We start from the raw sequence: 144,179 nt of genomic DNA, 5'->3' as shown, positions 1-144,179 counted from the left end.
TCAAATGGTTTGTTACCCTAACTTGTTGGATTTTACAGCGATGAACTGTTGCCTACTAACAATAGAGTTAATGTTACTCAATTTTTATAAGTAATTAGTTATGTAATTTAATGAAAAATATTAGGTAGACATTACTTAATTTCTTTTAGTTTGTCATAGCTGTAAAATTTAGGTACTCTTTACTCAATATATAGGATAGAATCTACTCAAAAAAATTAAGTGCAAATTGTTACCTCAATTTTATTGAGTAAATACAGTGGATTACTCAATTTTATTGAGTAAATATAGTGAATCATTTCTTACAGTGATATTGCCCAGACCCACAGAAGGTTTTTAAACAAATAGGCATCCACAGCAACAAAAAAATTCAGAATAGGCCTACATTGTGCTCAGGAATATAGTAATGTAAGGGTTTAGATCTTACCTAGTGCAGAACCGCATGCTGTTGTCATTCCTGAAGTGGCGACTGCAGACTATAGTATCATAAGTGATGTTAAAATCCTTACATCTAATACAGGTGCATCTCAATAAAATCTCAAAAATTAGAATATTTCATAAGACCAATAAAAAAAAGTTTTTAGTGAATTTAGTGATTTTTTAGTGAATTGTTGGCCTTCTGTAAAGTATGTTCATTTACTGTATATGTACTCAATACTGGGTAGGGGCTCCTTTTGCTTTAATTACTGCCTCAATTCGGCGTGGCATGGAGGTGATCAGTTTGTGGCACTGCTGAGGTGGTATGGAAGCCCAGGTTTCTTTGACAGTGGCCTTCAGCTCATCTGCATTGTTGGGTCTGGTGTCTCTCATCTTCCTCTTGACAATACCCCATAGATTGTCTATGGGGTTCAGGTCAGGCGAGTTTGCTGGCCAATCAAGCACACCAACACTATGGTCATTGAACCAGCTTTTGGTACCTTTGGCAGTGTGGGCAGGTGCCAAGTTTTGCTGGAAAATGAAATCAGCATCTCCATAAAGCTTGTCAGCAGAAGGAAGCATGAAGTGCTCTAAAATCTGCTGGTAGATGGATGCGTTGACTGTGGACTTCAGAAAACACAGTGGACCAACACCAGCAGATGACATGGCAGCCCAAATCATCACTGACTGTGGAAACTTCACACTGGACTTCAAGCAACATGGATTCTGTGCCTCTCCACTCTTCCTTCAGACTCTGGGACCTTGATTTCCAAATGAAATGTATAATTTACTTTCATCTGAAAAGGGGACTTTGGACCACTGAGCAACAGTCCAGTTCTTTTTCTCCACAGCCCAGGTAAGAAGCTTCTGACGTTGTCTCTGGTTCACAAGTGGCTTGGTAGCCCTTTTCCTGAAGACGTCTGAGCGTGGTGACTCTTGATGCACCGACTCCAGCTTCAGTTCACTCCTTGTGAAGCTCTCACAAGTGTTTGAATCAGCTCTGCTTGACTGTATTCTCAAGCTTGCAGTCATTCCTGTTGCTTGTGCACCTTTTCCTACCCAAATTCTTCCTTCCAGTCAACTTTGCATTTAATATGCTTTGATACAGCACTCTGTAAACAGCCACACCTTTCAGTAATGACCTTCTGTGACTTATCCTCTTTGTGGAGGGTGTCAATGTTCATCTTCTGGATCATTGCCAAGTCAGCAGTCTTCTCCATTATTGTGGTTTCAAAGAAGAAGAGACACCCGGAATTTATACGGTAGGGATGGTCATTTATTGAAACTCAAATGTAAATATTCTAATATTTTGAGATACTGATTTTTGACTTTCATGAGCTGTAATGTCTAATCATCAAAATTAAAACCAAAAAAACTTTTGAAATGTTTTACTTTACATGTAATGAATCTAAAATATATGAAAGTTTCACTTTTTGAAATAAGTTACAAGAAAAAATGAATTTTTTTCACGACATTCTAATTTATTGAGATGCACCTGTACTCTGAATCCACTTATTGCGACTTTCTTCATCGAGGAGAGAAGTGTGAAAAAATCTTTTGAGAAGCATCACAAAACAGGACAGCAATAGAGGGACAAACCACCCTCACGGATGTTTAACCTGTTAACCCGCAACAGGACGCCGGCACGTTGAAAGACTTGGGTAAAGTTGGTTTTATATTCGCACATTCGGACTTCAGCATTGGACATTCAGCGGACATTCACAAGTCAGTATGACATTAAAACAATACTTGCCCATTTTGATCGATTGTGAAAAAAATGTAGTAGGTTGACAATGATGTCGCTGATTAGAATTTGCAAAAAATAACTTTATTGCACATATAATTAGAAAGGTATTGAACGCAGAAATGTGTGAATGTTGTGAATGTGCGAATATAAAACCAACTGTATTAAAATTCTTCAGTCAAGAGTAGTGAGTGATTTTTCTCTGTGTTTTGTTGTTTTATTAACGTTAAAGGCATAGTTCACCCCCAAAATAAAAATTCTGTCATCTGTCTGTCAATTCTGTCATAGTGTTTTATTTTTATACCATCATTTACTCACTCAAAATTAGTTTTAAACCTGAATGAGGTGCTTTTTTCTGCTGAACATACACAGTAAAATCCCCAGTGTTAAATCAACACTGCTCAGAGTGTATTTGGTCCCAGTCCAGATAGTGTTAAAGTAACACTGAAGCAGAGTTAAAGCTAATGAGATAATTAAGTGATTAATTAAATGATGATTGAGCATTAGTGAGGAACAGCTGCTGTTAGCAAGCAGAATCACTGAAGAAAAGAGAAACACAAGAACTACAACTGACTTCAGCCACAGCCTTTGATAAAATCAACTGCGAATTAAAGACATTAAATCTCTGAAGATCTCAGCAGAGGATGATTAAACAACTCCACAAACAGCATCACCAGCTTCACTCATTACTAACCAGACTGACTTTATTTCTGTCAGACATCAGCAGTAGATCTTATTGAGAATTAACAGAGGTTCAGATGTTGATGTTTTATTGGTCAAAAATGATGCCACCATCATGGAGGTCGGTGTTTGCTGTAGTTGGACTCTTGACTCGTAGAACTTCTGAATAGTTTGTTTCTAAGCAGCTTTAACAGTGTTTCACTGCAAACACTTGAACATTACTGAATCAGAAGCTTGATGTAGCAGATTATACTTTCTGCTTATAAAACACATGACTAATCAATGCAAAGTGGTTTATCTCTCTCTCGCTTTGGGTGAATAAAATTCATCAGCTAACTAACAACCAAAAAAAAAAGTTAAAGACATGACATCGTACTGTACTTCAACAATGAAGAGATTCAGGTTGAGCTTTTAGACATAAACACTTATCATCAGATCCTCAACAGTGGTGACAATAATTATTCATACTGCAGTGCATGATGGGAGTTTTTACTATGGTGCTACCCAGCATGCATTGCAGTGTGAAGCGTTTTGTTGATTGTCACCATTGTTGAGATTCATATGCTTATTCTTGATGTCTGTGTGTGTCTCTATGACACAGTAGTTCAAAACAAAAATTTGCACATGGATTTAAAATTCTTAAAGAAAACTGCAACATTTTATTCTCATACTGTGACATCAGAGGATTAGTTATGCAAACTGTAAGTACATAAATGGTAGAACAAAAACACCCATCTGGCCAGTTCACAATGATTATCTCATCACAGAGAAACATCTACTATGTGCTCAGGGTGACGCACTGACCTTTCTGCTTTACAATAACATATGCATTGTTGCAAAGAAAAATCTAACTCAAGGGTCAAGAGCCCAACTAAAGTAAATACTGATCTCCATGATGGTGGCATTGTTTATAACCAATAAAACATCAACATTTAAACCTCTGATAATTCTCAATAAGAGCTTCTGTAGTCATCTGACAGAAATAAAGTCAGTCTGGTTAGTAATGAGTGAAGCTGGTGATGTTGTTTGTGGAGTTGTTTAATCATCCTCTGCTGAGATCTTCAGAGATTTAATGTCTTTTATTTCAGTTGATTTTATCAAAGGCTGTGGCTGCAGTCAGCTGTAGTTCTTGTGTTTCTCTTTTCTTCAGTGATTCTGCTTGTTAACAGCAGCTGTTCATCACTAATGCTCAATCAGCACTTAAGTAATCACTTAATTATCTCATTAACTTTAACTCTGCTTCAGTGTTACTTTAACACTATTTGGAGTGGGAACAAATATACTCTGAAGCAGTGTTGATTTAACACTGGGGATTTTACTGTGTACATGATATTTTGAAGAACGTGGATAACCAAACAGTTGCTGGTCCACAGTGACTTGTATAGTATTTTTTTTTTTCTTTCCTACTATCAAAGTCAATGTGGACTAGCAACTGTTTGGTTACCCACATTCTTCAAAATATATTCCTTTGTGTTCAGCACATGAAATAAATTAATACAGGTTTGAGACAACATTTAAGTGAGTAAATAATGACAGAAATTAAATTTTAGGGTGAACTAACCCTTTAATGACAGTCGGCTGCATGTTTAGTTCTGTCCCTTTAAGACCTGCATGCATCTAATATACAGGCATGCATCCGTTTCTCTCTCAGCTGTTTACTTTCACATAACCAACTGAGTCTATATGTAAACCATGTGTGTTTTGACAGTATTAGCACAAAAGATAATTTAGTTGAGTATTCAGACGCTGTTAGACTGGGTTTTAGCGCGTGCTTTGGGTGTATTTTCACTCAGAAAAAGTGCATGTCAGACCAGCACACGAATGAAAAAGCATTTTAAAGCAGATGCAAATAATGTACTTTTGTGATTGCAAATAAGTGCAGTGTCCTTTGAGAGTAACTCTACTGCTCATGTATGTATGTGGCGTTGTACAGTATATGACGGAGGTAACAGAACAGCAGCTGATAGAATATAGCCTATGCTGTAGCACGATACTAACTACGATATTCAGAGGCGGACAAAGTACACAACTTCCTTACTTGAGTGAAAGTACAGATACTACTGGTCAAATACTACTCCACTACAAGTGAAAGTTGTAAAGACAGATTTTTACTTAAGTAAAAGTACGGAAGTACATGTTTTTAAAAGTACTTAAGTATCAAAAGTAAAAAGTAAATGCATTGTTTTATTGTCGCATTGTTGTATACTTACAAAATCTTATGCCACTAATGCAACCTACTGAATACACTGATTAGCTTGTATTATCTTTGGAATTAAGAGCTTTTTTATGTTACCAAACCTATACAAATGGAACAACTGAATGAAGATAATCATCTTTATTTTTTTTTATTTAACACTCCTACAACTACATTGAACTAATTTTAATACTTGTTTAAAAGTTACAAAGTTCTTTTTCAAAGAGATATTGAAGTCTATGATATGGTTCATTTTAGGCAAACAAAGCAAACATTGAAAAGAAAACAAACCTTTAGTCTCTTGAGAAAACTGGAACATACTCTCTCAGTATGGCCATGGGTGTGCATGTGTACAACTGATCAGTGTTCATAAAATGCTCAGAAATAAGTGAACTTCACAACATGTGGCTAGGGTTGGGTATTGTTTGAATTTTATCCATTCCGATTCTGATTCTGCTTATTGATTTCAATTCTTATTGATTCCCAGTTTAGATTCCAAAGTTTTCATTTAGCCTACTTTTTGATCATTTGTTTGCAAAAAAATAAATAAATTCTAATATATATATATATATATACACACACACATATATATGTATTCATGTGCAGTGTTTTGACAATAAAATAATGTTCAGATTTATACACTTCCCTGACCAGTTTTTAGCAGCAATTTACCAGTAGGCCTAAGTTTATATATAGCCTATAGTAAAGTGAGGGCAGCGATTTTTGACAGATATATTAGCCTACCATTTGTATTGCCATAGTTTAAATCAAACTATAGTTAATATAATGAAACTATGGTAAATTTGTGGTTACTGAAGTTTTACTACAAATAGCATATGGTTACTATAGTGAGATAATAGTACATTTGTGGATACTGTGATTTTACTGCAAATACCATAGTTATGGTTACTATAGTAAAAACATGGTTAATTTTCCAAAGGGTTTTAATGAGTTAACACATGCCTTTTTAGAGCGCTTTTAGCTGTGCAGTAATGTTTACATTAGTGTAGCGGGGAAGATCCCGAGGTTGCCAGATTTGCGTAAAAAAAATCAGCCAAATGTCCATTCAAAGCTAAGCGGAACACTGCAGGCTTAGAAATGCTGTAAGACTTGGCAACACAGGAAGGTCCTGGCAGATCGCAGGCCGGATTTTCGCAGAAAAAAAAAGGTTCAGTGAATCTACAAATGCACACACTGTAAAAACTGCTACATATAACGACTTTCTACTTGGGGACCTTTATATAAATGTAGTTGAGTAAAAAGTACGATATTTGTCTTTCAAATGTAGTGGAGATAAAGTCACAAGTTTCCAGAAAAAATAATACTCAAGTAAAGTACAGATACTCAAAAAGTGTAAACAAAAACAATACTCAAGTAAATTTACTTCATTACTGTCCACCTCTGACGATATTTCTTCAAAAGCAGATTGCAGAGACATTTTTATCGTCCACGATCAAAAATCGTCATATGGCACTTGGCACCGAGGAAAAAAAACGCCCATATTCACAAAATATTTGATCTGGCTACTAAGAGTTCTCCTAAATAGCAGTAAAAGTTTGTAGCTAAGAGTTTTCCCTTAAAACCTATTCACAGAGCTGCTGAAACAAACTTTTACCAAGGAGTAGAGAGAAGTCTTAGGCCGTGTGTCCACTGAAGCATTCTTTCCCGAGGCTGGTGTATTTTTTTAAATTGTTCTCAATGAAAAATATCCATATTTAAAAGTTTATAAAGCAAAACTTACAGCTTTCGGTGGACCGTGACTTATTACAGTTTTTGCATATTGCTTACACACTTTTTGCAGAATTTGGCTCATTATGTCAAATGTCTACACACAAGCCAATCAGACATAGCACTTGGAGATTAACAACTCACATCTATGCCAAAATGAAACACTGCAATCAAAACTTAACACTCCTTTCTAAAAATAAAATTCTTGCAACAAAACCATACACACAAGCACCATTTGAATTACTCTTTCATACCACCAGCAACACACTGATGGGCTTTATATAAAACACTGCAGTCTTTGTGTTTCTATTTTTATTGTCATTTTCTCAGACTCATTCTTCTGTAAAACACAAAAGTAGAATTTCTGCAGTAATCAAACAAGAGTTTTTACAAAAAAAAAGAAACATTCTTACAGAAATAAAGAAAAATAGAATCACAAATCATCAAATTTAGCAACAAAACAAAAGTAAAAAAACAAAACAATTACTGGATAAATTGGTATTGGGGGGAAAAAAAACATATACTTGTTTTGTGTGTGTGCGCGCGCACGTTTTTGTGACAAATGAGGACATAGATTTTTTATAATGACAAGGGTATGACAGGTATTACAAGGAGAAGGTGACTTTTCAGGACATTACCCCATGTGCCCACTTTTCAAAACGCTTATAAATCACACAGAATGGCGTGTATTGAAAATCTGAAATAGCAGAAAGTCTCCTGTAAGGGGTAGGTTTAGGTGTAGGGTTGGTGTAGGACAATAGCACATACAGTAAGTACAGTATAAAAACCATTACGTCTATAGAGAGTCCCCACTTTTCACAAAAACAAACGTGTGTGTGTGTGTGTGGTGGGGCTGGGGGCTGGGGGCTTATGGATCCCGCCTTCTGTTCGGATCTGGCCAGAAGACCTCGTCAACATCACAGGCGATGTCCTCGCGGGCAAGGCATCGGGGAAAATATCGCCTTGTGTGCCGAATCCTCCCTTGGATTGATCCCACCTCAATGTCTCCGCGTGCCTCTTCCATTGCTTGCAGAAGAGTCTTGTGGGCGTGTGGTTGCCGATCATATACTTTCCACCACCATGCAGAAAAGAATTCCTCGATTGCATTTAGAAAGGGGCTGTAAGGGGGCAGATATAAAAGTGTGAAATGGTTATGGTTGTTGAACCAATCTCGGACCAGAGCAGCCCGGTGGAAACTAACATTATCCCAGATGACAACAAACTGCTGTGGTCTGTCCTGCACAACTGCATGTAGTGCATCTAGAAATGCAATGATCTGTCCTGTATTGTAGGGACCTAGAGTGGGATGGTGATGCAGGACTCCTTGGACACTAATTGTAGCACACAAGGTGATATTTCCCCTACGCTGCACAGGGACATTTACAACAGCCCTTTGTCCAACTACGTTACGGCCCCAGTGCCTGGTTTTGGTCAGATTGAAGCCTGCCTCATCCACTTAGATGAACTCATGTGGCAGTTCGCTGGCATCAAAATCCAGAACTGTCTGCAACAGAAAATATTAAATAGTGTTACTGAAAACACATACAGTAACTACAATGTCTATATTTTCACACAAGTAGGGGCTGGGTTGGGTCAGTATAGACAAAAACTACAAACTACAGGCAAGGCAGGTGGCAGCATAAACCCTCATCCCCACATCACAATATATAGTATGTAAAGTAAAGTGACACATACCTGCACATGATCATGGTTCTGACATAATCTGACACTGTTCCTCTCAAATGGCACCCTTGTACAGCTGCTTCATTCTGAAGTTATGTTTCTGTAGGATGCGACTTACACTGTAAAAAATGATTCACTATATTTACTCAATAAAATTGTGTTAACAGGTTACAAGCAATATTATTAATTAAATTCAGCACATAAAAATTAATTAGAGCACAAAAGCACAAAAAAAATTAAGCAAAATTTAAACAAAAATATAGATTTCACTGGCCAAAAAAAAAAAAACACTATGCATGTCAGGCCAGTAGTTGGCGATGAAGAAACACTGCACAAAAATGTAATACGCATGCACATGACATCACCTTTTTCACAAATTCATGTTTTTGTTGTTCACATGGAGATGATACAGGCATCGTGTTCAAAAGCTTGTGTTTCCAGGCCCCCAAATCTGAGTTATTGAAGACACCTGATGTTAACAAACAGAATCACTGAAGGAGGAAATCTGAATTTTTAGTTTACCATTACGGTGATCAATGTTTGCTTTAGTTGGGCTCTTGACCCTTGATTCTTTAACATTAGATTTTGTTTGGTTGCTGTTACAGAGTTAAGCAACAGTTAGACAAGCCAAATGAAGAGGTGGTCTGGTGGTGTTGCTTATGTTTTGTCATCAGGGGCGCAGATAGGATTTTTTTAACTGGGGGGGACCAAGCTGTCAGCAAATTATTTAAACTCAATTCGTTATTTTGCGTAATTTGGGCTTTAACTAGTGCTCAAGTAGTTACTTTGCGTAATTTGGGCTAATGATTTGCACTAAAAAGCCATTGGGGGATTCTTATTTGAAATCATGGATAAACAACAATGAACAAAAGTAAACAAAGGCCTACCTGATCACCACTAGCAATTCATGATCAGACTGTTATTTGACTAGTATGCCAATCACCCACCAAAACTTCATGTCTTCAAGTCAAGTCAAGTCACCTTTATTTATATAGCGCTTTTACAATACAGATTGTGTCAAAGCACTTAACAGTATCAAATTGGAGGATAGAGTGTCAGTAATGTATAATGATAAGATTAAACACTCAATTTTCAGTTAAAGGCATTTCATTATTGAATTCAGAGATGTCATTGTCTAGCTCAGTTTAGTTTAAATAGTATCTGTGCAATCAAATCGGCGATAATCGCTAGAAATTAAGTGTCCCCAACTGAGCAAGCCAGAGGCGACAGCAAGGAACCAAAACTCCCTCTGTGACAGAATGGAGAAAAAAAAAACCTTGGGAGAAACCAGGCTCAGTCGGGGGGCCAGTTCTCCTCTGACCAGACGAAAAAATGTATATTTCTATTTTAATTTTGTTGCAATTTCTAACAATATTAGTATTATGTAGTTAGGTATTTTATTATATTTTAGTTATTTTGTTATTTTTGGTTGATATATCTAGGGATATATCTCTGGGGGTCATCTGGGTGTCCTGGTCTCCGCTGACGATCAGGGCTGTAGACATCATCTCTTGGTGCTGATCCACCATCTGATCGGATACGGACTGAGAAACAGACTAGGAAAGAAACAAACAAATATTAGCGTAGATGCCATTCAACTGACGATGTAACGAGTACATCGTGTGTTATGGGGAGTGTTCGGTTCGGTTGAACTAATTAATGCAGCCTAACAATCCTTTAACGGATTTGAATAATAGAAGTTGTTATGTGTAAGCCAGGCTAAAAAGATGGGTCTTTAATCTAGATTTAAACTGACAGAGTGTGTCTGCCTCCCGAACAGTGTTAGGTAGACTGTTCCAGAGTTTGGGTGCTAAATAGGAATAGGATCTGCCGCCCGCAGTCGATTTTGATATTCTAGGTATTATCAAACGGCCAGAGTTTTGAGAACGCAGCGGACGTGGAGGACTATAATGCGATAAGAGCTCGCTCAAGTACTGAGGAGCTAAACCATTCAGGGCTTTATAAGTAATTAACAAGATTTTAAAATCTATCCGATGCTTGATAGGGAGCCAGTGCAGTGTTGACAGAACCGGGCTAATATGGTCATATTTCCTGGTTCTAGTAAGGACTCTAGCTGCTGCATTTTGGACTAACTGTAGTTTGTTGATCAAGCGTGCAGAACAACCACCTAATAAAGCATTACAATAGTCTAACCTTGAGGTCATAAACGCATGAATTAACATTTCTGCATTTGACGTTGAGAGCATTGGTAATTTAGATATGCTTTTGAGATGAAAAATGCAGTTTTACAGATGCTAGAAACATGGCTTTCAAATGACAGATTGCTATCGAACAGCACACCTAGGTTCCTGACTGATGAAGAAGAATTGACAGAGCAGCCGTCAAGTGTTAGATAATGTTCTAGGTTATTACATGTGGGGTTTTAGGTCCGATAATTAACACCTCTGTTTTTCAGAATTTAGCAGTAAAAATTATTTGTCATCCAGTTTTTATATCGACTATGCATTCCGTTAGTTTCTCAATTTGGTGTGTTTCACCGGGCGCGAAGAAATATAGAGCTGAGTATCATCAGCATAACAGTGAAAGCTAACACCATGTCTCCTGATAATATCTCCCAAGGGTAACATATAAAGCGTGAAAAGTAACGGCCCTAGTACTGAGCCTTGAGGTACTCCATACTGCACTTGTGATCGATATGATACCTCTTCATTCACTGCTACGAACTGATGGCGGTCAGATAAGTACGATTTGAACCATGCTAAGGCACTTCCACTAATGCCAACAAAGTTTTCTAGTCTATTCAAAAGAATGTTGTGGTCAATAGTGTCGAGCATGGCGCTAAGATCCAGTAGAACTAATAAAGAGATACAACCACGATCAGATGATAGAAGCAGGTCATTTGTAACTCTAATGAGAGCAGTCTCAGTACTATGATACGATCTAAATCCTGACTGGAATTCCTCACAGATATCATTTTCTCTAGGAAGGAATATAATTGTGAGGATACTACCTTTCTAGTATCTTTGACAGAAAAGGGAGATTTGAGATCGGTCTGTAATTAACTAGATCTTTGGGGTCAAGTTGTGGTTTTTAATGAGAGGCTTAATAACAGCCAATTTGAAGGTTTTGGGGACATATCCTAATGACAATGATGAATTAATAATAGCCAAAAGAGGATCTATGACTTCTGGAAGCAGCTCTTTTAGTAGTTTAGATGGAATCGGGTCTAACATACATGTTGTTGGTTTAGATGATTTAACAAGTTTATACAATTCTTCCTCTCCCACAGTAGAGAATGAATGAAATTGTTCCTCAGGGGATCTATAGTGCGCTATCTGATGCGATACTGTAGCTGACGGCTGCAAGGATACAATTTTATCTCTGATAGTATCGATCTTGGAAGTGAAGTAGTTCATAAAGTCATTACTGCTATGCTCTTGGGAAATGCCAACACCTGTTGATGCTTGATTTTTCGTTAATTTAGTTACTGTATTGAATAAATACCGAGGGTTATGTTTGTTTTCTTCTAGAAGAGACGAAAAGTAATCAGATCTAGCAGTTTTAATGCTTTTCTGTAGGATAGGGTACTTTCCGCCAAGCTAAACGAAATACCTCTAATTTAGTTTTCCTCCAGCTGCGCTCCATTTTCCGGGCTGCTCTCTTTAGGGCGGGTGTGCTCATTATACCACGGTGTTGGACTCTTATCCTTAATCTTCCTTAAGCGTAAAGGAGCAACCGCATCTAGAGTGCTAGAAAAGAGAGAGTCCATAGTTCCTGTTACATCATCAAGTTGTTCTGAGCTATTGGATATGCTGAGGAACTGAGATAAGTCAGGAAGATTATTTATAAAGCAGTCTTTTGTGGTAGAAGTGATGGTTCTACCATATTTGTAACAAGAAGTTGGCTTTACAGCTTTAGCTATATGGAATATACAGGAGACTAGATGATGATCTGAGATATCATCGCTCTGCTGTAAAATTTCAACGCCACTGACATCAATTCCATGTGACAGTATTAAATCTAGAGTATGATTTCGACAATGAGTAGGGCCTGACACGTGTTGTTTAACACCAATAGAGTTTAGAATGTCTATAAATGCTGATCCCAACAAATCTCTTTCATTATCAACATGGATATTAAAATCACCAACGATTAGGACTTTATCTGCAATCAGTACTAACTCCGATAGAAGATCAGAAAATTCTTTAATAAAGTCTGTATGGTGCCCTGGTGGCCTGTATACAGTAGCCAGTACAAACATCACAGGGGATTTATCATTAACACTTGTTTCTTTGGATAACGTTATATGAAGCACCATTACTTGACGAATTATACTTGAAACCTGACCTCTGAGAGATACTGAAAATATTTCTATAAATTGTAGCAACACCTCCCCTTTACCTTTTGGACGCGGTTCATGTTTGTAACAGTAATCTTGGGGTGTAGACTCGTTTAAAGTAATGTAATCATCTTGTTTTAGCCAGGTTTCTGTCAAACAAAGCACATCTAGTTTATGGTCAGTGAACATATCATTTACAAAAGTGCTTTTGAAGAAAGGGATCTAATATTCAATAAGCCAAGCTTTATCATGTGTTTATCTGTATTATATCGTTTTTTATTTGTTGAACATCAATTAAATTGTTACTATTACTTTGGTTTGGATGTTTTCTGTATTTTCTAGTTCGGGAACAGACACAGTCTCTATAGCGTGATATCTAGATGAAAAAGATTCTATGTGCTGAGAGTTAACTGCCTTTGGTGACATGAGGCGGCTAGCAAAGTATGTTTTATTTAAACATTTGCTTATCTCAGCATACAAAGTCTATCATTATGAACAAAAAAGCAAAGAACCTATGTGCAAAAACAATAATAAAATAAAATAACAACAACATATTTGCATAAATAAAAATAAGTATACGAGTATGAGAAATTCCGTCTAGTGCAGCCAAACAAATTTACTCAATGAAGGACCCAAAAACATCTCTCCTCCTTTCATTACCCTGAACATACTGCTGGGCAATTTCTTGTCTGTCCAGTCTGTCAAGCCTCTCTTGGTGAATATGGCACACAGCAATGCCATTGAGTCTTTTTTGTGTCATGGTTGATCGCAACCAAGTTTTCAACCTGCGTAATCCACTAAAACTGCGCTCTGCCTCAGCAGATGATATGGGCACCACCATCAACAATCTTACTAATGTCTCTACCTGATCAAATAGGCCCCTGACTTCAGGGGGCATTTCTCTCAAAACATGCACAGCATCTGCAGTTGTGCTGACCTTGTACTTGTTTTTAAACATGGCTAATTGGACTTTCAAGTCTTCCTCGTTCAGTTCAGGATATTTACGAACTGCTGCATTATTTGTAATGGGAGTCAGGAGGGAGTTTTCCAGTTCTTTTAAAGTTTGAATGCCTGGTTGCATAAACTTCTCAGTAGTTTGTGCATCTACTGTGTCAAGGACATGGTAGAACTCTACTCTGTAAAAATCCACAGCTGATCCAGGTGTGTATGCAGGAGCCTGCCCAGAATATATCTTAGGGGGCCTATGTGTGCGTGGTGGAACAATGGTCTCTAGAGACAGATTCTCACACATGTCTCCTGCCTCCTTAAAGACTGCCTCAAAGTGTTCAGTGTTTCTTTTGGATTTCAAGCTTTCTTGGACAAGAGAGACTGCAGAGAGCATGCCCTCCACTGTCTGAGTTTTTTCTGGAGAGATGCATTTAGAACCTCTAGTTCACTGATCACATCTAAAGCAAGCAGAAGTCCCAGTACAACATTGCCCTGTTGCAGTCGAACACGTAAGCCCTCTGCCCGGCTTGCAGATCCAGAATTACTTGCAGCCATCTCATCCAGTGCATTTAGTACCATCCCATATTGGCGGAGAACAGCATGGATAGCAGGTGAGCGTACAGTCCACCTAGTGGGACACAAAGGCCTGATGGACAGGGCTGGCCCTTCCCCTTCAGCTACAACAATGCCTTTAAACTTGTCTTTCAGCTTACCAGACTGCCCAAAAAATGTGCCAAGTTCATGTATCCAGTCAAGTGCATTTCGCACGACACTGGAGGCTGAGCAAGCCTGTTGTGTAATTAAATTAACACATTGTGCTCCACAATGTATATATGGCGCTAGTGGCTGTGCTCGCTGAATAAAAGCCTGGGCACCTGAGTACTTTCAGACATATTTGAAGCCCCATCATATGCTTGACCTCTGAGGCCAGATATTGGCAAATTCAGTCTCAACAGAACGTCCAAAATGATTCTGGCAAGGTTTTCACCTGTTGTAGAAGTTGTTTCATACAACCCTATAAAGTCTTCGTGCACCAGCAAATCAGTGTCAACATAATGTAGGCACAGTGCCTCCTGCTCAACACCAGAGATATCGCTTGTCCCATCCATAATTATCGAATACTGCAACACTGGAAGGACCGGATCTCATCTGCAATTGTCCTGATAATCGATGAACTCATCAAATTTATACACTCATTTTGACAATCCCAAGATGTGTGCACCCCTCTTTCCAGATAACCACCTAGTGAATGATTGATCATCTTCAGCTTTGTATTTTAAAAGCTGGTCAAGGTTACCTTGATAAAGGCCAATCCCTGCCTCGCCAGAAACATCTCACCCCTATTATTTTTAACAGGCTAGCTCTGTTTTCTGCCTGCTGTGTACTGACTCCACTGCTCAACTGTGTACACAGTAAAATCCCCAGTGTTAAATCAACACTGCTCAGAGTGTATTTGGTCCCACTCCAGATAGTGTTAAAGTAACACTGAAGCAGAGTTAAAGCTAATGAGATAATTAAGTGATTAATTAAATGATGATTGAGCATTAGTGAGGAACAGCTGCTGTTAGCAAGCAGAATCACTGAAGAAAAGAGAAACACAAGAACTACAACTGACTTCAGCCACAGCCTTTGATAAAATCAACTGCGAATTAAAGACATTAAATCTCTGAAGATCTCAGCAGAGGATGATTAAACAACTCCACAAACAGCATCACCAGCTTCACTCATTACTAACCAGACTGACTTTATTTCTGTCAGACATCAGCAGTAGATCTTATTGAGAATTAACAGAGGTTCAGATGTTGATGTTTTATTGGTCAAAAAATGATGCCACCATCATGGAGGTCGGTGTTTGCTGTAGTTGGACTCTTGACCCTCGTAGAACTTCTGAATAGTTTGTTTCTAAGCAGCTTTAACAGTGTTTCACTGCAAACACTTGAACATTACTGAATCAGAAGCTTGATGTAGCAGATTATACTTTCTGCTTATAAAACACATGACTAATCAATGCAAAGTGGTTTATCTCTCTCTCGCTTTGGGTGATTAAAATTCATCAGCTAATTAACAACCAAAAAAAAAAAGTTAAAGACGTGCAGTGCATGATGGGAGTTTTTACTATGGTGCTACCCAGCATGCTTTGCAGTGTGAAGCATTTTGTTGATTGTCACCATTGTTGAGATTCATATGCTTATTCTTGATGTCTGTGTGTGTCTATATTACACAGTAGTTCAAAACAAAAATTTGCACATGGATTTAAAATTCTTAAAGATAACTGCAACATTTTATTCTCCTACTGTAACATCAGAGGATTAGTTATGCAAACCCTAAGTACATAAATGGTAGAACAAAAACACCCATCTGGCCAGTTCACAATGATTATCTCATCACAGAGAAACATCTACTATGTGCTCAGGGTGACGCACTGACCTTTCTGCTTTACAATAACATATGCATTGTTGCAAAGAAAAATCTAACCCAGCAACTCAAGGGTCAAGAGCCCAACTAAAGTAAATACTGATCTCCATGATGGTGGCATTGTTTATAACCAATAAAACATCAACATTTAAACCTCTGATAATTCTCAATAAGAGCTTCTGTAGTCATCTGACAGAAATAAAGTCAGTCTGGTTAGTAATGAGTGAAGCTGGTGATGTTGTTTGTGGAGTTGTTTAATCATCCTCTGCTGAGATCTTCAGAGATTTAATGTCTTTTATTTCAGTTGATTTTATCAAAGGTTGTGGCTGCAGTCAGCTGTAGTTCTTGTGTTTCTCTTTTCTGCAGTGATTCTGTTTGTTAACAGCAGCTGTTCATCACTAATGCTCAATCAGCACTTAAGTAATCACTTAATTATCTCATTAACTTTAACTCTGCTTCAGTGTTACTTTAACACTATTTGGAGTGGGACCAAATACACTCTGAAGCAGTGTTGATTTAACACTGGGGATTTTACTGTGCAGCAACAACAGCACTAGGGCTGCAACTAACGATTCTTTTAATAATCGATTAATCTGTCGATTATTTTTTCGATTAATCGATGAATCGGATTTAAAAAAAAAGAAAAAAGAAAAGCATTCATTTCCAACCCTTTATTCAAAAACAGAACTAAAATCTTTAGAAAGTGCACCAACATGTTGCTCCTTGAACATCCCTGAGCTGTTATAATAATAATAAAATAAAATAAAAATGGACTAACACAAAAAACATACACATGTATGCTTTACATCTGCCAAATATATAGACTTTTTGGGGGTGCAAAAATTAAATAATTTAACAACACTGCGTCGTTAGCGTTGGTATTGTATCAGACACTTGCACTTAACATTATATGAAAATCAAGCTCAAATGGAGTTAATAATGTTTTGACCAGAGAATGACGGAGATGGAGTGTTTTGTCTGTCATTAGAACGGCTGTAACTGTTATCTGAAGCAGCAAGTGCATTATGCTTTCATCAACTTTTACAGGTTATATAACTTTGATTGTAGCTATATGGGCGCTTAGTTTTTTCTTGTTGTTTAATACACTTGGCCAAAATCTCAAATTAAGCGCTTATGCACATAATGCACAGGATATTTAAAACGTATATAGACAGCAAATAACTAATTCTTCTCCACTCTTCAAACACACAAAACATTATCCTTTACTGACATAGTGTTTGAGTAAAGAAAACGCTGTACTATTCAAACACCAATTATTTATTCACCCTTGCATTGCGAAAAAGCAGAGATCTCATCTTCTCCAGGCTGTGCGCGGCGCGTCAATCTGAGCGGAGGCGGGGTGAAGTTCGAGGTCTCGCTGAGAGCTCGATGATCCAATGGCGTTACAGTTTTACTGACAAGTTATTTTAATGCTTATCATTGGTTTACTATTTTTAAAACTCTCTGATTTAAAATAATAAAACGAATTATAAGCGACTCAAGTTGGATAATTTTCACAGCACCTGACTGGGCTAGGGTATGGCAACTGCCATACTCTGCCATCATAACGCCGCCCCTGCTCCCACACCTTGGATGACTTGGGTCGCACGGATTTCTCTGCCTCCGCCATGTATCTTTCCTCTACCTCCGCTCGTTTTTTTTTTTTATACTTTTTATACTTTTTTTATGAGGCGCCAAACTCTGCTAGCATCCGTGCGAGAGAGACCGAGTGTGTTCACTCCGCTCCACGCTCAACTAAAGTTTTTTTTTTAATAATCAAACGTCTCGCGTCGCGCGACATGAATCGATTATGAAATTCGTTGCCAACGCTTTTAGTAATCGATTTTTATCGATTTAATCGATTCGTTGTTGCAGCCCTAAACAGCACACATGCAAAACTAATAGCTATCACTGCAACAACAACACAGTTACTGCCTTTAAATAAAGCGACATGCAGCATAACATCAATGCTTCTTGGTCTTCTCCTGAACTGAAGCACACACAAAACACAGACACAGATGGAGGTACACAAGCATGCAAAATAAAAATGATTTCTGAATGATTTTAAACATTATATTTCATGTTAAAATGTAGCGTTAGACATTTTTAAATTATATTTTTAAATTTGCAGTTAGATTAATGTGCAGGACTCTTTGGTTAATAAAATATATTTTATAGTTAATTGTTATGCATGTTTGTATCTATAATGTCCTGGGGACAGAAATGGCACCCATTCAGTGGAATGACAAGAAGATAATGTGAGTGATATTTGTGTGTCCATCTGTAGTTGGCGAAAACGTAGTTGTCTGTTATTTGCACACAATGAAAAACAATTAGAACTTTTAGACGGTCCCTTTTACATTAGACATACAGAGGACATTCACAAGTAAATATGCCATCAAAACAATATTTGGCCATTTTGATCGATTATGAAATTCGTTGCCAACGCTTAGTAATCGATTTTTATCGATTTAATCGATTCGTTGTTGCAGCCCTAAACAGCACACATGCAAAACTAATAGCTATCACTGCAACAACAACACAGTTACTGCCTTTAAATAAAGCGACATGCAGCATAACATCAATGCTTCTTGGTCTTCTCCTGAACTGAAGCACACACAAAACACAGACACAGATGGAGGTACACAAGCATGCAAAATAAAAATGATTTCTGAATGATTTTAAACATTATATTTCATGTTAAAATGTAGCGTTAGACATTTTTAAATTATATTTTTAAATTTGCAGTTAGATTAATGTGCAGGACTCTTTGGTTAATAAAATATATTTTATAGTTAATTGTTATGCATGTTTGTATCTATAATGTCCTGGGGACAGAAATGGCACCCATTCAGTGGAATGACAAGAAGATAATGTGAGTGATATTTGTGTGTCCATCTGTAGTTGGCGAAAACGTAGTTGTCTGTTATTTGCACACAATGAAAAACAATTAGAACTTTTAGACGGTCCCTTTTACATTAGACATACAGAGGACATTCACAAGTAAATATGCCATCAAAACAATATTTGGCCATTTTGATCGATTGCGAAAAAAAAAAAAAAATGAAGTAGGTGTCGCTGATTAGAATTTGTAAAAAACAATAATAATAATAAATATAGCTGCAAGCAGCAATCACGGGGCCAAGCAGTACAGAAGCAAACAACAAACCAACTTCAGAAATTAGTAATTGAAGCCATTTTAGGATGTTTTTAGTCAAAACGGCTGAAAAATCATATATAAAGCTATAGCAATATGATTTATTGGCTTATCACGTTTGACCAAAAGGTGGCACTGTCCCCAAACTTTTTGAGTACCATCAGGGCATGGGGCCGAAGAACCACTCTGAGTTTCGTAACGATATGTTAATGCGTTCGTAAAATATAGCATTTTACGACGAAATTCAACATGGCCGACGGCCAAAATGGCTGACATGGGAAAATTGTATATGGTTGTGCTCGGCATGATGCACCGAATCTAAAGAGACCAGTTTTGTGATTTTTAGCCTAACCGTTCACAAGTTATAAGCAAAAATATGCATTTTCATATCTCCTGACCACTAGGGGCACAGCGCCGAAACACTGCAGGTCTTCTCAGGTCATGCTTGTTATAACACCCACCAAGTTTCGTCTCAATATGCCAAACTGTTGCGGAGATATAGCCTCAGATCCATTTTTGCGTGGTTTTCGCAAATTCGTTAGCATGTTTTTCGAAAACGCTTGGACGAATCGACTTGAATTCCATAACTTTTGCCTCCATGGTCTGTAGATGATCTGAGCCAAATTTGGTGAGAATCGGACTAATCGTCTAGGACGAGTTCGACAAAGTAGGTTTTCTGAACAATTGAATATAGCGAAAAAACTAAACCTTACGATTTTTGAATTTTGGACTTCATTCGACTCGGCTTGAGCCAAAGAATACGAGTAAAAAGGAATTTTCATTTTGTGGGCTCCGGTTCAAAAGTTATTAGCATTTCAAAAGTGAAAGTTTGGACAAGTGGTGGCGCTAGAGAGTTTGAGTTAGAGACTCCAAATTGGCTGTGGTTACTATTGAGACTGTCCTCTATCAGTGTGCCAAATTATACAACTTTCCCGCAATCGGTTCTATGTGCTGCCATTGACTTTGCGGCGGAAGAAGAAGAAGAAGAAGAAGAAGAAGAATAAATATAGCTGCAAGCAGCAATCACGGGGCCAAGCACTACAGAAGCAAGCAACAGACCAACTGCAGAAATTGGTAATTGAAGCCATTTTAGGATGTTTTTAGTCAAAACGGCTGAAAAATCATATATAAAGCTATAGCAATATGATTTCTTGGCTTATCACATTTGACTAATAGGTGGCGCTGTTATCAAATCGATGTGGTCTGTTCTTTGTGAGGTGACAATGGCACACACAAAGTTTGGTGTCAATACGCCAAAGCATTGCAGAGATACAGCCTCAAGTGTCATAATGGCGTCATGCCACAAATTTGTTGCTGTTGTATGCAGAAATGAGTAATTGAAGCCATTTTAGGATGTTTTTTGTCAAAACGGCTGAAAAATCACATATAAAGCTATAGCAATATGAGTTATTGGCTTATCAATTTTGACCAATAGGTGTCACCATTTTCAAATCGATGTGGTGTGTTCTGTGTGAGGTGACAATGGCACACACAAAGTTTGGTGTCAATATGCCAAAGCATTGCAGAGATACAGTCTCAACTGTGATTTTGGTATCATGCCTCAAATTCGTTGCTGTGGTATGCGAAAACGGTTTTGTGTATCGACACGAAATCCATAACTTTTGGTCAGCATGGTCTGAAGATGATATGATTCAAATTTGGTGAAAATCGGACAAAGCGGTTTAGGAGGAGTTCGAAAAAGTATGTTTTCCACATAAATCAAAATGGCGGAAAGAAAGTTCGGCTTATTATGACATAATTGGTATGTATGTTGTCGGCATGACCCAAGGAATAATTGGAGAACAGTTTCATTACAATCGGCTAATGCAGTCAAAAGTTATTAGCATGTTTGGAAATTTCATTATTAATGATTAATTAATGGTTTATTACTCTTGACCAATAGGTGGCACCGTTACCAAACTTATGTAGCGTGGTCAGTGTGAGGTCACAATGTCACGTACAAAATTTGGTGCGAATATGTCAAAGTTTCGCTGAGATACAGCCTCAGATGCAGTGTAGCATCTTTCCAGCCAATTCGTTGATGCGCCAAACGAAAACCGTGAGATATATCGACACAAAATCCATAACTTTTGCCAGCATGGTCTGAAGATGATCCGAGTCAAATTTCGTGAAAATCGGACTTACGGTCTAGGAGGAGTTCGAAAAAGTAGGTTTTCAACATGAATCAAAATGGCGGACAGGAAGTTTAGCCAATTATTGCAAAATTGGTATCGATGATCTCGGCATGACCCAAGGAATCTATCAACATCAGTTTGATTACAATAGGCTAATGTAAGCAAAAGTTATTAGCATTTTAGAAATTTCATTATAACTTTTGACCAAAAGGTGGCGCTGTCCCCAAACTTTTGAGTACCATCAGGGCATGGGGCGAAGAACCACACTGAGTTTTGTAACGATAAGTTAATGCGTTAAGTAAAATATAGCATTTACGACAAAATTCAACATGGCCGACGGCCAAAATGGCTGACATGGGAAAATGTTATATGGTTGGACTCGGCATGATGCACGAATCTAAAGAGACCAGTTTTGTGATTTTTAGCCTAACCGTTCACAAGTTATAAGCAAAAATATGCATTTTCATATCTCCTGACCACTAGGGGCACAGTGCCGAAACACTGCAGGTAGCCTCAGGTCATGCTTGTTATAACACCCACCAAGTTTCGTCTCAATACGCCAAAGTGTTGCGGAGATATAGCCTCAGATCCATTTTTGCGTGGTTTTCGGCAAATTCGTTAGCATGTTTTTCAAAACGCTTGGACGAATCGACTTGAATTCCATAACTTTTGCCTCCATGGTCTGTAGATGATCTGTGCCAAATTTGGTGAGAATCGGACTAATCGTCTAGGGCGAGTTCGACAAAGTAGGTTTTACGAACAATTGATTATAGCGAAAAAACTAAACCTTACGATTTTTGAATTTTGGACTTCATTCGACTCGGCTTGAGCCAAAGAATACGAGTAAAAAGGAATTTTCATTTTGTGGCTTACGGTTAAAAAGTTATTCGCATTGGCTCAAGTGGAGGATTGCGCCGTAGAAGGATATCTACATAGCGTGTCTCCAGCAAAAAATTCTAAAAAGAACAATAAGTACTTTAGTGCTGTGATACAGAGCGGAAGACACGAATATCATAAAGTTGTGAGTTTTTCGCTGGACAAACTAACCGCGTTTTCGCAAGCTTCTAAGAACGGGACAGCAGTGAAGCTGAAGAACGTACGCCGCAGCCTCAGTAAGTGTCACAGCCTACAAAATTACGCAGTCAAAAACATAAAATAAAATACGGCACACTGTAAGCTACTGTATTAAGACATTTTTCGTATCTATTTTATAGTTGTGTAGACTTCAAGTGAAGTTTAGACTTCACGGAAATGTCTGTAAAAGTAATGCACAGTAAAAATGTTGGTGCCTTTCAATTAAATTTAATTATAAACTAACCTAGATATTTTCGTCCTGCAGGCTTCTCCGATCCAGATGGGTTCGATGTAATCTGCTCTAAAACAACAACCCTTGATGTTGTGACCGTGCCCTTCTGCCGCATCGCACCTTCAGGCAGCACAAGGATGGATGTAGCTGCCGTGAAAGTGCTGGGACCAAGACAAAATGTGAGTATGCTATCTTCTATTCGAAAAAAAATATTGGCAAAGAGGCCTACGTTATTAGATCTACTCAGCAGCTAAATTAGATTTTTTTTTTTTTTTATGCTTACAGGTAGGCGAGCTGCAAGCTAAGGTCCTTCCCCGTGCTGCCGTCAGTAAAATCGTCTTGGTTAACCAGGAGGAATGTGAGCTGAAGGAGATATGGGTCGGTGACACCACAGGGGAAATGAAGCTTACCTTGTGGGACAGCCTAATATCCCAGGTCCACGTCTCCAAATCTTACTCCTTCTCCAACCTGGCAACGAGAGGGATGCAAGGGGACATTCGTTTAACAACAACTCCATCTACCCAAGTCGTGGAGATAACCGCACTGGACGTACCTGACTGGGGTAGCGATGATCCCGACAACGGCGCTTCTTCCACGACTCTGCGCGGTTTGGTCTCCGGGGTTCAAATCCGAGCCAGGCATCGCTGTCCGAGGTGCCACAGTGTTCAAAACGACATTTCTGCCAACTCCATCACCCACAGATGCGATGTCTGCAATCTGCTGCAGCGGTCATCGGTCTACAGCTCAACCTACGGAGGAACGATCGTTCTCACAGCTGACCAGCAAGATCACTCGCTGATTGTGACCGATTCCTGCCTAACCGCTTACTTGGCCAGATATCGCGTCATCTACTCCCCAAACGACGTGGAAAGCATTGAGGAACATTTCCTTAATAGGCCAGAGCTGGAAATGTGCATTAATAATGATTCCTTGATCACCGCGATAATTCAACCTCCTTCACAAAGTCGTGGGGACCCCTTGGTTGCTGCTAACGACGGCAGCCCAGCGACGGATGGTGAAGCTGGGCAAGTTCTGCAAGATTGGGAAGTTATCGAAGCTGCTGCCCTTAGTCAGGACATTCAGCGAGGCAGTTTGGTTGATGAACCGGCAACTGTTGAATAGGTAATATGTAAAAAAAAAAAAAAAGTCTGTTTCTCACTCAAATTGTTATCGCATAGTGTTATACTGTTAACGTACCTTAACTCTGTCTTCGTTTTGTATTATTCTGAATGTGTACGTGAGTTTTTGTTGAAACGCTGAATTGCTAATTTGCCAATTAGCTTAAGTTGTCGAGTTGCATAGTAATATTGTTATACTGTAGTCTGTTCTTTTGTAATTTAGCTAAGTGTGTTCTTTAGCTATTCTGCATTCCGTTTCTTTAACGGCAGCCATGTGATTAACGGTTTTCACTGCTCGTTCGATTGTTCAAAAAGCTGTGTGTGTGAACAGTTAACTTGCGGAAGTGTGTAATAAATGAGATTTCATCTAACGTTGTTTCTTTTTTGTTCTCTACAGTTATAGGTTTTCAGTTTAATTTGACAGATGTTTATGAATTTTATAAATAAAATATTCACGTAGACAATTTAAATACAAAATTAGTTAAAGGGTTGCAGTAACTTAATATTATGCCAATGATTACATTAAGTGTGGTATATTTGCTATATAAAGTATGGTACAGCAATTAAAGTAGACCTAACTGAAAATATAAATTGAAAATAAACTTGGCATAATAAAGTTTAATATTTTTTCCGATAGAATCAAGGTGGGTACATGGCTAAATGTAGTAGCATGAGGGTGTAATGCCTATTGGGTTTATGTGTGTTTATACAAATATCTATTTTACTTATTTTATTTGTTTCATGAACTAAGGACAACAGAACGGAGGTTAAAATATGTAACTGGATGGGTCTTACATACCTTGCACGCTTTCATCTGCAGTTTCTGACATGGCTTCACTTGTCGCCATCTGCACTGCACTCTGTGACCTTTAGCGTAACGGCTATGCTAGACCCCGTTACGCTGAATAAAGACGTTTTTTAGAGGAAATAGCTTTAATGAATCCACAACCTATCTGCTAATTTTCAACATGTTTTACACTAACGGTATATTTTTGGATTTAATAATTTTGGGAATTTAGAAGAATGCGTTTAAAAAAAAAAAAAGTCACTGACTTTTTGCGACAGGTGGAACTCAGTTTACGGCAGTTCACTGACGTCAAGGCTATGATCGGTTATTAATGCAGATGTGATCTAAGTTGGTCGTACCTTTCGCAACACGCCATAAAACCAGAAGATGAAGTTGTTGACCGTACACGGTAATATGTTTTGGGCTCTTGCTTGTACGTGTGTTTTATTAATAAGGTGTGCGCTGTATTTGGTCATGCAGGGTTGTCAGAGACACGCTTTCAGGCTCTGTCTCACGCTCTCACGTTGCCCATGTAAATCTGATGCACCTTGCTTGTGATATGAAACAAAGTCAACTTTAAATTTGTGTAAGTTTTAATATAAAATTCAAACAATAAATACTGTTTTCGTTGTTTGAATGGGTTTGAATGGGATAAACGACGGCTTCACTGTACATGTATTTGCAGCAACTGATGACATCTAGTGTCATTTTATTCTGGAGAGTTATGGGAGAGGCAATGTTCTATATTTTAGTTCAATATTTTTTGGTACTAAATACTATTTGTGCAATAATCATTGTCCATTAATGACCCCAATATTTCTATTACTTCTATTACAATTATTATAGTGTTTAAGGTAAAAATAGAGAAAAAGGATTTAAATTCCAATGCAAAGAGGCAAATTAGATAATTTTGTGGTTGGGGGGGGATCATTTTAATTTGTAATGCCATGGTTTACCCACTAGGTTTCTGTACGGCTCTTTAATAAATATATATTTATCTACTAGTTTCTCAAAAAAGTATTGCAGGTCATCACTGTTTACTTATTTTTAAGTTTTGCATTTGGAAAAATATTTAGACATGATTAAACACTAGGTTTTTTAAATGTGAAAAAATAAATAAATAAATTGAATCCTTTTTCATTTTTTAATGATATTCGTATAAGTTGACACAAGTGGATATTAATGAATGCCATACTGAATTTATCCCAAGAAATGTTTGCATTCAACAAAATATTTTTATCCCCATATATGTACATTTAATCAAGATCAAACCCCTAATAAATTAGTTATGGAACAAGTGAAATATTCAGTGATAATTTTACAAATATGCATAAACTTATTATAGAAAATGTCAACTTTGCTGATAAAGATTTTAACAGATTTTTGAGGAATTGTTTATTCTACTGTTTTCGTTTAAATTAGATTACAATATACATTTTTAGCGAAGTATTCACACAATGTACCTCATGAGTTTGCACTCCAATTAAATGTGATGAAATGAATTATTGTTTGTCTGAAATAAACCGAACAAAAGCTATGCTAATCTTTGTTCTTTTGTTTTCTGTTTTTATGTCAGAATGTTCATCTCAAAGTTCTTCGAGGTAATATCAGTTCCAGTTCAGATCCAGCCTCACTTGTGAAGAGTTCAGGAGAAACCAGCGTTCATAAAGACTTCAGATGACACGACTACTGTATAGATGGATATACAAAGCTGCCATATATGATCCTTATACTGTAGTCATTGCTCTAAAAGGTAGGCTGAGTTCATAACGACGTTTTAGTAACTTTTTTTTTTATACTACTGCTACTGCTAGTGTTGTTTTGGGACTCATTATGTATGTATCCAACGTAAATGACTGTAAATTACCCTAAAAAGCTGTTTTTATGCCTTTCTCATAAGCTCCTGCCAGAAGGCAAATGCTAGTATTATTAAGCAAAGTTATTGATGAGACGTTTTAAACAGTAATATAGTAAGTTTATTAAATAACCACATATGGAAATACAGTTTTACTGTGTTATTGATGTTTCGTTTCACTATCATGGAGGAACTTGTCAACAAATCTAGTTCATAGCACATTAAAGGTGTTCCTATGTAACAAACATGGATTTAAGTTTTCCACCCTTGTATATGTCTGTATAAGCTTTATAAATGCATGGGTGTTTTATATTCTCCATCATAAATTTTGTATAAAAATTATATGAAAAAGAAAATACGACAAAGTCACTGGACGTCTTACTAAATTTCAATATTGTGTGACAAATATATTTTATTGAGCTCAAGTTAAATTAAACTTTGAATAATACTTTGTAATAAGAGATACCAGTTGAGATACTATATGATGCAGGGGTACCCCCAATCCTCATCTTGTAGGTATAGCTTCCTGCAAAGTTCAGCTCCATACCTGAACCAGCTAATAAACATTTTCAAGTCAAGTCAAGTCACCTTTATTTATATAGCGCTTTTACAATACAGATTGTGTCAAAGCACTTAACAGTATCAAATTGGAGGATAGAGTGTCAGTAATGTATAATGATAAGATTAAACACTCAATTTTCAGTTAAAGGCATTTCATTATTGAATTCAGAGATGTCATTGTCTAGCTCAGTTTAGTTTAAATAGTATCTGTGCAATCAAATCGGCGATAATCGCTAGAAATTAAGTGTCCCCATTTTCAGGAGCAGTTGATAATTACAGAGGAGTGTGTTGGATCAGAGTTAGATATAAACTCTCCAGGCAGGTAGATCTTCAGAAACAGGATTGGACAGCCCTGTTTTATTGGTTATGTATGATGGAGTTTGAATTGTACTATTTTTATTGCAGGTTTTCTGGGATCCCCAGTTGAAGACATCAGTGCATCGGGGATGTTGGCCTGGACAGTTGTATCTCCAGTAGAGCACACTGACCTGTCTGCTTTTGCATGGATAGCTGATTAATACTATGTTCCTTGAAGGTATTATTATAACAAAACTGAGCACCAGTGACAGGAATTTCCAGTTGTAAAGAATAGTCACACATTCATATCTGTGTATTTGAAGTCACAGAGAATATGTTTTTTAGGAGTTTAGCAATTTATTTTTCTTTCTGTGTCAGACACACAACACAAAAGTTTCATAGATGTAAAAATTCTATCTGCAAATCACAAATTTAGAAAGTTGTAAAGTCACAGTTAGGGACATTTAGGCTTCATTGTTGCATCGAATATGGGGCAAAACACGTTCACACACCTGAATCTAAATTTTGTGACAAATTTTGTACATCTGCTTACACCATTGTCCTCAGAATTATTGGCACTCTTGATAAACATAAAGAAAGAAGCCTGTGAAAATAAAATTTGTACTATTAACACTTTTTGATCTTTTATTCAAATAAGTCACACACCTAACCTTTCTTTGAAGTTGTATGATTGAAAATGGGGGTCTTTAAAAATACATGTTCAATTAACGGCAACGTTTTATTTAATACTTTTTAAAATGTCCTTTTGCTAAGGCAACAGGTCTAAGTGTCCTATAATGCCTAATGAGGTTGGAGTTCACCTGATTAGAGACCAGAGAACATTCCTTCATACAGAATCACTCCAGACCCTTCAGATTCCCAGCTTCATGTTGATGCACTCTGTTCTTAAGTTTTCTATATGGGGTTCAGGTCTGTGGACAGGAATGGCCATGGCAAACCCTTTATTTTGTGCTTCGTGATCCTTTTTTTGCGTGTGTATTGATTATGATGCTTGTTTTGGATCATTTTCCTGATGTAAGATGTAACACTGGCCTCTTATAAGTTTTCTAACACCAGTCAAGTTTATATATATATTTTTTTGTGTTGGTATTTGATAGAATCCATGATTATATGTCTGTGAACAAGACGCCCAGGACGTCTGGTAGAGAAATAAACCCACAACATTACAATACAGCAGTATATTTCATTTTACATATGGGGTAGTTTTATGGGGTAATTAGTTTCATTTATTTATTTTTATTCAGGTTCAAGGTCTCAGACCCTGAAATCATTGATGCAGGCCAAATGGACAAAGAGTATAGATGATTCACAGAATCATACATAAGGAATGTGAATGATTGACCAAGTTTAAATCATCTCTAGGAAAAATTGAGCAGCTAAATTTCTTAGTTTGTGATTTGTAGAACAGTATTTGTGTACCTACAATGAAGATTTTGAGAAAATGTGACTCTTGTGTTGTATGACAAAGTAACAAAATCTAAGTTTGTACAGTAAGTCCTAAAACATATTCTTGTTGATTTTACAGAAATATTGTCTACAAATCCCACTGTCACAGATGTTTGGTTTTGCTACAGTAATAGTGGATATAATAGATGTACTTCATGCAAAGAGACATATACAATTGAATAATTGGGAATGTGAAGTTTAAAATTTAAAATGGAATCATTTGTGTAAATTCAAATGATTTTTTTTGTGTGAGTAATATTGACTCAATTTAGATACACACAAAATTATATATACATGTTTTATTTAATGTACTTGAGTGTGTTGTAATGGGTTTGCACTGAATAGTTCAGCTGTGTTTTCTGAATTCTACGAGTCAGTTGAGGGAGCTGAGTTACTGAGATGACTGCAGCGCATTCTTTAGACAACAAGGAGTTCTGTGAAAGCAAATATTAACTATTTGCTATCTAATTTACTGCCAAGGTTTAATTAAATGTCATATCAAACTAATTTACATGCTTTAATGTATAAATAATTTGTTTCAACTAATTATTTTATTAATAATTTTAAAATACTTGTCATGTAGACTAATGTATGTGTATTATTTACTTAAACTACTTACCTCAGTTGTTTACCTGAGACAGTAATTCAGCCAGTTTTGTATAAGAATTAGAGCATTTCTGTACATATGGTTAAGGTTTCATATCACTATTTGTTTTTTTTGTGACTTCATTTAAGTACCTATACAGTGTGTATTATTTTTTTTCTCAACATGTTTATGAATACACAAATATGTATTAAAAGAGAACAAAGAGCACCATGAAAGCAACTACTAACTGTTGTCTCTCTGCTTACTGCTTATTTTAAAGAGTAAAAATCTGGAACAAAAAATTGGATTAACAGTTTGTTTTGAAATATTGATGCAAATTGCATACATATTCAGAGAACAAACTCAAAATGGTAAAACTGAAAACAATCTTTAGTAAATATAGTTTACAAATTTCTTTACAAAGAATATTATTTTTCATATTTATATTAACTATATTGTATCAATATTTTATTTTTAAAATAGGCTTCATATCACTTCTTCCACCATGAATTTGAAAAAAGAAAAAAACTAACGAAAAAAAAACAAACACCTACATTTTTACATAAAAACCAGGGAGAGCCCATGGAGAATTATGGATGTGGTAGAAAATACTTAGATTTAAAAAGATTACAGATTATATTAAATTTATTTTCTCAGCATATTACAATAGTTTGTCACCAAGCGATAAGAAGTGTAATTCAATCAAATTGACGTTAGTGAGTGGGATACGTCTTCAGATCCCTTTGATTGGTTGAGGAATAAAAATCAAGCGGCTGTTTAAGTGACGTCACTTTCAGGGGACGCTATTTTGTGCTGTACCTTTGAAGGTAAGAAACGTGCCCTCGTGCTTTGTCTTTAATCTGGTTAATCAGTTCTTATTCTTGGTCATCCATAATATTAATGATAATGTTTTAAGTCATTTGATGTTATTTTATCTGTTTGCATGGTTATTTTTGACAAGTAGGCATTATTTTTGAATGAATAAAGAGACCTACAGTTTCTCACCCTGCCATCGCTGTATGGCCTTAATGAAAAAGGTGCAAATTATCATAACATTATTCTATATGACTTGTGCTATGTACTTCAGATGTAGTGGAACTATACGATGGGATCTGGCGAATAAAAAAAACGATCTGTATTTTATTATTTACCAAAAATATTAATCTAGGTTTTTGTAATCCTGTGCTAGTTTAAGAGAGTATCAGTGTCGAGCAGAACGGTGACAAAATGTGTAATGTTATATTTGTGCCGTTTTTAGAAATCATACTTAATAAAAACGAAATATGAATAGCTTTGTTGTATTTCGGTTGTCATTGTGGATTACATTAGTACATTGTAACGTTGGCCTGTGTTTCATATTGACTTGTAAATCTCGTCGTGTTTTTTTGCTTTTAATCTGTCGGTTTCGCAAAGAGGATTTTATGCAGCTGCTGTAACGTTATCTTTATTACGTTTAGAAACTACCGAACTCCACCTCGTTTTTTTTCAGGCAAGAGTGGACGTTATCATTTGTAAATGTAATGCTTGGCTTTCGGTCTCATTCACGTTATACTGCTTTATATTGCACACTCACAGAAAACGGAACGGTTCCTTGTTGAAAAATAAGTCGCATAGGAACCGAAGTTCAGTCAATTGTTTCCGAATGGTCTGTTTTCACTGCTGCACACGGATAGAGGTGACTGGAGAGCTTTGTAGCTTCTGATGCTATTTGTAATAAGTTTGTGCAAATTTATATCAATCATATTGCCGGTGATATTTTTGATGTTTATATCTTTTGGTTTTGACCATATTGTCACGTGCACAATTTTAGAAACGTAATTCATTAGACAGCTAGCTGCTAGGCTATTACAAACTTCAAATACCAGGCCTATGTTAACTTAAAGTAATCGCGGTCGTATTGTAATGCTGCATTTTTAATTTAAATATACATAACGTTCAAATTAATGTGTATTGCTTTCTTTGTTGCAGTACGGCAAGGTTTATAAAATATTATTTGTATTTACTTCTGTATTTGTTTATTCTATTCAAACCATATGTCACAGATACATGCCACTAGGTGCCTGTCAGTTAAACAAGAGGCTGATTTTGGACAATGACAATGAATTTGCTTGATAAAATCGGTGCTAAATATTTGAGGGGTTAAATCAGATTGGTTAAGGGAAACTGAGATGCATTTAATTGTATGTTTCAATGGAATGCAGCACTATTGACTAATTTATGTTTGTTGTCTTTTTTCATGTGAAATGGGGAATGAATGGAGCAGTGCTGAGGTAAGTCAAATTTGACATGCAACATACTGTTCAGTAAATACAATATTGGTCAGATTGAGTTGAAATGTTTCTTATATGTGATGACTAAAGACATTTGCACAGTACTATAGTAAATTTAAAAAGTCAGGATTAGGCCTTAGTTCAACTGAGGAAAAATGTAAGCTTTGTTTGTGAAAAGGAACCTATATTTTATTAGACAGGTAAGCAAGTGTTTGGATACATTTATTGACTGAAAACGAATCATTGTTAGCTTAAGATGGTTAGTCTTATTGCCTGAATGTCTAGTTTTCGTGATTTACTCTGAATAACATGTTTGTGCCATGCCTCAGACACAACACTACAATGTCAAGTGGCTAACACCGCATAATCAGAAATAGGTTCGTTTGTAGTAACCGTAATACAGCATTTTCTTTGCCATACAATGTAGTTAAAAATTAATTTTGTCATTTAGCAACAGAAGTCATGGCTTTTAATCTAATGTGATATCTTAATGATAATCTGATATCAATGTAGCGTACTGCAATGTGTGTCACAGTGGATTGCAATTTATAGTGAAATGCAGCACTATTGACTAATTTATGTTTGTTGTCTTTTTTCATGTGAAATGGGGAATGAATGGAGCAGTGCTGAGGTAAGTCAAATTTGACATGCAACATACTGTTCAGTAAATGGAACTTCAGTCAGATTGAGTTGAAATGCATATTATGTATGAAGGAATTTTGTTAGTGTATTTTCTATTTATCTATCTCACAGTTAAGTATGAATTGAATAAATAGAAATATGTAACATTTTTAAATTAAAATATCCAAAACAAGTAAAACTTAACTTGCATAATTACTTTATATGTTATGCCCTGTTTCACAGATAAGGCTTAAGGTAGTCCCACAGTAAAAGTTATGCGAGTTGTTTTAAGTGAAAGCAATTTGGACTGTAATTTCTTAACACATTTGTATGCCATTGTTTGGTCTGAACATGCACACTAGTCATGTTTTTTCTAAGGTATGTTTATGAGACCTATCTAAAATTTAGGATTAGGTGTTAGTTCAGTTAAGGCAAAGTGTAAGCCTAGTCTGTGAAATTAAGCCTATGTGTTTTATTAGACAAATGAGCAAGTGTTTAGATATGTTTACTAACAAGAGTCTTAGTATTATTTGTTTGAATGTCTTTTATTTTTTTGATTTACTGCAAATAATAGGTTTGTATCATGTCTGTATTGTCAAAGTGGCTAAAATAGCATAAACAGAAATAGGTTTATTTGTAGTAATAATGACATTTTCTCCACCATACAATGTATTTAGAAAATTAATTGCAAGTAATTTAACACAGGTTATGCAAGTTTTAATCTGATATTTTAATATCAATGTGCAGTGTGTCTCATAGTAGCCACCAATGCAACACAGATTAACGCTATGTAATAACTTTCAACACACAAATGTTAGAATGATTGTTTTAACCAAGTAAAATAGCGCTGTGTTACCCCACGTTTATGAAAGGACTTAAGTAGTTATATGATGACTATATGCTCTGCTAATTATATCAATAAAGTAAAGACCATAATAATGATTACCAATAAGAAACTATTTGGGCATCATTTTATTTTTGGGAGTGTAAACATTTGTAATTTGTGCAGGAGAAGGTTTTTAGTAAAAAGGGAAATACAAACTGTTAAGGGAACAAATAATCAATTATTTGTTAGGTTTTGGTCTTACGAAGTTATGATGAATGCTATATGTAAAACATTACAGGCTAGTGAGTAAAATTAAATGCCAGTGTAGTAAACTTGTTTCTCTCTTGTGTTTTTATGTAATTGCAGATGCCACGTGGAAAGGGTTTCCGTCGCTCCCAGGCTGCCAAGAGAAGGAATGCTGAGCGTTACACGCTCGGTTCCTTCGTGGACTTGGTAGAGGATATGCCTCCTCTTGAAAAAAAGGCAGCTCCTGAAAACTTTGACACAAATAATTGTCCAAATTCCTGCCGTAAGGCTCCCCAATCTTGTCTAAAATCTGAGAAAACTTGTGAAAAATCCTCTGAGAAAACTTGTGAAAAATCCTCTGAGAAAACTTGTGAAAAAATCTCTGACAAAACGAAGAAAAGCTGGAGTGATGTTACCAGAGCTTCGCTTGTCAATAACTCTGATTATTTCCCACAGAAAGTTGTACGTGGTTCTTTCCATCAGGGTGATGCGCGATTTGGTTGGAACAGAAACCGTCAGTGCGCAGTGAACAGTATCGCAGCAGTCATGATGAGTGTGCTGAAGGATCTGCTGACATGGACAACACAGGACCTGAATGCTGTTCTGTTGCATGGAGATGAGCTGTACACATCAATGCGGTTGCAGGGGAAGATCAACGATCGAACAGGGCTCGGTCATGTTTCTGTTGCAGAACTCCCAAGAGTACACAAACTGCATAACACAACATTCTCAATAAAGCATGGAGAATCTTTCTCTGGTGTTATTGGTGTTGATTTGTATGATGATTCATTGCGAGATGTGTCCATGTCTATAGAAGAAGCTCTTCAGAGGGCTCTGCTTCAGTGTGATGCATGTTTGTTAAACATTAAAAGATATATTTGTGCAGTCATAAAGGCAGGGTCAACATTTGCTCTAGTCGATCCCCATTCACGTAATGGTAAAGGTATGCCTGAAGGTAATGGAAGAAGCATCGTAATCTTCTGTGATGACATATACATGTTGTTTAATCATGTTGCCAACCTTGCCATGTCACTGAATGCCCAGGGAACACATTTTGAAGTGACGTCTGTGAAAGCAACGGTAATTGGTAAGACCACAACTATTGAGACAAGTTCTAAGTCTGGTCAGGAAGGCAGTGCCAGTTATGTTTCGCCTAGTAGCACGATGGAGGACCTAAAGTGTCTTCGAGAGCATGGTAAACAGAAAGTAGCAAGTGTGACGCATGATTTACCAACAAGCACAGCGGAGCACAGTAAGTGTAGCACAGACCGTGGTAAACGCACACGTGGAGACAAGGAAGCGGTTTGCAAACTGGATCAGACATCCTTGGATTCAAGTAAGAAAAAGAGACAAGTGCAAACCGAGTCGAAACTTGCAAACGTTAGCAAGTTGCATGATAATTTAGTAATGGATGATGATGATGTCATTGGAGATGCAGTGAATACTGATTTCAGTTTCAAACGTTTAATGTGTGCAGATGAGGATGCAAATTTATTACTCGATGATGTCATTATTGGAGATACAGTGAATACTGAGTTCAGTTTCAGACCTTTAACTTCTGCAGACCAAGACGCTTTGTGTGCACGTTTACGGCTGACTAATGAAAGCGCAGGTGTTCTAGACAAAAATCTTTCTTCTTTAGGAGTACCTTGCAAAACAAAATGTATTAAAGGAGATGGTAATTGCTTGTTTAGATCAATAGCACATGCAGTATGCGGAAATCAAGAGAAACACCTGATGATTAGACGTGCAGTTGTGAAACATCTTGAAGCTAACAGTTCTAAATTTGTGAGATACCTAAGAGAAGAGTACAGATCAGTGAAAGATTATTTGACACAGTCTAAAATGTATTTTTCTGGAACGTGGGGCAGTCATGTGGAATTATTTTGTGCAGCTGACCTTTTAAAAATAAATGTAATGACATTTAATGATGACAGGTGGAATGCACACGTCCCTACCGAACAGTTATTTACAGATAATGCAATCTATTTGAAGCACTGCAATGGAAATCACTATGAAGTTGTTACGTGTGTTAAACATAGAAATCAAGGAAATGTCTGTGCAGAAGCATGTTTGAACATTGAAGTGGATGATCAGAGCACAAGTCTTAATTTGCGAAAAAGGAAATTAAATGACACAGCAGACTATTCTAAATGTAAAAGAGAACGTGAGCAATACCACAGCGACTCCAATTTCAGACAGAAAAAAATAGGCAGCTTAAGATCAAAATACTGTGAAGACAGTCATTACAGGAATAAAAAGGTTGAGAACATTAGAACGAAATACTGCGAAGACGGTGATTACCGGCAGAAAAAGGTTGAGAACATTAGAACGAAATACTGCGAAGACGGTGATTACCGGCAGAAAAAGGTTGAGAACATTAGAAAGAAATACTGCGAAGATAGTGATTTTAAGCAGAAAACACTTCAAAATCTTCGAGATAAATATAAGACAAATATTAATGTACAGCAGTCAAAACATGAAAAATCAAAGAATAAATACCGCACAAACCCCACATTTAAAGCAAGTGTACGTGAATCCTCTAAAAGGAAATACCATGGCAATGCAAACTTTCGAATGAGTGTAATAGAAAAAAGATCTGAATTTACTGCAAAACAAAGGGAGAGACAGAAAGATATCGATTTCACTATTAATAAGTTCCATCAAGAAGTCAGTACAGGTCCAGAATTTGTTTGCTGTGTTTGTCATCGTTTATTGTTCAGAAAACAAGTTATTGAATGTAGAAGAGATTGCTATAAAATGAGAGGTCAACAAATTACAGATTTGGCTGAAAGATGCATTACAGAAAAGTATTTACACATATGCAAGACTGAATGTGAGAATAAATGCCATTTATCAGGTAATCAAGCTTGTAAATTGTGGATTTGCTATACATGCCATCGTACAATTATTGGTGGAAAATTGCCTAAAGAGAGTATCGCAAACAACATGCACTTGGTGGACATTCCAAAAGAACTAAAAGGTCTAAATTCATTGGAAGAACATCTTATTGCACGCAATATTCCTTTTATGAAGTTGCTTTGTCTTCCCCGTGGAAATCAGAAAGGCTGTCATGGCCCGGTTGTCTCTGTCCCTGTTAATATCGCAGATGTCTCAAATATTCTTCCACGTAATGAATGCGATGACCACATGATAAGAATAAAATTGAAACGGAAATTAACATATAAAGGCCATTATGAATATAAATACGTCAGCACTGACCGTGTCAGACATGCACTGTCTTATTTGGTGAGACATAATAAGTGGTATAATGATGTGGAGTTTAATGAGCAGTGGGTAAACTCGTTGAATGCAGCTGATGATGTAGAGAATGATGCTGATGATTTTGAAAAGGAGGAACAAGATGTTACAGATAAAAATGAAGATGAGAAAGGAGCTGGAGATGACTCAGAGGAAGATATAACATATATTAAAGAACAAAGTGGTCTTTTGTCAGACACATCACTGCAACCTGTTGACCTGGGTTCAGAAATAATTGATCAACATTTTCATGATGTACTAAACATTGCGCCAGGTGAAGGAAACAGTCCTATCAGGCTGCTCTCCGATAAATGCAATGAGGCAAAGTGTTTTCCTGTTCTCTATCCTACTGGTGGTCCGACATTTCATGATGAAAGACAAGAAAAAATCACATTGTCACGATACCTAAATGCAAGAATACTAAATGCAGATGGACGTTTTGCACAGAGCACAGACTTCCTTTTTTATGCACAATATATATCAGAAGTTGATCAAATTGTATCCAATGTCTCAATTGCACTGAGGAAAGGTTCTGAGAAAAACTGCCTAAAGATCACACCAGATATGCTAACAAACTCGGATTCTTTGCAAAGAATACTAAATGCAGATGGACGTTTTGCACAGAGCACAGACTTCCTTTTTATGCACAATATATATCAGAAGTTGATCAAATTGTATCCAATGTCTCAATTGCACTGAGGAAAGGTTCTGAGAAAAACTGCCTAAAGATCACACCAGATATGCTAACAAACTCGGATTCTTTGCAAAGAATACTAAATTATGATGAAGGATATAAGTTCTTAAGACCAGTAAGAGGGACCCCTCCGTATTGGATGTCTACGCAAAAAGACCTTTTTGCCCTTATTAGACAACTAGGCATACCGACTTTCTTTGCATCGTTCAGTTCTGCTATTTGCAATTGCACCTTCATATTTGTAAACAGTTAGTCGATGTATCACTTTATCCTGAGGATCTAAGAATATTTTGATGCAATTTCTGCATCCCATTTACAGTTTTGTGATGCTTGCTTAGCAAACATTTTTATAGGATCTTGTGTATTAAAGGAAAGCATAATCAGAAATTTCAGTTTATATCCTGAGAGTTCAGAGTATAACACTGTGGGCACAGATTATCATACCTCAATAAAAATGATCCTCTACAAAGGCTCTGTATAGACACTCCCTTCTGAAATCCTAGAAAGAGATGAAGAAAATGCAGTTTGTGATGAGGAAGTATGTGATTTGTTTAGAAGTGTCATGTTCATTCAAAATACCACAGACCTTTAGATTGCTTTATTTTTATTATTATTATTAGTATTATTATTATTACTGTTTAGCGTGAAGGAGAAAAAAATAGAAATAAAATAAATTAAATAACGGATTTCTGTACGAGAATAAAGTTTAACGAGGAACGTTAACTATTGGGACTCTCCAGTGTATGTGCCTTTCTTAAATAAAACTAAAGTTTCATTAAGTTTTTATTTAAAGAATGAGTGTTGAATTTCTGTGTTTAAAATAAACTTGTGAAAAAGAAGTGTTCTTAATTGCTGTAAAAGTGTACGTTTTGTGTACTTAAATTATTAAAAGTATACTTTTTAAAAAGTGCACTTGCAGATAATATAACATAATTTAAATTAAAGGCCACTTAAGTGTAAGTAAAGACAGTACACTTTAATGACAATAGGTCTTAACATACTTAAGTGCACTTTTTAAAAATGCACTTTATAATAATGTCTAATTAAGTATTGCTTAAACATACATTTCACATAATTATGATTTTATTGTTTTAAATAAGTACACTTATTTTGACATATTTATAAATAATAAATATTAAAGCTCATGTAAAATAATTTTAATTTCAACTTTAGTGTGTTCTTCAAAATTACTTTTGTTAATGTATTTTAAATGTATTTAGTCTATACACTGTAAAAAATTGTGCCATTAAATAACAGTAATTTACTGGCAGCAGAGTTGCCAGTAATGTACTGTTAATTTACAGCCATCTACCGTTACTTTACAGCTCTTCATTTTTACAGCATGTTACTGTTATACTACCATGGAAATTAACTCTGCTCCAATTGCTTCAAACAGTTCAAGTTTCAAATATTAGTATTCATACGGTATTAGTAATGTGAACTTATATAATTTGAGTCCACTGAGAAGAAATATTTCTTAGTATAAAACTGCAAACACTTTAAATAACTAAAACATGTCTTTAACTCAAATCATTGCAGTTCATCATAAGCTATAACACATGCATACGCTGGAATATTTAACAAAAAGATCATCGCTGCTTAAGCAACTGCACAGTTACTTTAAATAAAGCAGCAGAACATCAGTGTTTGTCTCATCATTGACTGAAGCACAGGCTCTACTCTCCAGCAAAATGGTGACCCACAAAACTACATTAAACTAACAGATCTCTCTTGTACAAAAACACATTAATACAGTTCAGTTTAATATTTACTCTCCTTATCAGTTCATGACTTTGCATAACTGTTTTCTGTGGACCTTCACTAATATTTCAGTAAAAATAACTTTTTCGCTTGGTTAATCTGACTGTTACGCTTACAGAATTAACGGTAATCTACTGGCAGCACGGTTGCCAGTAAATAACTGTTTTTCTACAGTTTATTGCTGTTAAATTACATTTCATGCTGTTTTTCATCTTACATCTTTAACCCTTTAAACCCCACAACAAAATCCTCAGTTTTAAATGAACACTTATAATGTGTGCACACTACAGAGTGTTAGAGTAACACTGAATCAGTGCTGAAGTTAATGAGATAATTCTGTGATTAATTAAATGATGATTGAGCATTAGTGATGAACAGCTGCTGTTAACAAGCAGAATCACTGAAGAAAGAGAAACACAAGAACTACAACTGACTTCAGCCACAGCTTAGATGAACTCAACTGAAATAAAGAAGATATTAAATCTCTCAAGATCTGATTAAACAACTCCCAAAACAACATTACTTCACACATGACTAACCAGACTGATGCTATTTCTGTCAGTTCACAGAAATGCAAGTTTTTATTATTATTATTATATAAAGTACCATGATGGAGATCAGTGTTAGCTTTAGTTGGGCTCTTGACCTTGACTTTTTAAAATCGAGTTTTCTTTGGTTGCTATACGCATGTGTTTTAAAACACGTTTATTATGCAAAAAACTGTAATGTTGTTAGTTATGTTTTGTTAATAGCATAACCGTTATTAAACACCATATTTGCTGATTTATTCCAGCATCTTTTCTGTTACCAAAGTGATGATTTAATAACAGCCTGCTCACTCTTTTGCTCTAGTTTATGTAAGACTGTTAAAAAGAGGACTGACAATTAAAAAAAAAAAACTCTAAAGTGCTATGAAACACCCAGCATGCATTGCAACATGAAGCTTTTGACTCACCATTGTTGAGATTCATATGCTGATTCTTGATGTCTGTATGGGTCTTAATTATGCCATTGTATTGAAGCTTTTGTGCATAAGTTTTACAGTTTGTCGTAATAGATTGTTATTTTGCTGTATCATGCACATATAAATAACATTAAAAAAAAAGATTAAAGACTGAATGAGATCAGTGATGATTCATGATACTTCATGATTATTACGATCCAAAAACACTTACAAATTTTTTTTTTTTTGGCTTTTCTTGCTATAACAAAGGTGCTTACAAACACTATTACATCAACAAAAAAAAAAAAACAAGCATTACGAAGCCAAGGGTCAAGAGCCCAACTAAAGCAAACGCTGATCGCCATAATGGTGAGGTCACACAAAACATTTTCAATAAAGCATCTAAATGTCTATTAATTCTCAAATAATTTTGTAGATATATGTCAGAAATAAAGTCAGACTGTGATGTGTGAAGCTGGTGATGCTGTTTGTGGAGTTGTTTAATCATCCTCTGCTGTTTTATTTGTTGATTTCATCTAAGGCTGTGTCTGAAGTCAGTTGTAGTTTCATTTTTCTCTTTTCTCCAGTGATTCTGCTTGTTCACAGCAGCTGTTCATCATTGGCTGAATTCACTCATTAGTGTTCATTCTCTCTGTCAGGTGGGCTATATTAGTAAACTCATGTAGGGAATAGTGAATGAGGGTGTAGGGTGTGATTTGAAACACAGTCTCTGAGTGTCGACTCTGAGCGCTGTTACTTCACAGGACTGCAGAAGGATACTTTCTCGAAAACAACAAATATTACCCAGAATTCATTGTTTTTACGGGATTTTATTGTTGTAATGAAAAACAGGATGTTACTCTCAGAATATGGCCATTTTTTTACAGCAATTTTTACAGTGTGCGTTTGAGCTGATCGGATATCTAGGCTATCTGATTTGTTAAAACATATTAACACTTGGCCACATAAATGTGTCATCGCAAAACGGATCTTCAATTCCCTCTATATTTAAATTTAACGAATTTCACATCAACGAAATCAAAAGCGCTGCATTTTATGAATTATCAGCTCATTTCGAGATCAAAGACCGCATAGGAGAGCGCGGCATCTGCACTGGAAAGTTTGCCTTACTACTTTTAATGAAGATGATTGTGTGTTGACCGTCTGCATCTTACTTCTAAGTTTCTAAATCTAACTTTCAGTTTCATTCGCGGCAGTTTGCGTGTCTGCTTTCTGATACTCAGCTACTCATCCGCTGTGATGCTTGTTGCATTAGCGCAGTCATATCTGACTATAATGTCATAGCCTGTAACACGGTCTCACACCTTTATTATTTTTACAATGTGGGAGTAAAATTTACATATGTGGTTTCAACAACCAGATGCATTTATACATGCCCAGTTTCGTCTGGAATGCGGCCCAGAACACCTCCTGAAGTGATTTGAGCGATCGGATTTATTTTACAAAATGCATGAAGTGATAAGGTGTAAACAACCCTATATTTTGTTTAATATTATTTTTCATTAAAATGAAGTTGTCTAGTAGATTGTTTAACATACAAAAGAGTGACACAGAAGTATAGAAATTCTACATTGATTAAAAAAAAAAAACTCTAAAGTGCTATGAAACACCCAGCATGCATTGCAACATGAAGCTTTTGACTCACCATTGTTGAGATTCATATGCTGATTCTTGATGTCTGTATGGGTCTTAATTATGCCATTGTATTGAAGCTTTGTGCATAAGTTTTACAGTTTGTCGTAATAGATTGTTATTTTGCTGTATCATGCACATATAAATAACATTAAAAAAGATTAAAGACTGAATGAGATCAGTGATGATTCATGATACTTCATGATTATTACGATCCAAAAACACTTACAAATTTTTTTTTTTTTGGCTTTTCTTGCTATAACAAAGGTGCTTACAAACACTATTACATCAACAAAAAAAAAAAACTCTAAAGTGCTATGAAACACCCAGCATGCATTGCAACATGAAGCTTTTGACTCACCATTGTTGAGATTCATATGCTGATTCTTGATGTCTGTATGGGTCTTAATTATGCCATTGTATTGAAGCTTTGTGCATAAGTTTTACAGTTTGTCGTAATAGATTGTTATTTTGCTGTATCATGCACATATAAATAACATTAAAAAAGATTAAAGACTGAATGAGATCAGTGATGATTCATGATACTTCATGATTATTACGATCCAAAAACACTTACAAATTTTTTTTTTTTTGGCTTTTCTTGCTATAACAAAGGTGCTTACAAACACTATTACATCAACAAAAAAAAAAAAAAAAAACTCTAAAGTGCTATGAAACACCCAGCATGCATTGCAACATGAAGCTTTTGACTCACCATTGTTGAGATTCATATGCTGATTCTTGATGTCTGTATGGGTCTTAATTATGCCATTGTATTGAAGCTTTGTGCATAAGTTTTACAGTTTGTCGTAATAGATTGTTATTTTGCTGTATCATGCACATATAAATAACATTAAAAAAGATTAAAGACTGAATGAGATCAGTGATGATTCATGATACTTCATGATTATTACGATCCAAAAACACTTACAAATTTTTTTTTTTTTGGCTTTTCTTGCTATAACAAAGGTGCTTACAAACACTATTACATCAACAAAAAAAAAAAACTCTAAAGTGCTATGAAACACCCAGCATGCATTGCAACATGAAGCTTTTGACTCACCATTGTTGAGATTCATATGCTGATTCTTGATGTCTGTATGGGTCTTAATTATGCCATTGTATTGAAGCTTTGTGCATAAGTTTTACAGTTTGTCGTAATAGATTGTTATTTTGCTGTATCATGCACATATAAATAACATTAAAAAAAAAAAACTCTAAAGTGCTATGAAACACCCAGCATGCATTGCAACATGAAGCTTTTGACTCACCATTGTTGAGATTCATATGCTGATTCTTGATGTCTGTATGGGTCTTAATTATGCCATTGTATTGAAGCTTTTGTGCATAAGTTTTACAGTTTGTCGTAATAGATTGTTATTTTGCTGTATCATGCACATATAAATAACATTAAAAAAGATTAAAGACTGAATGAGATCAGTGATGATTCATGATACTTCATGATTATTACGATCCAAAAACACTTACAAATTTTTTTTTTTTGGCTTTTCTTGCTATAACAAAGGTGCTTACAAACACTATTACATCAACAAAAAAAAAACAAGCATTACGAGCCAAGGGTCAAGAGCCCAACTAAAGCAAACGCTGATCGCCATAATGGTGAGGTCACACAAAACATTTTCAATAAAGCATCTAAATGTCTATTAATTCTCAAATAATTTTGTAGATATATGTCAGAAATAAAGTCAGACTGTGATGTGTGAAGCTGGTGATGCTGTTTGTGGAGTTGTTTAATCATCCTCTGCTGTTTTATTTCAGTTGATTTCATCTAAGGCTGTGTCTGAAGTCAGTTGTAGTTTCATTTTCTCTTTTCTCCAGTGATTCTGCTTGTTCACAGCAGCTGTTCATCATTGGCTGAATTCACTCATTAGTGTTCATTCTCTCTGTCAGGTGGGCTATATTAGTAAACTCATGTAGGGAATAGTGAATGAGGGTGTAGGGTGTGATTTGAAACACAGCCTCTGAGTGTCGACTCTGAGCGCTGTTACTTCACAGGACTGCAGAAGGATACTTTCTCGAAAACAACAAATATTACCCAGAATTCATTGTTTTTTACGGGATTTTATTGTTGTAATGAAAAAACAGGATGTTACTCTCAGAATATGGCCATTTTTTTTTACAGCAATTTTTTACAGTGTGCGTTTGAGCTGATCGGATATCTAGGCTATCTGATTTGTTAAAACATATTAACACTTGGCCACATAAATGTGTCATCGCAAAACGGATCTTCAATTCCCGCTCTATATTTAAATTTAACGAATTTCACATCAACGAAATCAAAAGCGCTGCATTTTATGAATTATCAGCTCATTTCGAGATCAAAGACCGCAATAGGAGAGCGCGCGGCATCTGCACTGGAAAGTTTGCCTTACTACTTTTAATGAAGATGATTGTGTGTTGACCGTCTGCATCTTACTTCTAAGTTTCTAAATCTAACTTTCAGTTTCATTCGCGGCAGTTTGCGTGTCTGCTTTCTGATACTCAGCTACTCATCCGCTGTGATGCTTGTTGCATTAGCGCAGTCATATCTGACTATAATGTCATAGCCTGTAACACGGTCTCACACCTTTATTATTTTTTACAATGTGGGAGGAGTAAAATTTACATATGTGGTTTCAACAACCAGATGCATTTATACATGCCCAGTTTCGTCTGGAATGCGGCCCAGAACACCTCCTGAAGTGATTTGAGCGATCGGATTTATTTTACAAAATGCATGAAGTGATAAGGTGTAAACAACCCTATATTTTGTTTAATATTATTTTTCATTAAAATGAAGTTGTCTAGTAGATTGTTTAACATACAAAAGAGTGACACAGAAGTATAGAAATTCTACATTGATTAAAAAAAAAAAAAAAACTGCGCTGGTATGGGATTGGATCGGAATTGGCCGATACTCAGAATTTTCTGGATCGGATCGAATTTGAAAAAATTGTATAGTTGCATCCCTAATAAAAATAGAAACCGAGGCAGGCTAATGGCTTCCTGTGGTACATTACCATTTCAGTCTTGTGTTTTAAAAAGACACAGAAAAGTAGTCAAAGGCCTGTATCAAATTCTGGGATGCTCCTCCCAAAAGCATAGCGAGCCTAATTTGATTTTAGGACCATTAATTGCTATCATAATGGACGGTTATGGTCTCTGTGGACGGTTTAGGCATGTACGATGCTTTTAGGAAAAACAGTCCTGGTTAGTTTTAGCTTAAACCGTTAACTTACCCAAACCCGAAAGCATTAGTGCACCGACAAGCCTTAAGACACAAACGTTTCTTTAAGTTCTAGCTACAATGAATCAGCGGAGAATTTGCCAAACTAATTCACGTATTTCCAGAAGAACACGTTTGTTAAATATACATTAATGTAAATGAACTTACAGAGATGCTCACAAAACGGCCGATGTAAGATGTCTTCTGTCAGAAAAGAGCTTCAACAAAATGTCCGTATTGAAATGTTACTTTCACTTTCTGCAGCGTCTCTTATTGAATCATGTGACGCTGTTTGTCTCCAATAGGAGGCGCTGTGATTCCAGCAGACGAAGCAGAGTCATTACATAAAATATTTATAACATTAATCATTTCACGTGTAAGAAGTGAAGATGATTTAATGTTCAGTTGGGATTAAAGTGTTTCTGTTCTGTCTGAGTTTTGTAAAGTTACCGTTGTGCACTTTGAACAACACAGTCCTTCTAGCTGCCACGTTATTTTGATGTGCGCGCATATACTACACGTTACGGTAATAGCGTGTAAAACCCCAGATCACACTTGTGTAAAGTTGGTTTTATATTCGCACATTCACACCATTCACTCATTCCCGCGGTCATAAAGTTATTATTATTATTATTATTTATTTATTTACAAATTCTAATCAGCGACATAATTGTCAACCTACTTCATTTTTATTTTCTCAATCGATCAAAATGGCCAAATATTGTTTTGATGGCATATTTACTTGTGAATGTCCTCTGTATGTCTAATGTAGTGCGGGGACCTCTAAAAAAGTTCTAATTGTTTTTCATTGTGTGCAAATAACAGACAACTACGTTTTCGCCAACTACAGATGGACACACAAATATCACTCACATTATCTTGTCATTCCACTGAATGGGTGCCATTTCTGTCCCCAGGACATTATAGATACAAACATGCATAACAATTAACTATAAAATATATTTTATTAAGCAAAGTGTCCTGCACATTAATTTAACTGCAAATTTAAAAAAATATAATTTAAAAATACATATATTAAAAACTACCTAAAACACTGAAAATATAGCATTTGTACATGTGCCCAATGTCTAATGCTACATTTTAACATGAAATATAATGTTTAAAATCATTCAGAAATCATTTGTATTTTGCATGCTTGTGTACCTCCATCTGTGTCTGTGTTTTGTTTGTGCTTCAGTTCAGGAGAAGACCAAGAAGCATTGATGTTATGCTGCATGTCGCTTTATTTAAAGGCAGTAACTGTGTTGTTGATGTAGTGATAGCTATTAGTTTTTGCATGTGTGCTGTTGTTGCTGATTAGCACAAGTTTCACAAGTGAGTTTAAGTTTCGCAGAGAATGTTTCACAATGATAATCCAGAAAATACCTGTAAAGTAACAGTTAAAAAAAAAAAAAACAATTTAGAAAAAATAGGATGTTGTACCTTAATTTTACAGTTTTTGTTTGGGAGCTGGATGCACTTTTTTCCAGGGGTTTCAGAACCATAGACATAATATACGTAGACGCCTTATGACGTGCTGTAACGTTATCCAGCGTCAGTGCCATATTGGTTGGGTCTCCTCACTCTACGCTAGCACCAGAGTCAATCGGAGTCAATGGAGAGCGAGCAACTATGCCCGTATTTTGTGCAGTTTACGGTTGCAATAACTGGTGCAGTATTGATACCAGATCACATGGGGTTACCTGATTCATCAGTGAAGGTGGTCAGAGCAGCAGAGCGTGTGATCTGACAAAACTCAAAAGAACAAGGTGTCAGTGTGTCCTGCGTCAACCGTTTTGTTCGGGCGGAGATTGGTTCAGAGGATGCGTTCTTACTCGGGGAGCACATTGCAGAAACCCAATTCGGAATTGAGAACCATCATTTCATGCTTGTGTCATTTGTGGTGTCTGTATTTCACAAAGTAAGGCTGCACCACATCGCAAAATTAACTACCCTGGAGTTACAGAGTGCCAGCATACGCAAGAAGCTGTGCAAAACAGTTCTTTTTCAAGGGTTTTAGCTCCCCAGCCCCAGTTGCAAGCCTGACAGGGTAGTGTAAGATGCTGGAATGACCTGGAATTATAACGCTTACTTTTCCAGGCCTTTAAAAAAAATGTACTGAGCTGGTACAGTATATATGGAAGCTTGTAAGTATATGTGTTACAGAAGGGTCGTGTGTGTGTGTGTGTGTGTGTGTGTGTGTGTGTGTGAGTGTGAGGGAGTGTGTGTGAGAGAGAGAGAGAAATAAATTCAAATGAACAATCAAACTTGTTTCTTTATTAAAATATACAATTCATTCATGTATACATTTATCAATATGCCATAGCCTACCATATGTCTTTGTTAAAGAGCATAATACAAAGTCTTTTAGCATGAAAGCACATATTTTTCAATGTGTGACAGTGTCCTGTATCATGACTAAATCTCTGTCGTTTGTAACAAACCAAACCGTGTGAAAATCCGGTAAAAATTCGGGGAGTTATGATTATTATAGTTGGGGATACACCTTCCTCAGTAGAAATAAATGCAGGGGGGGGACGCATTGGGGACCCATCCAAGATGGCGGCCGCGCTGATATGTCAGCTCCAATAGGCAGCGTCAGTCTATGAGGCGTCTACGTATATTATGTCTATGTTCAGAACGGCATAATTGACACTGCGTCATCAGGTAGGTGTGGTCTATTTGACAATCTGCATAGGTCACCGATCATGCGCAGTTGTGGAAAAGCCATTTACTTCAGATACCTGTCCTGATCTCAGGTGTTTCGTGTCAGATTACATTCATACTGTTATAACTTCAGAAACATGTCCTAATCTCTGGGGGTTTTTTGTCACATACCTTTTATATTATGAAGGAGTGGATGCCGAGCTGCCCTATCCTTCATATTGAAATTAATTATATTATTTCTTGTTTGACTATTAAACATGCCATGGCAAGAGTGAAATGTGTAACCTTATGTGCGCTTATGAGATATTAAAGAATCCTGCTTTATGCTGTGCTTCTACTCTCTAAGATGATGACTTCATAGTGTGTGTGTGTAACGAAGTCAAGGCGGCCTTGAAGTTCTGATAAGTGCTCTGTGTGTGCGTGTGTGTGTGTGCTGGTAGCTCTCTCTCTGTGTGTATGTGTGTGTGCTGGTAGATCTCTCTCTCTCTGTTAGAAGATCGACTGTCTCTGTCAGCTGCCGCCATCCTGACCAAAAATAGGTGTCCGGAAGACACCTATCTTGTATGATCCCTGATCGCTGACGTCTGCCCGATCTGATGGAGATATGTTTGAAGCGTTTACGTCCATATGTGGAGATTGTCTAAGTTTATCTAGGTTTTAGAACATATCAGGATTTTGATGACTTATGCATTGACGCAATTAGCAACCTCTGTTAGGGTATAATTGCTGGTGTTTTTGACATGTACACAGGGCGGCCTACGAACTCGATTGTGAGTCTTGAAGCTGACTTCTGCTGATGAAACTGCAAACTATCTTCAGTAAATTTTCTTCATTTTTGATCGAATCTCTTGACTTCTGGTCTTTATTCAACACACCTGGTCCGAGGGTCTTTACTATAAATTCCCCTACAATTATATGCAGTAACTTCAGATACATGTCCTGATCTCAGGTGTTTCATGTCAGATTAAATTCATACTGTTATAAATTCAGATACCTGTCCTAATCTCTGGTTTTTTTTTTGTCACATACCTTTTATATTACATACAGTAACTTCAGGTACCTGTCCTGATCTCAGGTGTTTTTTGTCACATACCTTTTATATTATATGCAGTAACTTCAGATACCTGTCCTGATCTCAGGTGTTTCGTGTCAGATTACATTCATACCGTTATAACTTCAGATACCTGTCCTGATAATCTTCTTGTAGTTCTTTCCGTGCTGACAAGCATATGTCACTCTTCTTTTCACAGAGAGTGGGACGTGTTCTGAATAGTCTTCCACTCGCCATAGACATCGAGGAGTCACTTTCTGGTTTTTGTTACTGTCATCAGACCTGTTATAAGGAAAAAGACAATTAATGTTAAAAATTAAAGAAAAACTGAAAATTTTAGGACAAGCACAGCATTAATAAATAATGTAATCATTAATATAAATAAATACTGTAGTAATTTATTGATAAATGTAAGCTCATGTTAATTAATGCTTTAACTAATGTTATTAAATGAGGCGTTGCTGTAAATTGTTACCCTCTGCTACATATTATCTTCTTACATTGCATATTTTTCTATACAGAGTTATACTGTATTTGTGTTAATGTGTTTTCTGTAGTGAATCTGAAACAAGACAAATTCCTAATATCATGGCAAATAAAATTCACTACATATTTCCATAATACTGTAATAGGTACAGAAATATTTGTCATAAGGAGAAAACATGCAGTAAATATATGAATGTTAAATTACCAAACAGTGTAAGATGTGCCAGATGCACGCTTGTGGCTTTCCAGTAGATGTCTCAGTTCTTCTTCTGATGAAACAATTCCTGTGATGTATTCTTTTGATGTACATGTTTTGAAATTTGAGGGGAGCCAGTCTGATAAAAAACAAAGTATATTAATTTAAAGAGGTTCATACTTTCGTCTACACCTTCATCTTTTTATTCTTTATATTCACTCAGTATAACTGAGGAAATATATATATATATATATATATATATAAACACCAATTAATCATGGTTTATTATAGTAAAAGTGTGGTAACCATGTTTTTATTTTTTACCGGATTTATTACCTTTGTATACATTATCTAGTTTTACTACAAATAACATGTTTAAACTATGGCTAGTTTACCACAATCATTATTATTTTGTGGTTGTAAAACAATGGTTAATTTCCGTAAGGAGACTGGCTACAACTTACAGTAAAACGAAATTACGCTATTGATGGTTACTGCATGTTTTACATTTCTTCTGGTAGTTTGTTTTCAAAAATCATAAAAAATAACCTGTATGACTGTTTTGTTCTTCATTATCCATCGTAGGTATGCTTTTCTCCTTCATGATCCATCTGAGCTGATCCTGGATTGGAAATGCCCGCCCAAAAAAAAAATCTGCATTCTGCGCATGATCGTGACCTCTTAATTTTTATTTTTTTTGGAAAGGGGGCATTTTCCCAACACCTCCAGAAACGCCCATTTTACGTTGTGGTAGTGAAACCCCTGGAATTTAGTGAATCCCATTTGGGCACCCTGTGCTGCCAAGCATTTCACTGTTTTTTTACATTAAATTTTTTTACAGTGTGTTTATTACAATAAAATATTACTCTTTACCAAAATATAGCATTGAAAATCTGCTGTGAAAATGAAAAACTCATACATTAAAGAGTTGTAAAATGTTCTTTCAATTTAGCTAAAAATGTTACAGTTTGTCCAGGAAGAATTAGTCTTGTCAATGTGTCAATGAAGAATCCAATGCAACAGTTTGGGAGACGAAATTGACCATATAAAGCACATAATTGCACATTAAAGACTTGCATGTTCTTTAGGGTCAAATCAATATTTTACAACTTGTTTTGGAGCAGTGTGACCCTCCTTTGGGAAGTTATTGAACTGGATGGTGTACCATTGAAGAAACCAATGCAACACTTTATGAAGTAGTAATTGAAGTAGAAATTGACCATATAATGAAAATTACTGCACAGTAAAGAGTTGTAGTATGTTTATTAGGGTCAAGTTAAGATTTTTCAGTGTGTTCAGGAACACTCCATCAAGCCTTTTAAAAGCTATTTAACTTAATCATGTGTCATTGAAGAAACCGCAGTAATTAACACAGTAATAGCAAAATAAAATTTACACTTGAGGCACAAATTATTTATGAAAGATATAAATAATAAATGTATCATATAAACGTTGAAACGTTTTAAATAAAAGCAAGCAGCGCTTTTTAGCTCAAAAGAGTCTTTAGCAACCTGAAATAAAAGTATCATGTAATTTGTAGACGGCCCCTCTGATGGTGATGATGTCACACCGCTCCATAGACATGAAACTGTTTTTAAAACTTTTAAAAACATCACTTCTGCAGAAAAATGCATTGTAGGTACTGCTCATTATAGTCGGTAGTGAAAATTAATTGTAAGTATCCTTTTTAGACGCATATTAACAAAGCTATTGAACACAGAAGTCTGAATGTGCGAAAATTAAACCAACTTTACAGCAGACATTAAACATGTATTTTACACAGGACTATTAACAGATGAAATTTGAAAAGTAGCCGATATAACAGAGTAGAAATACAGTTTATTAAGTTTAGTTTATTAAGTGTCTGCTGTGTGAGAGAGATGTTAGTGAGGCGCAGATCTGTTTCAACAAACTGAAGACTAAAGCTATGATGATCCTGGCATTATCTGCCAGAAACCTTCAAAAAACAGCTGCACGCTACATCAATACACCGCATTACATCAAATATGCGAACATGATGAAAGCTATTTAACGCTTCACAGTGTTATTGATAAAACATTCATAGCATCGTCAGGAATTCATAGGTAATATGTGTTATTGTAATATAAAGATGCGTTGTGCTGTTGTTTGAGACTCAAGACTGTTGTTGCTCTATAACTGTAATAAGAAAGTAAAATATTAAACAAAAACCATTCTAATTACTCTCATGCAAAAATATTTCACAAAATAAACATTTGGTCTCTATTTTGAAACTAGAAACGTTATTTTTACTCATTCATACAATAATGATTATTAATAACATTAATCCATTCTCCAGACTGCTTGTCTTCTGTGTCGTGAGGATATTGAAGCCTGTTCCAGCATTTCAGCTGTAAGCAGAGAAACACCCAAGATAGGTGACTAACACACACACACTCACACACTCACACACACACACACACACTTTCGTTTTTGTTGTAACGGGGCTGGCGAGATATGAGACGTGCGGATTCATGTGCAAGCTTATAATCAAAGGCATGGTCATACATACAGGCAGGGTCGAAACATTGGCAAACAGGTATGGCAGGGACAAGACAAAGAGTAATCCTAGGACAAGCATGGGTCTACGATCAGTGAACAGTATCCAATGGGCCAAGGCAGAGAGATAATCCAGGTACACGAGCTACAATCCAAGAGGGGTGCAAACAGAGTCCAAACAGCAAGGCAAGGGTTAATCCAGAAAACACAGGCTAGAATCAAACACAGGAAAACAGGCAAGACTAACACAACTAAGTGGGCTCCATAGAGTAGCTATCACTAAGAGAGGAATACATACATACAATGCTCAGCAGAGAGTGAAAGAAAGTCCAGGGTTAAAATAGGGCATGTAATCAGTGTGTGCATAGGATCAGGTGTGCGTGTGATTAGTGCAATCAGCCATGTGTGCAATCAGTGCAATGAATGATGGGAAATGGAGTCCAGTGTGAAGGATGGTGTGAGAGTCAATGTGGTGCGCGAGTGACCTCTGGTGGAGGGTGAATGGAAGTTCACAGACCGGATTCGTGACAGGTGTAATGGTTTTTATACTGTACAAACTGTATGTGCTATTGTCCTACACCAATCCTACACCTAAACCTATCCCTTACAGGAGACTTTGTGCTATTTCAGATTTTCAATACACTCCATTCTGTGTGATTTATAAGCGTTTTGAAAAGTGGGGACATGGGGAATGTCCTGAAAAGTCACCTCATAGGTGACTGCTCCATCACAGGACTAACACACACACACAAACTTGACCTGCTGATACACAGAATATCCACAGCGTCCACAGATTAACTGCAATCTGTGAATCACTAATTATACCTATCCTGCAAACTTCTTAAAAAACAGCTGTATTCTCAGATTTTATACACACTCAGCTTCTTTTATACAGTATGCTACAATATATGGAAGGCATTTTCTGCCAATTTTAAATAAATCAATTACAATTTTTTTACAATTGCTATGACAATTTTTTCAATACTTTTAACAATTTTCCTAAACTCTTAACACAGTTAGCACAACATCTGTCTGTGTAGGCTATACAATTAACACATTTCTTGTTGCTTTGACACAAAATGGCGCCGCTGCGTTCGGAGCCGTCCAGGCTGCTCCGTTCAGATTATGCTTTTACTTACATTTTTACTTACTCTTGTTTTCTCTTTTTACACACATAACGTCTGCACTGATCACTTATGACAAAGGAACACTTTTGGTCATTGGACACCGCTACACTAACCTGTTTCAGGACACTTTATCCTCAAATCCATCATGGCCACTTGAGATTCTTCGGAACGCGGAGGAGAACAATGGCCACTTTAATAACCCCCCAAGGCGACGGATCAAGAAACACCGCGGGAAACGCGCTGGGATTCGCAACAGACTGAGAAAAAGGTCTCCTCTACCGAGCATTCTGCTCGCTAATGTCCAATCCTTGGAGAATAAGATGGACGATCTTAGAGCTAGGATACGTTTCCAACGAGACATAAGGGACTGCAACATCCTTTGTTTGTCTGAAACATGGCTCACGCCCTCGGTCCCGGACACTGCTGTAACGCCGTCTGATAACTTCTCTGTTTTTCGGATGGACAGAACAGCCGCGGCCGGTAAATCAAAAGGTGGAGGAGTGTGTTTCATGACTAACAAGAAATGGTGTGACCCCAGGAATATCTCCATTCTGTCACACTCCTGCTCGCCTCATCTGGAACATATATCCATTATTTGCCGCCCATTCTATCTGCCCCGGGAGTTTACATCGATCATTGTTACTGCTGTTTACATTCCACCACAGGCAGACACCGGTTTGGCCTTGTCTAAGCTCCACGATGTGCTCAGCGGCCACATTAACAAACATCCTGACGCTGCCCAGATAGCAACATATTGTCGGCCCAGATCCGGCCCACATCTGGCACATGAGGAATGATAATCTGGCCCATATGCAGCATGGAATGATGGCAATTGGGCGGACCGCTCCTGTTTGCCAGATCTAGGCCAAAAGCAGACCATAGCAATGCCACATGTCAGCCAAGACCAAAGAAATAAACCACACTGGACCTTATCTGAGCCACAAAATCTTCATATATTATTTATAGAGTCCTCTCAGCTTGTCTAAGCTTGTTAACAAGCAAAATCACTGAAGGAAAGAAGAGAACAGAAAAAAAAGAGACAAACAGAAACTCAAGAACTACAACTGACTTAAGCCACAGCCTTAGATGAATTCAGATGGAGATAAAATACATTAAATCTCTGAAGATCTGAGCAGAGGAGGATTAAAAAACTCCACAAACAGCATCACCAGCTTCACTTATTACTAACCAGGGGTGCGTTTCCCAAAAACAACTACGGTTGCAAGTTCCGTCGTTACCAATAGAGTTCAACGGAACTAACGACCATAGTTAGCTAACGATGCTTTTGGGAAACGCACCCCAGACTGACTTTATTTCTGTTAGATGTCTCCAGAAGTTCTTATTGAGAATTAACAGAGGTTTAAATCTAATGTTTGTTTCATTTGAAGTCACCATAATAGTGATTGGTGTTTCCATTAGCTGGGCTCTTAACTCTTATTACAACAAGTTTGTCTTCGCTGGTTCAGTGTATCAGATCAGCTATTGATGGTTCATCATCATAGCGAAATAGTCTGATTCGCTAACATTTGATGTATAAAACTACAGCATAAGGTTAGCAGTATTGCGTAACCAGTTAAAATATATATATTTTTAAAAAAAGCACAAAAACTTAAGCACCGCTAACACACAAAGTCATCATAAATCAACACATGAACCTCAACAATGGTGACAATAAAAAGTGTAATGTTGCAATGCATGCTGGGTACCATAGTACAAAACTCCCAGCATGCATCACATCATGAATAAATTATGCAGCTGAATTGTCCCATTATTTTCTTTAATTCTAACTTTGGTTCATGTATTTATTTTGTATTTTTTGCTGTTTATTTTTTTGTTGTGTCTTTAAGTAGCTTTTTGTGATGTCCAGAATTGATCCAGTTAGCTGAATATTTTGTCACCATTGTTGAGATTCATATGCTGATTGCTGATATCTGTTTGTGTCAGTGCAGTTTGCTTTTTTTTTTAAATATATTTTCAAGTTGATGTTGCAACTCACACAACTGTTGCAGTAACACAGGGTTTGTAATGTGAAAGCATTAAATTGCACAGCTACAGTCTCAAATGGTTTTAGTGAATCAGGCCTTTACATGACAGTTGTGAAACCAACAACAACAAACTATCACATACCGCAAATGTGTCAAACACACTATCATAACCAAAGACGACAAATGATTAATAACAAGAGTTAAGAGCCCAGCTATTGGAAACACCAGTCACTATTATGGTGATTTCAAATGAAACAAACATTAGATTTAAACCTCTGTTAATTCTCAATAAGAACTTCTATAGACCTCTAACAGAAATAAAGTCAAACTGACTAGTAATAAGTGAAGCTGGTGATGCTGTTTGTGTAGATGTTTAATCCTCCTCTGCTGAGATCTTCAGAGATTTAATGTCTTTTATCTCTAGCTGAATTCATCTAAGGCTGTGGCTTAAGTCAGTTGTAGTTCTTGAGTTTCTGTTTGTCTCTTTTTTTCCTGTTCTCTTCTTTCCTTCAGTGATTTTTCTTGTTAACAAGCTTAGACAATCTGAGAGGACACTATAAATAATATATGAAGATTTTGTGGCTCAGATAAGGTCCAGTGTGGTTTATTTCTTTGCTTTTGACTGACATATGGCATTGCTATGGCCTGCTTTTGGCCCAGATCTGGCAAACAGGAGCGGTCCGCCCAAGTGCCATCATTCCACGCTACATGTGGGCCAGATCATCATTCCTCATGTGCCAGATGTGGGCCGGATCTGGGCCGATAATATGTTGCTATCTGGGTGCCTTCATCATCGCGGGGGACTTTAACAAAGCCAACCTCAGGCAGGTCATGCCGAACTTTTACCAACATGTATCCTGTCCAACCAGAGGACCGAATACACTGGACCATTGCTACTCTCAATCTAAGAATGCCTACAAAGCCCGCTCACTACCGGCTTTCGGCAAATCGGACCATGCCGCCATTTTCCTCATACCGGAATATAAACAAAGACTCGTTCAGGACCCCCCGGTGGAGAGTGTAGTGACGCGCTGGTCCTCCCACTCCGAAGCTATGCTACAGGCGGCTCTTGATGACGTTGACTGGGACATGTTCCGAGCGAGTTCCTCTGACGTCAGCGAGTTCACGGATGTAGCATTAAGTTTTGTAAATACGCTAACCGAGCAAGCTACTGAAACAATAACCATAAGGACCTTCCAAAATCAAAAACCGTGGGTGGACAGATCAATCCATGCTGCGGTTAACAAACGCACTGCCGCATACAATGCCGGTCTTCTGTCTGGTAATATGAGCAAGTACAAAGCATTGTGCTATGCTCTCTGACGTGCGGTAAGAGCCGCCAAACTCCGATACAAGGAGAGAATTGAGTCTCATTTTCAGCTCAATGACTCTCGTCGCATGTGGCAGGGTATGAGGACCATCTGTGCCTTTAGAAATAAATCCTCCGCAGAGATGAGAGCAGATCCGTTGCTGGCCGATGAGCTAAACACCTTCTACGGCCGCTTTGAATGCAATAGCGGCGGCAGCGCAACTCTGCCGATCAACGCGTCAGGAAGCAGCAGGCAGAGCAGCGATAATCATGTAATCACCGTGTCGGAGGATGAGGTTCGGAGGGCCCTAAAGAGAGTGAATGTAAGGAAAACAGCTGGTCCTGATGGGATTACTGGCTGTGTTCTAAGGTCCTGTGCCGATCAACTTGCTGGTTTGTTTACCTCAATCTTCAACGAGTCCCTTGCTACCTCTGTGGTTCCCACCTCCTTTAAAAAAATCTGTCATCGATAGTTTGCCTATCGCCCAAATAGATCTACTGATGATGCCATCTCTCAGGTACTGCACTCTTCCTTCACACACATTGACAGCAATAATGGGAACTATGTAAGACTGCTTTTCATTGACTATAGCTCAGCTTTCAACACTATAGTCCCCATCAAACTAGCCTTTAAACTCACAGACCTCGGCCTAAATTCTTCACTCTGCGACTGGATTCAAGACTTCCTCACTGGCAGACCTCAAGTGGTGAAAGTCGGCCAGTTTACCTCAAACTCCATCACCTTGAACATAGGAGCCCCACAGGGCTGTGTCCTGAGCCCCCTGCTCTACTCGCTCTACACACACGACTGTGTGTCCTCTCACAGCTCCACTTCTATTATCAAATTTGCTGATGATACTGTGGTTCTGGGCCTCATTTCCAACAATGATGAGACCGCATACTTAGATGAGGTAGAGAGACTAACATCATGGTGCCAGGACAACTGTCTCTCTCTGAATGTGAACAAAACTAAAGAACTGATTGTGGACTTCAGGAAGAGACAGCAGCGGCCCTACACCCCTCTTATGATCAGTGGGACCCCTGTGGAGAAGGTGAGCAGCTTCAAGTACCTTGGTGTAAACATCTCCGAGGACCTGACTTGGACAACACACATTCAAACTCAGGTTAAGAAAGCCAGGCAAAGACTGTACCATCTGCGACAGCTGAGAAAATTCAGGGTCTCACCAGCAATCCTGAAAACTTTCTATTCAGGGACCGTAGAAAGTGTATTGACTCAGTGTATCTCAGTGTGGTATGGAAACTGCTCCAATCAGGACTGCAAAAGCCTGCAGAGAGTTGTGCGCTTAGCTGAGCGCATCTCAGGGTCTGCTCTCCCCTCTCTGCAGGACATCTACCTCAAACGCTGCAAAAGCAGAGCTGTCAAAATCATTAAGGACTCAAATCACCCTGGCAACCGTCTCTTCATCTTGATGCCATCTGGTAAGCGCTTCCGCAGCATGAAGTCTAGAACTGAGAGACTTAGGAGGAGCTTCTTCCCCCAGGCCATCAGGCTCCTGAACTCTAATTCAGTCTTTTAACATCAACATGACCTCATTTAACAATCACTTATAATCATTAAGCTGTTCATCATCCTTATTACTGTATTGTATTGTACTATATAAATACCTTATACAACCTGTTTGCACATTGCATTGCTGCTATGTATATATTCCCTATACAACCTGTTTGCACATTGTTCTTGCACATTCCTGATTATATTACTATTTAAGTCTACAGTACACTGTTCTGCACTTTTATTTTATTGCACATTTAATTTTATATTTTATTCTTTTATTTGTATTCTTGTATATTCCCATTGTGTTGTATTACATTTAATTGCACTGTCCATGGAGCGGACCTGACACTCATTTCACTGCTGGTTATACTCTGTATAATTGTGTATGTGACGAATAATAAATCTTGAATCTTGAATCTTGAATCTTGAAATGCATACAGTTAACACAAATTTAAAATACTTGAACTTCTTTTACACACAAACTCAACCAAGACCAAAACAATGTAATTTTACTGCCAAATTTTCAAATGCTTTCACACTGTATGTCAGAACAGATAACATCATGTTCTAAACCTAACTTGTAGGCTAAAGTCAAAGTGAACAGCTGTATATATATAGTGAACTGAAACACAAATATATGTCCCCTGTATTTTATTTCATTTCTAATGAGAAACAGCATGGTTGAAGTCATGCAAACACACTCAGGTGTTGAGGTTCTTTCAGTCGCATGACCATATATACAGTAAAAGAAGACCTCTTTGGGCCGATCTTGTGTGGAAAAGTGCACTCCTGCTTAAATGTCATATTTTGAGCCTACACTGTAAAAAATGATTGTGATTTTAACAGTAAAAAACTGCAAAATACCACAGTAATAACCTGTTAAATGATTAAGAGTAAGTTTCCTTACTATATACAGTGAATAACTGTAATAGATCTAACCTTTGTTTTCGAGAAAGTAGCCTCAGAGTCGACATTCATAGACTGTGTCTGAAACCACTCCCTACACCCTCATTCACTAGTCCTACATTACTTCACTATATAGTCCACTAGACAGAGTGATTGAGAACATATGAGTGAATTCAGACACTGATGAACACCTGCTGTTAACAAACACAATCTCTGAAGGAAAGAACAAGAAACAAAACTACGACTGACATACAGCCACAGCCTTAAATGAAATCAACTGAAATAAAACAGCAGAGGATGATTAAACAACTCCACAAACAGCATCACCAGCTCCACTTATTACTAACCAGTTTGACTTCATTTCTGTCAGATATCTACAAATTAACAGAGGTTTATATTTTATTTCAAATGTTTTGTTTTATCTCACCATTTTGGCGATCAGTGGTTGCTTTTGTTATGCTCTTGACCCTTGACTCTTTAAGGTTAGTTTTTCTTTGGCTGTTATAACTGTGTTTGTAAAGCACATTAATTATGACAAGAAAAGCCAAGAGAGTTTATAGTTTTGGTTAAAACTTAAAAGTGGTGGTCATCTTCTAATTACCTGAATCGCTGATCTCAGCTAGTGTCGTACAATATGGGTGATTTGTAACTTTATATTGTTTATGGTAGTAATATTACTTGACAAGTTAAGCTGACACACCATTTTGAAAGAATTTAAAAACCTTTTATGCACAAAACCTTCAGAGTTACAGCACCATTTAGAAACACACAGACATCAGGAATCAGCACATGAACCTCAACAATGGTGACTATTAATAATAAAAAAAACAATTCATGCTGCAAAGCATGCTGGGTGCCAGTACAAAACTCCCAGCATGCACTGCAGCATGAATAAATTATGCAGCAGAATGTTCTTAATATTTTCTTTATTTGTTTTTATTTTGTTGTTGTTTTTGTTGTTACTTTTCAGTAAACTGTTTTGTGATGTTCAGAGTTGAACCGTTTTTTAAATTTTTTAATGTAGTTTTTGATAGTCACCAATGTTGAGATTCATACGCTGATTGCTGATGTCTGTGTGTGTTTAATTTCTGCCGTAGTTCAATATATTTATTTGTGCATATTCTGGTTAGAACTGTTTCACAACATTTGATTACTGTATAAATTAATGGTGCAATTAACATATCACATGTTTAACAAGAGACTTAACACAAGACAATCAGTGAATTAAACTACACCATGATGGTTTTGACATCACAAACATCAGTCTCCGATGATGACAGATTAACTTGGTGTTTTGCTTTAAAAACTGTGCTTAATAAACACAGCTAATTAAAACAACCAAACAAAACCAACATTAAAGAGTCACGATTCAAGATCCCAACTAAAGCACCCACTGATCGCCAATATGGTGACTTCAAATGAAAGTACAACAACTAAAATCTCAATAAGAGCTTTTGTGCACATGACAGAAATAAAGTAAAAGTGGTTAGTAATAAGATGCTGTTTGTGGAGTTGTTTAATCACCCTCTTCTGAAATCTTGAGAGATTTCATGTGTTTTATTTCAGTTGATTTCATCTTGGCTTTAGCTGTAAGTTTTGTTTCTCTGCTCTTGTTTCTCGTTCCTTCATTGGTTCTACTTGTTAACAGCAGGTGTTCATCAATAAAGCTCAATCCTAATTTAATTAGTCACTTAATTCTCTCATTAATTCATCACTGCTTCAGTGTTACTTCAACACTCTGTAGTGTGGACACATAGAAGTGCTCTTTAAAACTGAGGATTTTGCTGTGGGATTAAAGGGGTTAAATGTGTGAGATGACAAAACATTGTGGAACGTAATTTTAACAGAAATATACCGTAAATTTAATTTACGGAACAAACTGTAAAAAACAGTAGATTACTGGCAACCACAGCTGCCGGTATTTCACCGTAAAATCAAGAAAATAAACAGCAAAATACTGTAAAGCCTAACAGTCAACTTCCTGTTGTGTTTTGTGGGTCACCATTGTGCTGGAGAGTAGAGCCTGTGCTTAAGTCAAGGACGGACAGATAGACACTGATGTTATGCTGCATGTTGCTTTGTTTAAAGGCAGTTACTGATGTAATGAGAATGTTCTTGTTAGTTTTAATCACGCATGTGTGTGTGTGTGCTGCTGTTATTTGCAAGAGTTTTGAGTTGAATTGATGACTTTGCATAAATCAGTAAATTTTCTTCTTGGGCTTAAACAAAATAGTTCTCAGTACTCTTATGCTCACATTACATAAACATTATAAATATTAGTTTATAAACAAATGGCAGTTGGATAATTTAAGCGTAGTCGGTTTCTGCTAATAAAATGACTTAACTGAAAGGTTTGTGTATTAACATTGTATCAGTTAATGAGATACGGTTTTTCACTGTAAATTTAAACAGTTCTGTAAATCCTAAAATGTTGCTACCGTCTTTTTCACGGTAAAATTCTGGCAACCACAGCTGCCGGTATTTTTCCGTAAATTGAACAGATTTTTTTTTACAGTGTAGTCACATGAAAGTGCATATAAATAATATGCCAAATAAAAACGAAAACTCATGGTATTGATATGGAAAAATGGACTTTGGCGTATATATGATACAAACGTGTTTGGCGTGCATATAAAATGCAGTTTTCACGTGCATATAATATGCATCTACCCCACAACCCTAATCCTACCCATCAATACCACGTGTTTTCATTTTTATTTGGCGTACTATTTATACGCACTTTCATGAGATCGGGTTGGATATTTTAGAAGATCTGCACCAAAGATTGGTGCCAGAGAAAGGGGACAGGTGGGAGACCACTTGCCAATATATGTGATCACACGGAACAATGTGGCATTCCACCATTCCCAGTGCAGTCAGAGCCTGGTTTGACACCCATCCGAGAATGATGTCTCCTTTCCTTGCCCTTTCCTCCCCTTTCCTCAACCCCATTGAGAAGCTTTTCTGAGCCTGGAGATGGAAGGTTTTTGACCATCGTCCACAGGGTCAAATGTCCCTCCAGGATGCAAAGGATGCTGCATACCAAGATATTACAGCTGAACACTACAGGGGTGGATAAGGCATACCAAAAGATTCTTCCCAAGAAGCCTTGCCAGAGAAAATATCAGGTGATGTGGATGAGAACATGTGGCCAAACACAGAAGGCTGGGCCTATAATAAATTACATTTATTTATAATTATTCTGTGGCTTTTCCTGTTTGTATATTTTGTATTTTCACATAATAAATGACAGAATATTGAATATATTTTGTTTTCATGCATTCTTGCTTTCTTTCTTGTTTTTCTAGTGTCCTGTTGCAAATAAAGCCTTTACTGCAAGGTCCATGTACTTTTGCGTCCATTCGTTTTTCCTTTTTTAACCCAGACCAAAAAAAAAAAAATGAAAAAAAGAACGGTTATTGTATTTTTAAATGCTATGCTGAAAACCAAAACTGAAATTAGAACCGTACACACAAAATGTTACCTGAAAAAGTAACATATTGACGACTTTTATTAATGAATTTTTGCAATTTTAATAAACATTTGAAAAATGCACAAATTAATATAGAAAATTTTACATTTTAACAGTTTTTCTTTGGCCAAATTTAATAATGCTTCTCCTGCACGTTCAGTTGAGAACTAGAGCCATCTTTGGAACAATGCAGAGACTTGATACAAATATGATTTTTAAAATAGACATAGCAGATTCCTGGGAACTTTATCATCATGAAATGATACTGGGATATAATTTTGTCAACTTTGTGTGCTATCTGGATCACGGTATCGGAGAGGACCATGCATGGTTGCTCAAAGTACAGTAGGCTATATCGTGTTAGAGCGCTACACACGGTTTAATATATGGGGTAAATATAGAAATATAATATAGAAATATATAAAGTTATAATCTCCAGATACAGGCAGGACTGGTTCCTGAATCAAATCACTGAGGGTGCTTCTGAAATCATTTGAAAATCTGAAATCATCGTCTTTTTCTCCCCTTCTCCCAAATCATATTATAATAGCCTGTTTCAGCTATTAAAATAGTTCAGTTTTGTATGTAATGGAAAAGTGATTATATTTCGTTTCGTTTGTTTTTTTTTTTGGTTTTTTTATTAGGCTAAGTTAATTTAGAAAAACGTTTGGAGCATTTTTTTGTTCGTTAAATAAGTTTATTTCTTTCTTAAAGTAATGATCAAGCGGCCAGCGGCAGACCGGCAGGCTGATGTCATGTTTGATCAATTTAGCCTTCTCAAATCATCACGACTTGCCTAAAATAAAGTCTATAGATATAGCCTACTGAAACTGTTCAAGCATGTAACAATGTTTAAACGTTAAACCTAGATAAATGTGCGCTGCATCCAGTAGTTTGTGCAGAGAGTCGAAGCTAAAGCGCAGGACATGGAGGCACCAGCGCAATCAATTGCATTTTGTTTTCAATGGAAACACCTTACGCCGTCATTTTTTGGCTGATAAAGGCGAGTAATACATCATTCGGAACCGTAAAGGGTCTACTTTTATTTGTGCACGAGTCACAATATCAACAAAACGTCGTGCTTTTAAGAAAACGATGTGCTTTCTGCCGTCTGGTCTTGAACAGGAGCGCTTCACAAAAATGAACCGAAAGTCAGCGAATACATGCCTCACAGACATGATAAACATATCTACAGAAAGCTTTAAATTACTACTTAACGAAATAAATAAAATGGATAACAAAAAGTCTTTCATTATAATCCGTGAAGATGCAGTTCTCTCTAAAGGCGTGTCTATTGAGAAGACGGTGAATCAGAATCAGAATCAGAATCAGAATCAGAATTAGCTTTATTCGCCAGGTGTGCGCAAACACACGAGGAATTTGTTGTGGTTTTAAGGTGCTCCTGGTACATACATACATACATGCATACATACATACATACATAAATACACATCTGACATGAGAACAGAAAAAAAAACATTTAAATAGTAAGACTTAACAATGGATGATAATCATAATAATAATAAGTATGAATCTGGAACAGTAGATTTATGTACAGATTTGTGCATTATTTACTCTATATATACAGCTGTATAGAACATATGTATGTGTATTTACATTATACTTGAGAGGGAGGCAATAATTAAAGATGGAGAATGAATTCCAGAATGAATTACAGAACACAGGTAATGATCCACGTGTTAGCTATTTAAGCTGGAGATGGCATGGGGGAAAAAACTGTTTTTATGCCTAGATGTTCTAGTGCACAGAGATCTGTAGCGTCTGCCTGAAGGGAGAAGTGCAAACAAGTTGTGTCCGGGGTGAGAGGGGTCTTTGATGATGTTACCTGCCCGTTTCTTCACTCTGGAGTTGTACAAGTCCTGAAGGCTGCGCAGGTGCACACCAATGATCTTTTCTGCTGTCCTAACAGTCCGTTGAAGTCTTCTTAAATCTGATTTGCTGGCTGACCCAAACCAGACAGTTATGGAGGAGCACAGAACCGACTCAATAACAGCTGAATAAAACTGTTTCAGCAGCTCCTGTGGCAGGTTGAACTTTTTCAGCTGACGAAGGAAGTACAACCTCTGCTGGGCCTTTTTCACGATGGAGTCAATGTGATTGTCCCACTTCAGGTCCTGAGAGATGGTGGTGCCCAGGAACCTGAATGACTCCACTGCAGCCACAGTGCTGTTCATGATGGTGAGTGGGGGGAGAGGAGGGGGGTTTCTACTGAAGTCCACTATCATCTCCACAGTTTTGAGCGTGTTCAGCTCCAGGTTGTTGTGACTGCACCAGACAGCCAGCTGCTCAACCTCTTGTCTGTAAGCAGACTCGTCGCCGTCCTGGATGAGGCCGATGACTGTGGTGTCGTCTGCAAACTTCAGAAGCTTGACAGAGGGGTCCTTTGAAGTGCAGTCATTGGTGTAGAGGGAGAAGAGCAGTGGGGAGAGAACGCAGCCCTGAGGAGCTCCAGTGCTGATGGTGCGGGTGCTGGATGTGTGTTTTCCCAGCCTCACTAGCTGCTGCCTGTCTGTCAGGAAGCTGGTAATCCACTGACAGATGGAGGTGGGCACAGAGAGCTGAGTCAGCTTGTTCTGAAGGGTGTCTGGGATGATGGTGTTGAAAGCGGAGCTGAAGTCCACAAACAAGATCCTTGCATAAGTCCCTGGTTTGTCCAGATGTTGCAGGATGTAGTGCAGTCACATATTAACTGCATCATCCACAGATCTGTTTGCTCGGTAAGCAAACTGTAGGGGGTCCAGCAAGGGTCCAGTAATGTCCTTCATGTGGGCCAACACCAGTCTCTCAAATGACTTCATGACCACAGACGTCAAGGCAACAGGTCTGTAGTCATTAAGTCCTGTGATTTTGGTTTCTTGGGTACAGGGATGATGGTGGAACCTTTGAAGCAGGAGGGACTTCACACAGCTCCAGTGATCTGTTGAAGATCAATGTGAAGATGGATGATAGCTGGACAGCACAGGCTTTGAGGCAGGCTGGAGAGACACCGCCTGGGCCTTTGGCTTTCCTTATCTTCTGCTTTCTGAAGACTTTGCATACATCATCTTCACAGATCTTGAGTACAGGCTGATTAACAGTAGGGGAGGGAGGGTGAGGGTGTGAATGGCTGTGCTGTGAGACAGTCGGAGCGGGTGTGAGGTGTCAGACCAGTCTTTTCAAACCTGCAGTAAAACTCGTTCAGGTCTTCAGCCAGTTGTTGATTGGCCTCAGTGCTGGGGGATGGGGTCTTGTAGCTGGTGATGGCTTTCAGGCCTTTCCACACTGATGTAGAGTCATTGCTTGAAAGCTGTTTTTAGCTTTCCAGAGTAGTTTAATTTTGCTACTCTTATTTCCCTATTCAGTGTGTATTTGGCCTGTTTGTACAAGGCTTTGTCCCCACTCCTGTAGGCGTCCTCTTTGGCCTGGCGAAGCTGTTTGAGTTTTGCACTGAACCAAGGTTTGTCATTGTTAAATGTTAAATAAGTCCTGGTGGGTACACATGTCCTCACAGAAACTGATGTAGGACGTCACGGTGTCAGTGAGCTCGTCCAGATCAGTAGCTGCAGCCTCAAAACACTCCAATCAGTAAGTTCAAGCAGGCCTGTAAAACCTGCTCTGCTTCAGAAGTCCATCTCTTTACAGTTTTTACTACAGGCTTAGCAGATTTGAGTTTCTGCCTGTAGGCTGGTAGGAGATGAACCAAACAGTGATCAGAGAGTCCCAGCGCTGCACGGGGACAGAGTGATATGCATCCTTTAAGACAGTGTAGCAGTGGTCCAGTATATTTCTGTCTCTGGTGGGGCATGTGATGTGCTGTCTATATTTAGGCAGTTCACGGGTGAGATTAGCTTTATTAAAATCACCGAGAATGATGATGAAAGAGTCCGGATAACGCTGCTCTGTGTGTGTGATTTGATCGGCCAGCAGTTCTAGCGCCGGCTCACGCTGGCGTCAGGAGGAATGTACACACTCACCAGAATAAACGAGGAAAACTCCCACGGTGAATAAAAAGGCTTGCAGTTAATAAAGAGAGCTTCCAAATTTGGGCAGCACATCTTCTTTAAAACTGTCACGTCTGTACACCAGCCTTCGTTGATATAAAAACATAATCCACCGCCTCGTTTTCCCCGAGGACTCGGTGACGCGGTCTGCTCTGAACAGCTGGAAGCCCGTTAGATGAAGCGCGCTGTCCGGGATGGCTCCGTTCAGCCAGGTTTCCGTGAAGCAAAGCGCAGCGGAGTTTAAAAAGTCCTTGTTTGTGCGGGTGAGGAGTTGTAGTTCGTCTGATTTATTTGCCAGGGAGCGGAGATTCGCCAGATGAATGCTCGGCAGCGGAGTCCTAAACCCCCGCTGTCGGAGTTTCACGAGCGCGCGCGCTTCCTCGCCTGCGTCGGCTGGAGCGCTTGTATAGGAACGCAGCTCCTCCGATTAAAATGTCCAGTAAAAGGTCTGAATGCTCAAATGTTGGCAGAGAGTTATTTGGTGTGCCGTTTCTGATGTCCAGGAGTTCGTTTCTGGTAAAGCTGATCGGGAAAAAGTTGCTTAAGACAGGACAAACAAACAAAAAAAGAACAAGTACCAAGCAGCGACAAACCATGGCTGCCATCTGCGGCGCCATCTTGTCAGATCAGGATCATCATCTTCATCTTCGCGACACTGACACAGAAAACACTTTCATGGCAATTATGCTGGGGCTTTGCGGCAAGCTACAGCCTATTGCGTGTATTTGAAGCAGAACTGTTCATCTGCTGCTGCGGGACTCTAAACACCATCGAGCCGCTCTTCACAGTCGCGGCACGGTCTCATGTTATTTCCACCAGCGCGGTGATTTTTTCATCACTAATTGATGGATGTCTAAAATATCAAAATAAGGAGAAGCCTAAAACAGGCCCGAGGCCCGGCCCGCGTCTGAACACTGTAAAAAATTGTGCCATTAAATAACAGTAATGTACTGGCAGCAGAGTTACCAGTAATGTACCGTTAATTTACAGCTCTTCATTTTTACAGCATGTTACTGTTATACTACCATGGACATTAACTCTGCTCCAATTGGTTCAAACAGTTCGAGTTTAAAATGTTAGTATTCATATGGCCTTAGTAATGTGAACATATTATTTGAGTCCACTGAGAAGATATATATTTTTAGTATAAAACTGCAAACACTTTAAACAACTAAAAACATGTCTTTAACTCAAACTGTTTCAGTTCATCACCAGCTATAGCACACATACATGTGCTGGAATAATTCACAAACAGACAATCGCTGCTTAAGCAACTCTATAGTTACTGTCTTTAAATAAAGCAAAAGAACATCAGTGTTTGTGTCTCATCATTGACTGAAGCACAGGCTCTACTCTCCACCGCAATGGTGACCCACAAAACTAAATTAATACAGTTCTGTTTAATATTTACTCTCCTTATCAGTTCATGACTTTGCATTACTGTTTTCTGTGGACCTTCATTAATATTTCAGTAAAAATAACTTTTTTAGTTTGGTTAATCTGACTGTTACATTTTACAGTAAATTGCTGTTTTTTCTTGAATTAACCTTAATCTACTGGCAGCACGGTTGCCAGTAATTTACTGTTTTTCTACAGTTTGTTACCGTAAATTAATTACAGTTTATTGCTGTTAAATTACATTTCATACTGTTTTTTTTCTCTTCTTACATCTTTAACCCTTTAAAGCCCTCAGTTTTAAATCAGCCAACATCCTCAGTTTTAAATGAACACTTATAATGTGTGCACACTACAGAGTGTTAGAGTAACACTGAATCAGTGCTGAAGTTAATGAGATAATTATGTGATTAATTAAATGATGATTGAGCATTAGTGATGAACAGCTGCTGTTAACAAGCAGAATCACTGAAGAAAGAGAAACACAAGAACTACAACTGACTTCAGCCACAGCTTAGATGAAATCAACTGAAATATAGAAGACATTAAGTCTCTCCAGATCTGATCAAACAACTCCTAAATCAGCATTACTTCACACATTACTAACCAGACTGATGTTATTTCTGTCAGACGTTCAAAGAAATACAAGTTGTTTTTTAACTACCATGATGGAGATCAGTGTTAGCTTTAGTTGGACTCTTGAACCTTGACTTTTTAACGTTAACTTTTCTTTGGTTGTTGCAAATGATGGTATGGCAAAAAGGACCGAAACAAAATCTATAATATTGTTAGTTGTGTTTCCTTAATGACATAACTCTCATGAGACATTATATTCACTGATTTTTTTTCTCCAGTATTACCAAAGTGATGTAATAAGTCATTTAAGCTCATTATTTTGCTGTTTATGCAAGATTGTTAAAAACATTACTGACAATTAAAAAAAAACCTCAAGAATAAGCGTATGAATCTCAACAACGGTGACAATCAACCAAAATAAATAAACAGATCAGCTCTGAACATCACAAAACACGCTACTAAAACTCAACACAAAAACAAAAGCAATTATAAAATTAAATAGGAAGAATTAGAGAAAATAAGTGGACAATTCAGTGGCATAATGTATTCATGTCGCAATGCATGCTGGGAGTCATGGGTGAGTTTTGTACTGTGCTGGTACCCAGCTTGCATTGCAGCATGAAGCTTTTGACTCACCATTGTTGAGATTCATATGCTGATTCTTGATGTCTGTATGTGTCCTAATTGTGCTGTAGCACTGAAGGTTTTGTGCGTAAGATATTTTACAATTCTTCATAATAGATTGTTTTGCAGTATCATAGCACATATCAGAACATGAAGCTAATAAAAAAAGCCACACCACTTCATTAAAGACAGTATAAAGTCAGAGAAGCAGGCCTCTTCATGACGACTACAATTGAAAAATACTTACTTACAACTGTTTTTTTTTTTATTGTTACTATAACATATGCCTTTTACTAAGACAATTATAACAACCAAAAAAATATCTAACATTAAAAATTCAAGGGTCAAGAGCCCAACTAAAGCAAACGCTGATCGCCATAATGGTGAGGTCACACAAAACATTTTCAATAAAGCATCTAAATGTCTATTAATTCTCAAGTAATTTTGTAGATATATGTCAGAAATAAAGTCAGACTGTGATGTGTGAAGCTGGTGATGCTGTTTGTGGAGTTGTTTAATCTTCCTCTGCTGTTTTATTTGTTGATTTCATCTAAGGCTGTGTCTGAAGTCAGTTGTAGTTTCATTTTCTCTTTTCTCCAGTGACTCTGCTTGTTACCAGCAGCTGTTCATCATTGGCTGAATTCACTCATTAGTGTTCATTCTCTCTGTCAGGTGGGCTATATTAGTAAACTCATGTAGGGAATAGTGAATGAGGGTGTAGGGTGTGATTTGAAACATAGCCTCTGAGTGTCGACTCTGAGCGCTATTACTTCACAGGACTGCAGAAGGCTACTTTCTCGAAAACAACAAATATTACCCAGAATTCATTGGGTTTTTTTATGGGATTTTACTGTTGTAATGAAAAAACAGGATGTTACTGCCAGAATATGGCTGTTTTTTTACAGCAATTTTTTACAGTGTACGTGAAAATTGGCCCGATAGAAGCCCGGCCCTTGAGGCGTAAAACACTTGGGCGGCTGAACTGAACTAAAAGCATGGCCACTCAGGAAATCATCATAAAATGTCAATTATCCTATTTCTAGCTTTAACCAAAGTCCCTTGTCTTTGCTTTAACTGACCTTCTCTTGCTTTCGTTTCGTTCCTTCTCCTGTAGAACTTGTCCTGGATACAGTTATTTGCAAAGAAATGGGCTATCTAATGTGTATTTCATACATGTTTTTAGGCATGAAAAATTATTAAGATCATAAAAATATCAAAGCTAAATGTTTTCATAAAGAAGTTAAGGTAGCTACGTCAGTAGCGCGAGAGGGTGCGTCTGTATAGAAACACTCAAAAAAGTGAGAAATTAAACAGCATTTACATACATTACTATATATATATATATATATATATATATATCAAAATATTTTATTTTCATTTTATTTTTCACTGTGACAATGCATCGTCCCTGTCAAATTGAAAAATAAAATGCAGTTGGTGATTTGACATTTCATTTTCACTGTAATCTCCAGGCAAGACGGTCAGTATTGAAATGGAAAGGCAAACGTGAAAAAGAAATTGCAAATACATTTTTTACAAAGCCTTTTATTGAAACAGCATTACAGTTTTTTTCAACTGATTACACACATTTTCAAAAGTGTATAACTTGACCTGTGGCCTATTTATAGACCTATTCTAAAACCATGATTGGTTGGTGTTAAATAAAGCAATGAGTGTTTGTGAGGAGTTAGTGTGAAGCACTGATTAATTATCATCAGTGTGGCATTTTAAATGGTTGTGTTTGAAAAAGGAAATCAAGATACTTCCTGTTAGATTTGTGTGTGTTACACACTGGAGTTAGTCAAGTACAAACTCTAAGACTATGTGCCATATTTCTAGAGAGAAGAGCGGCACCACCCCAGGAGGGATGAACACCATCTCTTTTCAACAGGTCAGGTCTGCCCCAAAAATTCTTCCAATTGTCTATAAAGCCTATGTTATTTTGCGGGCACCACTTAGACATCCAGCCATTAAGTGACGACAGTCTGCTATGAATCTCATCACCACGGTAAGCAGGGAGCGGACCAGAGCATATTACAGTGTCTGACATCGTACTTGCAAGTTCACACACCTCTTTAACATTATTTTTGGTGATCTCCGACTGGCGAAGTCGAACATCATTAGCGCCGACGTGGATAACAATCTTACTGAATTTACGTTTAGCATTAGTCAGCACTTTTAAATTTGCCAAGATGTCAGGCGCTCTGGCTCCTGGTAAACAATGGACTATGGTGGCTGGTGTCTCTATTTTCACGTTCCGTACAATAGAATCGCCAATAACTAGAGCACTTTCATCAGGTTTCTCAGTGGGTGCTTCACTGAGTGGGAGAACCTGTTTGATGTTCTGATCGAACGGAAGAGTGGTGTTTTGACCCGCGACTATGCCGCCTCACTGTCACCCAGTTGCCCTGCTGCACGGGCTCAACCGAAACCGAACAATGTACAGGACTCCCTGAGCTAGTCGCATCCAAAGCAGTATCTACAGCCCTCACATTCTTACTGTCCTCAACTAAAGTTTGGATGCGTGTCTCTAGTTCTAAAACCTTCTCTGTCAGCCTAACTATTTCCCTGCATTTATCACATGTGAATCCTCGCTGCTGACAGAGACAGATAAACTATACATGTGGCAGACAGTGCAAACAACAATAGCAGGAGAAGAAGCCATTACTCACCTTGATTGATGAATGATACCAACTTAACTTACCACTTACCACTGTTGTTTGATGAGCTCGTGAAAAACGGAGCGAGGAAAAAATAAAATAATAATAGGCGCGAATAGAAATGCAAATTGAACCGCAAGTGACAAGCTAACGGGCTAACAAGCTGCACTCGCGGTTTTTAAAGGCGAACGATCAAATTAGTTAGATTAGTTTGAAAGATAACACCAGAAATATGGTGAGAATTAAGTTATATTTTATCACTTTAGACAAAAGGGATTGAAAGTAAGGTAGAGATTCAATAAAAGCGAAGGTACACGGAGCTACAAACACAAACCTCACAGCAGCACAACAGACTGAAGCAATCGAACTCAGAGTAAGCCGTCGAGCACAGTGACGGTAACTGGAGCCCAGGTCAGGAAGCAGACAGACTGGCTAAACCGATCGTCTGCTAGCCGCCTCATGTCACCAAAGGCAGTTAACTCTCAGCACATAGAATCTTTTCATCTAGATATCACGCTATAGAGACTGTGTCTGTTCCCGAACTAGAAAATACAGAAAACATCCAAACCAAAGTAATAGTAACAATTTAATTGATGTTCAACAAATAAAAACCGATATAATACAGATAAACACATGATAAAGCTTGGCTTATTGAATATTAGATCCCTTTCTTCAAAAGCACTTTTGTAAATGATATGTTCACTGACCATAAACTAGATGTGCTTTGTTTGACAGAAACCTGGCTAAAACAAGATGATTACATTACTTTAAACGAGTCTACACCCCAAGATTACTGTTACAAACATGAACCGCGTCCAAAAGGTAAAGGGGGAGGTGTTGCTACAATTTATAGAAATATTTTCAGTATCTCTCAGAGGTCAGGTTTCAAGTATAATTCGTTCAAGTAATGGTGCTTCATATAACGTTATCCAAAGAAATAAGTGTTAATGATAAATCCCCTGTGATGTTTGTACTGGCTACTGTATACAGGCCACCAGGGCACCATACAGACTTTATTAAAGAATTTTCTGATCTTCTATCGGAGTTAGTACTGACTGCAGATAAAGTCCTAATCGTTGGTGATTTTAATATCCATGTTGATAATGAAAGAGATTTGTTGGGATCAGCATTTATAGACATTCTAAACTCTATTGGTGTTAAACAACACGTGTCAGGCCCTACTCATTGTCGAAATCATACTCTAGATTTAATACTGTCACATGGAATTGATGTCAGTGGCGTTGAAATTTTACAGCAGAGCGATGATATCTCAGATCATTATCTAGTCTCCTGTATATTCCATATAGCTAAAGCTGTAAAGCCAACTTCTTGTTACAAATATGGTAGAACCATCACTTCTACCACAAAAGACTGCTTTATAAATAATCTTCCTGACTTATCTCAGTTCCTCAGTATATCCAATAGCTCAGAACAACTTGATGATGTAACAGGAACTATGGACTCTCTTTTCTAGCACTTTAGATGCGGTTGCTCCTTTACGCTTAAGGAAGATTAAGGATAAGAGTCCAACACCGTGGTATAATGAGCACACCAGCGCCCTAAAGAGAGCAGCCGGAAAATGGAGCGCAGCTGGAGGAAAACTAAATTAGAGGTATTTCGTTTAGCTTGGCGGAAAGTACCCTATCCTACAGAAAAGCATTAAAACTGCTAGATCTGATTACTTTTCGTCTCTTCTAGAAGAAAACAAACATAACCCTCGGTATTTATTCAATACAGTAACTAAATTAACGAACAATCAAGCATCAACAGGTGTTGGCATTTCCCAAGAGCATAGCAGTAATGACTTTATGAACTACTTCACTTCCAAGATCGATACTATCAGAGATAAAATTGTATCCTTGCAGCCGTCAGCTACAGTATCGCATCAGATAGCGCACTATAGATCCCCTGAGGAACAATTTCATTCATTCTCTACTGTGGAGAGGAAGAATTGTATAAACTTGTTAAATCATCTAAACCAACAACATGTATGTTAGACCCGATTCCATCTAAACTTCTAAAAGAGCTGCTTCCAGAAGTCATAGATCCTCTTTTGGCTATTATTAATTCATCATTGTCATTAGGATATGTCCCCAAAACCTTCAAATTGGCTGTTATTAAGCCTCTCATTAAAAACCACAACTTGACCCCAAAGATCTAGTTAATTACAGACCGATCTCAAATCTCCTTTTCTGTCAAAGATACTAGAAAAGGTAGTATCCTCACAATTATATTCCTTCCTAGAGAAAAATGATATCTGTGAGGAATTCCAGTCAGGATTTAGATCGTATCATAGTACTGAGACTGCTCTCATTAGAGTTACAAATGACCTGCTTCTATCATCTGATCGTGGTTGTATCTCTTTATTAGTTCTACTGGATCTTAGCGCTGCGTTCGACACTATCGACCACAACATTCTTTTGAATAGACTAGAAAACTTTGTTGGCATTAGTGGAAGTGCCTTAGCATGGTTCAAATCGTACTTATCTGACCGCCATCAGTTCGTAGCAGTGAATGAAGAGGTATCATATCGATCACAAGTGCAGTATGGAGTACCTCAAGGCTCAGTACTAGGGCCGTTACTTTTCACGCTTTATATGTTACCCTTGGGAGATATTATTAGGAGACATGGTGTTAGCTTTCACTGTTATGCTGATGATACTCAGCTCTATATTTCTTCGCCCGGTGAAACACACCAAATTGAGAAACTAACGGAATGCATAGTCGATATAAAAACTGGATGACAAATAATTTTTACTGCTAAATTCTGAAAAACAGAGGTGTTAATTATCGGACCTAAAACCCCACATGTAATAACCTAGAATATTATCTAACACTTGACGGCTGCTCTGTCAATTCTTCTTCATCAGTCAGGAACCTAGGTGTGCTGTTTGATAGCAATCTGTCATTTGAAAGCCATGTTTCTAGCATCTGTAAAACTGCATTTTTCATCTCAAAAGCATATCTAAATTGCGACCAATGCTCTCAACGTCAAATGCAGAAATGTTAATTCATGCGTTTATGACCTCAAGGCTAGACTATTGTAATGCTTTATTGGTGGTTGTTCTGCACGCTTGATCAACAAACTACAGTTAGTCCAAAATGCAGCAGCTAGAGTCCTTACTAGAACCAGGAAATATGACCATATTAGCCCGGTTCTGTCAACACTGCACTGGCTCCCTATCAAGCATCGGATAGATTTTAAAATCTTGTTAATTACTTATAAAGCCCTGAATGGTTTAGCTCCTCAGTACTTGAGCGAGCTCTTATCGCATTATAGTCCTCCACGTCCGCTGCGTTCTCAAAACTCTGGCCGTTTGATAATACCTAGAATATCAAAATCGACTGCGGGCGGCAGATCCTATTCCTATTTAGCACCCAAACTCTGGAACAGTCTACCTAACACTGTTCGGGAGGCAGACACACTCTGTCAGTTTAAATCTAGATTAAAGACCCATCTTTTAGCCTGGCTTACACATAACGCGTGTCGCTTCTATTATTCAAATCCGTTAAAGGATTGTTAGGCTGCATTAATTAGATCAACGGAACCGGGAACACTCCCCATAACACACGATGTACTCGTTACATCGTCAGTTGAATGGCATCTACGCTAATATTTGTTTGTTTCTTTCCTAGTCTGTTTCTCAGTCCGTATCCGATCAGATGGTGGATCAGCACCAAGAGATGATGTCTACAGCCCTGATCGTCAGCGGAGACCAGGACACCCAGATGACCCCCAGAGATATATCCTAGATATATCAACCAAAAATAACAAAATAACTAAAATATAATAAAATACCTAACTACATAATACTACTATTGTTAGAAATTGCAACAAAATTAAAATAGAAATATAAACTTTTGAACTGCGGGTTTCGTCTGGTCAGAGGAGAACTGGCCCCGACTGAGCCTGGTTTCTCCCAAGGTTTTTTTCTCCATTCTGTCACAGAGGAGTTTTGGTTCCTTGCCGCTGTCGCCTCTGGCTTGCTCAGTTGGGGACACTTAATTTCTAGCGATTATCGCCGATTTGATTGCACAGATACTATTTAAACTAAACTGAGCTAGACAATGACATCTCTGAATTCAATAATGAAATGCCTTTAACTGAAAATTGAGTGTTTAATCTTATCATTATACATTACTGACACTCTATCCTCCAATTTGATACTGTTAAGTGCTTTGACACAATCTGCATTGTAAAAGCGCTATATAAATAAAGGTGACTTGACTTGACTTGACTTGTTACATTGAGAATTGTGTGTTGTGTTTTGCAAAAAGTGTTTTCTGAAATTGACAACTGAGTCAAATGCCGAGAATTAGTGTAAGGTTTTGCAGATTTGGTGTGTGCTTCTGCTGTTTGAGTGTCAGGTTTCAGAAATCGTGTGACAAGTAAAGATTTTGTGTGTAAGCAGTTGAAAAAAACTGTAAACTGAACTCTTCTTCTCCTGCTCATTCACTCCATCAGGAACTTATTTATTCATCAGCAGTGACAGCATCTCTTCAGCTGATTCACCCGCGGGCAGTACTGTGTAATCTGAAGGAAAACACAGAGACAATGATGAATTAAAAACTGGTGTGTATGAGATGCAAACTTAAAAACTAATGCTAAGCATCTAGATCAAGCCCTTTTCTCACAAAAGAAAATGACATTTATTATATTTGTGAACTCAGTCATGCTTCTACACTCAAAAAAAATGATTCTTTAAACTAACTTAATTCAATTATGGACAGTGGTTCCACACAACCAAATAGTTTTTTATTAACATGAATGGAATTTTTTGAACCTATGCAAACTCTTTGTGTTGTGTGAACACAATTGAATGAGGAAGAATCTATGTGAAATAGTAATGTCCAACTCAATTTATTCACTTCCCTGTAACTTAAACTGGTTAAGTTTAGTGAACATGTTTTGGTTTATTAAAAACTGGCCAAATGTGTTTCCCTTTATCAACAAGAGAATGTTTGTTTCAAACAACTCATTTGAATTATGGACAGTGGTTCCATCCAATTAGTTCTAGTTACTTTAACTAAATAATTTCTATTTAAAGTTACTCCCTTCAACAAAGCATTTGTGTGTGTGATTGTCTTATACAGAGTCATAAAAGACAAGATGCGTCACAAATGATCAAGTGTATTTGTTAAACAAGAGCAAAACATACATTTACATACAGTTAAATACAGTTGAAACCACATTACACAATTAAACAAAATAGCAGAAATATCAAACTACTGTCCTTTTCTAATTGGCATTTAAAGGCAACCAATCAAACCTTATTCCAGGAACTGACTCCAGAAATAACTTCTGCAGTACTACAAATGTGTACCTGAGGTCAGGAGGGTTGCTCAAGTTCAGTCCATATATCAGTCCCAGAAACATGGTTTTGCATGGGGTATACTGCTAGGGTCCTGAAGAACTTTATCTTCCAACCCTCCAACATCTGCTGGGCTGTCTTCAATGTCTGCACCTTCAAATCTTATGACATATCAGATTCCCATGGGTCTTCTGGATCACCTCCTGAGTGCTGGCAACATCTGTATCCTAGAGAGGATATTTAAAAGTAAAAATGCTCAAATTCTTGTGTATTAACTTTACCGTAGCATTTATCATCCTTGGAGAAAAAACAAACAAAAAAAAAACACATTACTCACCATATATACTCCATAATAAGACTGCTAGGGTCTTCAATCAGGTACTTCAATGTCATTAGTCTAAAGATGCAAACAAGAACAAAATTTATGAGATTTAGCCTTTATATATTTTCTAAAAATTAAAAAAAAAAAAAAAAAAATCAGTCATTCATCAATTTTTATTCTGTCTGATCATTTCCTTACAGGAAATACAGGCAAGCAGTCAAGATGTAATTCTAACAAACATTTCAGTGGAAAATGAAACTATAACAGTACTGGGCCAGATCAGCACAGAAAGCCACTGTCCTGCAGAGTTCAGCAATATTACCAATTAAAGGGAGAGTTCACCCAAAAATGAAACTTCTTTCATTAATTACTCACCCTCATGTCGTTCCAAACCCACAAGACCTTTGGAACACAAATTAAAATATTTTTTGATGAAATCTGAGAGCTCTCTAACCCTGCATAGACAGTAATGCAACTGAAATATTCCCACACCCAGAAACATAGTAAGGACATCAGTAAAACAGTCCATGTTACATCAGTGGTACAACCATAATTTTACAAAGCTGCAAGAATACTTTTTGTGTGCAAAGAATGAAAAATAATGACTTTATCCAACAATTCTCCAAATCATGTCTTCCGCCATTATCGAGAGTACCTCTGCATGTAAACAACGTACGCGTGTGATTCTGCTGACGTCTGTGTGTAACTACTGTGTGTCACTTTACTAGCCTGACCCCAACACCCCCCTCCCTTCACTCGTGCCCCCTCAAAAATAATGAGTGCATGACGCCCCTGTTTGGAGGAGAATTGTTGAATAATGATTATTTTCATTGCACACAAAAGGTATTCTCGTAGCTTCGTAAAATTACGGTTGAACCACTGATGTCACATTGAGTATTTAATTGATGTCCTTACTACATTTCTGGACCTTGAATGTGGTAGTTGCGTTTGCTCTCTATGGAGGGTCAGAAAGCTCTCGGATTTCATCAAAAATATCTTAATGTGTGTTCCAAAGATGAACGAAGGTCTTACGGGTTTGGAATGACATGAGGGTGAGTAATTAATGACAGAATTTTCATTTTTGGGTGAACTACCCCTTTAAACACACCTGAATCAGCTAATCAAGGTTTTTAGGAATTTTCAAACAAAAACAAAGTCTTACTAGAAGTTTCAGGCAGGTGTGTTGGAGCTAAACTCTACAGAACACACTTCTGGACACACCCGCCTTGCCTCAAAATGAATAGTTTTTGGGAGGTTAATGCATTTGTAATATGCGTCACATATTTTGTATTTATGGTATTAATAAACCTAATCTCATTATATCTGTCTTTTTTGTTAATACCCATGACCATAACCCTAAAAATCAGTGGCCGGTGAGAAAATAATGTTTTAATACAAGGTTTTGTTGAGTGTAGTTGTTCTTACCTGTGTAGTGGGCACCAAGAGGGTTTAATTCTTTGTCCAAGGACTCTTCTTCGATTTGCAAACATCTTCATTAGTTTGCAGTGTGCATCCATTTTGGCAAAGACTGTTGACACTAATGGGCCTATCATAATTCTGTCCGTCTCAAATTCTGCACAAATCTGTAAACACAGGAAGTGCAATTTTTTACAAGAACACTCATACAGTTTAACAGCAAAGACAAATTCAATGATCAAAAACAAATCAATGATTTTGCGTGAGTAATGAATAGTGTCATGTTTATCATTCCAAAAGGGTGGATGTGATTACATATCTGGAGCATATGTATAATGTGAACAGCTCAGAGTACTGTCCGGTTTGAAGTTAGTGTATGACCGCCACCATGTTCATAACCAAAACTTCAAATAGGCTAAGCCGTGGATTCTAACAAAAGTCAACAAAATATTATTAAAGGATATCTGCAGGATTTTTAAAATCAAATTTAAAACTTATAAAGACCTTTTTAAGACCTGGGGGCGGTTGCATAAAAGGTTAGGACTAGTCTTAAAAGTTAGCTAATTTTTTTTTTAAGACTGGTCATAATTTTTAAAATTCAGTTACATAAAATGTAGATTAGTCCAAGTTGAATCCAAAAATAAAACTGATTACATTTGGCAAACGGCTAGTTTTCACATTGCTCTAACAAAAACTGAAAAAGCAAAATAATTATTTTCTGCCAACAGGTGGCGCTTCAAGACCGCATAATATAACGGTTTCCCCAGTAATGGCAACACACAAAGCAGCGCTGCACAGGACTTTGAAACTTGCGTCGCTCATGTTTATTCAATGTAATCATAGCCTTTTGAAGTTAAATAGTCACATAAAGCTTTATGGCAATTCTTGTCTTTCTGTCCTCAAATTTAAGACCTCTTGAAATCATAATACTTTCTTGTACCATTAAGACCTTGTATGGCCTTAAATTTGACAACTAAATGTAAGACATTTTAAGGACCTCATGGAAACCATTCTTATTTCTGTTTATAAATGATGAAAAGACGATACAGCACTTCACTTACTTTTGCCAAAACTGTTTTCTCCTCCGTCAGTAAAGTTGCGACATTCTTCATCAGGCAGCGATGAAGTAAGAAAACAGTGATCAAACGCATGCTGTTACAAAAGAGGAATAGCAGATAAAATGTGTAAATTTCCGTGCTTTAGCTAATTGAGTAGGGTAGAAAGAGCACAGGGAGGTTTTATTTAACTGCTCATATATCATTAATAAAAAAAAAACCATCTGAATTTTAAAAATTTGCCCCATCGTCTGTTCCACAAGCACACATAACGTTACATATACACTAACGTTACAGTCCAAACACTACAGAAAGACATGCGCTTTCACATCTCCTAACCGCACAAAATCATAACGGTGCGGTAAACTCGACTGCAAAACAAAACACTAAAAACATACTAAAAACACTAACAAATGAAAGACTTTGGCTTAACGCAAAGAAAACTTTAGATTTTCTTACCTGACTGGTACTTCTAGACGCCATGATGCACATCCTTCGCGCCGTCTTCATCAAACGCGTTCGAAATCGTCATATCCGGGGGTTTTTTAATGGCGAAATTAAACCCTTTAAGTTAGTTTAACGATTGATAATTAAGTAAAATGGAAAATTAAACAGTTTAAGTTAATTAAACACAATAGAATAGTGTTTTGGCGGAAAATGAAATATATTTGTGTTGTTTTAATAAAAAATATCTGAGTAAAACGAACAGTGGCACAAAAAAAATTTTTTTGAGTGACTAGAATATACAAACCGAAATGTAAAGTTTAATTGGATATTTAGCGCTTCTATCTTGGATCTTTGTAGCATTAAAGGCATTTCTCTCAGGACAGCTGCTGTTTACAGTAACACCAACCAATCATGGCTTTAGAATAGGCCTATAAATAGGCCACAGGTCAAGTTATACAGTTTTTCTTGCTTCGTCACTTTGATGCATTTCTCAGATTAAAAATGAAATTTTCAAAACTAGTTTGTTCAACCTCCACATCATCGAGTCACTTGTGCACATCATAAAAGCAGTTTCTCATTCTTCTGAACAAACCAGCCAACAATCTTATGTGGGGCCCAGATGGGTGGCACCTGGGCTATCTAACTGGGCCCCAGCCAGTTTTGTCCGGTTTCCATGAGGGCCCCATGGGTCAGCCCAGATGAAACAATGAAATGAACTCTGCTCAGTATGCATACTACAGAGTGCTAAAAATAAGACTGAAGCAGCACTGCAGTTCAGTAGATAATTAAGTAATTAAACTAGTACTGATTGAGCATTAGTGACGAACACCTGCTTAAGAAAAAAGAGACGAGCAGAAACACAACAACTACTATTGACTTCCAGCCACAGCCTGCAAAACAACTGCAAATAAAATACATTAAATCTCTGAAGATCTCAGCAGAGGAGGATTAAACAACTCCACAAACAGCATCACCAGCTTCACTCATTACTAACCAGACTGACTTTATTTCTGTCAGACTTCTACAAAAGTTTTTGAGAATTACAGAGGTACAGATGTTGGTTTTATTGAAAAGTATATTTGTCACCATTATGGAGAATAACGTTTGTTTTAGTTGGGTGGTTGGCCCTTAATGTTTTAACACTAGTTTTTCTCTGGCTGCTTTAGCTGTGTTTGTATGGCAAGACAAGCAAGAAAAACTGTGATGATGAAGATATAATCATCAAGTAACGGTCTGATTCTAGAGACTGATTTCTGATGGTACATATGATGTGATAATAACTTCACATTAATAACACTTGACATCTGAGTGTAAATGTACACATTCAACAATGCAGAAGAACATTAAAATATATTTTTCACAAAATGCTTTGAGCTCCTGCCTCACAAACACACAGACATCAAGAATCAGTGTATGAATCTCAACAACATGCTGCAATGCATTCTGGGTGCAGCACACAAAAGTCAACCATGGTTCCCAGCATGCATTACAGCATGAATTGCGTCACCGTTGTTGAGATTCGTACACTGATTCTTGATGTCTGTGTGTCTGAAAGAGTTGACAGTTACATACCCAAATTCAGAATTTAGTTTTTTTGTTTTAGGATTAGTAATTTGAAAATTTAACCTGTTGATCATAAGCCATTTCCAAACAGTGATGAGCTCAATGAGAAAGACTGCTTTATAATGTTAAAATCTATACTACTATCAATGAACAACTATTATCAGCTGATAATCTTTGAGTCTAACTGTCTTTGCACACAACATGTTCTCTAAATACATTGTGGCAAAGAAAACAAGCATGTAGAGTAGCATAAGAGTCAAGAGGTCTATTAAAGAAAACGTTTTTCACCATAATGGTGACTTCAAACCAAACTCTTACTTTCAATAAAACATCAACATCTGAACCTCTGTATTTCTCAATAAGAGCTTCTCTAGACAATCTGACAGAAATAACATCAGTCTGGTTAGTAATGAGTGAAGCTGGTGATGCTGTTTGTGGAGTTGTGTAATCCTCCTCTGCTGAGATCTTCAGAGATTTAATGTCTTTTATTTGCAGTTGTTTTGCAGGCTGTGGCTGGAAGTCAATAGTAGTTGTTGTGTTTCTGCTCGTCTCTTTTTTCTTAAGCAGGTGTTCGTCACTAATGCTCAATCAGTACTAGTTTAATCACTTAATTATGAAATGAACTGCAGTGCTGCTTCAGTCTTATTTTTAGCACTCTGTAGTATGCATACTGAGCAGAGTTCATTTCATTGTTTCATCTGGGCTGACCCATGTGGGGCCCTCATGGAAACCGCGGACAAAACTGGCTGGGGCCCAGTTAGATAGCCCAGGTGCCACCCATCTGGGCCCCACATAAGTTTGCTGGCTGGGAAGTTGGGATTGCTTTGGTACATTCATGCAACTGATTATGTACATTTGTCTGCGGTTTCCTACATTATCAGTTGCTAATGTCAAGTTGCTCAAAATGTATTATATATTTCTCTGTGCAAGTCAGACCGCTAGTAAAAGTGTAACTGTGAATTCGATCCACTCTCTTTCAATCAATATCAAACATACAGTAGTGTAAACCCACTGGGCAAATTTACGTCCAAAAGACGTATTTTTGAAGTCTTTGCAGACGTTGAAAAGACGTCCACTGAGGAGCCAGAATGAAAGTTTTTATGATGTCTTTTTTTGACGTGTTCTGAGCGTCCGATATAGACGTTCAGTGAACCGCCATACAAGGTTGAAAACTAGTTCAAATGTGGTTAGTGGACATATTTTTATCATCATTTAAGGTTCATTCAGACTTAATTTATACTGTTTCTGGACTAAATCAGTACCGCGGGAAGTAGGGGCCTGCAGCACCCCCTGGCTCGGAGCTAAAGAAAAAATGGGGTGGGGGTGCGGTGTTAAAAATAATGAAATTAAAATTTTGTAACAAAAAAAGAAATAAAACTAATTTTATTAATTTTATTAATTTGAATATCATTAGTTCAGTTCAAAATCATGGGGGAGCTTAGGGCTATATCAATGACAGCAATTGTCGCGTGACGTCATTGAAGATTTAAAAATACACCAGTCAACATGGCGCAAAAATGCATTTCTGATTCGCTGATATTTTCCCTTTGTGGCTCATTATTATTATTATTATTATTATTATTATTAATAAAAACATATAGGCCCACAATAAAATAGTATCATTAAGAAATTCACTTTTAATTAAACTGAAGAATATTAAAATAATATTAAACTGAAATTTTATTAACAAAATTACAATTTTGTGTATAAAATTTTGTAACGCAAATAAAATGGATTTCCCTTTTAAAACGATCGTTTGTAGTTCATTATTATTAAAACAGATCAGTCATAAAGTACAATGGCAAATTCGCATTTATTAAACATGCAACTCTTATTAACAAATTGAAGAAGACATAGCCTAGCCTACTTGCGTTGTAACCTAAATAAATAAGGTTTCCCTTATTTAAAACGAATGCTTAGTTTGTGGTTCATCATTATTTTTTTTAATGAAAACACAGCAACAATAAAGACCAACTCAGTTATTTTAAACGAAATGAAACGTTTATTAACAAAAATCCTCATGCCTTGAGCTTTCCCTCTTTTCCTCGCTTTCCTTCAGTTTTAAATAAATCCGTGAGCGTTTTACTTTCACTTTCAAATTAGCGCAATTCGGTGTCAAGCAGTTGTTTGCTTTTAGTTCGCTTGAGTTTTCTCTCTTTCCCTCACTTTCCTTCAATTTTAAATAGCCTAGTTTGAAAAAGCACCGTGCACATTTTACTTTCACTTTTAAATTGGCGGTTCTGTATCAAGCAGTTGTTCGTCTTTAGTTTGTTTGTTTTCCCTCTTTCCTTCACTTTCCTTTGCTTAAATAGCTTATAAAAGCATTGTGCGCATTTAACTTTCACTTTTAAATTAGCAGCAATTCGGCATCAGTTGCTTGAATTCAATTCAATTCAAGCAACAACAAAATACAACATAGAACATATAACTTTTACAAAAAAAAAATGAATAAAAATAAACCATGATATGCCTAATATAAAATAACAAATAGCTTACACAAAGTTTAAATAGGTATACAAAACTAAAAATCAGTAAAGAATGAGGAACAAATAATTATGAAATGTAGAAGCAAAACGAATAAGAATGTTTGGAGGCACTGACGCCTAACACCTTGATGCAAAATAATGAAACAAAAAAACAGTTTAAATAAAATAAAAATCAGCAAATACTGTGGAACCAAATAAATGAGAAACGAATGTTTTTTTTTAAAAAAAACGTCTATTATCACGTAGATTAATGGCAGAAATCAACAGGTTTTTCAAAATCCAAAATATTTTTTTTTTTAAACAGACGCTTTTACATTTCACTTTGAAACTCTTCTGCCATCGTCTTGTCTGTCTCACCTCACACTTCTTGTCAGTCAGCTCGACTCACTCTCCTCACGTGATAAATTAAATCTGATCTGTGATGCGTGACTGACGTTCTTTCGGTGTGCTGCATTGAGCAGCCACGTTCAGTTTTAATTGTAGTGTCCTCTAACTGAACTAAAATAATTGTATTACTATAAAAAAAATAAAAATAATAAAAAAATAAAAACGACGGTGGGGGACGGTGCCGCAGTGGACAATTGATGTTACCGGTGTTGCGGCATAACACCGGTATCACCACCAACACCGTCTATAGCAGCAAGCGGCAAGCCTAATGTCCAGCTGGACTGAATTGATTTTATTTCTATAAAAATGCTCTGTAACACCGACTACAGGACCAAGCCTGTGTATTGCACACTTATAACTCCGCTACTGGTAAAATCTTAGTCCTCGCAGTTCTTGTGTTTGCTTTTCATTGGACGCTGTGATTGTGTCTTTGTGGAAATGCATCGTGGTCACATACAGAGATCAAGATTTTGCACATGAATCACAACAACGGTGATAATCAAAGCAAACAAAAAAGCTTCATGCTGCAATGCATGATGGGTGGCTTCATAGAACAAACTCATCCTTAATTCCTGATTTTTTTTGTTTGTTTGTTTTGATTGTCACCGTTGTTGTGATTCATGCGCAAAATCTTGATGTCTGTGTGTGACTACATGATGGGCTTGCTCAATTTTTGTGTACATGTAGTTAGTATTTTTTAGTTTAGCTTTTAGTGAGTGTGATGAGTTTAAGATTTTTTTCTGATATATATTTCTGCTGTTTCTCTACATTCACGTTAATTCATTGTCATTTCCATCACCCCACATTTTTTAAAAATATTGAAAATGTATCCACAATTTATGAGATAATGCGCTACTTAATAAAAAAATTCAAGTTATTTATTTTCTAATAAGCTCTTACCCAAACCAATGTTAAATTTCAGAGTGTGACAGGTGTACAGTTCAGAATTTGGTCCTTAGGGCAGTTAATTTATCTCATTGACAAATGTATAATTATTGTACGTTGTGGAAAAACTGGTAAAACTAGTCAGAAAAATTCTTGAGTGGCATAAGTTATTCTATTTTTAAATAACAGCTGTATATTTGGATGTGGTGGAAATGACATTTGTTCATTGCAGGTCGGAACAATGTAAAATATTAACAATTTCTCTTGTAATCTAAGTTTGTCCTCTTATAGACCTTAAAACTAGACAAATTATTTAAATTTATGAGACTGTGTTACGTGACTTTTGAACAAGTTTTTTTATTCAATTTCACAAGGCTAAAAGTGCCCCTAGTTGAAGAAACGCCCATATATATATATAGTAACATTGATAAATGATGTATATTAATACATGTACAATACAAATATTAATGTACAAAAAAATAATGTATTCACAAACATTAATGCAATGTTCAAGTCATTAAAAATCCTGAAATTGTATTATTTATGTCATTATATAAAATTATAAAATAGCAATAAATACATATGCTGATGTCGCTTTATGGTCTTTTTAGGGTTAAATTAAGTTTAATGTAGGCATATTTTGGGTCACCGTGAACAGCAATCTATTAAAAATATCAGCAAAAGTATAAAGGAAACGCCGTTATGACGGCTTCTTTACATCCATTTTGACAGCTCCAGCACCCATACCGTAAGTGCGCGATTAGACGCGCAACACAAAAAAAAAAAAAAAAAAAGAAAAAAAAAGAAAGAAAAAGCGCGGCTGGCTTGACCTAAGTGAAATCAACATTATGAAGCTGCAGACTCGGAGCCTGCTGCATCCACAGTCCCGCACCCAGAGTCCCGCATTCTCAGACCCCTCGTTTTTCGAGACAGCGCCTCCTGCTGTTCGGAAGATCGTATAACACCCTTATCCAACCGCACCCAGATGCCATTGAAAACATTAGAATGCAGTATTACGGTCTCTTTTTATTTAAAGTTATCCAAATAAATATTTGCGTTCCCTGCTTAATGCATGTGGCAAAAAAAAAAATCATTGTGTTCTCAAACTAACTAATTACCCAGTATTTATTTTTTGAGCGTGGGTGTAATTGAAAGGAAATTATTGATGTAACGGATACACATACAGATTGAACTATCTTCTGAAAAATATTATGTGATATTATATTGCTACAATGTTTGTTTTTGTACAATGTTTCAAATTCCATTTTTTCTTTCAGTTCAACATATAATGGTCTAATTAACATTACACCATGCTAACATTACAAAACCTGTTTTTTGATATTTTGAATGTGAAGCAAAACTCAAATAATAGACAAAACACCAATAATAAACAATTCTGTACTTTATTTAACGATCGCCTTAATCACTGTCATCTTGCTGTAAACAGGAGAAAGCAAAGAAAAAAGGAAGAAAGAATTGTGTTAGTGACTTTATTTTCGTCTTCACAGTTAAATTAATATTGATCCATTTTAATACTTACGTTTTATAAGAACTAATTTAAGTAGTCTACATAAATTATATAAAGTAAAATAATTACTTCGGCATTAATTTGTTCAATTTATAGTTTTAGGAGAAAGGGTCCGGTAATTCAAAAAGGTAAATCTGATTAAATAATTAATGATGAAATTCTTTGATATTAACACACTTAATGTATTTAATTGGTCTACTTTAATGTCAACTAATTTTAATATTTTTTTTACAATGGCTTGTCTACAAAAAGTCCAAGGTTAACGTTAGCTATCAAAATATTTTCGGGGGAAAAAGGCGAAAAAACATACATTAACGGCTCAAATTTTGTTACAAACTATCATTACAAATATTAAATAGACTGTTCATATGTTGGTGTATCGATGAGCTTTAAAGTAGTTTGATTAAAAAAGAAATAATTTTGACGAAATCATTTTAAGATTGACGATACTCACGTTTCGGTTATTCACGTGTTTATCCATGTGTTTTTCCGATCCAATTTGATAGGAGGCGCTGTCTCGAAAAACGAGGGGTCTGAAAATGCGGGACTCTGGGTGCGGGACTGTGGATGCAGCAGGCTCCGAGTCTGCAGCTTCATAATGCTCAGTGAAATACCGGATACATCTGAACCATGTCTTCATCAAGCGCCTCACCAGAGACAGCAGGTAAGACTTTCAGACTGACTTTGATTGAAATGAATATCTTAACTAATCACAGATATTTGTAAAACAGAACGAAGCTTATTTATGTGTGAGTTTTCTCCAGAGGCTGTTTTACTTTCGATTTCATCGCGTGCTGTTTACCTCCGAATCTGAAAAGAGACTGTTTTCATTCCAGCTTTCCTTCATCGTTTCTTCAACAGCGTGCTGTCAGTTATTTAATTTAAATGCTTGTTAGATGACCCCTGCAAAGCAATGGCAAAGAGTTTAAATGAAGTATTGTTGCAATGGCAACAAAATGTGCTGTGAATGTCTGTGAAAACAAACTGCTGAGTTGAACAGCCTTAAATCTGGACTTTTCATCACTTTAAAATGCAAGTAGTATAAAAAAATACTATAAAAACAAATAAAACTGTTGTACGCTCTTAAGAAAAATGGCTCCAAACAGCACCAAATTAGGGTTCATCATCTTGTAGTTTCATGCTAACTGTAGGACTCCTAAATTAACCTTGGATAAAGTTGGCTTTATATTCGCACATTCACAACATTCACACATTCCCGCGTTCAATAACTTTCTAATTATATGTGCAATAAAGTTATTTTTTGCAAATTCTAATCAGTGACATCATTGTCAAGCTATTACATTTGTTCACAATCGATCAAAATGGGCAAGTATTGTTTTAATGTCATATTTACTTGTGAATGTCTGCTGAATGTCCAATGTAGTGTGATTAACAAAGTAATTGAATGCTGAAGTCTGAATGTGCCAATATAAAACCAACTTCACCCAAGTCCTAAATTTTAGCTCTAAGAGTATTTCACAAAGCATTTTACCGCTAAAACTAGCTCCTAAATCTGTGAAAGGTTAGCAGTGAAGAGGACACCTAGACTTAGTTCACACTGCAGGTCTTAATACTCAGATTGGATTTTTTGTTGAAATCCGATTTGTTTGTGCTGTTGTTCACATTGTCATTTAAATGAAACTGCCATCAGTCTCATGTGTGAACCGTATACGGCCCTGAATTGACCCGCATGCGCAGAACAAGACGTGACGTCAGACGCAGAGCGCTGTGTTTGCGGAAATAAAAATGGATGCTGCTCGTGTTAGCGTGTGTTTAGCAATTTTTAAGTTAATGTGCAATCGGAGCCTAAATAACGAAGTGATAAGATGAAGAATATTAAGAAGAAGGAGAGCACGATTTCCTCCAGCGCAGAATTATGATGTCGCATTTCAATGAAGTAAAAATCGCATGAAATGCGACATGGCCTTTCAGACTGAAGTCGCATTGCAAAACATCAGATATGTATCCGATTTAGGACCACATATGAAAGTGGCCTGGGCCTGATTTGAAAAAAATCGGATTTGTGCCAGGGGCATAAATTTCATCTGACAGTAGGGGGGGGGGGACAATATACATAACATTTCTCAAGAGCAATTTTTGAAGGGGACACAAATAATACAGCCAAAATTGTACTTGTAAGGATAGATATGTGTATTCAGCATGTGTCTATAGCATGGAGACCATGTTTAAATATGAGTTCCATGGTTCACCACACCGGTCATATTATAATTATTAGTTTTATAATATTTATAATACTTCGGGTGAGCGCAGAAAACGGCGCGCGAGTCCCGATTCGATTTCTCCTTCATCTGAATGGTCTGAAATTGCTTGAATGTGTAAATTGGTAAACGTGCAAATGATAAATTTCAGTCTATACTGGTTGAATATAACAGTTAATCCGCGAATCACATGCGTCCCGAACTGTGGGGACTGGTCCGTACGGATCACGGATCATCTACGATCCGTTGCACCCCTAATGTCTTCACGTGCATCTTTTTTTTGGTTTGTTTTGGAGGTTATCCCAACTCCAAATTTTCCTTTGATTATATCCTTGTTTTCATTAACCAGCTGGGTAAAAAGTAGTCTCAGCCTCAGACGTCATGCCCATGGACCGTTGGCTAAGCGTCTGATGCATATGGCACACAAAAGTGGAAACACTTCAGGAGTTTCGAAGTCATCGTCGGATTGGTTAGATTATACAGGATTTCCGGGACACGTGTGTGTCGCGTTCTTTAATGTTCCGCCTGGAAACAAAGAGTGACGCCAAACCCCCTCACGAAAGAAGAAAGCCGTCGTGTTTACAACTGTGACGACGAGGGTAACAAGTAACAGCTGTTCTTGTGTCCAGTTTGGTTTTCTTTTATGTTTGCATGTCTTACTATCAGCCATGATTATTCTACTATGCTAATTAGAGGTTGAGAATTAGCTGAACATGTACTTGTTTGATTAGCAGGGATGTAACTGTGCACAGATTCGGTATGTACCTCGGTTCGGGGGTCACGGTTCGATCGATTTCGGTACAACAGGAAAAAACAACAAATCTACTATCCTAGGTTTCTTTTCATTCATTTTGAACAGACAGTTCAAATTACAATTTTTTTCCACCAAGATGTGAAAATATTAAATATAAAAAAATCAATAATTTTGAAATAATAAATAATATAATGAAAAATCAATAATTTTGACCCATACAATGTATTTTTGGCTATTGCTACAAATATACCCCAGCAACTTAAGACTGTGGTTTTGTGGTCCAGGGTCACATATATGCTGAGTTTCAGTTCATTTTTGTGACAGGCTTAATTTGTTCACAGAAACGAAATTCAAATGGCAGAAAGCGACATCCTATTTGTTTTACATTAAACATCGCGGTTTACATTGCTCCGTGTGCAAACGCTAAGGACGCGCCTCGTGAACTGTACAGCGCCATCAGCGAACAACAAACAAGTAACCCTGATGGCTTTTTCATCATAGCCAGTGACTTCAACCACGCAAACCTAAAGACAGTTTTGCCAAAGTTCTACCAACATGTGCACTTTGCAACAAGGGGAAACAACACACTGGACTTTGTTTATACAACAGAGAAAAACGCATACAAAGCTGAACCCCGCCCCCACCTCGGGTACTCGGACCACATCTCTGTTATGCTAATCCCAGCATACAGACCACTTCTCAAACTTGCCAAACCAGTTTAAAAGCAGATCACAGTATGGCCAGACAATGCCACCTCAGCACTGCAGGACTGCTTCCAGGACACAGACTGGAACATGTTTAAAGAGGCAGCCACCAACAACAACCACACAGACCTGCAGGAGTACACTGAAACTGTGACTGCTTACATCAAAAAGTGCATAGATGATGAGACAGTCACCAAGACCATCACCACACGTGCCATTCAAAAGCCATGGATGACAGCAGAGGTTTGTGGGCTGCTAAAGACCAGAGATGAAGCATTCAAATCAGAAGATAAAGCAGCCCTCAAAACAGCAAGAGCCAATCTGTCTCATGGCATCAAGAAGGCAAAACATCAGTATGCTCAAAAAATCAACAACAACTTCAGTGACAGTAAAGACACTCGGACCCTGTGGCAAGCCATTCAGACCATCGCTGACTACAAGGCCCCGCCACAGGCCAGTGATGATGACACATCCCTACCAGAGGCACTCAACTGCTTCTACTCACGATTTGAGATACAGGACGACACACCTGCAGAGAAACTACCCACATCTCCAAACGACCAGGTACTCTGTCTCTCCCCAGCCGATGTAAGGAAGACCCTATCCAGGATTAACCCACGAAAGGCTGCGGGCCCTGACAACATACCTGGACGTGTACTGAGAGACTGTGCTGCACAGTTGACGGATGTCCTAACAGACATCTTCAACACCTCGCTGAGCCAGGCAGTCGTCCCCACGTGTCCCCACCTCCATAATCCCAGTACCAAATTTCTCCGTCGGCTGAAAAGGGCAAGTCTCCCTCCACCCATCCTCACCACCTTTTACAGGGGCACCATTGAGAGTGTGCTGACCAGCTGCATCACTGTCTGGTATGGGAACTGCAGTGCTGCTGACCGCAAGACACTACAACGGACAGTGAACACTGCTGCAAAGATCATCGTTGCCCCTCTTCCCTCCATCCTGTACATTTTCTTTGCATGATGCTCCAGCAAGGCCTCCAGCATCGTGAAGGACCCCACCCAGCCCTCCCACAACCTCTTCCAGCTCCTGCCATCAGGAAAAAGTTACCGGAGTATCAAAGCTCGTTCTGTCAGATTGCTCAACAGCTTCTTTCCCCAGGCTGTGAGAGCTCTTAACTCCAATCTCCCTGACCCCCCCTCTGAAATCATGAACACCTCAGCCCCCCAACTCATAACTAACTATTGACAAGTTTCCTAAGTGCAATTCTGAGTGTGCTACACACAGGTGAGTGGGCTATACAAACCACCTGTAGTAACGCACTTGTCCCACTATATGCACACTAGACACTTTCTATAAACACTCCCTGCTACAAAGACTCAATAAGATAATATATTTACTTGAATATTGCACTACAAAATAATGTTTACTTGAGCATTGCACTACTAAATATTTTGCACTATGCGCTGCTTCCCACAAAATCTCTCTTCTGAACAATTTAATGTACAAAATATATATTTTCTGCACAATTTCATTTTTTATGTAAAGTTCTTGTACCGTCTCAGTTTGTGTATGTGTAGTGAACTAGGTATAGTAGTTAAAGTATTTATAGTATATGTATAGTCAGATGGTTAAACTGTTGTATAGCTCTATTGTTTTTCCTATATTTGCATTGTTGTATGTTTATCTTATGTTTAACTAGTATGTAGCACCGTGGTCCTGCGAGACACGACATTTCGTTCCACTATATGTCCACACATGTAGCAGAATGACAATAAAGCTCAACTTGACTTGACTTGTTTTCTTTTATTTTACAAAAGCACAATGTTTTGTTTTCATTGTGAGTCTACACAAATACAAGTAGACCTTCATACAGTGATGCATTATTAATAAGACAATAAATGACAGTGTTTAAAGTTGTTTCTGCTGGTATAAAGAAACAGTTGAAGTGATCGCGGTCGGAATGCACGCACACACACACACACACACACACACACACAAATCAGTTCCAGCATTGCTAACTTGACAGCGCAGTCACAGTTGAAGTGATCGCGGTCGGAATGCACGCACACACACACACACACACACACAAATCAGTTCCAGCATTGCTAACTTGACAGCGCAGTTGGTATTTTATCAAAATAAAATACAGTGAGCCAAACATCAGCGCCCACCTCTGTGTCACCATTGGAAAGTGACTGAAGTACAAAGCCTATAATTTACATAATAAATAATAGTTTAGCAATCAGATATGTTACATCGCAAATATGGGAATATTTGGATTTGTGCCAAATGAGAGAGGTAGGATACACGACCACAAAGCTCCATTTCGCAAACAGTTGAGTGTGCAAGCCTTTAAAGCAGTGTTACTCATTGCGCGGCTCGCGAGCCTCCTGTGGCTCGCCAAGCTTTAATTTGTGGCTCGCATGCCAGTAATTAATACAGTAATATGATCATGCAGTCAATACAGATATTTCATAAAAACATTAAAAACAAGCAGGGCTATAACATAAAAAAAATAAAAATAAATCAGTGTCTGCTCTACAACTAATTTATATTTAAAAATACCCAAATTACAAGATGGAAATATAGACTAGAAAAGATATTTAAAATTGCTCTGCTCTTACATCCATGTCACTGACTCACTGCAGAGTTGCCATGGCAAACTGCAGTTGTGGCAGTCTTTCCAGATATATAAAAACTTAAGATCATTAAAAAAAAATCAACAAATATATATTATGCAAACCCTCTATCCATCACATGCTTGTGAATATGGAATATACTTGGGCATTTATTAAAAAATAAAATTCTATCGCTAAATTTGAGCAATTAAATGAAAGAACATTAACCTGGCAATTCATAGGCCTACTACGCACATTATAACAACGCTAGCTTTGCTACGGTTATTTCCAGCATTTTATGCTAGTCAGCTTGTGTTATATACGGACTGAAAATGGATCGATTTCTTATTAAACAGTCACGCACCAAGTGGACAACAACAAAGCAATGTGACGGTGTCAAACGAGGGAACTAAAGATCCGGAGCGTGCAACAACCGCAAATCGACAGAAAGATGATGGAGAGGGGGTTTGTGGAGAGTCAACTCCTGCTAAAAAGAGAAAGGTGCGAGCCCTACAAGATGAGCATAGAAAATTTCAAGAAAAGTGGACAGAGGAATTTTTATTTGTGCTCCATGGGTCAAACCCTTTGTGTTTACTATGCAAACAAACCTGCTCTGGTAATTTGGAGCGGCTTTTCCAAACGACGCACCCAAAATTCAATGAACGTTATCTACCTGGAAGTGAAATAAGGAAAAGAAAAATAGAGCAGCTTTCTTCCTCTCTTTATGAACAATAAAGGCCCATACACAGGACAACTTCTACAGCTGAATGTTTAACTGAGGCATCTTTTGAGATCGCTTGGATTTTGGCTCGGGGAAAAAAAACCTTATCAGACTCAGAAATTGTGAAAGATTGCTTTTTGGCTTCAGCAGAAATATTGTTTGCGGAGTTTGACAACAAGGACGCAATTATTAAGCAAATTAAAGGATTACAATAATCAAATTCCACCATAATGAGGCGGATTGAAAACATCGGTAAGAAAGTGAGTGACCAGCTCTGCGCAGATGTGTCACCGTGTTTCAGCATCGTGGTGGATGAAAGCACCGATTTGACAGATGTTGCTCAGTTGTGTGTTTGGGTAAGGTTCCCTAAAGAAAAGTCTTTCCAAGAAGAAATGCTGTGATTACTTCCACTTGTTGGCCAAACGAGAGGTGAGGACATTCTGAATGCACTTCTGGCATTTTTTGATGAAAAAAATCTCAGTTGGTCAGGTCTAGCAAGTGTGTGCACGGATGGCGCCCTAGCATGTGAGGAAAGGAGAAGGGGCTTGTTGGGCTCATGAAAAAAAGGGAAGAAATACCAAACTTTATCAGTTTCCACTGCATCATCCATCAGGAGTCACTGGTATCAAAATTGAGAAATAATACATTCCAAAACGTGATGAAAACAGTTGTTCGTGTGGTAAACTTCATCATCTCCAGAGCGCTGAACCACAGACAGTTCCGACAACTCATTGAGGACTATGACACAGAGTATGGTGATTTACTGATGCACAGTGAAGTGAGATTGCAAAAGTGATGTCCTTCTTTGTGAGCACATACACTTGAGTCAACATTCTCAACCATGAACACTATAAAGAGGAAACAAAGAAACTTTTTTTCATTAAGGAAATCATCTTGTCTCAGTTACAAATCTGACTGGTAAATAAAAATAATATATATATATATATATATATATAATATATGTGTGTGTGTGTGTATATATGTATATATATATATATATATATATATATATATTCAGGGATGACAGATTGATAAGCAGACATGCTCTTTATGACTGGATGTAACTTTTGATACTTTGCGGTAAAAGTGGCTCTCCTATTGACTTTGTCCTATCAGTACGGCTCTCATGAAAAAAATAGTGAGTACCCCTGCTTTAAAGTATACTCCTTTGTCAGTCTGTGTGAGAGATGCGTTCAGAATCAGCACATGGCCACTGTCTAGGGAACTTTGTTTTCAAGTGCGCAACTCATGGCATTCGCTGTTCTTCTGCTGGCGGTTATCAAACATCGTTGCATTGCTGCGGGCGCCCCCTTCTGGATTGGGGGTGAACTGCCTGTATTCGTCGTAAGGCCTCATGCACCGAACTGAGATGCCTGTACCGTGACGGTTCATTACGAATATCGTTACATCCCTATAGGGCTGCAATAACTAATCGATAAAATCGATTATTATCGATAATGAAAATCATCGACAACGATTCTCATTATCGATTAGTTGGGTCTGCCCACAGTGCACGTAATGCATTTCTATGTACAAAATGCATCTAAAAATAGTGGTGGAAACAGAATGAGATCCTGCGGGAGAAGTATGTGATCCAAGCTGCCCAAAACATGAGAATTCTTTATTTTAAGCGTTAAGTTACTGCATTAGCGTAATGGCTTGCCCTGTCAGGCGCTTTGACAGATGCATGTGTCCTCAGCTCAAAAATGTTCAGTTTAGGTCATATCCTTATCAGTAAATGTCACAAATTCACACAAGCATTTCCATTTTTTGCATAAAGTTGCATCCTGACAGTCTGTTAAGTTTAAATCTTTACTTAATGAGCAGCGTGCGTGAACGCGCGTCAGAGAGGGAGAAAATATTCAGCTCAAAAACATTCATTGTGCTGAAATATCTGTTGTTGAACGTTAAATTAATGTTGACAAGTCAACATATAGTGCACGTATTTTATGAGAGTAGGAACTGTAAAGAGATAACAGCATTTAATTGTCTGAATATAAATATCAGACGCTTCAAAGCCACCTTTTACAGGATAAAGAAATTACTGTAAACGTGACTGTGATCAAAGTGAACACGTGTTCCTGCAGCACCTTGCTCTTACCTGTTGGTTGACACTAAGTTTGTGTTTTTATTCTATCTTTATTATTATTATCTTAATTTTTGATGAAGAGATTTAACCTATAGGCCTATATACAGTGCTTAAATTTAATTTAAGGTTAAATTTAAAATTAAAGGTTTATAACAAATTATGTAAGGTCTGTGCCACTGCTGCTCTAAATTAACTGTATTGGTGTTTACTAAAATATTTTTAGTAGTAAAGAGCTTATATGCATAAGCTCTTTACTAAGAGTAGGCTATTTCTAATGCAATAATATAATTATTGCTGTCATCTATGAAAGAATGAAAGATCTATGAAAGATTTTTTCAGATACCCAATTACAGTCAAAAAGTACCTAAACAATGCCAGCAAGAATGCCTGCTGTTATGAAAGGCAGGAGGCCTTTTTTATTATGTGAATAAATACTATTTAGTTTTTTCAGTTTGTTATTTGCCAAATAAATGACAATAACAGTTTTAGATTTAAACAATTTTTTTTGACAGATTCCTAAAATATTTGTGTTTTCTCTTTATTATGACAGGTGGGCTAATAAATTAAGCACTGTATGTTTTCATAGCATTCAGTTGGCACTAGCCCCAGCCAACAATCTTATGTGGGGCCCAGATGGGTGGCACCTGGGCTATCTAACTGGGCCCCAGCCAGTTTTGTCCGCGGTTTCCATGAGGGCCCCACATGGGTCAGCCCAGATGAAACAATGAAATGAACTCTGCTCAGTATGCATACTACAGAGTGATAAAAATAAGACTGAAGCAGCACTGCAGTTCAGTAGATAATTAAGTGATTAAACTAGTACTGATTGAGCATTAGTGACGAACACCTGCTTAAGAAAAAAGAGACGAGCAGAAACACAACAACTACTATTGACTTCCAGCCACAGCCTGCAAACAACTGCAAATAAAAGACATTAAATCTCTGAAGATATGTATAATAATTAATAATAATTGTATTTTTTAAGTCGTTAATGTGGTTGTAATAATTATTTTTATCATTTAATTGTTTTATTTAAATTAGTCAGTAAATGGAATATATAAAGACGCACATTATACTGTACAAAAGTAATACAAGAGTAATATAGGCTATTTATGTTACATGTTAAACCGCACTTTTATTTTGACAGGTTGTCGTGAAGTTTCTGTGTGTGTACAGTATGATATGATAATAGTTTTCTCAAATTAAACGGTAAAATTCTCATGAAGTGAACACAGTTGCCAAGTCCGCGTATTATACTTTAAAAAAAATATGGTTGCTTGTTATGGAAATCTGACAAGCAACTTTGTTTCTTTATTTATGTTCGCTGTATTCTCCAGTGCATTGATTGACACTCTGTCTGCTCGCTGTTAATAGCCAACCAGTGCAATAATATAAGTGCTGTAGCATAATTTGCCAAATGTTCCGCCCCCTCCTCCCCCTCATTGGAGAAAAATCACTTTCAATAGGTTGTTTGCACATGACGTCATTGCTGTGGCGCAAAATGCAGCTGGAGGGCAGGAAGTGATTTTTCTCGATAGGAATCAGTAGCAGAAACTCAAAATGCCTGTGTTTTGCATTGTTTATGAATGCTCAAATCGGTCAAATCGAGAAAACACAAGGAGCTTTTATCGTGTACTAAAGTGTGTTGTTCATAAGGGAGGAAAAGTCAAGAAATTGACCGAAAAACGCTGTAAAACGTGTCTTGTAAACCTGCGTCTGCGGTCGGGAGGAGCAAATGGTTAATATAAGATAAAATAACATATTAAAATATTAATACAGATATAAATAAATAGATACACAGTCAGAATTCACTCAATGCTAAACGCCAGTAGACGATGTAAATAAGATATTATTTGCAGTTTAGAGAGCTTCACTGATTATAAAGGAACATTGTAAGATTGCAATACATTGAAGTGAGTGACAGCTTTTTAGTGATTATACAGAAGTACTTTTTACTCACTTTCAAGGCTATAAAAATTCGGAATCTGAATAAAAGTTTTGTTTTGGTCAGGAGTGACTGATGACATACTGTCCGTACTGGTTTAGGTGCTGTAACAAGAGAAAGATATAAACAGAAAAACACAACTTGTGTTACGTGATCCTTACGTTATAAAGAGGAGCGATCTTTTTTAAACTAAATTGAAATACTAGCCTGCAGTGTATGCTAAGCAACTTAACCCTGAGTGCAAACAAGCTATTTTGAAAGTGAATCCTGTATTTATATGATAGATTTGGGATATACAGGTGCATCTCAATAAATTAGAATATCGTGCACAAAAGCATCAAACTCAGGAAACCAACTTTCATAATTGCTTATTAGTCATCTCTTATCTTAAACCAAGGAAATATTGCAAGTACTTTTTCTATCTTATAATCATTCAATTTCAAAATTATTTCATTTCACAACAAGTCAAGCATTATTACATTCAAGCACATATGGTATTAATCTAAAAACAAGCAAAGTATCATAGCATTGAAACAGGTAAATAGCAATGTAATTTCCAATATCCAGAACAATTTTAATCCAGTGATGGGCAAACTCTGCCCTTCCAGGCCACTTTCCTGCAGAGTTTTGCTCCAACCCTGATAAAACTCACCTGCCTGTAGCCTTCTAGTAGGGCTGCTTGATTATGACAAAAATCATAATCATGATTATTTTGGTCAAAATTGTAATCACGATTATTTAACACGATTATGAGAATGGTATGATTTGGTTATATTATTATATAACCAAAAAAAAAATTTTTAAAAATGTATGGAAGTCTAAAGTATTCAGTTAACAGCCAATAGAAATTGAATAATCAAATGTAAAATAAAACTGCATAGTCTTCACTGTAAGAATTAAACTTCCTCTGTTTCTTATTAAAGCTAAAGACCTTTTAAAAGACCTTCTGTGAAGAGCAGTGTGCGATTTTGTCTTTGTCTTTTGTCGTTTGATTAATATTAAGCACACAGTCGGCAGCAGGAATATAGCCTGCCGTCACTTTAAGAGCCACATGGATCCAATTTACCGTTACACACGTATTTTCTTTCTCATCTGTTTACATTAATTTATTACATAACCTGTTGTGTCAGGAAACAATATGAAGCCAGGCCACAGCAGTTGAACGATCACATAACACACTTTTAATAATCCTTCTTAACACATATCCATTTCGTTTTTCTTCTTCGTTCCCCTTCCCTTCACTCTCCACTCTACTATCCCCCTCTTGTGGTCTTATTACGCATAACATTGAATCACAGGACACCACATCTCCCCTGTTACATAACAATTTCACTTAGCACCACTTACTCAAACGGTTAGTAACTTCAATAGGAACATGCATGCATAACTTTCATCTTATAACAAAGTTCCTTTAAAGTAACTAAGGAACTGTAACTGCATTCCTTAAATTCTCACTCTCAGGACATTTCACTTCTACATTCAGGAATCGAACAACAATAACACATAGCAATGGTTATACTCAATCTCCATCTTCAAGTTATGTACATGCATTCAGTAATCCAAACACTGTATACTTTTACTTGCTCACATAGTCTTTCAGCCAAAACGGTGGTTTACGCTGTCTAACAGAATGTCTTTCCAAGCCCTGATCAGTGTTCAGAACATTTGCCTCAGGACCATCAGCAGCCGGCTGATCTAAAGTTGGCTTCCCAACCAGTGGAACCAAGGACAAGTGAGAAGAATGCCACAGTCGTCCATCCGCCAATCTGTACGTGCTTGGGCCTACTTGTTCCTTTATTTCCACAGGCTGTGTGAACTTCGGATATCCTTTGGGAACGTGTGTTGGTTTCGGATCGCACTCTATTCCCCACCTGAAATGTAGGCATCCGAGCCCCTCGTTTCGCATCAGAGTATTGCTTCATTCTATTTTGACGAATCAACACTCGCTGACGAACTTCCCTGTCCAGTGTGCTCTTGGAGTGAGGTGTAAACACAGTGAGTTTGGTCCTCATTTTTCTACCGTAAAAAAGTTAAAATGGTGAGACGCCAGTTGTTGCATGTGGGGTAGAACGATAGGTCTGCAAAAAGTCCAAGACAGCTTGTTTCCACGGTCGCTTCTGAAGAATGGCCATTTGCACACAATCTTTAAGGACCTTATTGAATCTTTCCACAGCCCCATTAGCAGCAGGATGGTACACAGATGTCTTGATGTGTGTGACATTCCGTTCATCCAAGAAAGCAGTAAAGAATGAAGAAGTAAGTTGCGGTCCATTATCAGTTACCAGACATTCTGGGTTTCCATGTCTGCTGAAAACAGAATTCAGGAATCCAATTACTACAGATGTCGTAATGGAAGGCGTAAACATCACCTCAGGCCATTTTGAGTAATAATCTGTCAGCGTAATAGCGTATCTACAGTCATAAGCAGCTGTCTCAAAGGGTCCTACTATGTCCAAGCCCAACTTCAACCATGGAGTCGCAGGAAGAGGCACTGGCTGTAATGGAGAAGCAGTAGTCTTTGCAGTCCTGTCTGACTCTTGGCACAACGAGCATGCTGCAATCTGAGTTTGAACCATAGCGTCCATTCCGGGAAACCAATACAGCTCGCGCAACCGCTGTTTGGTCCTTACTATGCCCTGATGATTCTCATGTGCTAAAGTGACCATGGTTCTGCGCAAGTTCACTGGAACCACCAACCGTGAACCCCGGAACACAAAATTGTTGGTCACACACAGTTCATGTCTCATTTTGAAGTACGGCTGCAGTGAAGAATCCAGGGCTTTTGCTGAAGCTGGCCAACCCTTTTCAATCTGAACCCGCAGGGCAGACAGCTCAGTACAGGCCATAGAAGCAGACTCAAACTCCTTTGGAGTAACTGACGTAAGAGACATTGACAACAATGCCACCAGCTCAGGTTCTGTGTCTGAGTCCCTATCTGTGGTAGCTGGCAAGGGCAGTCTTGAAAGACAATCAGCTGTACAATTCAATGAGCCTGCGCGATAAACCACGTCATAATTAAAGCATAGCAGGCGAGCAGCCCATCTAGCTATCGCATTCCAGCCCTGTCTGCTCCTTTTGTACAGAGTAATGTCGTTAGTGCCTGATGGTCAGTTCGCAATGTAAACTTACGGCCCCACAGATAGGTCCTCCACTTTTCCACTGCCCACACGCATGCTAACGCCTCTTTCTCCACTATAGCATACTTTCCTCTCAGCTGGGGTCAAGGATCTGGAGGCGAAAGCGACTGTCCGTTCTGTGTTGTCTGGATGAATCTGAGTGAACACCGCACCCAGACCGTGATCTGGCGTCTGTAGAGATAATGGATGGTAAGTCAGGATCATACAAAGCCAATGCTGGACTTGCCACTAACAATTGCTTCACAGTAGAAAAACAACTCTCCACTTCCTCACTCCACTGAAATACTCCCTCTTGGCGGAGACATGCGCGTAATGGTTCGACTACGGTAGCATAGTTGGGTATAAATTTATTATACCATGAGAGCATGCCCAGGAATGAACGTAAAGATGGCACATCTTTAGGAGCTGGAGCTTGTACAATTGCTTGCAAGTGCTCAGTATCTGGCTGAACTCCTTGTGCTGTAACCAAGTGTCCCAGAAAGCGCAAGCTCTTTTGCCGAAACTGACACTTCTGTTCGTTCAACCGTAGACCTGCCTCCTTTAGTCTGTTCAACACTGTGTTCAACACAGCGTCATGTTCCGCTTCCGTCCGTCCAAAGCAAATGACGTCATCAAGGTAGTTCTGCACGTTTGGTACTCCTTTGAGTATGCACTCCATCATCTTTTGGAATACCGACGGAGCTGAAGTCAACCCGTACGGTACCCTGCAAAAGCGAAACAGTCCTTCATGCGTGATAAAAGCAGTTAAATCACGGCTCTCTGGATGTAAAGGCACTTGGTGATATGCACTTTCCAGATCGATTGTTGAGAAGATTGTAGCTCCAGCTAAAGCAGTCAATAACTCCTCCATGTGAGGCAGAGGGTAACTGTCGATTATTACTGACTTATTCGGTTCCCTTAGGTCTACACACAGTCTTATGCCACCCGTCTTTTTCATGGTGACCACAATTGGTGACACCCATGGGGATGCATCAATTCGCTCTATAACACCTGCAGAAAGTAGTTTGTCCAACTCAGCGGACACAGCTTTTCTCACAGAAAAGGGCAGGCGTCGTAATTTCTGTCGTACCGGAACGACTGAATCGGTCACTTTGACTTTATGCATAAACCCTACAGCACAGCCTACTGAGGGTGAGTCCACTTGAGTAGAGAGCTGTAACACTGGTTCCGGAGGACAGGGCGTGGAGGCTGTGGCAGGGTCTGGCAGGATTTCATTTCCTTTAATGCACAGTTTTAGAGCTGATATGAGATCCATGCCCATTAATGCAGTTCCTTTGTCCACCACATAGAAATTCACCGAACATTTGCGGCAGTCTTTTACTACTGTTGCATGCAGACAGCCAATCACATTAATTGAGTACGTGAGTAAGTGACTAAGCACGCTGCAGGTGGCTGTAGAGGTACTTCACCAAAGTAAGCATCATACATGCTCTTAGGAAGAACTGAAACAGAGGCCCCAGTATCAACAGTAAGTGAAACAGGCTTCTGAATTGCACCAGCTTCAACATGAACAGTACACTGGAGTTTGGCACTTACGTCTTTATCTATTAACAGTAGCGTGTACTCCGGCATTAGCACTTCCTGTACTGTATGAGTTTGTGACGTTCTACAAACACGTGCAAAATGTCCTTTTTTCTTGCAATTTTTACAGGTTACCTTTACAGCTGGACATTCTACTGCATTTGCGAGGTGTTTATCCGATCCGCAGCGGAAGCAGGTACGAGTAGCTGAAGTCACAGTCCGAGTCGATGTGAATGGAGCAGTCAAGCGCGCGCTAGTCGTTCTATTTTTAGATCCCCCAGCGCCGCGTCCATGAACTTTTGCGTGTCGTTGCATGCTCACAGTCTGTACAGAAAAGTTATGTGTATTCGTTATTGCTTTAGCATGTTCTCCAGCAGATTCAACTTGTTGTGCAATTGTAACAGCATCGACTAATGTTAATTTGTCCTGCAGCAAAAGTCTCTCTCGGATACGTGAATTAGTTACGTTTTCCACGAGCTGGTCACAAATCATGTCGTCAGCATTTGTGAACTCACACGTGGATGAAAGTTCTCTCAGTGCAGCAACATACTGGATTATAGACTCACCAGCTTGTTGAATTCTTTTTCGGAATGTGTGTCGCTCCATAACCACGTTCAACTTGGGTGTAAAATGAGCATGTAAAGCAGTAATTGCAGCGGACATTGTATCGCCCGTGTCAGGTAACGTGTAGAATATTCTCTGCCCCTCTGTACCCAGGCAGTGCAACAGTAGGGCTCTTTTCCTGGCTTCCGACCATTCCTGTCCTTGGACGTCAATCACAAGCAGGTAATTTTGAAACATCCGTTCCCATGTCTTGAAGGGAATCGCAGGATCGCCCGGAGTAGGTAAGAATAAGTTAGGAAATGGTGCAGCCGATGCCATCCTCGTCGCCAATATGTTGTGTCAGGAAACAATATGAAGCCAGGCCACAGCAGTTGAACGATCACATAACACACTTTTAATAATCCTTCTTAACACATATCCATTTCGTTTTTCTTCTTTGTTCCCCTTCCCTTCACTCTCCACTCTACTATCCCCCTCTTGTGGTCTTATTACGCATAACATTGAATCACAGGACACCACATAACCGACGAGGGTTTACGTGAATAATCACTAAGCGCCGCATTTTGACACATTTTTGCTTGTATTTCACCATTTTGGTGGATACGTTCAGCTAAAAGATGACTTCTCTGTCACGGTGCACACAGCAGGGAGGAACGAGGAGACCAGGATAACTCAAATAACAGTCTTTAATTGATCCAAAACAGACAGGGCAGGACAAGGCAAGGCTGGACCAGAGGAAAACGAACTGAACAGGCATGAACTAAATACACATGATAATTACTGATAATAAGACAAACACAGTGAACAAGACTTAAATAATGATCACACTGAACAAGGACAGGAACAAGACCAAATAAGGACACAAGAGGCGGGAACACAAGACACACATGACAGAGGACTGACATTCACAGGTCCGTGGTCTTTTCCATCTCTGAGCGCAAGTTCTCTTCGCGCTTTTAAATACATTAATAAATCTAATTAACTTTAATAACTCAAGAAAGTCCCATTTTCAAAAGTCACGTTACATGATTTTACTGATTTACACGTGAAAATGGGCTTTTATGGAGGAGTTATTATATTTTCATAATCGTTGGAGGCCGCAATCGAAACTGAATTTCGATTAATTGCACAGCCCTACCTTCTAGTCTTGAAGACATTGTTGTGTGTTTGAACTCTGAAGGAAAGTGGCCTGGAAGGACAGAGTTTGTCCATCCCTTTTTAATTTTTTTAATGCACAGTTTTCTATTTTTCCTACTTTCAATATTAACCCTCTAAGCGCCAAAGTCACAAAATTGCGTCAAGACGTCATACTTAATAAAATAGACTGTAGTTCCTAATATGGTGTCATATCTAATTTGTATTCCCTAAAAAAAATCCCATAAAACAACGGTAATATTATAAAAAATACCATAAAATAATGGACCATAACTCAACCTTAAAAATACGGTAATTTTTCGTAGTTAAAAAAACTGAATTATTCCAGCAGCTGGGGCACTAGAAAAAAAGTAAAATAACAATTAAAATAGGTTTGTTCCTGTAATTTTCATATCAAAACATCAAAAAGACTACAATGCTGTTCCATCACATTTATTACTTAATATTGAAATATTACATGTCTGTTATTACAATATTACATTACATGTCTTGTTTTTACAGAATGAGCATAAAATATTGTATCACAACATGTCATCAATATAGCAGGATGCATATTGAGTAATTTCACATTTCTAAAAACAGTATAAACATTTACTGTACTTTCATACCATTAACATTATCACATAGATAAGACAATTTAACTTTTTCTAAAAAATAGTACCACATGTTTTATTTTAAATGTACAATTTTTGAGTATGTGTCAAGGGCCTAAAAGTCCATTTCCTGGTTTAATTATACTCTATTTGGTTCAACCTGAATGCATGGAAATGCATAGGACACTGAATTTAAAAGCTCATCACACAGACATCATATAGCTTTTACAATCAAGGTATCATGCTCACATCACTGAATACAAATTACACTAAATATTCAAGGCATTCACATGAGGTTGTATCTTCAATAGCAACAAATTCCTACTGCAGCCAAATAATAAAATTAGCTCAAAGTCAAATGCACAATTTCTTTTTTTCTGATTTGAGCATAATTTTTTGATGACCATTTTGAAAGATTTTCACTAAAGGTACATTCACATTAAGGAAATTAATTGAATCAGAATCAGAAATCAGATATAAAGTAATAAAGAGGTCAAGCAATTAAACTGCAGCAAGTCAAGTCACCATTATTTATATAGCACTTTTTAAAATACAGATTGTGTCAAAGCAGCTTTACAGTATTAAACAGGAAAAACTCCATCGTTCTTCCCTGGCCAGATGAAACCACCAGTTTAATTCTAGGCTGCAACAAAGTCAGATTGTGCAGAGGACTCATCTGGTTCTTGTGGTCTTGTCCCGATGGCCGTCTAAGTGACATGGTCTTAACTGGGGATCAGTCTCTGGGGCTCATCTAGGTGTCCTGGTCTCCGCTGACATTCAGGGCTGTAAAGGTCATCTCTAGGTGCTGATCCATTGTCTGGTTTGGATACAGACTTAATCTGGGTGGCTCCGGTGACCTTGGAACAACAATGAAGAGACTAATATTAGTGTAGATGCCATTTTTCTTACAATATAACAAGTACATCATGGGAAATGTTCCCGCTTTCGGTTGGCCAAATTAATGCAGCCCAACAATCCTTTAACAGATTTGAATAACAGAAATTTGTTAGTGTGTTATGTGTAATCACTCAGAATAAACTGAACTTTATCATCCCTTTTGTGGATGCTAATATAGTAGAGGATGTAATGATATTATCAATATAGTGGTCTCACGATAGCAAAACTCATGACAATATGTAACGATAGGTCTTCTGGGCAAAAAGTGTACATTTTTAAAATATATTTAAACTTCTTATTCTAACATAAAAGTTATTTAAAGTTGTGTTTTGGGCCATTATGTTTTTGCACAGTCTCAAACTAAACAAGGACAGGAAAATGACCAAATAAGGAAACGGGAACTAAGACAGGGGTAAAACAAAACCAACACAGACCATAAACGTGACACTGTCAAGCAAACTAAAACCAAAAGCACAATATGGGTTAATTTTTTTTTTACTTTTTCTATTCTTAGTTAAGAACATGGGTTGGAGCTCATAATTTTGACCTCTCAAAGTGCAATAGATAGAAGAATTTAACTTTAAAATGTAAAAAAATAAAATTTGTTAATTTGTTCTTTTTTTTATTGTCGCAATAAGTATCTTATCAGAGACTTCATATCTAGATATTATCGTATCGTGATATTGTTTTTTGATATTGTTTGCAATTTGTTTTTATTGTTGCAATTTGATATTGTTACATCCCTATAATATAGTTATCGGTCTTGGAGTGAAAGAGTGGGGCTTCAGGACAGGTTAGAGAAGCTATGTGTTAATGTATACACTTACCCCTAACATAGATCTGGAATAGGATCCTGGAGTTTCTTCAGACAGCATTATTCTCCTTGCTCTGAATTTGTGTTTGAGTACCATAACTGCAAACAAACAGATCAGATTAAAAGAAAAAACTCCAATTCTAAAATTGTATATACCTTATGTGAAAAGTTTGTCATTTCTGTTTAAAGTCTGTAAAGCAACTTACATAGCCATTTCCTTCTAGAGTCTTAAGTCAAGTCAAGTCAAGTCACCTTTATTTATATAGCGCTTTTAACAATACAGATTGTGTCAAAGCACTTAACAGTATCAAATTCAAAGACAGAGTGTCAGTAATGTATAATGATAAGATTAAACACTCAATTTTCAGTTAAAAGGCATTTCATTATTGAATTCAGAGATGACATTGTCTAGCTCAGTTTAATTTAAATATCTGTGCAATATCTGTGCAATCAAATCGGCGATAATCGCTAGAAATTAAGTGTCCCCAACTGAGCAAGCCAGAAAAGGAAAGTAATATTTCCCAAGAAGAAAACCTGCACATATTCTGCATTGGTAGGGTACCTGAAAGATAAAATTAGAACAGTTAACCATTAAAAATTAAGATAAAAAACAAATTAAATGTTGTTTATTACTTAAAAAGTATCATAAATACTTTGAACGAATATTAGCGAAGAAAGGGTGTACAAATTACAAATAAGACTTACATGTGTTTTATTCTTGGAGGATTTTTGACATGTTTTTATCGGAGTCTGGTCTGAGGAGTTCTGGAAAAGAGGGAATGACAAAACCAGCATGCAGTAAATTCAGCTTGAATCATTATAATTACCAATGTACCTATTAATACACATTACTTACAGTTATACTTAACATTTCTTTTGTTAAAGACAAATGGCATTTTGATGGCATTCTGTTGGTACTGGTTCAAGTGCAAACACCTCCATCTCACTAAATCCCCATCCACCTTATTATATGCATGAAAGGAAGGACAGTTACTTTTTTAATATGAAAGTTGCACAAATTAAATGTAAATAATAAATATATGTACAAATTAAAACACATACTTGTAGTTTTGATTCGTGAAAGCGCTCTCCTCACTTCTACTGGCTTTATGAGGTGAAGGACACTCTCTTGTACATGGGTTTGGGTTTCTAGATGGGTGGGATGTGAAACATTTTTTCAGGAAATGTGCCTCATTTCTAGCCTTGACGCATGACCTTTTAGAGTTTTTCACAGAAACACCACAATGAATATAATATATGATGCCGTAGATTATCCCGTTTATGCCATGGTCATTTCCCAGCATTCACATATTAAAGATGTTCATAATATTTGCGCTGCAATATTTGACCTTAATGATAAAAATGATGGTTATTTTCGTCTGTATTACTATTCAACTGTAATTGTATGTTACTATGGTTATCAATCTTTATACACAGCAAAAAATCCAGAGTGAAATGAACTCTCCTGTGAGTACATGTGAGACCACACTCAAGAGTGTGAAAGTGTTCAAATAAGAGTGTTAAATTAACACTGAAGCAGTGTTAAAGTTAATGAGATAATTAAGTGATTAATTAAGTGATGATTGACCATTATTGAAGACACCTGATGTTAATGAGCAGAATCACCAAAGATGAAAATCTAAATTTTCATGTCACCATTATAGTGGAAAGTGTTTGCTTTAGTTGGGCTCTTGACCCTTACATTTTTAAAGTTAAATTTTGTTTGGCTACTTTAGCTGAGTTGTAACAGACAGACAAGCAACCAGAAAAAAAGTGGTCATGTGATGTTGGTTATGTTTTTACATAATCATTTGATCTGAATCATTAAACTCATTTAAAGTCTAAACCTAATAACAGCCCTGTGATTCTGAAGTAACAATTCTTGAAAGAGGTTCTGAAAAAAAAAAAAATAATAAAAGTCTTTCTTCACACAGACATCAAGAATCAGCGTATGAACCTGATTAGAGCCCAACTAAAGCAAACGCTGATCTCCATGATGGTGGCATCATTTTAACCAATAAAACATCAACATCTGATTCTCTGTAATTCTCAATAACAGCAGGTGTTCATCACTAATGCACAATCATCATTTAATTAGTCTCTTAATTATCTCATTAACTTTAACTCTTTGAGGACTTGGGATTTGACTCGAGACTCGTTTGTGACTTGAAAGGAATGACTTGGTTCCTCCTCTGGTGAAATCAGCTGCTGAGTTCATGGGTGGAATAAACACATGACAGGACTTTTACTTTCTGATCCCTGGACTTTACACCTCTGTCTGTAATATATCTGCTTGTTTTACACTCTTTGGTCACCAGGTGGTATTGTGAGCCTCCAGAAATTAACCCTTTTGTGAACCAAGCTTAATGCTTCATGAAGCTTCATTTCACCATCACCAGAGGTGTAAAGTCTAGGGGTCAGAAAGTAAAAGTCCTGCCATGTGTTTATTCCACCCATGAACTCAGCAGCTGATTTCACCAGAGGAGGAACCAAGTCATTCCTTTCAAGTCACAAACGAGTCTCGAGTCAAATCCCAAGTCCTCAAAGAGTTAAAGTTAATGAGATAATTAAGAGACTAATTAAATGATGATTGTGCATTAGTGATGAACACCTGCTGTTATTGAGAATTACAGAAGATCAGATGTTGATGTTTTATTGGTTAAAATGATGCCACCATCATGGAGATCAGTGTTTGCTTAGTTGAGCTCTTGGCCCTTTTAATAATTCAGAGTAATTTGCTTTTAAGTCAATTACAATAGTGTTTCACACCATTTGTACATTGTTGAATTAAAAACTTGCGGTTTGGGTCTTTTGAGCTTGAGTTTAGCTTACACTTTCTGCTTATAAAACGTTTCAAGGAACATCATGAAGGTGTTTCTCTTTGGTTTGTTGACTGACGTTCAGCTATTACTGAATTGTGAAAAAAAGTCTTGTTAAACACATGCTACTATAATGCTTAAATATTGGGGAAAAAATAGCTGTAGCTCAGGCTTTTAAACATGAACACTTATCATATGATCCTCAACAGTGGTGACAATAATTTTTCATACTGCAGTGCATGATGGGAGTTTTTACTATGGCATTACCCAGCATGCATTGCAGCATGAAGCATTTTGTTGATTGTCACCATTGTTGAGATTCATATGCTGGTTAGTGATGTCTGTGTGTGTCTAATTTGAGTGAGAGTTTAAATATTTATATGCATTGCGTACAATGAATTTAAAATTAATTCATTATAACTATTAAATCTCTGCTTTCCTTGCGTTATGTAGTTGCACAGTGTTGATTACTCAAAACATAAACCTGTAAAAGAAACAGGAAAAAAAACTGTTGGAATTGAAGAAATTTCTTCATGTAAAAGCAGCTAACAGCTGCTCACTGTGCTGTAATGATTACTCCGCTTTATAACAACACATGCATTATTTCAGAGAGAGATCTAACACAGGAGTCACGGGTCAAGAGCCCAACTAAAGCAAACACTGATCTCCATGATGGTGGCATCATTTTAACCAATAAAACATCAACATCTGATCTTCTGTAATTCTCAATAACAGCAGGTGTTCATCACTAATGCACAATCATCATTTAATTAGTCTCTTAATTATCTCATTAACTTTAACTCTTTGAGGACTTGGGATTTGACTCGAGACTCGTTTGTATCTTGAAAGGAATGACTTGGTTCCTCCTCTGGTGAAATCAGCTGCTGAGTTCATGGGTGGAATAAACACATGGCAGGACTTTTACTTTCTGACCCCTGGACTTTACACCTCTGACCATCACTAGTAAAAACTCCCATCACGCAGTATGAAAAATTATTGTCACAGCTGTTGAAGATCATATGATAAGTGTTCATGTTTAAAAGCCTGAGCTGATACAGTTATTTTTTCCCAATATTTAAGCATTATAGTGGCGTTTATTTAACAGGACTTTTTTCACAGTTCAGTAACAGCTGAACATCAGTCAACAAACCGAAGAGAAACACCTTCGTGATGTTCATTCAAAGAATTTATAAGCAGAAAGTACAAGACAATCTGCTATCTCAAGCTTTTAATACAGCAACGCACAAAACATTGTTGTAAAGCAATATTGAAATTGCTTAAAAGCAAACCGTTTTAAATTATTAAAAGGGTCAAGAGCCCAACTAAAGCAAACACTGATCTCGGTGATGGTGGCATCATTTTAACCAATAAACATCAACATCTGATCCTCTGTAAGTAACCTTATTGCTTTTTATAAAACGGTTACCACACAGTAAAAAATATTAAAACCCAAAATTTATGTATTGAAATGTTACTCTTTTGAAGCAAGTTCGTTAAATGCTGTTCTTCCGCTAAAAAATAGTTCCTGACAGCAACAGTAAACAGCAAGAGAGTGTTCCGAACATGCCTCTAATCTAATAGAGCTTAAATAAAAACAGAGAATAGGAGCTCTATCATCCGCTGTGTCATTTATTGTTTTAACACCATATATGATATTTTCTCTCACACATACATCTGCTTATCTCTCAGCATGAGAAAACGTCCGTTTTCCGTCTTTTAGTTTTAAAACGGACCGATTCGCGGCACAGCGCGAGTTTGCAAGTGTCATTACAGTGTAAACTGATGAATCATAACTGAAACAGAAAAACTAATAAATTCAGTAATATTCCCTCCTCACTTCGGAAACTGTAGTCTTTCACTCAGACGCGCGCTGCACACACATCTCCGCATGAGAAGCGTTTATTAGACGGGGGGAATGGTGGGGTCTCAAAATTAAAGATGAAAGATGTAACATAACGCCAGCAGGGGTCACTCTTACTTCATTAAATACATAGCAAACAGTTAATTCTGCCGAAATACATAATACATTAAACTAATGAGATATTGATTGTTTATGTTGCCAAGGGTGGTTGCTAAGGGTGTTGCTCAGTGATACACAGAACGGAAGTGGTCATAACCGTGCTGTATCGTGAATAAAATACAGCTGCTGACCAATCAGAATCGAGGAATGGAACTAACCGTTTTATAACTGTGTTTATAAAACACATTTGTTATAGCAAAAAAAAAACAAAAAAATATCAGTAAATGTTTTTGGGTTATACGAATTGTAGTCATCATGAAGCGGCCTGCTTCTCTTATCTCATTTGGTGGCTAGTCTTTAATGACGTGTTGTGTTTTCATATTATTTTCTTGTTATTTACGTTATGATACTGCAAAACTAACCCTTTTATAATTCTCAATAACAGCAGGTTTTCATCACTAATGCACAATCATCATTTAATTAGTCACTTAATTATCTCATTAACTTTAACTCATTGAGGACTTGGGATTTGACTCTAGACTCGTTTGTGTCTTGAAAGGAATGACTTGGTTCCTCCTCTGGTGAAATCAGCTGCTGAGTTCATGGGTGGAATAACACATGGCAGGACTTTTACTTTCTGACCCTGGACTTTACACCTCTGTCTGTTATATATCTGCTTGTACCACTAGTCAAGTCAAGTCAAGTCACCTTTATTTATAGAACTTCCACTAGAAGGCAGACATGTAGTACTTCGATTCAAGACCAAAATTACGTCCATAGGAGAGCTGTTGCACTCTGAGCTCTACGGTGCTGATGATCGGCCAGATTGTGTCTATTGTTCTGATCGCGCACGCTCTAAGGGCAGTCAGTGTGGGGTTGGTCTGTGCACTGTGCCATGCAATGAGAGGTATACCATACTCTCAAGAACTATAAACTGTGTCACTTAGATACCTGAATGGACCATGGCACAGTAATATAGTAATAATTTACTACTTTCTACTGTTTTACTGTTGATTTCCTGATCATTTGGAATGAGGATAAAAAACAACAACAACATGCAAATAAGTTCAAACATCCATTCAATATCTATTATTTCCTGAATATTACTGATGAACTAATCAAAAAGTAGGCTACTGTTCACGTGTTTCACTACTATATAGTATAGTAATATAGTAATAATTCAGTACTTTCTCCTGTTTCATTGTTGGTTTTATCTTTTCCTCTTTCATTTGGAATGAGGATAAAAAGACAAAAAATCCAAGAGGGTCTGATGACGTCATAATATGCAAATTAGATGAGTACATTTACACCCCAAATAAACTTTCGGTCATGCCCAACATTTTTCTAATTTACAGTAGATCTCTATCTTTAAGCTCTTTCAAGCCACAAGCTTTTGAAATCTTGATGTCAAAATCTAGCATTTTTTCCAAAAATCCCTGGAGCCTAAAGGGTTAAATTGAAAAACAAATGAACGCAAACTACATGGACCTGGCTAGAGATGCTGGGAGACACTCTAGCTTCTCCAAGACTTCATAGGATAAGTGAAAATACATTTATCATGAGTATTCAGTACTATATTCACTGAATGGAGAGCTTTATAACCATATTTTATGGGATGTGAATTACACATGTGTATTTTTGTCTTACAGCACTTGACATCTTTAAAATGGAACAAATTAAAGGTTTAAATGTGGTCCTTCTGGGAAAAACAGGAGCTGGGAAAAGTTCAACAGGAAACACAATCCTGGGACGAGATGCTTTCGTCTCAAAGAAAAGCTCCAGATCTGTTACTCGAGATGTTGCTGTTGAATCTGGATCAGTTGGTGTTATTCCACTCACTGTTTATGACACACCAGGATTATTTGACACAGATATGAATGAAGAGGAGATTCAGAAGAAATATAAAGAGGTTCTTCAGAGATGTGAATCAGGTCCCTGTATGTTTCTGCTGGTGATCAAAGCTGACAGATTCACTGAAGAAGAGAGAAAAACTGTGGAGAAGATTGAGGAGATGCTGGGAGGTGAGCGCCTGAAGAAAACCTGGATCCTCTTCACCAGAGGAGACGAACTGGAGGAAGAAAACATGACTATACAAGAATTCATCAATGAAACTGAACCAGTGAAGAACCTCGTTCAGAAATATGATCAGAGATACCACGTGTTCAACAACAAGACAAAGGATCAAGATGGACAAGTTCAAGGGCTGTTCATAAAAATATTTAAGCCATTCATGAACAATTTGGGTGAGTCTTTTATACCAATATTAATTATTTTGGACACTTTTTAGTCAAAAATTATTTGCCATGAGTGTATTTTTTATCGTTATAAAGGAGAAGACCTAGAGACATTGAAGCAGAATCCACTAAAGAGAAAAATACCTCAAGAGATTGAACCAGACGCTCCTGCTGACAGTCTCCCATCCAGACGGCTTGTTCTTCTGGGTAAAAGTGGTGTTGGGAAGAGTGCAGCTGGAAACACAATCCTGGGACAGAGAGAGTTTAACTCTGTGATGAGTACGAGTTCAGTAACCCGTAAATGTTCAGAAGCTCATGCCACTCTTTCAGGCAGATCTGTGTCTGTAGTTGATACTCCTGGATTCTTTGACACAAAGATGAAACAGGAAGAGTTAATGATGGAGATAGCCAGAAGTGTTTATATATCCAGTCCTGGACCGCACGCTTTCCTCATTGTGTTGAGAGTAACAGACAGATTCACTGATCAGGAGCAGCAGATTCCTCAGATGATTGAGATGATGTTTGGTCAGGAGGTGTTAAAATACTCTTTCATTCTCTTCACTCATGGAGATCTGCTGGAAGATAAGTCAGTAGAGAAACTCATTGAGCAGAACAGTAGATTAAGAGATCTAGTTCAGAAGTGTGGAGACAGATATCACGTCTACAACAATAAAGATCTGAATAACAGAGAGCAGGTGAATGATCTCCTCCAGAAGATTGACTCAATGATAGAGCAGAATGGAGGAGGACACTACAGTAACCAGATGTTTGAAGATGCTCTGAGATTCAGACGAGAGGAAGAAGAGCAAAAACAGAGAGATGAAGAGCAGAGAAAACAACAAGAGGAGAAACAAAGACAAGTGGAGATTGAGAGAGTGAAGAAAGAGACAGACGAGAGAGTCAGAGCAGAGTATGAAGTTAGATTTGAACGAGAACGAGCAGGGAGACAGAGAGATGAAGAGCAGAGAAAACAACAAGAGGAGAAAAACAGACAAGATCAAGAAAAACAAGGAGGTTTTAAGCAGTTTTTTTCCAAATATGGGATTTACTTTGTAATTGGTGGTATTATCCTTGGTGGTGCTATTGGTGCTGGTATTGGTGCTGCTATTGGTGCTGCTATTGAAGCTGGTGGTGGAGCTCTTGTTGCCTTTCTTTGTAATAAGTTTTCTTAATCAGATATATGTTTCATTAACTTTTTCAGACATGTATCTATTCTCTATGTGGTAAGCATTATAAATGATCAAATCAAAGCTAAATGTAGGCTGAAGGTGATAAACTCAGATTGTCATTAATGATTTTAGAGCACTTGCAACAAACTAGAATTTTCTTTTGTATATTGTGACTTATTTCATATATGCTAAGACAAATATACCAAATAATAATAATAATAATAATTAAACAGAAATATATGCACAAGAAAACATTAGGACGTTTAAACAGCTTTTATAAAAATGCCTATAAAAAAAAACATAACCGGGTTGCATCTTGGGACAAAACAATGGCACTGACGTGCTTTAAGATACTTCAGTTTTAATTTCATGCCAAAGATTAATATCTGTGTTAAATTTTTATTGAGTCATCTTGAATGTATTGATGAGTGTCACTAAAAATGTCATTGTATGAAAATGAATAAATATTATTATTTTTGGTCTGTGATTGGATCGTTATTACAGTGTTTATGATGTTTCTAGCATGTTATTCCATGGTCTGTCTGAATACTGGATTCTGATTGGCTGGCAGGTATGCAGTATAACCGTTTAATGCACCGGTAGTTACAAATCAGTTTAACCACCGTTCCATATTAATGTGCTGCTTTAATTGATGCACACTAACCAACAAGCATCACTCGCTCGCGCGCACAAACACACACACACGGAGAGAGAGAGAGAGAGAGTGAGAGAGAGAGAGAGAGAGAGAGAGAGATGCAGATTGTGCTGCACACACACATAAACTTGTTGTCAACGCTTGCCCGCGATTTTTATTACTGAAATAAAAGATAGATTCTAGATCGCTACATTATATTCCCCAGCAAGGAGGTGATAAAATCGCTGTTTTTGAAGTAACGATAATTGTTTGTAGAGAGAGACACGCAGTAAGCAGGTACACACAACTGCCCACATAGCAATTTTTCTCTGGCCCAGCTCCGCCCACACAATCAGCTTTTGCTTGGCCCACATACCGCAATGACTTACGGTCCTAGTGTGTACCAAGTCTGGATTCCAGACAAGGGCCACACATGGGCCAGAACTGGCCCAAGTCTCAGCCAAGTTAATTACCCATAACTGGCCCTGAATTGGGCCAGTTCTGGCCTATGTGGCCCTTGTCTGGAATCCAGACCTGGTACACACTAGGACCGTAAGTCATTGCGGTATGTGGGCCAAGCAAAAGCTGATTGTGTGGGCCAGAGAAAAATTGCTATGTGGGATCTGAGGTTCTGTATGACCATAGCTGGCCCTGTTCTGGTCCTATACGCTGGATCAGATGGGTTCCACATGTCAGCCTCAACAAAACCATAACCAAGCCACTTGATACACACCCTCCTAGATGAATAGTCACAACAACAACAATATTCTGAACAAATATTTAATCATGTTTAATCAGCAAACCAAGTTGAATGAATCTCACACCTAACATACAGCATTGTCAGTTCACACTTTCACAAAAACTATAAAAACATGCTTATTTGTTTTGCTTGGTCAGTGTGTTCACCCTGTTGGAGTATGGCAGTGTGAATTGGCTTTTAGGTGCTTTGGAATACAAAACAAAAACAGTAAATAAATATATTTGTTTAATGTTCACGCAATTAACACAAAATTCTTAAATAAGGTAGTTTCTCTATTTTTGCAGTATTCAAGTGTTCATGTCCCTGAATAATATCTGCATGAACCTAAGTCTGAAGAGTACACATAATATCTAGTAGACAGCAATCCTTGTGAGTGAGAAGTCTGGTGTGGAGGCTGGATCTTGAACTGACTTCCGTCCAGGTTATCCGTCTTCACGAACTGCCCTGAAATACAATTCAAACAAACAATGTAGTGTGAGGCTCTTACATTCACAATGTTCATTTTGGCCTCGGGGTGAAGTGTGCAGAAAATTCTGCTGGACTGAAATTTAGTATTTGGTGAACAGTCTTCAAGAGTGCAAATAATATTTTAAGTTTTAAGTATCTTTCAGGCTCGCGTGAGGTTTCCACGAGCAACAAAGTCTGCTTGAACAAAAATTTCACTACATTTAAAGTTTAGAAAATAATATACAGACCGTTACAGTTTGAAGTGAGGTGCATTCACAGTACTGGTTCTGTCTTACTGTTATAAATTTTAATTTCAAAGAACTTTTTTATTATCATCTGTGTCTTTTTTTGAATTATGATTGACCCCTCTGTAGGTTGTTGTGTATGAAGTGTCCTCAGAGCAGAGTTAAACAAGATGGCCTTGTAGGACATACAGGAACCCAGACAGCAACATAGTGTTAATATTCAAAAAAATATATCAAATAAATATCAAATATTTCCCAGACAGCAACATAGTGTCGGCCCAGATCCAGCCCACATCTGGCCCGCGTGAAATCCATGCGGCCAGATGTGGGCCGGATCTGGGTCGACACTGCTTGCTGTCTGGGGAAATATTTGATATTTATTTGATATATTTTTGAATATTCGACAAACTTTTGAATGTTTGAGGTTTTACTTACTAGTCAGATGGTTCATGGTGCTTTGGAGATGTTCTTCGACAGGAGATCTGCTCCGCTCCAGCTCTGCAGCACAGCCATAAGCATGGAAGAATAGGAACAATATGTCACATAGCCAACAAATGTAGTATTCAATGTCAGGATTATTAGAAATAAACAAACTACAGCAGAGGTGAAATGCAATAATAATAATAATAATAATATACAAAACATACAAAAATCTTAAGATACCAGAATTCATATTTTTAGGTTTTACAGATGCATGATGATATAGTTGAAATATACTGTGAAAAATTCATATAAAGTTATTTAATAAGATTTCTCAGATCACCTGTGTTTCCTGTATCTCTGTCAGCAGCTCACATTACAAATTGTTTTGTAACTTCCCTGTTTTAGGTATTTTTTCTGACGCTCCTGAAATCATAGTACAATTTATCAATATTTGTTTGCAATGAAAGTTCAAAACGTGTTTGAAATAGTTTCAGCCCATTAGTTCATGTAAGTGACGTCACCGATTGACCCCACAGTGCAGACTTTTAGGTTAAATTAATTAGCTTATAGTGACTTCCATTTATCTATTGACAAAGTATCAGCAAAACATTTACAAAACTATCAAAGCCGCTCATCTACACATAAAAGGTGCTTAAAAGCTCAAACGTTCATTAATAAGAGCTCAAATGTATAAGTTACCTTACCTCTAATTGTTAGCCAAAGGTCCATGTACTTTTGCGTCCATTCGTTTTTCCTTTTTAACCCAGACCAAAAAAAAAATGAAAAAAAGAACGGTTATTGTATTTTTAAATGCTATGCTGAAAACCAAAACTGAAATTAGAACCGTACACACAAAATGTTACCTGAAAAAGTAACATATTGACGACTTTTATTAATGAATTTTTGCAATTTTAATAAACATTTGAAAAATGCACAAATTAATATAGAAAATTTTACATTTTAACAGTTTTTCTTTGGCCAAATTTAATAATGCTTCTCCTGCACGTTCAGTTGAGAACTAGAGCCATCTTTGGAACAATGCAGAGACTTGATACAAATATGATTTTTAAAATAGACATAGCAGATTCCTGGGAACTTTATCATCATGAAATGATACTGGGATATAATTTTGTCAACTTTGTGTGCTATCTGGATCACGGTATCGGAGAGGACCATGCATGGTTGCTCAAAGTACAGTAGGCTATATCGTGTTAGGCGCTACACACGGTTTAATATATGGGGTAAATATAGAAATATAATATAGAAATATATAAAGTTATAATCTCCAGATACAGGCAGGACTGGTTCCTGAATCAAATCACTGAGGGTGCTTCTGAAATCATTTGAAAATCTGAAATCATCGTCTTTTCTCCCCTTCTCCCAAATCATATTATAATAGCCTGTTTCAGCTATTAAAATAGTTCAGTTTTGTATGTAATGGAAAAGTGATTATATTTCGTTTCGTTTGTTTTTTTTTGTTTTTTTATTAGGCTAAGTTAATTTAGAAAACGTTTGGAGCATTTTTTGTTCGTTAAATAAGTTTATTTCTTTCTTAAAGTAATGATCAAGCGGCCAGCGGCAGACCGGCAGGCTGATGTCATGTTTGATCAATTTAGCCTTCTCAAATCATCACGACTTGCCTAAAATAAAGTCTATAGATATAGCCTACTGAAACTGTTCAAGCATGTAACAATGTTTAAACGTTAAACCTAGATAAATGTGCGCTGCATCCAGTAGTTTGTGCAGAGAGTCGAAGCTAAAGCGCAGGACATGGAGGCACCAGCGCAATCAATTGCATTTTTTTTTCAATGGAAACACCTTACGCCGTCATTTTTTGGCTGATAAAGGCGAGTAATACATCATTCGGAACCGTAAAGGGTCTACTTTTATTTGTGTGCACACTGTAAAAAATTTCCACCTATTTCAACTTAAAAACTTAAGTTTTGTGGCTGCCTTAAATTTTTAAGTATAATCAAATTACAAATACAAGTCATTTCAACTCACTTTGTAAAATCCTGACTGGCACTGAATTGCTCTCTGTAAGTTGATTGGACTTTTCAGTATTAGTTGTTTCAACTAATCATGTCAAGTTAAAAAAAAAAGTAATCACTTGTGAACCTCAACAATGGTGACCATTTAAAACAAAAACAAAAAAACAATCATGCTGCAATGCATGCTGGGATCCATGGATGAGTTTTGTACTATGCTAGTACCCAGCATGCATTGCAGCATGAATTTTCTTTTTTTTCTTGTTTTATAATGGTCACCATTGTTGAGGTTCATAAGCTAATTCTTGATGTCTATGTGAGTCTAGCTGCTTCCATAGATTAAAACGTTTTGTGGACAAACTGTTTAGAAAGTTCTTTATATTAACTGACTGTCACAGAACCACTGGCTCTTAGAATCACTCTTACTATAATCAATACAACATCCATTTAATCAGAAATTAGACACACAATGAGATCAGGTCGCTAACAGATGATTGTCATTATAAACATATAACAACCAACTACTGATCATTTTCTCTGGGCTTTTGAGTTGTAACAAATATGTTTGAGAAACACATGATTACAACAGCCAGAGAAAAAGAGAAGGGGAAAAAAATAAATAAAACAGAAGTCAAGGGTCAAGAGCCCAACTAAAGCAGACACTGATCTCTAACATGGTTACTTCAATTGAAACAATAAATCAACATCTAAACCTTAGTTAATTCTCAATAAGATCTTCTGTAGATGTCTGACAGAAATAAAGTCAGTCTGGTTATTAATAAGTGGAGCTGGGGATGCTGTTTGTGGGGTTGTTTACTCAGATCTTGAGAGATTTAATGTATTTTATTTCAGTTGATTTCATCTAAGGCTGTGACTAAAGTTAGTTGTTCTTGTGTTTCTTTTTCTTCAGTGATTATGTTTGTTAACAGCAAGTGTTCATCACTAATGCTCAATTATTACTCAATTAATCACTTAATTGAAATGTATATCTTATTTTAGTGAACTCAACTGAAATAAGTTCAGAGCACTCATAATTGTTAGTTTTAAAAACTTAAATGGTTTAAGGCAATAAGTTTACTCAAAAAGTTTGAGTTAACCTAACTTGTCGGGGTTTTTTTTTTACAGTGTGCCAGTAAGTTAGAACTTAAAATTGTAAGTTCACTGAATTAAATTGGTCTCCTTGAATTTCAATAAAATTAAACTGACTTAAAAAATCAAGTTGAATCTAGCATAACTTACAAAAAAAAGTTGAAATTGCTTAAATTATTTTTATGAGTTAAAGTAACTTTAAAACATAAGTTGTCATGACTTTTTCATCATATCATTTTTTACAGTGCACGAGTCACAATATCAACAAAACGTCGTGCTTTTAAGAAAACGATGTGCTTTCTGCCGTCTGGTCTTGAACAGGAGCGCTTCACAAAAATGAACCGAAAGTCAGCGAATACATGCCTCACAGACATGATAAACATATCTACAGAAAGCTTTAAATTATTACTTAACGAAATAAATAAAATGGATAACAAAAAGTCTTTCATTATAATCCGTGAAGATGCAGTTCTCTCTAAAGGCGTGTCTATTGAGAAGACGGTGAATCAGGATCATCATCTTCATCTTCGCGACACTGACACAGAAAACACTTTCATGGCAATTATGCTGGGGCTTTGCGGCAAGCTACAGCCTATTGCGTGTATTTGAAGCAGAACTGTTCATCTGCTGCTGCGGGACTCTAAACACCATCGAGCCGCTCTTCACAGTCGCGGCACGGTCTCATGTTATTTCCACCAGCGCGGTGATTTTTTTCATCACTAATTGATGGATGTCTAAAATATCAAAATAAGGAGAAGCCTAAAACAGGCCCGAGGCCCGGCCCGCGTCTGAACCACTGTAAAAAATTGTGCCATTAAATAACAGTAATGTACTGGCAGCAGAGTTACCAGTAATGTACCGTTAATTTACAGCTCTTCATTTTTACAGCATGTTACTGTTATACTACCATGGACATTAACTCTGCTCCAATTGGTTCAAACAGTTCGAGTTTAAAATGTTAGTATTCATATGGCCTTAGTAATGTGAACATATTATTTGAGTCCACTGAGAAGATATATATTTTTAGTATAAAACTGCAAACACTTTAAACAACTAAAAACATGTCTTTAACTCAAACTGTTTCAGTTCATCATCAGCTATAGTTGTTGAATAATTAAAACAATTGTTGAAATTCATACGCTGATTCTTGATGTCTGTGGTCTTTGCGTTGTCACAGATGAAAACTTTTTGTGCACAAAGTGATTTGTAAATTATTCAAATTATCTGATATTTGCAATATGAAGCTGCCAAAAAATCTAAAACAGTATAACGTCTATAATCAGAAATTGGACTTGAAATGAGGTCGGTGGATCATCTCCCCGCAACTCTTTTTCACTTGGCTTTGCTAACTAAACTAAGCGTGTTTTAAACGATCACACAATTGAAGCAACCAGCATAATATCAACACCAAAATGTCAAGGGTCAAGAGCTCAACAAAAAGAAACACTGGTCTCTTTGATGGTGATTTCAAACTAAACAATAAAGCATCTAAACCTCTGTTAATTCTCAATAAGAGATTCTCTAGAAGTCTGACAGAAATAAAGTCAATCTGATGCTGTTTGTGAAGCTGTTTAATCAGATCTTGAGAGATTTAATGTCTTCTTTTATTTCAGTTGATTTCATCTTCAGCTGTGGCTGAAGTCAGTTGTAGTTCTTGTGTTTCCCTTTCCTTCTGTGATTCTTCTTGATAACAGCAGCTGTTCATCATTAATGATCAATCATCACATAATTATCTTCTTAACTCCAGCACCGCTTCAATTCTTCTTGAACACTCTGTAGTGTGGAAACACATGAACACTGAGCAGTGTAGGGACTTTGCTGTGAATTATTACATAAAACTTACCTGTTTCATTCACGTATGACTGATGCATATGACTCACATTAAGTTTATTGATTTGTTTATGTTAAAACTATGTAATCTAAATGGATGGAAAATTGTTATGCAATTGAATTACATAAAATGTAAATTTAGACCGAATCATTTTTTTGAGTGTATGGTTGCTCAGTCTGTACCTCGTCATTTGTCTTCTCTCTCTCTCTCTCTCTCTCTCTCAGTCGATCGATAATTAATTGAAATGCTATAATTCATTCAAATAAATGCGAGGTTACCGACCTCCCACCCAAAGTTGGCCCCCCACCCAATGCAAAACGTCGGCAAAATAGTCTCAATCGTTTGTGCTGTAAATTTTTTTGTTTGTGCTGCTTCAGCTTTTAAGATATTAAAATAATATTATTGGTCTTTTTCTGAGGTCACTCAGCCCCCCCAACATGCTCCAAATTCACCCAAAATAATCTTTTTTGTTTGTGCTTCATTTGTGCTGGTTTGTGCCGTACATTTTTTTGTTTGTGCTGCTTCAGTTTTTAAGATAGGCCATTAAAATATTATTTAGTGATCATTCTGAGGTTGTAATGTATTTGATGTTATAATGATGTTATAAAACTGTTATAATGTGCTGAGTAAAACAATGAAAAACGGTGTAGTCCCGACTCCAGTACTTCATGTGCACGCTCTAAAAAGAAACAGAAATAACATGTTATTATAGCATATTGATGCAAACATAACACAAATTGGTGACGAGAATAAAGTCTCACTGCCAATATCGAACTGTCGGTACTTGGGTAAAGTTGGTTTTATATTTGCACATTCACAACATTCACACATTTCCGCGTTCAATAACTTTCTAATTATATGTGCAATAAAGTTTTTTTTTTTTTTTTCAAATTTTAATCAGCGACATCATTGTAATCTACTTCATTTTTTTCACAATCGATAAAAATGGGCAAGTATTGTTTTAATGTCATATTTACTTGTGAATGTCCGCTGAATGTCCAATGTAGTGTGCTTAACAAAGTAATTGAATGCAATAGTCCGAATGTGCGAATATAAAACCAACTTTACCCAAGTAAAGCGTTCGATGAGGCAAGAGAGCAATGGACAAAGTATGTAGAACGTTTTGAACACTTTGTGGAACATTAGAGAAGAGAAAAGATTGCCAGTATTTCTCAGCGTAATGGGTGCATTCACTTATGGACTCTTGCATAGCCTCATTGTGTTGCACACACAGAAGAGGCGATGTTGTCTGGTGGCATATACGAGTTTTTATTTTGTCACACTCATTTCACAGTAGTGTGTTTTAACGACTGGCAGTGTGACTTCTTCATTACATTTTATGTAATTCAACTGCATAATGAATTTCCATCCATTTAGATTACATAGTTTTAACATAAACAAAACAATAAACTTAATGTGATTCATATGCATCAGTCGTACGTGAATGAAACAGGTAAGATTTATGTAATAGTTCACAGCAAAGTCCCCACACTGCTCAGTGTTCATGTGTTTCCACACTACAGAGTGTTCAAGTAGCATTGAAGCAGTGCTGGAGTTAAGAAGATAATTAAGTGATGATTGACCATTAATGGTGAACAGCTACCAAGAAAAATCACCGAAAGAAAGCGAAACACAAGAACTACAACTGAAGCTGTAAACAAACAAAAAAAAAAAACAACTAAAGTGATAAAAAATCTACATAATCAGATACAGGACTTGAAACGAGATCAGTATTTACCCACAACTCCTTTTTTTTTTTTAGCTTTACTGATTAAGCTAAGTGTGTTTTACATGAAGACACAGCTAAAGCAATCAATGTAATATTAACACCAAAATGTCAAGGGTCAAGAGCCCAACAAAAGGAAACACTGGTCTCTTTGATGGTGATTTCAAACAAAACAGTAAAGCATCTAAACCTCTGTTAATTCTCAATAAGAGCTTCTCTAGAAGTCTGACAGAAATAAAGTCAATCTGATGCTGTTTGGGAAGCTGTTTAATCAGATCTTGAGGGATTTAATGTCTTCTTTTATTTCAGTTGATTTGATCTTCGTCTGTGGCTGAAGTCAGTTGTAGTTGTTGTGTTTCTCTTTCCTTCGGTGATTCTTCTTGATAACAGCAGCTGTTCATCATTAATGATCAATCATCACATAATTATCTTCTTAACTCCAGCACTGCTTCAATGCTACTTGATCACTCTGTAGTGTGGAAACACATGAACACTGAGCAGTGTGGGGACTTTGCTGTGAACTATTACATAAATCTTACCTGTTTCATTCACGTATGACTGATGCATATGAATCACATTAAGTTTATTGATTTGTTCATGTTAAAACTATGTAATCTAAATGGATGGAAATTTGTTATGCAATTGAATTACATAAAATGTAAATTTAGACAGAGTCATTTTTTTTTGAGTGCAGTATATTTAATAAATGACAATTAATAATAGTAAATATATATATATATATATATAGTCACCTTTATTTATATAGCGCTTTTACAATACAGATTGTGTCAAAGCACTTAACAGTATCAAATTGGAGGATAGAGTGTCAGTAATGTATAATGATAAGATTAAACACTCAATTTTCAATTTTCAGTTAAAGACATTTCACTATTGAATTCAGAGATGTCATTGTCTAGCTCAGTGTAGTTTAAATAGTATATGTGCAATCAAATCGGCGATAATCGCTAGAAATTAAGTGTCCCCAACTGAGCAAGCCAGAGGCGACAGCGGCAAGGAACCAAAACTCCCTCTGTGACAGAATGGAGAAAAAACCTTGGGAGAAACCAGGCTCAGTCGGGGCCAGTTCTCCTCTGACCAGATGAAACATACACTTCAAAGTTTATATTTCTATTTTAATTTTGTTGCAATTTCTAACAATAGTAGTATTATGTAGTTAGGTATTTTATTATATTTTAGTTATTTAGTTATTTTTGGTTGATATATCTGGGGATATATCTCTGGGGTCATCTGGGTGTCCTGGTCTCCGCTGACGATCAGGGCTGTAGACATCATCTCTTGGTGCTGATCCACCATCTGATCGGATACGGACTGAGAAACAGACTAGGAAAGAAACAGACAAATATTAGCGTAGATGCCATTCTACTTACGATGTAACGAGTACATCGTGTGTTATGGGGAGTGTTCGGTTCGGTTGATCTAATTAATGCAGCCTAACAATCCTTTAACAGATTTGAATAATAGAAGCGTATTAATGTGTTATGTGTAAGCCAGGCTAAAGAGATGGGTCTTTAATCTAGATTTAAACTGACAGAGTGTGTCTGCCTCCCAAACAGTGTTAGGTAGACTGTTCCAGAGTTTGGGTGCTAAATAGGAATAGGATCTGCCGCCCGCAGTCGATTTTGATATTCTAGGTATTATCAAACGCGGAGTTTTAAGAACGCGAGCGGACGTGGAGGACTATAATGCGATAAGAGCTTGCTCAAGTACAGAGGAGCTAAACCATTCAGGGCTTTATAAGTAATTAACAAGATTTTAAAATCTATCCGATGCTTGATAGGGAGCCAGTGCAGTGTTGACAGAACCGGGCTAATATGGTCATATTTCCTGGTTCTAGTAAGGACTCTAGCTGCTGCATTTTGGACTAACTGTAGTTTGTTGATCAAGCGTGCAGAACAACCACCCAATAAAGCATTACAATAGTCTAACCTTGAGGTCATAAACGCATGAATTAACATTTCTGCATTTGACGTTGAGAGCATTGGTCGCAATTTAGATATGCTTTTGAGATGAAAAAATGCAGTTTTACAGATGCTAGAAACATGGCTTTCAAATGACAGATTGCTATCGAACAGTACACCTAGGTTCCTGACTGATGAAGAAGAATTGACAGAGCAGCCGTCAAGTGTTAGATAATGTTCTAGGTTATTACATGTGGGTTTTAGGTCCGATAATTAACACCTCTGTTTTTCAGAATTTAGCAGTAAAACATTACTCGTCATCCAGTTTTTATATCGACTATGCATTCCGTTAGTTTCTCAATTTGGTGTGTTTCACCGGGCCGCGAAGAAACATAGAGCTGAGTATCATCAGCATAACAGTGAAAGCTAACACCATGTCTCCTGATAATATCTCCCAAGGGTAACATATAGAGCGTGAAAAGTAACGGCCCTAGTACTGAGCCTTGAGGTACTCCATACTGCACTTGTGATCGATATGATACCTCTTCATTCACTGCTACGAACTGATGGCGGTCAGATAAGTACGATTTGAACCATGCTAAGGCACTTCCACTAATGCCAACAAAGTTTTCTAGTCTATTCAAAAGAATGTTGTGGTCGATAGTGTCGAGCCAGGCGAAGATCCAGTAGAACTAATAAAGAGATACAACCACGATCAGATGATAGAAGCAGGTCATTTGTAACTCTAATGAGAGCAGTCTCAGTACTATGATACGATCTAAATCCTGACTGGAATTCCTCACAGATATAATTTTTCTCTAGGAAGGAATATAATTGCGAGGATACTACACTGTAAAAAATGATTGTGATTTTAACAGTAAAAAACTGTAAAATACCACAGTAATAACCTGTTAAATGATTAAGAGTAAGTTTCCTTACTATATACAGTGAATAACTGTAATAGATCTAACCTTTGTTTTCGAAAGTAGCCTCAGAGTCGACACTCATAGACTGTGTCTGAAACCACTCCCTACACCCTCATCACTAGTCCTACATTACTTCACTATATAGTCCACTAGACAGAGTGACTGAGAACATATGAGTGAATTCAGACACTGATGAACACCTGCTGTTAACAAACACAATCACTGAAGGAAAGAACAAGAAACAAAACTACAACTGACATACAGCCACAGCCTTAAATGAAATCAACTGAAATAAAACAGCAGAGGATGATTAAACAACTCCAGAAACAGCATCACCAGCTCCACTCATTACTAACCAGTTTGACTTCATTTCTGTTAAATATCTACGAATTAACAGAGGTTTATATTTTATTTCAAATGTTTTGTTTGACCTCACCATCTTGGTGATCGGTGTTTGCTTTAGTTATGCTCTTGACCCTTGACTCTTTAAGATTAGTTTTTCTTTGGCTATTATAACTGTGTTTGTAAAGCACATTTGTTGTGACAAAAAAAACCAAAAGGAATTGTAGTTAAATAGATTTGGTTAAAACTTAAAAGTGGTGATCATCTTCTAATGACCTGGATCACTGATCTCAGTTAGTGTCAAACAATATGGGTGATTTGTAATTATTTTCACATTGTTTATGGTAGTAATATTACTCTATAAATTAAGCTGACAAAACATGAAAGAATTTAAAAACCTTTTATTCACAAAGCCTTCAGAGTTACAGCACCATTTAGAAACACACAGACATCAAGAATCAGCACGTGAACCTCAACAATGGTGACTATTAATAATAAAAAACAAAAACAAAGCATGCTTGGTGCCAGTACAAAACTCCCAGCATGCACTTCAGCATGAATAAATTATGCAGCTGAATGTTCTTAATATTTTCTTTATTTGCTTTTATTTTGGTGTTGTTTTTGTTGATACTTTTCAGTAGACTGTTTTGTGATGTTCAGATTTGAACCGTTTTGTTTTTATTTTTTATATCATTTTTGATTGTCACCAATTTTGAGATTCATATGCCGATTGCTGATGTCTGTGTGTGTTTAAGTTCTGCCGTAGTTCAATACATTCATTTGTGCATATTCTGGTTAGAGCTGTTTCACAACATTTGATTACTGTAGTAATTAATGGTGCAATTAACATATTACATGTCTAACAAGAGACTTAACACGGGACAATCAGTGAATTAAACCAGATCATGTTGGTTTTGACATCATAAACATCAGTCTCCGATGATGATAGATTCGTTTGGTGTTTTCGCTTTAAAAACTGTGCTTAATAAACACAGCCAATTAAAGCAACCAAACAAAAACCAACGTTAAAGAGTCACGATTCAAGAGCCCAACTAAAGCACCCACTGATCGCCAGTATGGTGACTTCAAATGAAAGTACAACAACTAAAATCTCAATAAGAGCTTTTGTACACATGACAGAAATAAAGTAAAAGTGGTTAGTAATAAGATGCTGATGTGGAGTTGTTTAATCACCCTCTTCTGACATCTTGAGAGATTTCATGTTTTTATTTCAGTTGATTTCATTGTGGCTTTAGCTGTAAGTTTTGTTTCTCTGCTCTTGTTTCTCGTTCCTTCAATGATTCTACTTGTTAACAGCAGGTGTTCATCAATAAAGCTCAATCCTAATTTAATTAGTCACTTAATTCTCTCATTAATTCATCACTGCTTCAGTGTTACTTCAACACTCTGTAGTGTGGACACATAGAAGTGCTCTTTAAAACTGAGGATTTTGCTGTGGGATTAAAGGGGTTAAATGTGTGAGATGACAAAACATACTGTGAAATGTAATTTTAACAGAAATATACTGTAAATTTAATTTACGGAAGCAAACTGAAAAAAACAGTAGATTACTGGCAACCACAGCTGCCGGTGTTTCACCGTAAAATCAAGACAGAAAACAGCAAAATACTGTGAAACCTAACAGTCAACTTCCTGTTGTGTTTTGTGGGTCACCATTGTGCTGGAGAGTAGAGCCTGTGCTTAAGTCAAGGACGGAGAGAGGGACACTGATGTTATGCTGCATGTTGCTTTATTTAAAGGCAGTAACTGTGTAGTTACTGATGTAATGAGAATATGTTTGCTAGTTTTGATCACGTATGTGTGCTGCTGTTATTTGCAAGAGATTTGAGTTGAATTGATGACTTTGCATAAATCAGTAAGATTTTCTTCAAGGACTTAAACAAAATAGTTCTCAATACTCTTATGCTCACATTACATAAACATTATAAATATTAGTTTATAAACAAATGGCAGTTGGATAATTTAAGCGTAGTCGGTTTCTGCAAATAAAGGGAGTTAACTGAAAGGTTTGTGTATTAACATTGTATCAGTTAATGAGATACGGTTTTTCACTGTAAATTTAAACAGGTCTGTAAATCCCAAAATTTAGCTACCGTATTTTTCACGGTAAAATTCTGGCAACCACAGCTGCCGGTATTTTTCCGTAAATTTAACCGATTTTTTTTTACAGTGTACCCTTTCTAGTATCTTTGACAGAAAAGGGAGATTTGAGATCGGTCTGTAATTGCTAGATCTTTGGGGTCAAGTTGTGGTTTTTAATGAGAGGCTTAATAACAGCCAATTTGAAGGTTTTGGGGACATATCCTAATGACAATGATGAATTAATAATAGCCAAAAGAGGATCTATTATTTCCTTTATTTAACCAGGTAGTCACATTGAGATATTACTATCTCTTCTTCCAGTGAGACCTGGTCAAGACGGCAGCACATAAAGTTTCATACAAAAAATGTCACAAAGACAGTACCACAAATTACACAATCACAATTCATAAATAGAGTCTGATCATGAAAAGCAATTACAAGTATTCTTTAAAACATTATACAAAAGACATTTAAAAGTAATCAATGTTGGAAGTGTATCCAGATTAATTACATTTTGCAATTCATTCCAAGCCCAAGGAGCATAAGCAGAGAAAGCACATTTACCAAATTTTGACAATACCCTTGGAACTGTTAACCGAATACAAGAACCTGATCTAGTACAGCGACTGTTGATATGTAACGTCAACAAATTAGAAATATAAGATGGTAATTTACCTAAAAGGGCCTTTATGATGAATAAATACATATGTAACTTTCTCCTCTGATATAAGGATAACCAATCCAAGGATTCATACAGAATACAGTGATGCATCCTTGACTCTGCACCTGTAATAAAACGTAATGCTGCATGATAAACAGAGTCTAGTTTTTTAAGCAAAGAAGTAGCTGCATGCATATATAGATGATCACCATAATCAATTATGGATAAAAATGTACTCTCTACCAATTTCTTACGGGCCTTATAAGGGAAGCAGTTTTTGAGACGATAAAAGAAGCCTAGTTTTAGTCTAAGCTTTTTCAGCAACTTATCAATATGTATATCAAAAGCTAATCTTTCATCCAACCAAATACCTAGATATTTATAGGAGCTGACTCTTTCTATAAATAAACCATTCAAGGTTGTAATTATAAGGTGTGTTACCTTAGTACGACCACGACTAAAAATCATATATTTTGACTTATTTAAATTTAAAATCAATTTTAATTTTAACAACGAGCACTGCAAAACTTGAAAAGCATCCTGCAGTTGCTGTAAAGCTTGATCTAAAGAAGATGCTGCCGTATAAATAATTGTATCATCTGCATACAAATGTATTTTAGCTAAATCTATTCCATGACCTAAATCATTAATGTAAATAGAAAATAACAAAGGGGCTAAAACGGATCCTTGAGGAACTCCAGTATTTACATGAAGAAAAGGTGAGTTATAATTTTCAACAGACACACATTGAGTGCGTTCTGAGAAATAATTTTTAAACCATTTTAAAGCAGCTTCACCGAGACCTATATACCCAAGTCTCTGTAGCATTAATTTATGATCTACTGAATCGAAAGCTTTAGACAGGTCGATAAATAAAGCGGCACAAGACTTTTTACTATCTAGAGCAGTTATAATATCGTTTGAGACTAATGTAGCTGCAGTAATGGTGCTATGTCCCTTTCTGAACCCTGACTGATAATCCTGAAGAATATTATTAGCTGACAAAAATTGTTTTAATTGATCGTTTATCAGCGATTCAAAGACTTTTGCTAAGACCGGCAATTTAGAAATAGGACGGTAATTATTTGGATCAGCAGGATCTCCCCCTTTTAATAATGGAGTAACCATTGCTGATTTCCACATTTTTGGTATTTCATTGGAGATGAGGCTTAAATTAAATATAGAGGCTATAGGTTCTGCTACAAGATCAACTGCCAATCGTAAGAAATAGGGCTCAATTTGATCAATTCCTGGTGACTTCTTTGTATCCAAATTCTCTAGTGCTTTATGAACTTGTGCAGTAGTAATAGGCATAAAATTAAATGAATACGAAGTGCAGTTTTGAACAAACTCAACAGTTTCCATAGAAGTATGTACACCTGAATTAGTAGATTCGGAGTTTGAGCCAGCTGATATAAAATGATTATTAAAAATGCCTGCAATAACTTCCCTGCCCTTTACTTCCGTGTGATTAATGTTTAAATAATTTGGGAAATTAGATAACAGTTTAGGTACTGAAACAGACTTAACCAATTTCCAAAAATTTACAGGATTATTTTGATTTTCATTTATCATAGACAAATAATAATCGCACTTTGCACTTTTAATTAATTTTGTGCATTTATTTCGTAATGCTCTATAAGAAATCCAATCAGAAGAATTATTTGATTTCTTTGCCTTAGCCCATGCAACATTCCTCTGTTTAATAAAAGTAGAAACGGTATCATTAAACCATGGATTATCTTTGCCACTTATCCTAAATCGTTTAACTGGATGTTTTTCACATATGGATAAGAATGTTGATCTAAAATAATCCCAGGCCAAATTAACATCTGGTATACAGAAAACAACACCCAAATCACTGCAATAAATATCAGTAAAAAATTGTTCATTAAAATGCTTGAAGTTTCTCATAAATAAATGTGTTAAAAAATAGGGTTTACAGTTTCTCACGCAAACAACTGCACAGTGATCACTAATATCATTACAAAAACTCAGATGCAGAATACCTGTGAGGGACATTAGTTAAAATTAAGTCCAATAAGGTTGATTTGTCCAAGTCCTTTTGATTGATCGAGTTGTGAGTTGATCAGCTGTACCAAGCGGAATCACAAACTTCCTTAAAGGTCTGAGGTACATAACCAATCCAATTCAAATCAAGTAAAATCAATTCATATTTAATCAAATCATGATTCTGCAAGTGTGCATGCTTTTGAAGAAGATGAAGCGGCATATCCAGTAATATCAGAGCCAGAAACCAAATGTAGCTAAGCACCAGCAATTAAAACAATTTTACTTTACTTGACTGTGCAGGAACAATTAAATTAGACTTCACATAAATTAGATCTCCTTTTTTGACGATCAGATCTAAAGACATTATAGGTATTAATGTTAATCATATCATTTGTGACAGATCTTTTAACCATGTCAGTGAAAAATTATGTCTGCATCGTCGTATCTGAATTCTAAATAATCCATTTTGTTATCAAGTTTTTTTAATGAAGGAAGTAATATTTAAAGATTTAAGTTCATCGGGGTTTGAAGTTGGGTTAACGCTGGGTCCGGGTTAGTGAACATTACCCGATAGAAAAGCAAAATGAAAACCAACCATGATCTCCTCTTTGAGCCCTCAGCTGAATCCAGCCACAAGAAAGCATCGCACAGGCCGACAATCTCCCTTCCCCAGACCACAAAACAGCGCAGTCCACACAAGCCTCTCCAGGAGAGAACAGCAAACCACGAGACATATCTCTCCAGAATAGCCGGAGCGTCGGGCCTTGATTCCCAAGCAATCCCGATGCAGTTCCAGCATACAGATTTGGTCGCTGTGGCCGATGACAAAGCACAGATATCTCATGATTGCTCTCGTTATTGGCAATATCATCCACGCCACCAAAAGACACGCTAATCCCAGGGATCCGAAGGATCGTATAGCAGCACAAAAAAATAAAATAAATAAGAATAGGCATTATTTTTCTTCTCTTTAAAACGCTTTCTGACCAAATGCGTAAAAACACTTAATATATGCAATGAAAATACTTGGATAAAAGCACTTCAGATCAAACAATTAAAACAATTAAAGACAGACCAGTGCACAATGATCTATGACTTCTGGAAGCAGCTCTTTTAGTAGTTTAGATGGAATCGGGTCTAACATACATGTTGTTGGTTTAGATGATTTAACAAGTTTATACAATTCTTCCTCTCCCACAGTAGAGAATGAGTGGAATTGTTCCTCAGGGGGTCTATAGTGCGCTATCTGATGCGATACTGTAGCTGACGGCTGCAGGGATACAATTTTATCTCTGATAGTATCGATCTTGGAAGTAAAGTAGTTCATAAAGTCATTACTGCTATGCTCTTGGGAAATGCCAACACCTGTTGATGCTTGATTTTTCGTTAATTTAGTTACTGTATTGAATAAATACCGAGGGTTATGTTTGTTTTCTTCTAGAAGAGACGAAAAGTAATCAGATCTAGCAGTTTTTAATGCTTTTCTGTAGGATAGGGTACTTTCCCGCCAAGCTAAACGAAATACCTCTAATTTAGTTTTCCTCCAGCTGCGCTCCATTTTCCGGGCTACTCTCTTTAGGGAACGAGTGTGCTCATTATACCACGGTGTTGGACTCTTATCCTTAATCTTCCTTAAGCGTAAAGGAGCAACCGCATCTAAAGTGCTAGAAAGAGAGAGTCCATAGTTCCTGTTACATCATCAAGTTGTTCTGAGCTATTGGATATGCTGAGGAACTGAGATAAGTCAGGAAGATTATTTATAAAGCAGTCTTTTGTGGTAGAGGTAATGGTTCTACCATATTTGTAACAAGAAGTTGGCTTTACAGCTTTAGCTATATGGAATATACAGGAGACTAGATAATGATCTGAGATATCATCGCTCTGCTGCAAAATTTCAACGCCACTGACATCAATTCCATGTGACAGTATTAAATCTAGAGTATGATTTCGACAATGAGTAGGTCCTGACACGTGTTGTTTAACACCAATTGAGTTTAGAATGTCTATAAATGCTGATCCCAACGAATCTCTTTCATTATCAACATGGATATTAAAATCACCAACGATTAGGACTTTATCTGCAGTCAGCACTAACTCCGATAGAAGATCAGAAAATTCTTTAATAAAGTCTGTATGGTGCCCTGGTGGCCTGTATACAGTAGCCAGTACAAACATCACAGGGGATTTATCATTAACACTTGTTTCTTTGGATAACGTTATATGAAGCACCATTACTTGAACGAATTATACTTGAAACCCAACCTCTGAGAGATACTGAAAATATTTCTATAAATTGTAGCAACACCTCCCCTTTACCTTTTGGGCGGTTCATGTTTGTAACAGTAATCTTGGGGTGTAGACTCGTTTAAAGTAATGTAATCATCTTGTTTTAGCCAGGTTTCTGTCAGACAAAGCACATCTAGTTTATGGTCAGTGAACATATCATTTACAAAAAGTGCTTTTGAAGAAAGGGATCTAATATTTAATAAGCCAAGCTTTATCATGTGTTTATCTGTATTATATCGTTTTTATTTGTTGAACATCAATTAAATTGTTACTATTACTTTGGTTTGGATGTTTTCTGTATTTTCTAGTTCGGGAACAGACACAGTCTCTATAGAGTGATATCTAGGTGAAAAAGTTTCTATGTGCTGAGAGTTAACTGACTTTGGTGACGTGAGGCGGCTAGCAGACGATCGGTTTAGCCAGTCTGTCTGCTTCCTGACCTGGGCTCCAGTTAGTCAAGTACAAACTCTAAGACTATGTGCCATATTTCTAGAGAAGCGGCACCACCCAGGAGGGATGAACACCATCTCTTTTCAACAGGTCAGGTCTGCCCCAAAAATTCTTCCAATTGTCTATAAAGCCTATGTTATTTTGCGGGCACCACTTAGACATCCAGCCATTAAGTGACGACAGTCTGCTATGAATCTCATCACCCCGGTAAGCAGGGAGGGGACCAGAGCATATTACAGTGTCTGACATCGTACTTGCAAGTTCACACACCTCTTTAACATTATTTTGGTGATCTCCGACTGGTGAAGTCGAACATCATTAGCGCCGACGTGGATAACAATCTTACTGAATTTACGTTTAGCATTAGTCAGCACTTTTAAATTTGCCAAGATGTCAGGCGCTCTGGCTCCTGGTAAACAATGGACTATGGTGGCTGGTGTCTCTATTTTCACGTTCCGTACAATAGAATCGCCAATAACTAGAGCACTTTCATCAGGTTTCTCAGTGGGTGCTTCACTGAGTGGGAGAACCTGTTTGATGTTCTGATCGGAACGGAAGAGTGGTGTTTTGACCCGCGACTAGGCCGCCTCACTGTCACCCAGCTGCCCTGCTGCAGGCTCAACGAAACCGAACAATGTACAGGACTCCTGAGCTAGTCGCATCCAAAGCAGTATCTACAGCCCTCACATTCTTACTGTCCTCAACTAAAGTTTGGATGCGTGTCTCTAGTTCTAAAACCTTCTCTGTCAGCCTAACTATTTCCCTGCATTTATCACATGTGAATCCCTCGCTGCTGACAGAGACAGATAAACTATACATGTGGCAAACAGTGCAAACAACAATAGCAGGAGAAGAAGCCATTACTCACCGTGATTGATGAATGATACCAACTTAACTTACCACTTACCACTGTTGTTTGATGAGCTCGTGAAAAACGGAGCTCGTGAAAAACGGAGCTTGTGAAAAACGGAGCGAGGAAAAAATAAAATAATAATAGGCGCGAATAGAAATGCAAATGGGAACCGCGAGTGACAAGCTAACGGGCTAACAAGCTGCACTCGCGATTTTTAAAAATGACGATCAAATTAGTTAGATTAGTTTGAAAGATAACACCAGAAATATGGTGGGAATTAAGTTATATATTATCACTTTAGACAAAAGGGATTGAAAGTAAGGTAGAGATTCAATAAAAAGCGAAGGTACACGGAGCTACAAACACAAACCTCACAACAGCACAACAGACTGAAGCTGTTGTGTTGTGCTGACTATATACACATACATACATACATACATATATATCTGAATCTATATGCCTACAATTGCACCAGTTAAGCCCAGGACTATGGAATATGATGATATCGTGAACACACTGCAAGCACATTTTTCCCCCAGGCCCATTGTGATGCTGAGAGGTTAAAATTTCATAAACGGAATCAAGCAGAGGGGGAAAGTGTTGCACAATATGTTGGGTGTTAAAGAGATTGGCGGAGCACTATGAATTTGGCAACAATTTAAACAACGCTCTAAGAGACAGAATGGTGTGTGGCCTGAGTAGCGAATTAACACAGAGAAAGCTATTGACCGAATCGACGCTCGCATAACAAAAAGCTGTGGATATAGTAATGTCAATGGAGGCTGTATCTAGAGAATCACAGCATCTGAGCAACTCATTGAAAGTAAATGCCATGTCTCTGTCGTCAGAATCGGCCAAGGAGAAACGTTTCAGATGTGGGAAGTCCAACCATATCCAAAATGACTGTTTTTACAAAGACCAACTGTCACAATCGTGGAAAGAAAGGCCACATTGCACACATGTGTAAATGTAAAAAGACAGGGGAGAAAACACCTGGAATTACGTAAAAAGGAAAGAGTATAAAAAGAAAGGAACAGAGAAAGAAAAGACCAATTCACAGAATGGATGTTAATATGGAAAAGAGTGATGAAGAGACAAATTCAGACACAGATGCTGAACTGTCACTACACAAAATGACAGCAACACTACACAATCCTCCACGGGTGAGCATCATGAAAAGCGAAACGGATTCAGTGTCATCTGTAATAAAGGTGCAACCAAAAATTGAGGGATTGCCAATTGAGATGGAAGTCGATACAGGCTTCTATTATCTCAAAGGAACTGTAATGCGATAAGCTGAGTCATGTTCGACTACGGCATACAAACGTTGTTCTGAAGAAGTATACAGGCGAAGTAATCCTGCCAGAAGGTGTCATCAAGGTGCGTATCAAGTTAAACAGACAGAGCGTACGCTTACCCTTGCATGTTGTTACAGAAAAGGCAGCTCCTCTATTGCGATGAGAATGGCTTCGAAGAATTTGTCTAGACTGGAGGGAGATCAAAACTGTAAGACCAGTACACCATACTAATGAAGGGACATTGAACAGTCTTCTAAAAAGGTATGCCAATGTATTCAGAGAAGATCTAGGGACATTCAATGGGTATACAGCCACCTTAAATTTGAAACTGGGAACTCAACCAAAATTTTTCCAAGCACGAGTGGTACCGTATGCCATCAGACCCAAGATGAAGGAATAAATTGATTGTCTGGTGCAGCAAGGTATCATCACACCTGTGTGATTCAGTGAATGGGCAACCCCGATTGTGCCTGTAATCAAAAAGGGTGGCAATGTTAGGATCTGCGGTGACTTTAAAATAACAGTGAACCCAGCTCTGTGTGAAGAACATTATCCATTACCCCGGATAGAAGATTTATTTGCTTCACCGGCTGGGGGACAAAGATTTAGCAAACTAGATATTTCACATGCCTACTTGCAGATTCCTGTGCATGAAGATTCAAATAAATACCTTACGATCACGACCCACAAAGTCAAGTCAAGTCACCTTTATTTATATAGCGCTTTTAACAATACAGATTGTGTCAAAGCACTTAACAGTATCAAATTGAAAGATAGAGTGCCAGTAATGTATAATAAGATTAAACACTCAATTTTCACTTAAAGGCATTTTATTATTGAATTCAGAGATGTCATTGTCTAGCTCAGTTTAGTTTAAATAGTATCTGTAGACATCATCTCTTGGTGCTGATCCACCATCTGATCGGATACGGACTGAGAAACAGAATAAGAAAGAAACAGACAAATATTAGCATAGATGCCATTCTACTTACGATGTAACGAGTACATCGTGTGTTATGGGGAGTGTTCCCAGTTCCGGTTGATCTAACTAATGCAGCCTAACAATCCTTTAACGGATTTGAATAATAGAAGCGTATTAGTGTGTTATGTGTATGCCAGGATAAAGAGATGGGTCTTTAATCTAGATTTAAACTGACAGAGTGTGTCTGCCTCCCGAACAGTGTTAGGTAGATTGTTCCAGAGTTTGGGTGCTAAATAGGAAAAGGATCTGCCGCCCGCAGCCGATTTTGATATTCTAGGTATTATCAAACAGCCAGAGTTTTGAGAACACAGTGGACGTGGAGGACTATAGTGTGATAAGAGCTGATTAGGATTGATTTTAAAGTACTTTTACTCGTTTATAAATCTCTAAATGGCCTAGGACCTAAATACATTGGAGATATGCTCACTGAATATAAACCTAACAGACCACTCAGATCATTAGGATCGAGTCAGTTAGAAATACCAAGGGTTCACACAAAACAAGGGGAGTCTGCTTTTAGCTATTATGCCACCCGCAGTTGGAACCAGCTTCCAGAAGAGATCAGATGTGCTAAAACATTAGCCATTTTTAAATCCAGACTCAAAACTCATCTGTTTAGCTGTGCATTTGTTGAATGAGCACTGTGCTACGTCCGAACTGATTGCACTATGTATAATCACTTTCTATTCTTAAATGTTTTAAATTCTTTTAAAATCAATTTTTAAATTCTTTTAAAATCAATCTTTAAATCACTTTGTTTTTATTGTTGTGATTATTATTATTTTTAATTTCTTATTATTCTTAATGACTATTTCACTTCCTTTTATGTAAAGCACTTTGAATTACCATTGTGTATGAAATGTGCTATATAAATAAACTTGCCTTGCTTTGCCTTGCCTTGCCTTGCCTTGTAATTAACTAGATCTTTGGGGTCAAGTTGTGGTTTTTTAATGAGAGGCTTAATAACAGCCAATTTGAAGGTTTTGGGGACATATGCTAATGACTACGATGAATTAATAATAGCCAAAAGAGGATCTATGACTTCTGGAAGCAGCTCTTTTAGTAGTTTAGATGGAATAGGGTCTAACATACATGTTGTTGGTTTAGATGATTTAACAAATTTATACAATTCTTCCTCTCCTACAGTAGAGAATGAATGGAATTGTTCCTCAGGGGATCTATAGTGCACTATATACTATCTGATGCGATACTGTAGCTGACGGCTGCAAGGATACAATTTTATCTCTGATAGTATCGATCTTGGAAGTAAAGTAGTTCATAAAGTCATTACTGCTATGCTCTTGGGAAATGCCAACACTTGTTGATGCTTTATTTTTCGTTAATTTAGTCACTGTATTGAATAAATACCAAGGGTTATGTTTGTTTTCCTCTAGAAGAGACGAAAAGTAATCAGATCTAGCAGTTTTTAATGCTTTTCTGTAGGATACGGTACTTTTCCCGCCATGCTAAATGAAATACCTCTAGTTTAGTTTTCCTCCAGCTGCGCTCCATTTTCCGGACTGCTCTCGAGTGTGCTCATTATACCACGGTGTTGGACTCTTATCCTTAATCTTCCTCAAGCATAAAGGAGCAACCATATCTAAAGTGCTAGAAAAGAGAGAGTCCATAGTTCCTGTTACATCAGCAAGTTGTTCTGAGCTATTGGATATGCTGAGGAACTGAGATAAGTCTGGAAGATTATTTATAAAGCAGTCTTTTGTGGTAGAGGTAATGGCTCTACCATATCTGTAACAAGGAGCTGGCTTTACAGCTTTAGCTATATGGAATATACAGGAGACTAGATAATGATCTGAGATATCATCGCTCTGCTGCCAAATTTCAATGCCACTGACATCAATTTCATGTGACAGTATTAAATCTAGAGTATGATTTCGACGATGAGTAGGTCCTGACACATGTTGTTTAACACCAATAGAGTTTAGAATGTCTATAAATGCTGATCCCAAAGAATCTTTTTCATTATCAATATGGGTATTAAAATCACCAACACTTAGGACTTTATCTGCAGTCAGCACTAACTCCGATAGAAAATCAGCAAATTCTTTAATAAAGTCTGTATGGTGCCCTGGTGGCCTGTATACACTAGCCAGTACAAACATCACAGGGGATTTATCATTAACACTTGTTTCTTTGGATAACGTTATATGAAGCAACATTACTTCAAACGAATTATACTTGAAACCCGACCTCTGAGAGATACTGAAAATATTGCTACAAATTGTAGCAACACAAAGGGATGTTTGTATACAATAGATTACCCTTTGGCATCACGTCAGCTCCATCGATATTTCAACGAATTATGGAACAAGTGCTACAAGGGCTACCGTTTGTCCATTGTTTTTTGGATGACATCCTGGTCGCAGGAAAAGATGATGCTCATCATCTGTCTAACCTGGAGGCTGTGTTGAGTAGACTGGAGAAATGTGGACTTCGTGTTAAAAGAGACTCGAGGTTAAGAAACTGGTAGTAACATTCGTACTCACCGACCTTGGGCTGGTAGCCGGATGCAGAGGTGTAAAGTCCAGGGGTCAGAAAGTAAAAGTCCTGTCATGTGTTTATTCCACCCATGAACTCAGCAGCTGATTTCACCATAGGAGGAACCAAGTCATTCCTTTCAAGATACAAACGAGTCTCGAGTCAAATCCCAAGTCCTCAAAGAGTTAAAGTTAATGAGATAATTAAGTGACTAATTAAATGATGATTGTGTATTAGTGATGAACACCTGCTGTTATTGAGAATTACAGAAGATCAGATGTTGATGTTTTATTGGTTAAAATGATGCCACCATCATGGAGATCAGTGTTTGCTTAGTTGAGCACTTGGCCCTTTTAGTAATTCAGAGTAATTTGCTTTTAAGCAATTACAATAGTGTTTCACAGCAAACATTTGTACATTGTTGAATTAAAAACTTGTGGTTTGGGTCTTTTGAGCTAGAGTTTAGCTTACACTTTCTGCTTATGAATCGTTTCAAGGAACATCATGTTTCTCTTTGGTTTGTTGACTGACGTTCAGCTATGACTAAATTGTGAAAAAAAGTCCTGTTAAACACATGCTACTATAACGCTTAAACATTGGGGAAAAAATAACTGTAGCTATGGCTTTTAAACTTGAACACTTATCATATGATCCTCAACAGTGGTGACAATGATTTTTCATACTGCAGTGCATGATGGGAGTTTTTACTATGGCGTTACCCAGCATGCATTGCAGCATGAAGCATTTTGTTGATTGTCACCATTGTTGAGATTCATATGCTGGTTAGTGATGTCTGTGTGTGTCTAATTTGAGTGAGAGTTTAAATATTTATATGCGTTGTGTACAATAAATTTAAAATTAATTCATTATAACTATTAAACCTCTGCTTTCCTTGCATTATGTAGTTGCATGGTGTTGATTACTCAAAACATAAATCTGTAAAAGAAACAGAAAAAAAAAAACTGTTGGAACTGAAGAAATTTCTTCATGTAAAAGCAGCTAACAGCTGCTCACTGTGTTGTAATGATCACTCTGCTTTATAACAGCACATGCATTATTTCAGAGAGAGATCTAACACAGTACTCACGGGTCAAGAGCCCAACTAAAGCAAACACTGATCTCCATGATGGTGGCATCATTTTAACCAATAAAACATCAACATCTGATCCTCTGTGATTCTCAATAACAGCATGTGTTCATCACTAATGCACAATCATCATTTAATTAGTCTCTTAATTATCTCATTAACTTTAACTCTTTGAGGACTTGGGATTTGACTTGAGACTCGTTTGTGTCTTGAAAGGAATGACTTGGTTCCTCCTCTGGTGAAATCAGCTGCTGAGTTCATGGGTGGAATAAACACATGGCAGGACCTTTACTTTCTGACCCCTGGACTTTACACCTCTGGCCGGATGAACTGGGCATGTAACCTTAACATGGCCGGCCTGACCGCAGTAAAGGCATAACTGGTTCTGCATGCGGCGCTCTCTCTCTTGGGGAGTCAGGTGAGTAAATCCCAGCTGCATGGGTTCATCTGTTGGGCTTGGTTCGGGAATGGCACGAGGTGTGGAGTGGCCTGGGCGGCGTGATCAGATGAGGTTATCAACGTGAATGGTTAGATCCATGAATTCTCTCAAATTTCTCCCCTCATCGCGGCATGCCAGCTCAGATTGCAGTTCAGCATTCAACCCCTTCCTGAAAAGGAGTTTGAGAGTATCCTCCACCCATGTCATTTGGGCTGCTAACGTTCTGAATGATAGGGCATACTCCGCGGCTGATCTCCTTCCTTGACTGAGAGTTAATAGTTGCTCTCCCGCACTCTTGCACTCAGCGGAGTGTTCGAAAACCTCTCTGAAGTCCCGGAGAAAGGAGTTGAAGGTGGGGAAAGCTGATCCATCATCCCTCCAGAGAGCCGTAGCCCAGTCCAACGCCTTTCCGGAAAGCAGTGAGCAAACAAATGCAACGCGGCTAGAATCAGTGGGGTAAAGAGTGGGTTGCTGTTCAACGAACAGAGTGCATTGTATCAGAAATCCCTTACATCTGGATGGTCCGCCGTTAAACTTCTCAGGGAGAGCAAGGCGGGGATTTATGGACGGGGCCGGTAGGGATGGTGGGCTCGTGGGGATCGCTGGTGGCGGCTGAGCAGCTGCCTCAGGCTGTGGGAGGTGGAGTCCCTGTACTGCCCTAACGAGTTCCTCAGTTAGCGTGGTGAGTCGGCTGAGTTGATGCTGGTGCATGGCGAGTTGAGAAGCCTGAGTAGAGAGCTCGGTAGACAGTTGCATAATCGCTGCTGGATCGCAAATAGGCGATGTATTCTGTAACGGCACGTCAGACGGAGTGGGATCCATAAGCAGCTTTATTGAGTAACCAGACAGACAGACAAGGTCAAAATACCGGCAAACAGTTCTGGAGGAGGCTAGGCAAAGATCAGAGTCCAGTATACAAAATCCAAGTCGAGGCAGGCGGAGAACAATCACAAGGTCAGTGGGCAACAGAGTCAAAACCAGAAAAACAAACACGGGTAAAGAATGCTTGAAATTGATAGCTAGGCCAGTCAATACTTCACATAGATCAGAGTGTGAGTGCTGCTTATATGTGCGAGATAATGAGGGACAGGTGGCGGAGTGATTGGCCCAGGTATGTGGGATCATGGGAAATTGAGTTCGGGCAAGATGATCAGAATTCGGGCGACAGTTCCCTCTGGTGGCGAGAAGAAGGTAACGCCGGAGTTCCGTTTGTAACAGTTGGATTATTAGAAAAATAATGCACACCCAAGCAGAGGTGTAAATCTGATCCTCTGTAATTCTCAATAACAGCAGGTGTTCATCACTAATGCGCAATCATCATTTAATTAGTCTCTTAATTATCTCATTAACTTTAACTCTTTGAGGACTTGGGATTTGACTCGAGACTCGTTTGTATCTTGAAAGGAATGACTTGGTTCCTCCTCTGGTGAAATCAGCTGCTGAGTTCATGGGTGGAATAAACACATGGCAGGACTTTTACTTTCTGACCCCTGGACTTTACACCTCTGGTGTACAATAATGTGTCTTTGACCTTCATTATGTATGTTTTGATTATACTGTGTTGTAAATAAAATACAAATAATTTAAAAAACTCTTTTTTTAATCTCCTCACATTCTCTCTTACCTGCCTCAAAGTCACAGTCACACTGATGGGCCATTAGGGGCCATTAGGGGAGGGCCCTTCGTCTCTCATGTGAGACTCACTTAATATTCATGGCCATTGCCACTCCCTCGCCTATAGACCCTCGATCACAAAACATGTCTTGAAAATTTTAAATCAATATATTGTTTTCTGTAAATGAGTAAGCAGAATGATTTTCACATAATTTTGAAGTAAATATTCTAGCCTACAAGACTGATTACTCAAAAGTCTTATTCAGGACTATTTAGTGTGGGTTTTAAGGCCTTATTTCAGCTACATTGTTTTCCCAAAACTTACTAACCACGCATAATATTTGTTTTCTAAATGTTTTCTAAATGTTTTCTTTGAATACAAAAAAAAATACATGTTGGTCAATAGTATGTTATAAGTAGCTGAAACAAGCACAAATATCAGGACATGTCAAAACATCTCAAGGGGCCCAAAATGACCTCAGACCCCAGAGGGTTAATGAGATAATTAAGTGACTAATTAAATGATCATTGAGCATTAATGATGAACACCTGTTGTTAACAATCAACATCACTGAAGAAAAGAAAAAAGAGAAACACAAGAACTACATCTGACTTCAGCCACAGCCTTGGATGGAATCAACTGGGGGAAAAAAACAACAACAAAAAACATACACATTGCCACCATAATTGTGGTCAAGGTTTGCTTTAGTTGGTCTCTTGACCCTTTTACCAATTGAAAGTAATTTGCAATTTTGTTTAACAGCAAATGTTTGTGCATTGCTAAATCAAACCTTGAAATAGCAGATCTTTTTGTTTTTTTGACTGATATTCAGGTATTATTGAACTGCCGAAAAAAAAAGCACACTATGAAACAAATGACGCCGTGATGCTTCAATATTGAAAAAAAAAAAAAAAAAAAGCTTTATT

General features: G+C 37.3%; 1 protein-coding gene and 3 long non-coding RNA genes across 8 annotated transcripts; 1 reads left to right on the top strand and 3 right to left on the bottom strand.

Annotated features, from left to right (window-relative positions):
- Positions 1 to 7,171: 7,171 nt before the first annotated feature.
- On the bottom strand, positions 7,172 to 9,656 carry LOC131529692 (uncharacterized). Its single transcript, XR_009268175.1, has 4 exons — positions 9,332 to 9,656; positions 8,810 to 8,913; positions 8,457 to 8,563; positions 7,172 to 8,265 (listed from the first exon to the last, which is right to left on the bottom strand). It is a non-coding gene; the product is annotated as an uncharacterized LOC131529692 (long non-coding RNA).
- Positions 9,657 to 22,298: 12,642 nt separating this feature from the next.
- LOC131529689 (uncharacterized) lies at positions 22,299 to 25,413 on the bottom strand. 3 transcript variants are annotated; one of them, XR_009268171.1, is made up of 5 exons: positions 23,259 to 25,413; positions 22,989 to 23,173; positions 22,718 to 22,866; positions 22,447 to 22,525; positions 22,299 to 22,355 (listed from the first exon to the last, which is right to left on the bottom strand). It is a non-coding gene; the product is annotated as an uncharacterized LOC131529689 (long non-coding RNA). The 3 variants fall into 3 exon arrangements; XR_009268170.1 differs by having other exon boundaries at positions 22,718 to 23,173; positions 23,259 to 23,454; positions 23,534 to 25,413; XR_009268169.1 differs by having other exon boundaries at positions 22,718 to 23,173.
- A 61,632-nt stretch (positions 25,414 to 87,045) lies between these two features.
- Positions 87,046 to 115,122, top strand: LOC131529672 (GTPase IMAP family member 8-like). 3 transcript variants are annotated; one of them, XM_058759484.1, is made up of 5 exons: positions 87,323 to 87,430; positions 102,566 to 102,631; positions 103,153 to 103,221; positions 112,887 to 113,480; positions 113,568 to 115,122. In XM_058759484.1, the coding sequence occupies exons 1-5, from the start codon at positions 87,397 to 87,399 to the stop codon at positions 114,641 to 114,643; spliced, it is 1,839 nt and encodes a 612-aa protein (XP_058615467.1). In that variant the 5' UTR covers positions 87,323 to 87,396; the 3' UTR covers positions 114,644 to 115,122. The 3 variants fall into 3 exon arrangements, with proteins under 3 accessions (XP_058615469.1, XP_058615467.1, XP_058615468.1); XM_058759485.1 differs by lacking the exon at positions 102,566 to 102,631 and having other exon boundaries at positions 87,382 to 87,430; XM_058759486.1 differs by lacking the exons at positions 102,566 to 102,631; positions 103,153 to 103,221 and having other exon boundaries at positions 87,046 to 87,430.
- A 936-nt stretch (positions 115,123 to 116,058) lies between these two features.
- Positions 116,059 to 117,536, bottom strand: LOC131529694 (uncharacterized). The gene is made up of 3 exons (XR_009268177.1): positions 117,490 to 117,536; positions 117,162 to 117,224; positions 116,059 to 116,478 (listed from the first exon to the last, which is right to left on the bottom strand). It is a non-coding gene; the product is annotated as an uncharacterized LOC131529694 (long non-coding RNA).
- Between the last annotated feature and the right edge of the window lie 26,643 nt (positions 117,537 to 144,179).

Source organism: Onychostoma macrolepis, chromosome 22, assembly GCF_012432095.1.
Source record: "Onychostoma macrolepis isolate SWU-2019 chromosome 22, ASM1243209v1, whole genome shotgun sequence".
Lineage (NCBI taxonomy): Eukaryota > Metazoa > Chordata > Actinopteri > Cypriniformes > Cyprinidae > Onychostoma > Onychostoma macrolepis.
This window is presented reverse-complemented; position numbering and strand designations above follow the sequence as displayed.

What these genes read in the sequence shown, in the direction of transcription:
- LOC131529672 (XM_058759484.1), top strand. Translation starts at nt 87,397, where the DNA reads ATGTCTTCATCAAGCGCCTCACCAGAGACAGCAG. An exon ending in CCGATCCGCAGCGGAAGCAG is followed by an intron (nt 102,632 to 103,152) that starts GTACGAGTAGCT and finishes CTCTGTACCCAG; the next exon opens with GCAGTGCAACAGTAGGGCTC. An exon ending in TGGACGTCAATCACAAGCAG is followed by an intron (nt 103,222 to 112,886) that starts GTAATTTTGAAA and finishes TTTGTCTTACAG; the next exon opens with CACTTGACATCTTTAAAATG.